Source organism: Leishmania martiniquensis, chromosome 34, assembly GCF_017916325.1.
Source record: "Leishmania martiniquensis isolate LSCM1 chromosome 34, whole genome shotgun sequence".
Taxonomy (NCBI): Eukaryota; Euglenozoa; class Kinetoplastea; order Trypanosomatida; family Trypanosomatidae; genus Leishmania; species Leishmania martiniquensis.
Genome location: NC_090169.1, coordinates 1,021,413 through 1,158,089, shown reverse-complemented (window position 1 = coordinate 1,158,089; position 136,677 = coordinate 1,021,413). Strand labels below are relative to the sequence as shown.

Below are 136,677 nucleotides of genomic sequence, written 5' to 3'. Positions count from 1 at the left end.
GCGGAGCAGCACGGGTTCACGCGCACAGCGGCGTCCTTCGGAGCGAAAGCACGACTGGCAGAGAAAAGGCAAACGCGCACGGGAAGGCGCCATGCAAAGCAATGGGTCAAAGCAAAAGTGCGCCGGCGCTGCAGGCGCAGGCGAAAGGCGGTGCTTGGCGTTGGGGTGCGTGTCCTCTCCTGTGCATCTCGCATCGGCTGGATTTCTGGGCCCTCACAGCCGCAGCAGCACGCCCGCTTGCCGTGCCACCCAGCGACAAGCTGCGCGGCAGGTGCACACACGCAGCAGCAACTCGCGTGCCTCCGCCGCACCACGGCTGCATCCCAGTCGCCCGCAGCGAGGCGTCTGTCGTGAGATCATTGCTAGGGAGGTGGCCAGGGTGCATGTCGCAGGTGCGCGACCGCACAGCCAGCCAGCCTCACGTCAGGGTCCACCCCTCCAGGCCCTGCGAGTCACCTGCACCCCGCCCTGTGTGGCCAGTACACTCCGCACAGGAGTCAGGAGGCAGCGACGACCTCAGGCGGCAACGAAACACGCGACCGCACAAAGCACAGGCGAAGCCAAAAGGCCATCAAAGACGCCATGCACGCACGCACAAAGCGAGAGGCAGAGGCAGACAGAGTCCAGTCGCACAGGCAAACAGCAAAAAAGGAGAGGAGAGCAAAGCGGCCCTCCCCTCTCCCTCTGTCTCCTCCGTCGGTGCCGCGGGCTGCGTGTGGGTGTATAAGTGTGTGCACAGGTCTCTGCGCGCCTCTCGTGATGCGCACGCGCTCCCCATCTCCTGCGCCGCCGCGTCCTGCCTCCCTTCCCTCCACACTGCAGCCTCCCTCCTCCCCATCAGCCTCGTCCGCCTCCAAACAGTCGCAAGTGGAGAGCATAGGGGTACGACAGCGACGCGCGCACGCGAGCCGCAGACGGCTTACGCCTGCCGAGGCGGGGAGGGAAGGGGAAAGACGAGCCTTGCAGACGAGAGTGACGGAAATGAGAGCGGCCAGCGGTGGGCGCCAGCGGACTCAGCGACAGCAGGGGGAGCGGAGAGCCACAGGCTGTGCCCGGCCCTCCCCTCGTCTCGGGGGCTCTCCTCGCACTGCCACCACCCCCTGGGCCAGCTCGCATCCCTCTCCCGCCGCACTCCACGCCTCCGTCCTCCCTCTGTGCCTACTCGATGAGCTCTGTGAAGCACATGTACAGGTGCGGCATCGAGGGGGGCCCAGACACAGGCGCAAGAGCAGGCCCCGTCGTCAGTGTAGGGGATGCGCCGCGACGGTGGGGGAGGGATAGGCGCGTGGCCCCTGCCCGGCGGCGCTGCGCCCTCCTCTCCCCTCTTCGGCCGCCCCGGTCTCCACGCGCGTCCCCTCACCACCGCCGAGCCACCAGCGCCGCCCCCTCACCCAGCCCCTCTCGCCTCATCACCCGTGAGTGGGGTATGCGTCAGGCGACTCGGACGGGCCTGCCGGCGCCGTGGGCGCCGTGCGCCTCGGCACAGCGCAGAGCGGCGCGCACACAAGAGCAGCAGCGGCGGCGAATAATCACAAGGCAGAACAAAATACGCAAATAGCGAAGAAAAAGACGTGTCAGCAATCGAAAGCACACACACACGCACACAGAAAAGAGATCGTTACAAATAGGGTGGGCGCCGCGTGCACACCCCAACGGCACCACACACGGACGCAACGCCGCCCGAGAGGAGACCAACACACGCAGAGAGGGGGGAGGGGTGCGCAGAAGCATTCAACACGCCGACGCACAGCAGCGCCGCCGCACAGGCACGCACGCTCCAGAGGCCAGCAACAGAGGCGCGCCAGGGACGTAGGCGGGGCCAGGTCCCGCAGCCCCCGCCCTTCCCCTCTCGCTCGCATCAGGTCCCCTCGCCTAGTACGGCAGCAGCAGGAACACGATGTTCACGATGTCCAGGCACCAGGCAATAACGAAGAGGACAAAGCCGGCACCGAATGTCCACCGACTCCGCAACGCCGGACATTGATCGTGCTCCTGTCTATAATATGTCACCACCATCGCCGCCCACACGACGCACACGGTGACGATGCCGGCGATGTTCAGCCCCAGGCACACCCAGCGCAGCCATGCACAGCAGAAGAGGATGATGACGCCCAGAACGAACGCCGCGCCGTACACGAAGATGGAGATGATGGCGAACCCCTCAGCGGCGCGGAAGCGGTCACGCCGTTCAGGGCATTCTCGCCAAAGTCTTCCCACATAAACGAAGTAAGAGAGGTCACCGCATGTAGGTTTTCCGCCCCATAAAGTGAAACAGGCATCGTCTGCATTAGGATTTACACGGCGAAACATCTCGATCGGCGTCGCCACCAGCACGAAGAGAAACGCGATGAACTGAAAGATCGCGTAGAGGACGAGGCCGATTTTGCACTCCATCTCCGCGAATGGCAGGCCGCACAGCAGGGAGGGGCGAGGTGCAGCTGCGTGGCGGACGAGGCGAGAGAGACGGCGGGCAAGAGCGGACGAGGGCGGGGGAGAGCGCACCACAGCGTGCAGATGGCAGGCAGAGGGGGGAAACGGAGAGGCAGAGGGAGGGGGAGAGGCCCGAGAAGAAGAGAGCGCGGGTGGCTGTGGGTCGGCGAAGGAGTGTCTTCGGTGCCGCCGCATGCGCGTGGGTGCGCGGCGTCGTTGCAGGGGCGTATGGGTGTACGTGTGGGGGTGCGCCGGTCGTTATGGCAGAGGAGGCAGCCGTGGGAGGCGCCGGCACGGGCGACGTCGTGGCAGAGCGAGGACATGCGAGGCACAGCGAGAGAGGGGTGGGGTGAGCTAGTGGTGAGGACACAAGGCAGCTGGCGCTGCGAGGCGCGCGCAGCGGGTGCAGGTGCGTCGCTCGGCGGCACACGTGCACAAGAGCCGAAGGAGGTGCGGCCGCCGAGAACCGTCGCATACGCCGCAGAGGCATGGGCGTCACCCCTGTCCAGGTCGCGCCCCCATCCCCCGAGCACCGCTGGTGCTGTAAGGGTGCGAGAGCAAGAGGCACCAGCCACGGCACGCACCTCGCCGCGCACGCACGCGCGTGTGGGCGCGCCCGACATGATCGGCTGCTCCACGAATAAGGCAGGGAAAAAAATGTCGTCACTGTAGAGGCTACACAAGCACGCGCATCATCGACAGAGAGGCGCACACGAGCCGTGCGTCGCCTCGGTTTTCCTTTTGGCATGTAGTCTGGCCGGTCCGCCAGCAGCAGTCAGCACACCACGCACTCAGTCGCTACACACACACACACACAGACACGAGCGCACGCAGGCGTCGGCAGAGAGAGGGGCACCTGCTCAGGTGGCCTACACCGCCCCTTCCACCGGAGTGGCGCTGGCCCGTCGCGCTCAGCGCGCGCGAGGCGGCCGTGTGCGGCACCTCGCACTCTCAGGCCTATACGCCCGGCACACGGTCGCACAGCACCACCCAGCACAAGGACGCGTGGCCGGCGCTGCCGTCGCCACCGCCCTCGCGCCGGCCCTCGCCCTACGGCGGCTGCGCCAGTCGCCGCGCGCACGTCTCCAGCACAGCCCCGTCGGCCCGCAGCGTCCGCTGCAGGCACATCCGTCGCCACAGCGACACAGCAGTGCTCCGTTCGCCCGCGCGCGCCAGCGACCGGCTCGGGCAGCGGTTCGCGTAGCGGTCCCGCAGTCGCGGCAGCGGCGGCGGCGCCACCGGCCGCGCACACGCACACACGCCAGCCACACCGCCCAGCACCGCGCACCGCCGTCAGACAAGCGCGGCGCCCTGTATGCGCGCATGCAAGCCTCGCGCCGTCCTGCGTGGCTGTCGGCCGGCCCATCCCGGGGGCCAGCCACGGTCACCACCGTGTCGCGCCCTCAGGCGCCCATCATACAAGCGCAGCAGACAAGAGAGGTGCACGTGGGGAGGCGTGGGTGCAAGAGGAGATCGCATGGAGAGAGGGACGCATACGTGTGAGCATTCACGGGCCTGCAGGGGCGCGCACGCGCACCCGCAGAGAGCACGGCCCTGCCCCGCTCGCCGCAGCAAGGGGCTCGGCGCCCTCCCCCCAGCCACGCCCGCTCTCGGAGGTCGAGGGCGGCGACAACGGCGGCAGCGGCGCCGTTGGGGGAGAGGGGGGCGGAGCAGCACGGGTTCACGCGCACAGCGGCGTCCTTCGGAGCGAAAGCACGACTGGCAGAGAAAAGGCAAACGCGCACGGGAAGGCGCCATGCAAAGCAATGGGTCAAAGCAAAAGTGCGCCGGCGCTGCAGGCGCAGGCGAAAGGCGGTGCTTGGCGTTGGGGTGCGTGTCCTCTCCTGTGCATCTCGCATCGGCTGGATTTCTGGGCCCTCACAGCCGCAGCAGCACGCCCGCTTGCCGTGCCACCCAGCGACAAGCTGCGCGGCAGGTGCACACACGCAGCAGCAACTCGCGTGCCTCCGCCGCACCACGGCTGCATCCCAGTCGCCCGCAGCGAGGCGTCTGTCGTGAGATCATTGCTAGGGAGGTGGCCAGGGTGCATGTCGCAGGTGCGCGACCGCACAGCCAGCCAGCCTCACGTCAGGGTCCACCCCTCCAGGCCCTGCGAGTCACCTGCACCCCGCCCTGTGTGGCCAGTACACTCCGCACAGGAGTCAGGAGGCAGCGACGACCTCAGGCGGCAACGAAACACGCGACCGCACAAAGCACAGGCGAAGCCAAAAGGCCATCAAAGACGCCATGCACGCACGCACAAAGCGAGAGGCAGAGGCAGACAGAGTCCAGTCGCACAGGCAAACAGCAAAAAAGGAGAGGAGAGCAAAGCGGCCCTCCCCCTCTCCCTCTGTCTCCTCCGTCGGTGCCGCGGGCTGCGTGTGGGTGTATAAGTGTGTGCACAGGTCTCTGCGCGCCTCTCGTGATGCGCACGCGCTCCCCCATCTCCTGCGCCGCCGCGTCCTGCCTCCCTTCCCCTCCACACTGCAGCCTCCCTCCTCCCCATCAGCCTCGTCCGCCTCCAAACAGTCGCAAGTGGAGAGCATAGGGGTACGACAGCGACGCGCGCACGCGAGCCGCAGACGGCTTACGCCTGCCGAGGCGGGGAGGGAAGGGGAAAGACGAGCCTTGCAGACGAGAGTGACGGAAATGAGAGCGGCCAGCGGTGGGCGCCAGCGGACTCAGCGACAGCAGGGGGAGCGGAGAGCCACAGGCTGTGCCCGGCCCTCCCCTCGTCTCGGGGGCTCTCCTCGCACTGCCACCACCCCCTGGGCCAGCTCGCATCCCTCTCCCGCCGCACTCCACGCCTCCGTCCTCCCTCTGTGCCTACTCGATGAGCTCTGTGAAGCACATGTACAGGTGCGGCATCGAGGGGGGCCCAGACACAGGCGCAAGAGCAGGCCCCGTCGTCAGTGTAGGGGATGCGCCGCGACGGTGGGGGAGGGATAGGCGCGTGGCCCCTGCCCGGCGGCGCTGCGCCCTCCTCTCCCCTCTTCGGCCGCCCCGGTCTCCACGCGCGTCCCCTCACCACCGCCGAGCCACCAGCGCCGCCCCCCTCACCCAGCCCCCTCTCGCCTCATCACCCGTGAGTGGGGTATGCGTCAGGCGACTCGGACGGGCCTGCCGGCGCCGTGGGCGCCGTGCGCCTCGGCACAGCGCAGAGCGGCGCGCACACAAGAGCAGCAGCGGCGGCGAATAATCACAAGGCAGAACAAAATACGCAAATAGCGAAGAAAAAGACGTGTCAGCAATCGAAAGCACACACACACGCACACAGAAAAGAGATCGTTACAAATAGGGTGGGCGCCGCGTGCACACCCCAACGGCACCACACACGGACGCAACGCCGCCCGAGAGGAGACCAACACACGCAGAGAGGGGGGAGGGGTGCGCAGAAGCATTCAACACGCCGACGCACAGCAGCGCCGCCGCACAGGCACGCACGCTCCAGAGGCCAGCAACAGAGGCGCGCCAGGGACGTAGGCGGGGCCAGGTCCCGCAGCGCCCGCCCTTCCCCTCTCGCTCGCATCAGGTCCCCTCGCCTAGTACGGCAGCAGCAGGAACACGATGTTCACGATGTCCAGGCACCAGGCAATAACGAAGAGGACAAAGCCGGCACCGAATGTCCACCGATTCCGCAAGGCCTCGCAGTCAGCACCTTCATCTCTATAATATGTCACCACCATCGCCGCCCACACGACGCACACGGTGACGATGCCGGCGATGTTCAGCCCCAGGCACACCCAGCGCAGCCATGCACAGCAGAAGAGGATGATGACGCCCAGAACGAACGCCGCGCCGTACACGAAGATGGAGATGATGGCGAACCCCTGAGCCGCACGGAAGCGGGCAAGGCGATCAGGACATGAAGCCCAGATGAGATCCGTAGGATTACTATAATCTAAGGTACAACCTAGCTTGACACCCCATAGTGTGATACAAGTATGAGGGGATCCAGCGCGTGGTACTTTGTCACGCCACATCTCGATCGGCGTCGCCACCAGCACGAAGAGAAACGCGATGAACTGAAAGATCGCGTAGAGGACGAGGCCGATTTTGCACTCCATCTCCGCGAATGGCAGGCCGCACAGCAGGGAGGGGCGAGGTGCAGCTGCGCGGCGGACGAGGCGAGAGAGACGGCGGGCAAGAGCGGACGAGGGCGGGGGAGAGCGCACCACAGCGTGCAGATGGCAGACAGAGGGGGGAAACGGAGAGGCAGAGGGAGGGGGAGAGGCCCGAGAAGAAGAGAGCGCGGGTGGCTGTGGGTCGGCGAAGGAGTGTCTTCGGTGCCGCCGCATGCGCGTGGGTGCGCGGCGTCGTTGCAGGGGCGTATGGGTGTACGTGTGGGGGTGCGCCGGTCGTTATGGCAGAGGAGGCAGCCGTGGGAGGCGCCGGCACGGGCGACGTCGTGGCAGAGCGAGGACATGCGAGGCACAGCGAGAGAGGGGTGGGGTGAGCTAGTGGTGAGGACACAAGGCAGCTGGCGCTGCGAGGCGCGCGCAGCGGGTGCAGGTGCGTCGCTCGGCGGCACACGTGCACAAGAGCCGAAGGAGGTGCGGCCGCCGAGAACCGTCGCATACGCCGCAGAGGCATGGGCGTCACCCCTGTCCAGGTCGCGCCCCCATCCCCCGAGCACCGCTGGTGCTGTAAGGGTGCGAGAGCAAGAGGCACCAGCCACGGCACGCACCTCGCCGCGCACGCACGCGCGTGTGGGCGCGCCCGACATGATCGGCTGCTCCACGAATAAGGCAGGGAAAAAAATGTCGTCACTGTAGAGGCTACACAAGCACGCGCATCATCGACAGAGAGGCGCACACGAGCCGTGCGTCGCCTCGGTTTTCCTTTTGGCATGTAGTCTGGCCGGTCCGCCAGCAGCAGTCAGCACACCACGCACTCAGTCGCTACACACACACACACACAGACACGAGCGCACGCAGGCGTCGGCAGAGAGAGGGGCACCTGCTCAGGTGGCCTACACCGCCCCTTCCACCGGAGTGGCGCTGGCCCGTCGCGCTCAGCGCGCGCGAGGCGGCCGTGTGCGGCACCTCGCACTCTCAGGCCTATACGCCCGGCACACGGTCGCACAGCACCACCCAGCACAAGGACGCGTGGCCGGCGCTGCCGTCGCCACCGCCCTCGCGCCGGCCCTCGCCCTACGGCGGCTGCGCCAGTCGCCGCGCGCACGTCTCCAGCACAGCCCCGTCGGCCCGCAGCGTCCGCTGCAGGCACATCCGTCGCCACAGCGACACAGCAGTGCTCCGTTCGCCCGCGCGCGCCAGCGACCGGCTCGGGCAGCGGTTCGCGTAGCGGTCCCGCAGTCGCGGCAGCGGCGGCGGCGCCACCGGCCGCGCACACGCACACACGCCAGCCACACCGCCCAGCACCGCGCACCGCCGTCAGACAAGCGCGGCGCCCTGTATGCGCGCATGCAAGCCTCGCGCCGTCCTGCGTGGCTGTCGGCCGGCCCATCCCGGGGGCCAGCCACGGTCACCACCGTGTCGCGCCCTCAGGCGCCCATCATACAAGCGCAGCAGACAAGAGAGGTGCACGTGGGGAGGCGTGGGTGCAAGAGGAGATCGCATGGAGAGAGGGACGCATACGTGTGAGCATTCACGGGCCTGCAGGGGCGCGCACGCGCACCCGCAGAGAGCACGGCCCTGCCCCGCTCGCCGCAGCAAGGGGCTCGGCGCCCTCCCCCAGCCACGCCCGCTCTCGGAGGTCGAGGGCGGCGACAACGGCGGCAGCGGCGCCGTTGGGGGAGAGGGGGGCGGAGCAGCACGGGTTCACGCGCACAGCGGCGTCCTTCGGAGCGAAAGCACGACTGGCAGAGAAAAGGCAAACGCGCACGGGAAGGCGCCATGCAAAGCAATGGGTCAAAGCAAAAGTGCGCCGGCGCTGCAGGCGCAGGCGAAAGGCGGCGCCGTCGGAGAGCGGAGCGAAAGGCGCGTCTGCCACGAGTGCTGCAGCGCTGACTTACGTGAGTGCTACTCGGCAACGAGTGTGCCCGCAGGCACATACGCACACAGCCACAGCTCACCGCCCTCAGCCGCATGCAGGCCAAGTCCTGGGCGACCACGCAAGCCGCCTCGCCGCCCACACGGGACACCATGCGTCTGGCAGGCCCCTCGCGCCCTTCCTTGTCGCTGCCTCCGACAGGGGCTGTGCGACCGGTGTCACGCAAGCCTGGGCAGTCCGCACAGCTCCCTCCACATGGGCAGCGCCGAGGACCTGGCTCCAGGATGGAGGCGGCGGCGTCTGCCCTGCGGGTAGCACGGGATGGCGCAGCCGCATGCCCGCTCTTTTCGAGGAGAGAGCGAACAAGCTTCACCCAAGGGCCCTCGCAGACCCCATGGCTTGCCTGCATGCCATGCCCAGCCCTCAGACACTGCACGCCAGCGCACCCCATCAAAAGCTGTGGCGACTCTCCACAAAGGGTGTCCGTCAAGGCCCACTCATGTAAGCAGGCGGTGAGCGAGACGGAACCGCGAAGCGCCCATGAGGGGAGACGAGATGGCACGCACACAGTGAGCGCAGACAGACTCGAGTCGAGAGATGCAATCAGAGCAAAATGCACATGCGCCTCTGCGCGCTCAGCGGCTTTCAGCGCTCCTCCCCATCCTCGTCGCCGGTGCCGCTGTCTGTGTCTGCGCGCGTGCGGGTGTGCGGGTGCGTACGGTGCGGGACGACCCCACTGCGGCTACTGCGGCCCCACACACATACGCGTGGCCACCTCTCCCGCCCTCCTCCGCATAGCTGTACGTTTCGCGCCTTCGCCCTCTCCGTCCTTCGCGATCGTTACACACACACGGAGGGGGAGAGAGCGACAGCGACGGCGAATAATCACAAGGCAGAAGAAAATTCGCAAAGAGCGAAGAAAAAGATGTGTCAGCAATCGAAAGCACACACACACACACGAAACATCGTGAGAGGGGGGCGCCGCGTGCACACCCCAACGGCACCACACACGGACGCAACGCCACCCGAGAGGAGACCAACACACGCAGAGAGCGCTGAGAGAAGAGCAGAAACATCCGAGACGCCAACGCACAGCAGCGCGGTAGCGGTCCCTCCCGGGCCCTGAGCGCTCCGCAGTGGGCCACAGCACACGCGCGGCCCCACAGCGCACATTGGCTCCCAGACACCAGAGGCCAGGTCCCGCAGCGCCCGCCCTTCCCCTCTCGCTCGCATCAGGTCCCCTCGCCTAGTACGGCAGCAGCAGGAACACGATGTTCACGATGTCCAGGCACCAGGCAATAACGAAGAGGACAAAGCCAGCGGCGTAATAAGAGAATCTTTTTAGTGAAATGCAGTCTTCAATATCTTTGTGAAACACCGTGACCATCGTCCCCCAGACGACGCACAGCGTGCCGATGCCGGCGATGTTCAGCCCCAGGCACACCCAGCGCAGCCACACATAGCAGTACAGCATAATGCAACCCAAAATGAACGCCGTGCCGTACACGACAATCGAGATGATGGCGAACGCCTCGGCAACTTGAAAAAGAGTTCCACGAGAAGGACAACGGCCGAAAACGTGGGGCACCTTCTCCTCAAGGGTAACACTATAGCAATGATTCTTTGAACCCCAGAGCGTCAGGCATGGAAAATCGCCCACAGCCGATGTCCCATGGAGCCGGAACATGTCGATCGGCGTCGCCACCAGCACGAAGAGAAACGCGATGAACTGAAAGATCGCGTAGAGGACGAGGCCGATTTTGCACTCCATCTCCGCGAATGGCAGGCCGCACAGCAGGGAGGGGCGAGGTGCAGCTGCGCGGCGGACGAGGCGAGAGAGACGGCGGGCAAGAGCGGACGAGGGCGGGGGAGAGCGCACCACAGCGTGCAGATGGCAGGCAGAGGGGGGAAACGGAGAGGCAGAGGGAGGGGGAGAGGCCCGAGAAGAAGAGAGCGCGGGTGGCTGTGGGTCGGCGAAGGAGTGTCTTCGGTGCCGCCGCATGCGCGTGGGTGCGCGGCGTCGTTGCAGGGGCGTATGGGTGTACGTGTGGGGGTGCGCCGGTCGTTATGGCAGAGGAGGCAGCCGTGGGAGGCGCCGGCACGGGCGACGTCGTGGCAGAGCGAGGACATGCGAGGCACAGCGAGAGAGGGGTGGGGTGAGCTAGTGGTGAGGACACAAGGCAGCTGGCGCTGCGAGGCGCGCGCAGCGGGTGCAGGTGCGTCGCTCGGCGGCACACGTGCACAAGAGCCGAAGGAGGTGAGGCTGCAGGTGTGCAGGAGACAAGCTGCAGACGCTGCGATAGGGGCCACAGAGGTAGAAGCGAAGAGAAAAAAGAGGGCAGCGCTCGCTACCACCCGCGCTGGCGCCCCCACCCCCAGCCAACACCCTTGCGGCTCCCCTTCCTCAGCAGCCGGTGCCTGCCGCGTACTCCCTGCCCCTCTTTGTACTCTCCTACGCCGCCTTGCGCCAGCACGGACGGAGTAGCGCGGTGCTCAGCTACCACCGGGGGGGTCACCGCACCCACAGAGTAAGGGACACAGTGGATAGAGACGGGGGCTGCGCCGCAACAGCTCTGCGTCGCAGATCAAAGGCGGCGCCTAACGCATGATAGAAGGGCAATGCGCAGGAGATATCTGCAGGAAGGACACCGTACGCGCGCGACAAGGCAAGGAGGGTGGGAGGAAGGAGGAGCAGGGGAGGGGGAGTGAGGTACACGTGCCGCCGCATGCGCAACAAATCTCCTCCCCCCCCACCATTGGCTACTCCCCAACGCCGCCGAGCCCCATACACATAGGCGGTCGCACAAGTCCCTCGTATGTCCACACATCCACCTCATCACCACAGCCTCACCTCCCCGCGCGTCTACACCCAGCAGCACCGCGACGCGGTGTGCAAAAGCTTGCTGCGGAACATCCACGCATCTTTCACGGGATCGTACAGCACAATGTCCGACAGCGCAGCACTACGCAGCGCCGGCGTGTCGGCGCCGCTATGCTGCCCCTCTCCGTACGGAAAGGCGCACAGCTGCTGCAGCGCGGCACGAGCCCGCGGGCGCTCAGCGCACGTCGCTTGAAGCTGCCGCATCGCCTTCAGCAGCTTCTGATTCGTGCACGCCGCCGCCGAGACGCGGCGCTGATGCAGAGCCGCAAGCAGCGCGTCCAAGTCGTCGCTGCTCGTTCCCACAACATCGATGAAGTGGTGCAGGCTGACAGCGTCGGCGGTGTGCTGCGTGTAGGCAACCGCCTGCTCCCGACTGAACGCGGGTATCGCACAGAAGTCGAGCCGCGGCAGACCCGTGTCGGCCGCTGTCAGACTCTCGATGGGCACCTCCACGACGACATGGCAAACACGACGGTCGCACGCGAGCGCCACCGCGTCCTTGTACACCCGCTGCAAACAGCTGCCACCGCGCAGCGCCAGCATCAGGAGCGGCGGCTCGCCGCTCGCAGCCTTGGCCATCCGGCACGCATCACTTACGAAGTCAAGCAGGTCGCCGCACACATCCACATTGCTCACGCCAAGCGCCTTTGCGACGCTACGCAGAGCGTCCTCGGCGCCGCGCACGTCGACACGAATCGCCGGCATCCGCTCCATCCGCACAGCTCTGTCACACACAAAGCTCTTGCCGCACCCACCAAAGCCAGTGAAGACGACGATTCGGGGATGCGCCGTGTCCAGCTGGCGCAGCACCTGCCGTACAGCATCCACCTCTCCGTCGCGCGCAACAATGTGCTGCGCCGCCAACCAGGTCCCTGGCGAGCAGCTGCGACTGCCCTTCAGCGTCTGCGTCAGCGTCCTGGTGGCGACCGCAAGCTGGTGTGCGCGCTGCTGCGCGAGGGAGTTCTTCAAGTTCCACCCGAACGCGATGGCAATGCCCAGCAGCGCCATCGACGCGCTCACCACCCCGCTGTATTTGGTAAGCGTGTAGCGGAAGTCCCGCTCCTTCACCCGCTCCCTCAGCAGCTGCCGCATCTGGCGGTGGTGGTCTCGCTGCCACTCCGACTTCTCCAGCACGCACATGCGCACCGCCTTCGGTACGTGCGTCGCGCACTGCACATCGGGGGCCGTCAGCAGGTGCAGTCTGTCCACACGCCAGCCGCGCTGAAAAAGCACGCACGCAATGCTCTCCCGGTGCGCCCGCCGCGCCACGCCGGCCGTGCGCACCCACTCCACCACAGCGCCGTACCCAGCGTCGTTTACGAGCTTCGCTCGCCCCTCTGACACCACCACCACCTCCGCTGGCACAGCCACGTCCAGGACGTCGTCGTCCAGCAGAACCCCATACGTCCCGTTGCCGTTCACGCGCACCACAACCCCACCCATCACAACCCCGACACACCCCTCGTCCCTGCCGCGCTCAACATAGACGCGAGAGCCCACTTCCAAGAGCGGCGACAGAGAAAGACACCGCAGATGCACGGCATAAACGGCTCCACCTATCGGTGCCTTTACCGCGCCACCAGCGATAGGGAAACCAGCGGCCCCCAAGCTCTTCTCGAGGAAGCCATTCACAGTCGTTCCGCGCACAACGAGCTTTCGAAGAGGAAGCACCGATAAAGACGGAGACAAGCTCCATGCGGTTAAAGCACACGCAGGCGAATGTGCGAGAGTCGCCGTCGACCCCAAAGCACCAGCGACACCCCCGTCCAGCGTGGCCAGCCTCGTCGCCCAGCGCGCCGCTTCATCGAGCGGGATGCAAGCAGAGGTGCGCGCGTCGCCATGGTGCGCGCACACCACGCAGCTGGCCGACGCCCCGGTGCAGCGGACGCTCAACCGTGGGGGCAGCAGCAGAGTCCGCATCGCAGCGCCGCCTCGTCCAGATCGCGCCCCCATCCCCCGAGCACCGCTGGTGCTGTAAGGGTGCGAGAGCAAGAGGCACCAGCCACGGCACGCACCTCACCGTGCACGCACGCGTGCGGACGCGCCTGAAAGGGAGAGCTGCTCCACGAATAAGGCAGGGAAAAAAATGTCGTCACTGTAGAGGCTACACAAGCACGCGCATCATCGACAGAGAAGGGCAAAAAGGAAGAGGGCAAAGCAGACATTAGAGAATAGAGCGCGGATGCAAAGGCTGTCAGCAGCACATCCCTGTCGGCAGAAGGCGCATGCACAAGCGAGCACTCACACACAGCAAGGGCAAAGACCTCAGTGCCCCATAGCACCAAAACGATGCCTCCGTGGTCCCCAACACCGTCTGTCCTCTTGCCCCTCTGCATGTACGCTCTCTTCCTTGCTCCCACGGCGCCTCAAGAGTTCGCGGCGACACCACCGCCGCTGAAAGCCTCGTTGGCAGCGCCGCAGCAAAGGAGGATTAGTCGCCTCCCTGCACAGAGAGGCGCACACGAGCCGTGCGTCGCCTCGGTTTTCCTTTTGGCATGTAGTCTGGCCGGTCCGCCAGCAGCAGTCAGCACACCACGCACTCAGTCGCTACACACACACACACACAGACACGAGCGCACGCAGGCGTCGGCAGAGAGAGGGGCACCTGCTCAGGTGGCCTACACCGCCCCTTCCACCGGAGTGGCGCTGGCCCGTCGCGCTCAGCGCGCGCGAGGCGGCCGTGTGCGGCACCTCGCACTCTCAGGCCTATACGCCCGGCACACGGTCGCACAGCACCACCCAGCACAAGGACGCGTGGCCGGCGCTGCCGTCGCCACCGCCCTCGCGCCGGCCCTCGCCCTACGGCGGCTGCGCCAGTCGCCGCGCGCACGTCTCCAGCACAGCCCCGTCGGCCCGCAGCGTCCGCTGCAGGCACATCCGTCGCCACAGCGACACAGCAGTGCTCCGTTCGCCCGCGCGCGCCAGCGACCGGCTCGGGCAGCGGTTCGCGTAGCGGTCCCGCAGTCGCGGCAGCGGCGGCGGCGCCACCGGCCGCGCACACGCACACACGCCAGCCACACCGCCCAGCACCGCGCACCGCCGTCAGACAAGCGCGGCGCCCTGTATGCGCGCATGCAAGCCTCGCGCCGTCCTGCGTGGCTGTCGGCCGGCCCATCCGGGGGCCAGCCACGGTCACCACCGTGTCGCGCCCTCAGGCGCCCATCATACAAGCGCAGCAGACAAGAGAGGTGCACGTGGGGAGGCGTGGGTGCAAGAGGAGATCGCATGGAGAGAGGGACGCATACGTGTGAGCATTCACGGGCCTGCAGGGGCGCGCACGCGCACCCGCAGAGAGCACGGCCCTGCCCCGCTCGCCGCAGCAAGGGGCTCGGCGCCCTCCCCCAGCCACGCCCGCTCTCGGAGGTCGAGGGCGGCGACAACGGCGGCAGCGGCGCCGTTGGGGGAGAGGGGGGCGGAGCAGCACGGGTTCACGCGCACAGCGGCGTCCTTCGGAGCGAAAGCACGACTGGCAGAGAAAAGGCAAACGCGCACGGGAAGGCGCCATGCAAAGCAATGGGTCAAAGCAAAGTGCGCCGGCGCTGCAGGCGCAGGCGAAAGGCGGTGCTTGGCGTTGGGGTGCGTGTCCTCTCCTGTGCATCTCGCATCGGCTGGATTTCTGGGCCCTCACAGCCGCAGCAGCACGCCCGCTTGCCGTGCCACCCAGCGACAAGCTGCGCGGCAGGTGCACACACGCAGCAGCAACTCGCGTGCCTCCGCCGCACCACGGCTGCATCCCAGTCGCCCGCAGCGAGGCGTCTGTCGTGAGATCATTGCTAGGGAGGTGGCCAGGGTGCATGTCGCAGGTGCGCGACCGCACAGCCAGCCAGCCTCACGTCAGGGTCCACCCCTCCAGGCCCTGCGAGTCACCTGCACCCCGCCCTGTGTGGCCAGTACACTCCGCACAGGAGTCAGGAGGCAGCGACGACCTCAGGCGGCAACGAAACACGCGACCGCACAAAGCACAGGCGAAGCCAAAAGGCCATCAAAGACGCCATGCACGCACGCACAAAGCGAGAGGCAGAGGCAGACAGAGTCCAGTCGCACAGGCAAACAGCAAAAAAGGAGAGGAGAGCAAAGCGGCCCTCCCCTCTCCCTCTGTCTCCTCCGTCGGTGCCGCGGGCTGCGTGTGGGTGTATAAGTGTGTGCACAGGTCTCTGCGCGCCTCTCGTGATGCGCACGCGCTCCCCATCTCCTGCGCCGCCGCGTCCTGCCTCCCTTCCCTCCACACTGCAGCCTCCCTCCTCCCCATCAGCCTCGTCCGCCTCCAAACAGTCGCAAGTGGAGAGCATAGGGGTACGACAGCGACGCGCGCACGCGAGCCGCAGACGGCTTACGCCTGCCGAGGCGGGGAGGGAAGGGGAAAGACGAGCCTTGCAGACGAGAGTGACGGAAATGAGAGCGGCCAGCGGTGGGCGCCAGCGGACTCAGCGACAGCAGGGGGAGCGGAGAGCCACAGGCTGTGCCCGGCCCTCCCCTCGTCTCGGGGGCTCTCCTCGCACTGCCACCACCCCCTGGGCCAGCTCGCATCCCTCTCCCGCCGCACTCCACGCCTCCGTCCTCCCTCTGTGCCTACTCGATGAGCTCTGTGAAGCACATGTACAGGTGCGGCATCGAGGGGGGCCCAGACACAGGCGCAAGAGCAGGCCCCGTCGTCAGTGTAGGGGATGCGCCGCGACGGTGGGGGAGGGATAGGCGCGTGGCCCCTGCCCGGCGGCGCTGCGCCCTCCTCTCCCTCTTCGGCCGCCCCGGTCTCCACGCGCGTCCCCTCACCACCGCCGAGCCACCAGCGCCGCCCCCTCACCCAGCCCCTCTCGCCTCATCACCCGTGAGTGGGGTATGCGTCAGGCGACTCGGACGGGCCTGCCGGCGCCGTGGGCGCCGTGCGCCTCGGCACAGCGCAGAGCGGCGCGCACACAAGAGCAGCAGCGGCGGCGAATAATCACAAGGCAGAACAAAATACGCAAATAGCGAAGAAAAAGACGTGTCAGCAATCGAAAGCACACACACACGCACACAGAAAAGAGATCGTTACAAATAGGGTGGGCGCCGCGTGCACACCCCAACGGCACCACACACGGACGCAACGCCGCCCGAGAGGAGACCAACACACGCAGAGAGGGGGGAGGGGTGCGCAGAAGCATTCAACACGCCGACGCACAGCAGCGCCGCCGCACAGGCACGCACGCTCCAGAGGCCAGCAACAGAGGCGCGCCAGGGACGTAGGCGGGGCCAGGTCCCGCAGCGCCCGCCCTTCCCCTCTCGCTCGCATCAGGTCCCCTCGCCTAGTACGGCAGCAGCAGGAACACGATGTTCACGATGTCCAGGCACCAGGCAATAACGAAGAGGACAAAGCCGGCACCGAATCTTGAGAAAGTACTCTCTTTAGCGCAGTTATCGCCTTCATCTCTATAATATGTCACCACCATGGACGCCCACACGACGCACACGGTGACGATGCCGGCGATGTTCAGCCCCAGGCACACCCAGCGCAGCCATGCACAGCAGAAGAGGATGATGACGCCCAGAACGAACGCCGTGCCGTACACGAAGATGGAGATGATGGCGAACCCCTCAGCGGCGCGGAAACGGGCAAGGCGGTCAGGACAATCTTCCCATAGAGTTCTCGATAGGATGACTGTAATCAAGAGCTTACAATCTAGCTTTGACACCCCATAGTGTGATACAAGCATGAAGGGTCCAGCGCGTGGAACTTCGACTACGCGAACATCTCGATCGGCGTCGCCACCAGCACGAAGAGAAACGCGATGAACTGAAAGATCGCGTAGAGGACGAGGCCGATTTTGCACTCCATCTCCGCGAATGGCAGGCCGCACAGCAGGGAGGGGCGAGGTGCAGCTGCGCGGCGGACGAGGCGAGAGAGACGGCGGGCAAGAGCGGACGAGGGCGGGGGAGAGCGCACCACAGCGTGCAGATGGCAGACAGAGGGGGAAACGGAGAGGCAGAGGGAGGGGAGAGGCCCGAGAAGAAGAGAGCGCGGGTGGCTGTGGGTCGGCGAAGGAGTGTCTTCGGTGCCGCCGCATGCGCGTGGGTGCGCGGCGTCGTTGCAGGGGCGTATGGGTGTACGTGTGGGGGTGCGCCGGTCGTTATGGCAGAGGAGGCAGCCGTGGGAGGCGCCGGCACGGGCGACGTCGTGGCAGAGCGAGGACATGCGAGGCACAGCGAGAGAGGGGTGGGGTGAGCTAGTGGTGAGGACACAAGGCAGCTGGCGCTGCGAGGCGCGCGCAGCGGGTGCAGGTGCGTCGCTCGGCGGCACACGTGCACAAGAGCCGAAGGAGGTGCGGCCGCCGAGAACCGTCGCATACGCCGCAGAGGCATGGGCGTCACCCCTGTCCAGGTCGCGCCCCCATCCCCCGAGCACCGCTGGTGCTGTAAGGGTGCGAGAGCAAGAGGCACCAGCCACGGCACGCACCTCGCCGCGCACGCACGCGCGTGTGGGCGCGCCCGACATGATCGGCTGCTCCACGAATAAGGCAGGGAAAAAAATGTCGTCACTGTAGAGGCTACACAAGCACGCGCATCATCGACAGAGAGGCGCACACGAGCCGTGCGTCGCCTCGGTTTTCCTTTTGGCATGTAGTCTGGCCGGTCCGCCAGCAGCAGTCAGCACACCACGCACTCAGTCGCTACACACACACACACACAGACACGAGCGCACGCAGGCGTCGGCAGAGAGAGGGGCACCTGCTCAGGTGGCCTACACCGCCCCTTCCACCGGAGTGGCGCTGGCCCGTCGCGCTCAGCGCGCGCGAGGCGGCCGTGTGCGGCACCTCGCACTCTCAGGCCTATACGCCCGGCACACGGTCGCACAGCACCACCCAGCACAAGGACGCGTGGCCGGCGCTGCCGTCGCCACCGCCCTCGCGCCGGCCCTCGCCCTACGGCGGCTGCGCCAGTCGCCGCGCGCACGTCTCCAGCACAGCCCCGTCGGCCCGCAGCGTCCGCTGCAGGCACATCCGTCGCCACAGCGACACAGCAGTGCTCCGTTCGCCCGCGCGCGCCAGCGACCGGCTCGGGCAGCGGTTCGCGTAGCGGTCCCGCAGTCGCGGCAGCGGCGGCGGCGCCACCGGCCGCGCACACGCACACACGCCAGCCACACCGCCCAGCACCGCGCACCGCCGTCAGACAAGCGCGGCGCCCTGTATGCGCGCATGCAAGCCTCGCGCCGTCCTGCGTGGCTGTCGGCCGGCCCATCCCGGGGCCAGCCACGGTCACCACCGTGTCGCGCCCTCAGGCGCCCATCATACAAGCGCAGCAGACAAGAGAGGTGCACGTGGGGAGGCGTGGGTGCAAGAGGAGATCGCATGGAGAGAGGGACGCATACGTGTGAGCATTCACGGGCCTGCAGGGGCGCGCACGCGCACCCGCAGAGAGCACGGCCCTGCCCCGCTCGCCGCAGCAAGGGGCTCGGCGCCCTCCCCCAGCCACGCCCGCTCTCGGAGGTCGAGGGCGGCGACAACGGCGGCAGCGGCGCCGTTGGGGGAGAGGGGGGCGGAGCAGCACGGGTTCACGCGCACAGCGGCGTCCTTCGGAGCGAAAGCACGACTGGCAGAGAAAAGGCAAACGCGCACGGGAAGGCGCCATGCAAAGCAATGGGTCAAAGCAAAAGTGCGCCGGCGCTGCAGGCGCAGGCGAAAGGCGGCGCCGTCGGAGAGCGGAGCGAAAGGCGCGTCTGCCACGAGTGCTGCAGCGCTGACTTACGTGAGTGCTACTCGGCAACGAGTGTGCCCGCAGGCACATACGCACACAGCCACAGCTCACCGCCCTCAGCCGCATGCAGGCCAAGTCCTGGGCGACCACGCAAGCCGCCTCGCCGCCCACACGGGACACCATGCGTCTGGCAGGCCCCTCGCGCCCTTCCTTGTCGCTGCCTCCGACAGGGGCTGTGCGACCGGTGTCACGCAAGCCTGGGCAGTCCGCACAGCTCCCTCCACATGGGCAGCGCCGAGGACCTGGCTCCAGGATGGAGGCGGCGGCGTCTGCCCTGCGGGTAGCACGGGATGGCGCAGCCGCATGCCCGCTCTTTTCGAGGAGAGAGCGAACAAGCTTCACCCAAGGGCCCTCGCAGACCCCATGGCTTGCCTGCATGCCATGCCCAGCCCTCAGACACTGCACGCCAGCGCACCCCATCAAAAGCTGTGGCGACTCTCCACAAAGGGTGTCCGTCAAGGCCCACTCATGTAAGCAGGCGGTGAGCGAGACGGAACCGCGAAGCGCCCATGAGGGGAGACGAGATGGCACGCACACAGTGAGCGCAGACAGACTCGAGTCGAGAGATGCAATCAGAGCAAAATGCACATGCGCCTCTGCGCGCTCAGCGGCTTTCAGCGCTCCTCCCCATCCTCGTCGCCGGTGCCGCTGTCTGTGTCTGCGCGCGTGCGGGTGTGCGGGTGCGTACGGTGCGGGACGACCCCACTGCGGCTACTGCGGCCCCACACACATACGCGTGGCCACCTCTCCCGCCCTCCTCCGCATAGCTGTACGTTTCGCGCCTTCGCCCTCTCCGTCCTTCGCGATCGTTACACACACACGGAGGGGGAGAGAGCGACAGCGACGGCGAATAATCACAAGGCAGAAGAAAATTCGCAAAGAGCGAAGAAAAAGATGTGTCAGCAATCGAAAGCACACACACACACACGAAACATCGTGAGAGGGGGGCGCCGCGTGCACACCCCAACGGCACCACACACGGACGCAACGCCACCCGAGAGGAGACCAACACACGCAGAGAGCGCTGAGAGAAGAGCAGAAACATCCGAGACGCCAACGCACAGCAGCGCGGTAGCGGTCCCTCCCGGGCCCTGAGCGCTCCGCAGTGGGCCACAGCACACGCGCGGCCCCACAGCGCACATTGGCTCCCAGACACCAGAGGCCAGGTCCCGCAGCCCCCGCCCTTCCCCTCTCGCTCGCATCAGGTCCCCTCGCCTAGTACGGCAGCAGCAGGAACACGATGTTCACGATGTCCAGGCACCAGGCAATAACGAAGAGGACAAAGCCGGCACCGAAGCGAAAGCCTTCGCCAATGTCGAGACACAAACGATTGGCATCTTTTTTCACCGTCACCACCATGGACGCCCACACGACGCACACGGTGACGATGCCGGCGATGTTCAGCCCCAGGCACACCCAGCGCAGCCACACATAGCAGTACAGCATAATGCAACCCAAAATGAACGCCGTGCCGTACACGACAATCGAGATGATGGCGAACGCCTGAGCGGTGCGGAAGCGGTCAAGGCGGGCACTGCAAAGACCCCATAAATTATCATAGGAGAAGTCGTACAGAAGAGCATTGCAATCGTCTTTGAACCCCCATAATGTTACGCATGAAGGGCCTTGCGGTGGAGCTGCCACCGTACGGCGAAACATATCGATCGGCGTCGCCACCAGCACGAAGAGAAACGCGATGAACTGAAAGATCGCGTAGAGGACGAGGCCGATTTTGCACTCCATCTCCGCGAATGGCAGGCCGCACAGCAGGGAGGGGCGAGGTGCAGCTGCGTGGCGGACGAGGCGAGAGAGACGGCGGGCAAGAGCGGACGAGGGCGGGGGAGAGCGCACCACAGCGTGCAGATGGCAGACAGAGGGGGGAAACGGAGAGGCAGAGGGAGGGGGAGAGGCCCGAGAAGAAGAGAGCGCGGGTGGCTGTGGGTCGGCGAAGGAGTGTCTTCGGTGCCGCCGCATGCGCGTGGGTGCGCGGCGTCGTTGCAGGGGCGTATGGGTGTACGTGTGGGGGTGCGCCGGTCGTTATGGCAGAGGAGGCAGCCGTGGGAGGCGCCGGCACGGGCGACGTCGTGGCAGAGCGAGGACATGCGAGGCACAGCGAGAGAGGGGTGGGGTGAGCTAGTGGTGAGGACACAAGGCAGCTGGCGCTGCGAGGCGCGCGCAGCGGGTGCAGGTGCGTCGCTCGGCGGCACACGTGCACAAGAGCCGAAGGAGGTGCGGCCGCCGAGAACCGTCGCATACGCCGCAGAGGCATGGGCGTCACCCCTGTCCAGGTCGCGCCCCCATCCCCCGAGCACCGCTGGTGCTGTAAGGGTGCGAGAGCAAGAGGCACCAGCCACGGCACGCACCTCGCCGCGCACGCACGCGCGTGTGGGCGCGCCCGACATGATCGGCTGCTCCACGAATAAGGCAGGGAAAAAAATGTCGTCACTGTAGAGGCTACACAAGCACGCGCATCATCGACAGAGAGGCGCACACGAGCCGTGCGTCGCCTCGGTTTTCCTTTTGGCATGTAGTCTGGCCGGTCCGCCAGCAGCAGTCAGCACACCACGCACTCAGTCGCTACACACACACACACACAGACACGAGCGCACGCAGGCGTCGGCAGAGAGAGGGGCACCTGCTCAGGTGGCCTACACCGCCCCTTCCACCGGAGTGGCGCTGGCCCGTCGCGCTCAGCGCGCGCGAGGCGGCCGTGTGCGGCACCTCGCACTCTCAGGCCTATACGCCCGGCACACGGTCGCACAGCACCACCCAGCACAAGGACGCGTGGCCGGCGCTGCCGTCGCCACCGCCCTCGCGCCGGCCCTCGCCCTACGGCGGCTGCGCCAGTCGCCGCGCGCACGTCTCCAGCACAGCCCCGTCGGCCCGCAGCGTCCGCTGCAGGCACATCCGTCGCCACAGCGACACAGCAGTGCTCCGTTCGCCCGCGCGCGCCAGCGACCGGCTCGGGCAGCGGTTCGCGTAGCGGTCCCGCAGTCGCGGCAGCGGCGGCGGCGCCACCGGCCGCGCACACGCACACACGCCAGCCACACCGCCCAGCACCGCGCACCGCCGTCAGACAAGCGCGGCGCCCTGTATGCGCGCATGCAAGCCTCGCGCCGTCCTGCGTGGCTGTCGGCCGGCCCATCCCGGGGCCAGCCACGGTCACCACCGTGTCGCGCCCTCAGGCGCCCATCATACAAGCGCAGCAGACAAGAGAGGTGCACGTGGGGAGGCGTGGGTGCAAGAGGAGATCGCATGGAGAGAGGGACGCATACGTGTGAGCATTCACGGGCCTGCAGGGCGCGCACGCGCACCCGCAGAGAGCACGGCCCTGCCCCGCTCGCCGCAGCAAGGGGCTCGGCGCCCTCCCCCAGCCACGCCCGCTCTCGGAGGTCGAGGGCGGCGACAACGGCGGCAGCGGCGCCGTTGGGGGAGAGGGGGGCGGAGCAGCACGGGTTCACGCGCACAGCGGCGTCCTTCGGAGCGAAAGCACGACTGGCAGAGAAAAGGCAAACGCGCACGGGAAGGCGCCATGCAAAGCAATGGGTCAAAGCAAAGTGCGCCGGCGCTGCAGGCGCAGGCGAAAGGCGGCGCCGTCGGAGAGCGGAGCGAAAGGCGCGTCTGCCACGAGTGCTGCAGCGCTGACTTACGTGAGTGCTACTCGGCAACGAGTGTGCCCGCAGGCACATACGCACACAGCCACAGCTCACCGCCCTCAGCCGCATGCAGGCCAAGTCCTGGGCGACCACGCAAGCCGCCTCGCCGCCCACACGGGACACCATGCGTCTGGCAGGCCCCTCGCGCCCTTCCTTGTCGCTGCCTCCGACAGGGGCTGTGCGACCGGTGTCACGCAAGCCTGGGCAGTCCGCACAGCTCCCTCCACATGGGCAGCGCCGAGGACCTGGCTCCAGGATGGAGGCGGCGGCGTCTGCCCTGCGGGTAGCACGGGATGGCGCAGCCGCATGCCCGCTCTTTTCGAGGAGAGAGCGAACAAGCTTCACCCAAGGGCCCTCGCAGACCCCATGGCTTGCCTGCATGCCATGCCCAGCCCTCAGACACTGCACGCCAGCGCACCCCATCAAAAGCTGTGGCGACTCTCCACAAAGGGTGTCCGTCAAGGCCCACTCATGTAAGCAGGCGGTGAGCGAGACGGAACCGCGAAGCGCCCATGAGGGGAGACGAGATGGCACGCACACAGTGAGCGCAGACAGACTCGAGTCGAGAGATGCAATCAGAGCAAAATGCACATGCGCCTCTGCGCGCTCAGCGGCTTTCAGCGCTCCTCCCCATCCTCGTCGCCGGTGCCGCTGTCTGTGTCTGCGCGCGTGCGGGTGTGCGGGTGCGTACGGTGCGGGACGACCCCACTGCGGCTACTGCGGCCCCACACACATACGCGTGGCCACCTCTCCCGCCCTCCTCCGCATAGCTGTACGTTTCGCGCCTTCGCCCTCTCCGTCCTTCGCGATCGTTACACACACACGGAGGGGGAGAGAGCGACAGCGACGGCGAATAATCACAAGGCAGAAGAAAATTCGCAAAGAGCGAAGAAAAAGATGTGTCAGCAATCGAAAGCACACACACACACACGAAACATCGTGAGAGGGGGGCGCCGCGTGCACACCCCAACGGCACCACACACGGACGCAACGCCACCCGAGAGGAGACCAACACACGCAGAGAGCGCTGAGAGAAGAGCAGAAACATCCGAGACGCCAACGCACAGCAGCGCGGTAGCGGTCCCTCCCGGGCCCTGAGCGCTCCGCAGTGGGCCACAGCACACGCGCGGCCCCACAGCGCACATTGGCTCCCAGACACCAGAGGCCAGGTCCCGCAGCCCCCGCCCTTCCCCTCTCGCTCGCATCAGGTCCCCTCGCCTAGTACGGCAGCAGCAGGAACACGATGTTCACGATGTCCAGGCACCAGGCAATAACGAAGAGGACAAAGCCGGCACCGAATGTCCACCGAATCCGCAACGCCGAACATTGATCGTCCTCCTGTCTATATGTCACCACCATGGACGCCCACACGACGCACAGCGTGCCGATGCCGGCGATGTTCAGCCCCAGGCACACCCAGCGCAGCCACACATAGCAGTACAGCATAATGCAACCCAAAATGAACGCCGTGCCGTACACGACAATCGAGATGATGGCGAACCCCTGAGCCGCACGGAAGCGGGCAAGGCGGTCAGGACATGTTCTCCACTGCTCGTCCGTGTTGAGAAAGTAAGCAAGACCATCGCAACTCATCTTTAAACCCCAAAGCGTCATGCACATAGGCTTACTTCCTGGAGGAGTAATTCGGCTGCGAAACATCTCGATCGGCGTCGCCACCAGCACGAAGAGAAACGCGATGAACTGAAAGATCGCGTAGAGGACGAGGCCGATTTTGCACTCCATCTCCGCGAATGGCAGGCCGCACAGCAGGGAGGGGCGAGGTGCAGCTGCGTGGCGGACGAGGCGAGAGAGACGGCGGGCAAGAGCGGACGAGGGCGGGGGAGAGCGCACCACAGCGTGCAGATGGCAGGCAGAGGGGGGAAACGGAGAGGCAGAGGGAGGGGGAGAGGCCCGAGAAGAAGAGAGCGCGGGTGGCTGTGGGTCGGCGAAGGAGTGTCTTCGGTGCCGCCGCATGCGCGTGGGTGCGCGGCGTCGTTGCAGGGGCGTATGGGTGTACGTGTGGGGGTGCGCCGGTCGTTATGGCAGAGGAGGCAGCCGTGGGAGGCGCCGGCACGGGCGACGTCGTGGCAGAGCGAGGACATGCGAGGCACAGCGAGAGAGGGGTGGGGTGAGCTAGTGGTGAGGACACAAGGCAGCTGGCGCTGCGAGGCGCGCGCAGCGGGTGCAGGTGCGTCGCTCGGCGGCACACGTGCACAAGAGCCGAAGGAGGTGCGGCCGCCGAGAACCGTCGCATACGCCGCAGAGGCATGGGCGTCACCCCTGTCCAGGTCGCGCCCCCATCCCCCGAGCACCGCTGGTGCTGTAAGGGTGCGAGAGCAAGAGGCACCAGCCACGGCACGCACCTCGCCGCGCACGCACGCGCGTGTGGGCGCGCCCGACATGATCGGCTGCTCCACGAATAAGGCAGGGAAAAAAATGTCGTCACTGTAGAGGCTACACAAGCACGCGCATCATCGACAGAGAGGCGCACACGAGCCGTGCGTCGCCTCGGTTTTCCTTTTGGCATGTAGTCTGGCCGGTCCGCCAGCAGCAGTCAGCACACCACGCACTCAGTCGCTACACACACACACACACAGACACGAGCGCACGCAGGCGTCGGCAGAGAGAGGGGCACCTGCTCAGGTGGCCTACACCGCCCCTTCCACCGGAGTGGCGCTGGCCCGTCGCGCTCAGCGCGCGCGAGGCGGCCGTGTGCGGCACCTCGCACTCTCAGGCCTATACGCCCGGCACACGGTCGCACAGCACCACCCAGCACAAGGACGCGTGGCCGGCGCTGCCGTCGCCACCGCCCTCGCGCCGGCCCTCGCCCTACGGCGGCTGCGCCAGTCGCCGCGCGCACGTCTCCAGCACAGCCCCGTCGGCCCGCAGCGTCCGCTGCAGGCACATCCGTCGCCACAGCGACACAGCAGTGCTCCGTTCGCCCGCGCGCGCCAGCGACCGGCTCGGGCAGCGGTTCGCGTAGCGGTCCCGCAGTCGCGGCAGCGGCGGCGGCGCCACCGGCCGCGCACACGCACACACGCCAGCCACACCGCCCAGCACCGCGCACCGCCGTCAGACAAGCGCGGCGCCCTGTATGCGCGCATGCAAGCCTCGCGCCGTCCTGCGTGGCTGTCGGCCGGCCCATCCCGGGGCCAGCCACGGTCACCACCGTGTCGCGCCCTCAGGCGCCCATCATACAAGCGCAGCAGACAAGAGAGGTGCACGTGGGGAGGCGTGGGTGCAAGAGGAGATCGCATGGAGAGAGGGACGCATACGTGTGAGCATTCACGGGCCTGCAGGGCGCGCACGCGCACCCGCAGAGAGCACGGCCCTGCCCCGCTCGCCGCAGCAAGGGGCTCGGCGCCCTCCCCCAGCCACGCCCGCTCTCGGAGGTCGAGGGCGGCGACAACGGCGGCAGCGGCGCCGTTGGGGGAGAGGGGGGCGGAGCAGCACGGGTTCACGCGCACAGCGGCGTCCTTCGGAGCGAAAGCACGACTGGCAGAGAAAAGGCAAACGCGCACGGGAAGGCGCCATGCAAAGCAATGGGTCAAAGCAAAGTGCGCCGGCGCTGCAGGCGCAGGCGAAAGGCGGCGCCGTCGGAGAGCGGAGCGAAAGGCGCGTCTGCCACGAGTGCTGCAGCGCTGACTTACGTGAGTGCTACTCGGCAACGAGTGTGCCCGCAGGCACATACGCACACAGCCACAGCTCACCGCCCTCAGCCGCATGCAGGCCAAGTCCTGGGCGACCACGCAAGCCGCCTCGCCGCCCACACGGGACACCATGCGTCTGGCAGGCCCCTCGCGCCCTTCCTTGTCGCTGCCTCCGACAGGGGCTGTGCGACCGGTGTCACGCAAGCCTGGGCAGTCCGCACAGCTCCCTCCACATGGGCAGCGCCGAGGACCTGGCTCCAGGATGGAGGCGGCGGCGTCTGCCCTGCGGGTAGCACGGGATGGCGCAGCCGCATGCCCGCTCTTTTCGAGGAGAGAGCGAACAAGCTTCACCCAAGGGCCCTCGCAGACCCCATGGCTTGCCTGCATGCCATGCCCAGCCCTCAGACACTGCACGCCAGCGCACCCCATCAAAAGCTGTGGCGACTCTCCACAAAGGGTGTCCGTCAAGGCCCACTCATGTAAGCAGGCGGTGAGCGAGACGGAACCGCGAAGCGCCCATGAGGGGAGACGAGATGGCACGCACACAGTGAGCGCAGACAGACTCGAGTCGAGAGATGCAATCAGAGCAAAATGCACATGCGCCTCTGCGCGCTCAGCGGCTTTCAGCGCTCCTCCCCATCCTCGTCGCCGGTGCCGCTGTCTGTGTCTGCGCGCGTGCGGGTGTGCGGGTGCGTACGGTGCGGGACGACCCCACTGCGGCTACTGCGGCCCCACACACATACGCGTGGCCACCTCTCCCGCCCTCCTCCGCATAGCTGTACGTTTCGCGCCTTCGCCCTCTCCGTCCTTCGCGATCGTTACACACACACGGAGGGGGAGAGAGCGACAGCGACGGCGAATAATCACAAGGCAGAAGAAAATTCGCAAAGAGCGAAGAAAAAGATGTGTCAGCAATCGAAAGCACACACACACACACGAAACATCGTGAGAGGGGGGCGCCGCGTGCACACCCCAACGGCACCACACACGGACGCAACGCCACCCGAGAGGAGACCAACACACGCAGAGAGCGCTGAGAGAAGAGCAGAAACATCCGAGACGCCAACGCACAGCAGCGCGGTAGCGGTCCCTCCCGGGCCCTGAGCGCTCCGCAGTGGGCCACAGCACACGCGCGGCCCCACAGCGCACATTGGCTCCCAGACACCAGAGGCCAGGTCCCGCAGCCCCCGCCCTTCCCCTCTCGCTCGCATCAGGTCCCCTCGCCTAGTACGGCAGCAGCAGGAACACGATGTTCACGATGTCCAGGCACCAGGCAATAACGAAGAGGACAAAGCCGGCACCGAATGTCCACCGAATCCGCAACGCCGAACATTGATCGTCCTCCTGTCTATATGTCACCACCATGGACGCCCACACGACGCACAGCGTGCCGATGCCGGCGATGTTCAGCCCCAGGCACACCCAGCGCAGCCACACATAGCAGTACAGCATAATGCAACCCAAAATGAACGCCGTGCCGTACACGACAATCGAGATGATGGCGAACCCCTGAGCCGCACGGAAGCGGGCAAGGCGGTCAGGACATGTTCTCCACTGCTCGTCCGTGTTGAGAAAGTAAGCAAGACCATCGCAACTCATCTTTAAACCCCAAAGCGTCATGCACATAGGCTTACTTCCTGGAGGAGTAATTCGGCTGCGAAACATCTCGATCGGCGTCGCCACCAGCACGAAGAGAAACGCGATGAACTGAAAGATCGCGTAGAGGACGAGGCCGATTTTGCACTCCATCTCCGCGAATGGCAGGCCGCACAGCAGGGAGGGGCGAGGTGCAGCTGCGTGGCGGACGAGGCGAGAGAGACGGCGGGCAAGAGCGGACGAGGGCGGGGGAGAGCGCACCACAGCGTGCAGATGGCAGGCAGAGGGGGGAAACGGAGAGGCAGAGGGAGGGGGAGAGGCCCGAGAAGAAGAGAGCGCGGGTGGCTGTGGGTCGGCGAAGGAGTGTCTTCGGTGCCGCCGCATGCGCGTGGGTGCGCGGCGTCGTTGCAGGGGCGTATGGGTGTACGTGTGGGGGTGCGCCGGTCGTTATGGCAGAGGAGGCAGCCGTGGGAGGCGCCGGCACGGGCGACGTCGTGGCAGAGCGAGGACATGCGAGGCACAGCGAGAGAGGGGTGGGGTGAGCTAGTGGTGAGGACACAAGGCAGCTGGCGCTGCGAGGCGCGCGCAGCGGGTGCAGGTGCGTCGCTCGGCGGCACACGTGCACAAGAGCCGAAGGAGGTGCGGCTGCAGGGGTGCATCAGAGGCGCCGTAGCGTCAGCGATATGGAGCTCAGAGACGCAAGAGAAAGGGGAGAATAGCGCAGCTATCCCGTCACTTGTCGATGCCACTTCTGCAGCCACAGATGCGCTGGCCTGCCAAAGTGCTGGGCTGGGGTAGCGCTTGGGGCGAGAACGGCAGAGTGCACAGATTTGGCGTCACAATTCACCTCTCCACTGCGCTTTGTGTGGCATGTGCGCCTTATGAGTCACTGGCCTGTTGGAGACGTTCACAGCGTGTGTAGCAGGCGCATGTGCTAAAGAGAAAAAGGGGAAAGATGGGGGGTGATTGAAGAACCATTGCAGCGAGGAGGGCTCCGAGTATGTAAAGGAGGACTGTAGCTTGCGCACTTAGTAGCGCCGCTGCCGCGGCCGCCTCCCGCCTATCACACATTGTCTTTGGAGCACCGATGCATACTTCTGTAGAGTTAATCACAAAATTGTGGTAGCCTCGCGAGAAAACGCAGCCACACACGCACACATACGTGCGAACTGATAGCCTTCTCTGTAGCACTAATGCGTACGAGCGCGTTTGCTGTGCAGTAAAATGAAAGACGCGGATAGGAACGGAACTCGTGGAAGAATGCACTTTGTTACGGAAGAAAAGAGAACAGTGGAGGACCTGAGCTGTAAAAGAGGCGTGGCGCTCGTCATGGCGTGACAAATAACTCGTCGCTGCGGCCCTCACCGTGTTCTCTGGTCCACTGTCTCGTTTTCACTTTTTGTCCATTCTTGCCTGCTGATCCTCTTCAATTACTTCCTCCAACTAAACATCCAACGCCTCTTCGTCGAGGGTGCCGCTGCTGCATCTGTGCTCATCGTTGTTCCCGTTGTCACTGGGGCGGCTGCACCCGCCCCACCGTTCCACTCACCTGGGTAATTGACAAAGGTTAGCGCGATGTCGACAAAGACAGGCTTGCAGGGCGCGGCGTGATAGTCGGGCGGAAAGCGCACAACTCCCTGCGCAACCTGAGTCTTTTCCTCGTTTGCGTCGATCAAGTAAGTCATTGACGATACCGGCCCCCGGGCAGAGAAGCTCGAACTCACGGACGATGTTGCGAGCACCACCTCAGCAGCTCCCTGAATCAAGCGCTTCTCAATGTGCTTCTGCAGCGCCGCCGCGGCCCCGCTCTTTGCCTCCCGTAGGAGTGCCAGAGCTTCGCGGTAGCATTTGAGAGCCTTTGGCCACGCTGTCGCCAGCCGCCAGCTTTCGCCAGTAAAGAAGAGTTGGCCAGCCGCGCAGACGGCGCGCAGCGCTTCGACGTCGTCGCGCCCCGCAACGCCGGGCAACAGCTCCATCTCCTCCACGCTCCCAGCGGCAGCCTGGTAGAGGCGCACAACTTCCAGCGGCGAAACGTACTGCGACGGCGCGATCGCCGCCTTCTTTCGCTGCTGGTGGTGGTGGTGCTGTTGCTGTTGCCTGTTGTCCCTCGGAGACAGAGGCCGCGGCAAATCCGAATTGGCGCCCGCTCTCCTCAGCACCTGCTCAGTTGCCTCGAAACGGCGGCGGTGAAGATCTATCAGGAAAAAGGTTCGCCGGAGGGTCTCCTGCGCCACGTGAAAGAGAACGCAGTGCACAATAAGCTGGCACTCCGTTTTTAAGGCGCCATCTGGCGCGGCGCGCAGGTCCTGGCGAGCGTGTGCGAGTGCATCGTTGTAGTAGTTGATGCGGCGGTCCATTAGATCGAGGACACGGTTCGACTGGCCCAGAGGCACAACCCCGCATGTCTCTCGCAGTTTCGCTTCGGTGGGCTCCACCTCCACCAACTGGGCCTCGCGTAGCGCGTCTTTGACCTTGATGCTGTAGACCTTCAGCGTGCGTTGGTTCCATGATAGCTGCGGCGCACCGCCCGCCGGCACCGCGCCATCTGTGGCCGCAACATCTGCACTGGTGGCTGAGAAGATGGGCGCGGGTCGGTAGGTCGTGGGGTTCTCGCTAAGGCGCTGCATACAGTACACAACACGGTCGTCGAGCTCACTCATCTTGCACGCGATCACGGCCCACTGAGTCTCAGTGCTTATCAAGCGCAAAGCCGCGAACGCTTCGCGGGCTTCCAAGAACGCTTCTTTTGCCTCCTTGAACCTGTTATGTGAGGCATGACAGCGGCCGACGATGTCCTTCAAGTACGCTGTGCACTCCTTCTTTACGCGGTCGGAGGCAACCACGTTGGCCACCTCAAGCAGCTTGGTAGCCCACTTTACCGACTTGTTCAGGCGCTTTCGATATTGACAATGAGGCGGCACACCACCTTTGGGCTTTTTGGTATCCCCGGCGCGCGGCATTTCCCTTGCCTGTAGGTGTACCTGCATTGCCTCCGCCTCTGCCCAGCAACGCTCAGCATACAAGGCAAGTAACATTAGATGGCGAGCATCCGTCGCGTTCTGCGGAGTCACCTCCTTGTGCAAAAACCTCTTCTTGTCATTCGACAAGCTCAGCTGTTGCCGCAAGGTGGCGAGGCGGTTTGTGGCGTAATAGTGATAACGCTCGTAGTCCTCGGCGCGGAGTCCGTGCTGCAGCTGCGTCTCCTTAATGAACAGCGTCAAATCAAAGTCCGCCGCCATGTTTGCAGACGATGGAAGCAAAAAGGCTGCGGCGTTGCGAAAGGTGGCGAAGGCGGCGACAAGATATAGGCAAAACAGGCAGAGCGAGAGCAACGACTGCTGTGCTGGACGAAAACGATACGATTCCCGCAACCTCCGCAAGCGAGCAAGCCACCACCTCCGCGCTTTATCTCGAAAAAGAAATCAAAGGGACACTCAACAAGGTGCACTCAAGTCGCAGAAAAATGTTTTCTTTTTTTACCGACACACGAAGGCACATGCACCGAGGCAAGAACGGCTTTGCTTAGACGAGATGAAACGCAAGCACACATGGATCGGTGCATGTCCATGCGCATACATGGATCGATTATGAATGCGTATACGTAGATCCTCAGATGGAAGAGCACAGTCGAGTGCGGAGCAAACGTTAGCGAGTGCATTCGGGCAAGAATGGAAGACAACAGGGTGAGAAAAATATACCGAAGTGGAGATGGAAGCGACAACCTTTCTGCATAGTAGTCCGTGCTCGCCGCATGGCAGCGACCCTTCATGCGCGGCCCACCTGCTTCCTAGCCAAGAGAGAAGGTAAGGCTACGAGCGGAGGCACCCAGAATAGGGCTACGGAATGGTGCGCAATGCCCGCTACCTCAGGACGTCTCATTACTCAGTCTGCTACGGGCCTCAAGCGCACAACAGGCACACCCACGGCCCTATAGAACGGAAAAAAATCGCACCCTCATCTGACTTGGCGCGAGCGCACACGGCGAATTGGGATGTGATGCAGCCACAGACGCGTCTGCTCTTCACTTTTGTTTTTCTTTTTTGATTCTTTGGAAGTTGCGGAAAATGAGACGCGAACGGAACGTCACCGAACGAGCACAAGAAAAAATACGAAAAGTAAAGAAAAAGGCGCGAATCCGTCCGCGCTGTTCACCCTTCCAGAGAGACCGACAAAACTGTCAAGCGTCCTCCGTTTGCGGCGGGAAGGAAAGGGAAGGGGGCAATGCGTCATAAGACGAGGAGAAAGCGTCAGAGAGAGAGGAAGGAGAGAGGGGGATCTCTCCTTCCTCTCGCCTCGCATCTCTTTGCCTTGTCGCCATACATGCAGATAGGCCAACACAGAACGGGATCGGCAGCGCTTTAGCACGCACATGCTTATTTGCTTGCACCAAACTTGCGGATTTGCACCTGAAAGGCGAGGGCATCGGCAAACTTGTGGCCCTTGCGCGTCAGGCGCTGGCCAGACTGTGCACCGGGCTCCACCAGGCCGAGCTTCGTCAGGGACTTGCAGGCCCAGTGAAGGGGACCGGTAGAGGAGCTGACGGTATGCTCGGGGCGGCTGCCGTAGTTCTTCTTGTTACCGAAGCGCTTGCTCAGGCCACCGTAGCCGACGCCAGGGCGCAGGTAAATGGCGCGAAGAACGGCGGCGCAGCGAATGTAATACCAGTCAGGGTTCTGCGGAGCGCGCTCGCGGCCGTGGGAGCTCTTCATAATCTCGGTGCAGTTCGGCACAAAGAGCTTGCCCTCCTGCTTGAAGTTGCGGGCCGCTGCCTTGATCCAGCGCCACGCATTGACGTCCTTCAAGGTCGCGCCCTTCCTTTTGCCGATGCGACGGATTTTATTCTGGGAAGCAGCCATGGTGCAAAATGGATTCTTCACCTTTTATAAAAAAAGAAAGGCCAATGCGAGCAAGTAGGTGTGCGATGCGCATGTTTTCATGGGTCACAAGTGGGTGTTGATGTGCGCCAAGTTGTCGGAGAGAGGGATACAAAGCAAAAAGAGGGGTGAGAGACGCGAACGGGAGTGGGAAAGGGTCGCAAAGAGTAAAAGCGGTCAGAGGGCAGCGCTCTAGTACAGGCAAAGAGAGAGAGCATCCCCAGAAGCACAGCTTTGTACAACCAGAGTAGCAAGGGTGATTCCTTGAGAGAACTCCTCTGCGCCCCTTGCGCACCCGACAACCACCTCATGCAGAAGTGAGCATCGTCTATGGGCACTCGTGTGCACGGAGCCAGCATGGCCGTGTGCAGCGCGAGGGAAAAGGGGGAAAGGGGAGGAGAGGGGTATACGGTGTAAAAAGGAGTGGACGATGTCCGCCCTTCGACTCCCAAGGCGCGAGGGAGGGCACCTGCCGTACCTCATTGAACGTGTTTTGCATACCGTTGCGTGAAGCAACGCTGCGAACGAAGAGAGAAGCACCTCAGCATATTCGAGAAGCACGCAGAGAGAGATTCAAAAGGATTCAGCAGTTCCGAAACGGAGGTAAAGGAGGAGGCGGAGCGTTACCAACGCATCAGAGGAGGAGGCCAAAAAGCGCCCAGCGCGTGTATTCACTCTTTTTTCCCCGTATGTGTGCGTCGATGCAACAAACCGAATGCGACAAAGAAAACAGCAAAAAAGGAGGAGGAGACACATTACCAGACTGCGCGAGCTGGATAAGCGAGTCCTCAGGCCGACGTAACTTTCCCCTCCCACGCGCACCCACGCACTCACTTCAAGACACGAAGACAAGCACGCCACGTCGAACTTAATAGCAACAGCAAACACGTCAGACCGCCCAGCCGAGCGGGTATGCCGAATGAGATTCACAAGACGTCCCTCGCCATCGTCTCACCGAAGCGAAGAGAGAGAGCACAGCAATGAAAACTACAGTTAAAAGAGTCCATAAGGGAGAGGAAAAACCTGTGCGACGGCGGATTACGTACGCGCCACAGACGGCCCTCTGCACTGCTCGTGCGCTCTAGGGAAGGGAAACAACTATACAAGCAGTAGCCAGGGTCGGAGAGGAGTGAAAGGGGAAGTGGAGCGGCCGCGCCTGCAAGAGACGTTTGCCTGAATGACGCACAGGACCCTAGAGGTCATTGTCTTGATGCATGCGAACAGAAGCACGAAGATATGCAATAGTACGTCGGTCTGCTCCGCGTCTCGCATCTGCACAAGGCGCATGCGGCCTCGAGTCGCCCGGCAGAGTTATACGCGTCACAAATGATGGGGAGCCTTCGGGCATGTAATACGCTGAGAAATCGACACGGAGATGTATATCTACGCACATGGGCATCCATCTTATCCACTCTAACGTGTCAGTTTTCTGGCTTTGACATGCTGCCAAAGTACGCCTCCAAAATGGGATTGTTCACGACGTTGCGGTCACGTAGAGGAAAAGTACGGCAGTTCGACGGTGCGACGCCAGCCGCCGTCTGGCTGCCTCCATTCTTCCTGGATTCGAGGCTAGCAAGAGTCGCCTGCGATCCAGCGGCTGGCGTGGGACACTTGAAGCTCTCGTACACTTTGAACTCGAGCTGAATTGGCGCGCCAGAAGCCTGTGCCGCACCGCGAAGCATCGCGATGGCGCCTTTATTGCCGTTCATGCCGCAGTAGTTTGGAGCGGAGAACAAGGTCACAATCAATCCCTCCTGGCTCCACTGGAAGCCAGATTTCACGCACTGGTGAGCGCGCATGATAAAGTGCATGCGCTGAGACTCGCAGCGTTGAGCGTTCCCCGGAGGCTCTGCTCCACGACACAGGCGCCCCTCTTCCTCGTCGCCTTGACTCACTTTCGCCCGCAGCGGAGGCGCTTGTGAAGCAGAATAGCCATAGTTGGAGTCTAGAAAGCGGCAGGTGACGTCTGCGCCGAAAGCGTAGCCGCACCCGCGCACGTTTATCCGGCATCCAGCCTCGTGATCAACGGGGTCGGACCACAAGAGGCCATCAATGATCTGGTTCGGCTCCCACTTCGAGGTAGGGCTGCCGTAGGCGTCCCGGGGCGACGACTCCGGACTGCTTGCCAAGCTGCAGCAGCTGCTCAGCGATGGCGTGATCGTCTCACAAAGCCCAGTGCCGTAGGTCTCACGTTTCAGGCGATGCAGCTGACTAATGCAGCGCAGGGTCGGGCTTAGGCCCCCGTGTGTACAGAAAAACGAGCCGGCACAGCAGCGCACAACGGCCGCCAGCGGGAGCCAGCAGAAGGTTGCGTTGAACGACATCCACGCGTCTGCATCGGTATCGACCAAGCAGCGCCCCTCCGCTGTGTTGCAGTCATTGCCTCGGCTACTGCCAGAAGTGAAAGCGAGGTGGTTGGCGCACGCCTCCTTAAGTTGCAAAAGGTGCTCGTGCGAATGGAGGCACTCCGCCCCCACCGCCTCCTTCGCCAAGTTCCTCGGCGAGCGCTGAATGAGGGATGCGGAACCGCCACCGAAACCTGACTCGGCGTTAGATGTGTGGCCACTGGTGGGATGCACCATAGAGATCTTCGCGCGGCACTCGCTAAAGAACCCGTAAAGGCGGTTGGTCAGAGCTTCTTCGTGATTGCCGCGCAGGAGAAAGATGTGCTGCGGATACTCGATCTTGAGCGCCATTAGGAGCACGATCACCTCCACCCCGCGCGGCCCACGGTCAACGTAATCACCGAGAAACAAAAACCGTATTGTCTTACTCGGGTCAAGCGCACATTCGTGGGCGTCGTGGCGGCGGCACGACGGAGTGGTGCTGGAGGGCACAGATTGCAAAGAGGATGACCCCATTGCGGCTGTACCCATGTGCGGTGGGGCCCTCTCGTCATCCGTGGACTGTATTCTCTGCCTACCTCCTTTGGTGCCCTTTAGAGCAACTGGCGCGGACTTGCCGAGCTGCACAGACAAGACGCTGTGCAGCAAGTCGTTGAACTGTCCATGTATGTCGCCAACTAACACAAGCTCATCCGTGTCACCCACCCATAGGTCAAGTACGGTAGCCTCCTTCGACAAAATGCTCTTGGCATCCTCGCAGAGCTCCACCGCCTCCGCCGCACCGCCACGCAGGATGTCCATAATGCCGATGTTATCGACGTAAGAAGAGTCATAAAACCCGGCTAGCAGCTCCGAAACGACCCGGGTGTACTTGTTACGCGCGGGAGGCACCAACTTTGGGTCATATAAGTAGTAGACGACGTCATCTCCGTCGGGTTCGGACATCTCCGCACTGCTGCAAAGGAGGAGGTTCCTTGAGCCGTCACTTGCCCTGTCCTCAATTGTGTATGAGTACGTTCGTGTATATATATATGTGTGTGCAAGCTGATACTGTGTGGCGAATATGTACAGAGAAAGAGAGATGGCAAGAGCCTTCTCTTACCGCACCTCTCCAACGTGCTCCTCGGCTCGTTGGTAAGCAAGCGAAACGGGCATGAAAACGATTTGTGCGCCGACCCACCACCACCAAGACCCCTTTTGCGTGTATGTCTGTGATGCTCCTTTTTTCTTCCGTAGCTCCTTATCGGTGTACGCACCCACACGCACAGGGAACAAAAAAAGAGCTACGAACGCCACCACCTCAGTGAAGCCGCATAAACGACGGCGATGCAAGAGATATCGAATCCAAAGAAGCAGATGAGCTGCCGAGGACCGCCGGTCACATGGACGAATACTCGAAAGAAGACCGCAGACGCTGCGAACGGCAAGAGAGCAGGAAGAGTGGCCATTGTCGGTACCAAAAAAGGACAATATCGTTGTCACAAGGGCATTTTCTGCTCAGGAGTGCACGTTTACGCTGCCGTACCGCGCGCGGGTCAGCGCCGCCCCACCGCCGCGGCCTCCCACAGTCTCGGGTGCCGGCCACACGCGCATGCCGCCTCCCGGGCCGCCCCACAGCAGCCCCCTTGCATGTGCCGGTCGCCACCGGAGTCCACCCCTCTCGGGGCAGCTCAGGCCCCCTCGGCAGCGGTGGGCAGAGTGAGGGCCGCGCGGCTTGCGCTTCAGTCGCGCCGATACCTCCTTCGCTCCATGATTCACGCGAGCCTCTTCACGGCCGCGCGCCGCTCCGACGCATCGCTTTGAGTTTCTTACGCTGTAGACTCCCCTCCTCCACCTCGTCGTCACCACAAGCGGCTCGGGATCAGTAGGGCATAGGGGCTCGCATGGCATCCCCCACAGAGCGTGGGCACCGCGCCCTCAGGCACCACGCGCCCGCTGCGGTGTCGCCGTGCCCTGTCACCCGGTCACCGCACCGGCTACCAAGGAAAAAAAGGAGCAAAGCAGTCCAAAACGACAGAAATACGCGACTTCGCCAGCAGACAGAAGGGAAGCATCGCTTGGGAGGCCAACGAGAAGAGGAAGAGCGCGCAGGTCAAGCAAGAGCAACGTCAGCCACCGATATAGGCCTATCCCTCAGAAAGCACTGCGACGTACACAGAGAACCCCGAGACGCAGGGGAGAGGAAGGGAGCAGAACGGGTGAAGAGCAGCGCACAGAAAAAAGGGGGAGGCGGTGCATCGCTACAGTGACAGGGATGCACGAGCACACGCAGAAGCAAGCGAAGGAAACAAAAAAACTCCTAAGCCTCCGCCAGCGTAGCTCTCTCGCTGATGCTTAATGCTGTCTTAGTACTTTCCGCGCCCTCGGTATGGTGCGAGAGGGGGACGCTGAAGCGTAACGGGTGTGTGCGCGGGTCCGGAAGCGCACACGTGTTCCCTCATTCGTTCTGGCTCTCTTTGCTGTATTGGAGGCACTTCAGGGCACTCGTGGAGAGAGGTAAGGTAAGCACCTAACAAAAAAAAGATGCGAGTGGGGAGAGGCCCCCCTCCCATACACACACAAATCGAGCACATATGTGATGACGCGCGCGGCAGAAATACTCGATGGTCTCGGAAAAATCGGACCAGAGAGTCGGCGGAGGGGCAGCATGACACGCATGCGGAGCTGCCGGAGAGAAAACATAAAGAGACGACGGAAGCGGCGTCTCACAGGCGTATGTGTAAGACAGCGACACTCACGTCCATTTTTTTAGAAGTCAAGCGTTCAGTCGCGCATCCGCTGTGAACGCGCGAAAAGACGACACAACAGCACCCGCTGAGCTCACCTGCTGCAGCGGGTTACCGCCCCTCTCTCCCACTCTTTTTCACCTTCTCAACAGACTTCATTCGCTCACTCTTCACGTTTCCCTATGCTGCTGATGAGGTCGCCTCTTCTCACGGTTTTCCCTCTTTGGTGGGAGGGTGTCGTGAACGTGCGTGGGCGTTTTCTCAAGCAGGCTGCCGTGACGGATGCGTGGTGCGTGCGAAGAGGCATGCGCCAACGAAAAGGGAAGACAAGGGCAGAGTAGCCCGAGAGAGCAGATATGTTTGAGGCGCCGGTACCCAGTCGAAAAAAGAAAAGAGGAAAGCATCGATTCGAGAGACTCTGTCGGCAAGTCAGCGGTGGCACTGGCACGCGCAGCAGCCAATCCACGCGCCCTTCCCCTTGGCACACAATGGAGATGAAGAAAGGGTGTCCGCGGTGGTGCAGAAGAGTGTGGGTACAGCTCGGCATTCAAGCGGGCTCACCACAAGAGCGGCGCTGTCTAAAGGAAGGATCATGATAAATGCAAGCAGGAGCCGGTACAGAAGAGAGGACGCAATTATATACGCCTCAACGGACAAGGACAGCACATGCCACAGCCCAGCGCAGGGGACGTACCACTAGCGTGCACGCGACTCGGCGGGAGAGCGCAGAAGCCACAGCAGCAACGAAAAGAGTACAAACAGAGGCCGCACCTGCAGCCAGACAACCCCCGTAGTAGCGTTCCCGCATCCTGAAAGAGAAAAACAAATGCCCGGCGACAACAATAAAAAGCAGACGAGCAGTATCGCGTGAGACAACGTCAAGAGGATGCCGAAACTCGACCGCCCAGCGACGCTGATCTGCACAAGTCGCGGGCAAAGCGGTGCCCGCCTCCATCCCTTTCTACCTCTCCGTGCCTTAGCCTCCCGAGTCATCACGTCTCTTCATCTAATCTTCGCTATCAACTGAAAAGCGCGGCGTGATGGCATATACAATCATAAAGCTCAGCAACAGTGTTTCTTTCGTAAACGATTAAGGTCCATTTCACTGTTTTCTAATTTTTTCCGGTTTCCGATTCTTCCGCGGCACCTCCAACATGTCCAAGTAAACAGCACACGTGCTCCTCTTCCTTCCCCCCGCCCCTCTCGCGCGCGGTACACCTGCGTCCAGGCCGTCTAGAGCGAACCGTTGGCTGTCAAAGCAGGTCGTGCGCCTAACGGGCTACGCCTCTACTTCCCCGTCCCCTTCAGCGGCTGCCTCCTGCGTCATCGGCGCCACGCCAACTCCGCTGCACGGCATGCCGTCACCCAAGAGACACGCGTCCACGGTCCGGCTCCACGACCTGCACCGTGGCCGCTCCCGGGCGTCACCCTGACTTCTATTGCTGCATCGTCACCAACGAGTCGGTCCCCTGCCCCTCCGCACTCACGAGTGGCGGTCGCCCTCTCCCTCACTGCCCGCACGCGCACCACACGCCGGGGGGAGAGGGGGGAGTGCCGATCGCCTCGATGCACCCGCACCAATTGCACCCGCTGGGGGACGGCAGGCTGCGTGTAGCCTCCCGCCGAGGAAGGGGCGCTGCACAACGCAGACACCGCGTGCAGGCGGGCCCGACCATTAGAAGAGGCGCTTGAAGCACAGGTGAACAGAAAAACATTTTTTGTGGGCGTCACCCCCCGGCAAGGGCCTGGAGGGAGAGAACAGACACATGCAGTTGTTGTCGTTGCTTTGGTGACAGCCGCAGTTTCTTCAGAGAGGGCAGCGGAGGCGCATTAGGCGGCCCTTTTCTTGAACTTGCTTTAGAGACCTTTTCTGAACTGAGGGAGGTGGAGCGGGTGCCAAGGCTGCTGGCACCGTCGTCCTCGCGTTCGTCTTCCTTAACTTCCCCAGCGCTGTCATCACTCGAGCTCGCTGATGCTACCTTCTCAGTTTGCCGTGCAACAGGCAGTGCCGCAGCCTTTTTGTGCAGGTTCCACAAGGGGTTTCGTTCGGATGGCCCTGTCAGCCAAAAGAGCTTTGAGGGCAGCACCAGAGGCTCAGAGCAAGGATTTGCCCGGGTCGCTTGCAAGTTTGACGAAAGTGGCGGAGTAGCCCCTGGTTTCAGCTTTTTCGCAGTCGTCGCGTCAATCCTGTCACCGTGCTCTGCTGTGCTGACGAGAGCGCGAGCCTCTAACTGCGCGCGCATCGTGGTGTACCAGAGCGCCTTTGAAGACCCAGGCTGAACACCGCAGAGGAGGAGGAGGTCTTCGCTCGTCAGCCCGTCTCCAGGCGTTGGCACCGCTTCACATGGGACGGAGTGCATGCGCGGCAGCCCACAAGTTACCGTGGCACTCATTGGTCGCCGACTCTGATGCAAAGGGTGAGCATTGTCGCTGCGCTCTCCAACACTATTGCCCCGTGCCCTCACAGACGGTAGGCGCGCGTAGCGCACGCGCGCGCGGCGAAGATTCGCTACCGCGCTAGAGCCCGAAGAGCCGCGTCTCAGCTGCCCTGCAGCGTTCCACCCTTTTGCGCGCTTGGGCGTGGTCGGTAAAGCAGGAACACGCTTGCAGCGAGACGCTTCGTCTGCTATCACCGCCGAGGAATCGCCTGCGGCAGCACCGATCACCGCAAATCCAGGGAAATGCTCTCCGCCTGGCGCAGAATCAATAGAATGCGATTCGGCGCGGGCTCGCGTTGGGGGAGTGCGCACAAGGACTTGAGAAAGATGTTGTCTTACCATCCGCGCCACATGTGAAGAGAGCGGAGGGCATGCACTGGTTCCGTTTTTTTCTCCCGCTTCACCCCAGCGTAGAGACAAGAGGACCTCTTCGCAGAGGTCCGCGCAGCTGCCGTGGACTGGTAGTCGTGCGTTGGATCGTCCAACCTTTGCCCCTCAAGCACCGGGAAAAAAGGCAGTGAGAGAGGAAACAGTAGCCCAAAAAAAAAACGGCGAATGGGAAAAAAAAGAGAAGCGGTAATGATCCAACGGGTGCGAATAAAGCACACACCCAAAAAGACCCTGTCGGAGAAGCACGTGTGTCTGTCTGAGTCTGTGTCGGGGGGGGGGCAGGCGTGCTTTGGGAGGAAACAGAAGAGGAGAAAGACAAGCACACAGCAAGAAAAGAGGGAAGACCACAGACGGCGTGGATAAAGGGCAGCTCGGTGAGCGCAGAGGTGACTCCGCCAGCGGCAGAAAAGAGAGAAAGAGAGATAGGAAGGAGGACAAACGGTTTCGCTAAGAGAAACGAGGCGAACGAAAGTAGCCGACAGCGAAAGAACAAACTGAAAAGAAACTTGAAAGAAGGGAACTGAAAGAAGAGAACGCCAAAGAAGGGGAGGTGTGAGGAGGGGGGACAGGAGATGAAGCAGGAGAGAGAAAAGAGATAACCTGAAAGGGGAAAAAACAGGGAAAACGGCGGAACAAATCCGCTAATTGGGCTTCTTTATGCCTTCACGTGTCTCTGCGTGTGTCTGTCTGTGTGGGTGAGTGGGTGTAACTGTCTAAGTCTGTGAGAATCATAGAGGCGAAAAAAGTTGAGGTCCCCCTTTCCCTCGTTGATTGTTGTGTCCAGGCGTATAATGGATGCGTGTCCCTGTGGGTCTGTTCGTGGAAATGGGCGCTGTAGCGTGGGACGGCGAGGAGGCGAGGAGGTAAAAGGTGGCAGTGATATAGGCGCAGTCCTATCCCGCCCCGGTAATGAAAAAGGTCGGCAAACAGCAGAGATGGTTAAAAAAAGGAGGAGAACCGTTTCCCGAACGGCTTCGATCATTTTTTTTGTTCTGTGGTCGGCCTCTCACCTTTTCTGCCGTACCGCGCGCGGGTCAGCGCCGCCCCACCGCCGCGGCCTCCCACAGTCTCGGGTGCCGGCCACACGCGCATGCCGCCTCCCGGGCCGCCCCACAGCAGCCCCCTTGCATGTGCCGGTCGCCACCGGAGTCCACCCCTCTCGGGGCAGCTCAGGCCCCCTCGGCAGCGGTGGGCAGAGTGAGGGCCGCGCGGCTTGCGCTTCAGTCGCGCCGATACCTCCTTCGCTCCATGATTCACGCGAGCCTCTTCACGGCCGCGCGCCGCTCCGACGCATCGCTTTGAGTTTCTTACGCTGTAGACTCCCCTCCTCCACCTCGTCGTCACCACAAGCGGCTCGGGATCAGTAGGGCATAGGGGCTCGCATGGCATCCCCCACAGAGCGTGGGCACCGCGCCCTCAGGCACCACGCGCCCGCTGCGGTGTCGCCGTGCCCTGTCACCCGGTCACCGCACCGGCTACCAAGGAAAAAAAGGAGCAAAGCAGTCCAAAACGACAGAAATACGCGAACCGAAGTTGAAAAGCGCAAGTGATGAACTGCAAAGCTGCCGCCACGAAGATCAAACGCATGCGCATCAGAAGCGATTTCAGCCCGTGGTGGAAAAGAAAAGAGAGAAGACAGCGTTCACTGTAGACGGCGCCCCCCCTTCACCCCTCCCCTTCCTCTGAAAAAGGCTCCCAACAGCAAAAACGTGGTGCAATGCCGCGTTTCTGACCATGACCAGTCGCGGATGCTCGTACTAAGCAACTGGTTCTTGTGCTCTAAGGTGTGCGGCATACGCGTGTCGAGAAGGCCCTGGAGAGTGTCCAAGCAAAACTGCGAAAAGGCCTGATCATGCAGGCTTACAGAATGTCGACACAGCCGGGAGGTCCTCACGTGTATGGCGGGGAGGGGTCCGAAACGTCAGGCGAAACAATCTCACGGTTCCCTTGGCGCTGAGGCTATGATCGGGTATGCCCATCGGCATCGTGGATGCTGTAAGCCTTGCCATCATCGTCGGCGCTCCTCACTTCGAGCTGCCGTCGCTGCAACTGTCGACGGCACACAGTGCGGAGGGGCTGCCGCACAGGAGGTTTCTTATTGCTGTTTTGCATTCGTCACACGGTACAGTTCGCCTTGCGTATCGCGCTTGGCATACCTCTTCTCTGGCCTTTGGGGAATGATGCGCCACACTGGGGGCCGTTTTTCTCTTTTTTGCTCTTCATCAGGGTTGCCCACACCACCACCTTCACGGCAGCAAAACATCCAGCACGTTGACGTGGGGGCCAAACACTTTGCGTGAATACAAACTAGTCTACATCTGCTGCCATTCGGCCTCTTCAACGCCGAGACGGCATGTTCTTCATGGGTAAACACACGAGCAAAGGAAAAAAAAGCAGACGCCTGCAAACGAGGCGAGCAGGTCGAGCTTCACAGGGAAAGGCGAGTAGGCCTCGATGCTCGCTGAGGAGAGAGGGGCAAGCTAGGCGGTCTCCTTAGTGTCTGCGGTCGCCGTACTACGTCGCCGCGACCCCACCCTCACCCTTGCCATCTGTGCACGTTCTGCGTCCTCTAGTCGTCTTCTTCGTCCTCGTCCGCAATCGCCTGCTTTTTGCGCTGAAGTCGGGCCTGTCGACGTGCCTCCGCCCGCGCAGCCCGCGCTTTCTCCCGCTCCTCTGTGTCGTACTCTCGCATCACCTCGTTGCGCACCACAACCGCGTTTTGCAACACTTGGGACCACTTGATCCAGTTTGCTCCGGTGGCCTGCAGAGTATCGGTCTCCGCGGTCACATTCGTCAGCGCCGCTGCGCCGCTGCAGCCTGATGGCATTGCTGTATAACGCAGCGACTGCCCAGCAAGGAAGAAGCGCATTGTTGGCGTGCTGTGCACCTCTAGCAAGTTCAGGAGCTCCGTGAGCTGCTGATGGGCCTTTTTGTGCAGCAGCGCCACCTCTTGCGTGGTGGGCTGCTTGTTGAGCAAACTGTACGCGGGGTCCTCCGCAATGAAGAAGTCGATACACGTTTCCTCCTCCATACATGCGCACACGTGAAAGAAGCGCACGTTCCGGCGCTGAGGCGCTGTGTCTCTATTGCGGACTAGGTGCTGCACAATGTCGCGGTAGAAATGGCCGGCGAGGGCACTGCTCCCCGCGCCACTGTCGGCCTGCGATCCATCTTCATCGCCGTACGTGTCTTCACCGTCCTCGTCCTCGCTTTCGCCGTCTTCGTTTTCGCTGCTCTTCGCGTTGAGGCCAGGTACTCTTGGGTACAAGATGCGGCGAATGCCGCAATGGCGGCACAGAGTGCTGGTCACGATCACACAGCAGAGGTTCACCGGGTCTTGAGCGACCTTTCTCTGAAAGTCCTGCACACTGAGCAGCATTGTCAGCTGCTCCTGTGGCAGAGGCTCTGCGATGCTGCCCTCATCGGGCCCGTCGTCGAGGTTCATTGAAAAGAGGAAATGGGGGCGAGTAGGAGGCAAACGCGAGTTGAGAGAAACCCACGGAAGCGTCACGAATAATTTACCGCCAGTGGGGCCTGTGTGTGTGTGTGTAGCTGGGTGTGGATATTCCCTGGTATGCTGGAGAGAGCGTTTGACGGCGGACGGGGTAGCTGTTAAGCGGCGCAAAACGAGACTCATCCGAGGCGGCCAAAGAGGGGCGTAGAGAAAGCAGAAAATAAATATATGGCGCAGCCACCGGTGCCGTTACGCCCGACTCGAGACGAAAGGGAAAAAAAACGCCTCGTGGGCGGAGAGGAGAGAGAAGGAGCTCGTCGGCGTAGCGGATGCACACGCCACGATGACGGCAGAAGAGCACGTCGTGTGCCACGACAGGCCTCCTCAGCCGCTGTGCCTGTTGTGCAAACCTCTACCATCAAAGTCGTACTGTTGCTTTTGTGTCTGTGTCGTGGCTGGAGAAGCCGCTTAAATTAAACGAGGTGACGTTTCAGTGTCGGTCATGACGGTTTTACAAACACACACATGCGAACCTGTGAAAGAGCAGAGACTCCGGGCAGCATGGCAGAGCCAAGCACATCCGTAAGTGCTTCACTGATGACACGAACAAGTAGCGAAGCACTAGTGAATGATGTCGACCAATGAGAAACAAAGTATTCTTAGAAGAGCCGCTCATTCAGCGGAAACACCCTCTCACGGCGATTCGTCGGGGCAGCTGACCCCTCACCCACCCACCCGCTGACCAGAGGAGCCCTTCATCATCGCCCCCCTCGTCTCAAAACCGCGGCTTACGCTGCCGCATCGTATACTTGGAGTCCGCGGTGGTCTGATAGCCTCGCCGGCGCCGCTCCTCTTTCTTGAGCAGCACCCACTCGCGCGTGCCGGTGACAGGACGGTTGTCCTTGCGACGGCGTTTCTGACCGTGCGCAGAAGACGCTCGAGCGCGTTTGCTGTGATGCTGCGCGTCCCGTCCTCCTACGCGGATGCGCTTGCGACTCTCCCCGCCGTGAAGTCCTTCGTCGCTCCTGTCGCTGTCCTCTCCGCCGCCGTAGGACTCCTCGCCGTCGTACGCGGAGTCCACCTCGCTGTCCTCGGCGTCGTCGTCGGCCATCTCACATGTCAAGGCAGGTGGCGGCACGAACCCTCCCTGCACCTGACCTGCCTGCAGCACAAGATAGTACTTCTTGGCGCGTGCCGAGTGGGGAAAATCGACGACAACGCCGCCGCTGAAGCCGCACTTCATCGCGGCCCGCGTAATCATGTGCACCTGCTCGGGGTCGCTCGGGTAAAACTGAAAGACGGCCTTCGCGCCGCGGCGGAGGGCGTTGTAGAGAGACTGGAACAGCGCCACCAGGCGCCGCTGTGGCACTTCGCCCTTCTTGGTGCTGTGGCACAGCCACTGCAACACCGAGATGGAGACGCAGCCATCAAACGCGCCAGGACGAAACGGGAGTCCGGAACCAATGTCGTCCAGCAGCACCTCCACCATGCGCGGCCCTGAGGGCACGCCACTACTTGCTGCGGCACCGCTGGGCTCCTCTCCACACGCGCCGTCATCATTTCTGCCGTCGCCTTGCCTCTCGCTCGATTCGTTCGCCTCTTCTTCTTCGTCATTTTCCGAAGTGATGAGGCCCCATTTCACGTGACTCGTGTCAAAGCGCGCCTTACTACTGCTCGTCAAGAACGTCTCCTCCACGTCCGCTGCCTTCGGAGCCGCACCAGTGTTGTAGTAATTTAGTTCATCCTCCTTGGCGATGCGCAGCATATCACGGCTGATATCCACCCCTATCCAGACGTGGCCCTGCTCCGTCAGCACGTCTCCACTCAAGCCGCTGCCACTGCCGATGTCAAGCAGTAAAGCCGAGCAATTCAAACCGGCGGCGGCTGCTGCCTCATCCTTTGGTAAGTTGAGCAGCTCCAGCGCGCGCAGGGTCATGTCACGTTGAACCTTTCGCACGCGTGTGCTCACAGTGTACTTGCGAGCCTCGGAGGCGTTGTAGAACACCTCTGGCGGGTTCTCCAGCTCTGGACGTGGAGCCGGCATCCTTGACTTCTCCCTCCTCTGTTGTGCTGACGAGGCGCACAGATTTTGGTGCTCTGGTAGTCTCGACCCTTTCTTTGCTTTGGGCAGCTGAGAAGGCGCCGCGAGGTCACGCTGTCCCGCTAGCCCCGAGGCACGACCGAGGAAAAGCTAAAAAGCCCCTCGTTGCGCAGCATCGGGCGCGAGAGCGGCAAGTCCCAGACAGAGAAGGAAAAGAGATAGGGAGAGGGAGGGAGAGGGGCGGGGGCTGAGAAAACATTCACATCCTCAGCATCGTCATCGGAAATGGTGGAAATGTCGAAGAGAAGGCCAGGGAAAGAGGAGGTGATACGGCCTGAAGATGCCGCAGCCGTCTACGTAGCCGCCCCAGACGCGTTTGCTTTTTTAGGGAAGTAGTCTAAGCGCTGACCCGCACCTGAGCGCACGTTTGGTGAGGGCTGTCGCTATCCCCGTCGGCGCCAACCATTCGACCTTCTTTTGACGTTCCTTGAAATGAAGAGAGAGTGCGCGCCAGAGAGCTAATATGAAGCACTCCGACACTTCTTGGCGGTCAAGTGGGAGAGCGAACATGAAACGAAAAACGAGACGAAAGCACAAAGGTGGACACACGCGAAGAAGCGCAGCAAAAGAGAGGTCAGTGGACGACTGGTAAAAGAAAATTGCAGAAACAAATATATATGTGCGTGTTGGTAGTCGTGGGAATAGAAAGGGAAGGGGAGGCCATCATGGATGAGATCTGCATCTCTACCCTCCACTCCATCACGGCCACACATATGCAGCTAACCAAAAGCAAAGCCGACGGAGTAAAAGAAAAGCAACTCCGCCAACACAGCCTGAGAAAGTGCTCGTTCCCGTTCAGGCGCGCGCGTTGACAAACACGAAGCCATTCCGCTCCCGACGCGCGCGCTCTCTCGTTTCCTATTGACCCCTTTACTTCATGTCTCTCATCAATGTTGACCGATGCCTTTCAAGTCCTCTTTTCCTTTCCTTTTTTTAACGTTTCTCCCCCTCCCCAGCCCCGCTCGGTCATCTGCTCCTGATAAGGCGGAAGAGGGTGTGGGGCACCTGAGGAGAGGGGAGGAGGAGGAGGAAAAGAGAAGGCAAAAGAGGGGTGCGCTGGTGTAGCGCGTGGAATCGATGATGCCCTCCTTCGTTGCACGAGGCCGCTATTGCCTGTGGATGAAGCCCCCTTCTTCGGCACTTCGACGAAAGTGCTCCTGCCATCAAGGCAGGGCGATAGAGGAACCGTTCCTACCATGGCGAATACGTTTCCCCCCCCTTCCTCCTATCGAAGGCACAAAAAAAGAAATTGTCTACACTCATACACAGCGAGAGCAACACGAGGTGACAAGTTCATGAGAACAAAAGAGGGGGGAGAGAGAGAGGCATCGGCGAAAACACCACGCAACAGAAACCGAAACGAAAACAGCGCTGAGAGCAACATGGCGAGAGAAGAGACAGGCGGTAACCCGGTAAAAGGGGGAAAGAAAATGAAGGAAAAAGAGATGAGAGGGGGGAGGGAGGGAGGGGAGCAAACGGTGCGAAAAGAAAAAAAGACAAGAGAGAAAAGAGGGGCAAACAAGTAAACGCAGAAGACGGGTCCTAAAAGACAGACACACCAAAAATACATAATAATAAAGAGCACATCAGATGCACACGCACACACACTACAGTGGGGACAGCGCGTGGATAACACAGTAAAATCGTTTCTGCTTTGCCTTTGCTCAGATACGAGAGGGACTCACAGGTGTTTCGCCTCTTTTTTTTCTCAATCGCGCGTCTCTGCTACCCCTACGCCCCCTCCCTCTCTCCTTTTTTAAAGGCTTGCCACGCTTGGCGATTTTCACAGTGCAGAAATGCAGAAAGTGAGCAGACGGGGGCGGACTGTGTGTGTGTGTGTGTATGGATGGGTGTCGAAGGTGGAAGGAGGGCTAGAGGGTCACTGACGGTGAGCGCCGCGCCGACTCCACGGCGGCGATGCATCACAGATAAACATTCGTCAGGAGGCGTAAACAAAAGGGTGCGAGTTCATCCAGCCGAAAACATTGATGGAAGACGAGAGGGACTCGCCCGCGTGTGCGTGCGAAAAGAAGAGGTTGTATATATATATATACCACGAACAAACAAAAAGAAGAGGTAAAAACAGCGCACGTGGGTCGCCGGCATCGACGATACCGAAAGAGGTTCAGCGTAGAGTCATACGATGTCGGAGGGTACGTTTGTCGCAGAGGGAAAGATGAACGAGTAGGGCCCCAGCTCTGCAACATGAACAGGAACACAAAAAAAAAAGAAAAAAGGATACGTGAAAGAAAAGGTATGCAGCAGCCGAACAAAGACATATACATCCGCACAAAGCACAGGTATCGGGTTCACGCGCACGTGCACACCCTGTCCTGCTTAACATCAGAGCGAAATATGTACGAGACGTAGGTCAAGAAGGCTCAAGAGGAGAAAAAAAAACGCAGAGAGGTGCATCAGGAAGGTGCGCAGGCGGTTTTTGATAACCTCAATACGGCACCGCAATGCTTGCTGCAGACGGCAAGTACCCATAAAGGGACAAGAAGCGAAGGCCCGGAATGGTCTGGGCGAGTGGTGCACGTTTACCCTATGAAGGAGAAAACAGTACGAAAAGAAAAAGAAACCTGCACAGCCCTCACACACAAAATAGAATAAAGAATGCACTCGATGACTTTACCAAAACACAATGGGCTCGGTCCGATCAGAGACGGCACCCACGATAGGAAGACACTCTTTTTTGTTCGCATCTTGACCCCCCTATCATACCGCGCGCGGGTCAGCGCCGCCCCACCGCCGCGGCCTCCCACAGTCTCGGGTGCCGGCCACACGCGCATGCCGCCTCCCGGGCCGCCCCACAGCAGCCCCCTTGCATGTGCCGGTCGCCACCGGAGTCCACCCCTCTCGGGGCAGCTCAGGCCCCCTCGGCAGCGGTGGGCAGAGTGAGGGCCGCGCGGCTTGCGCTTCAGTCGCGCCGATACCTCCTTCGCTCCATGATTCACGCGAGCCTCTTCACGGCCGCGCGCCGCTCCGACGCATCGCTTTGAGTTTCTTACGCTGTAGACTCCCCTCCTCCACCTCGTCGTCACCACAAGCGGCTCGGGATCAGTAGGGCATAGGGGCTCGCATGGCATCCCCCACAGAGCGTGGGCACCGCGCCCTCAGGCACCACGCGCCCGCTGCGGTGTCTACCACCCCCGCGAACAAGAGGCAAAGAGAGAAAAAAAGGTGCCGCCAAGCGCCAACCCCTGTTCCTATTCTCCTTCAGACTCTTTTTCCTAGCGGTCCCTCTCTCCCTCACTACCCGCGCGCGCAAGGCGCGCTTGGAGGGTGGGGGCGGTGGTCAACGTCCTCAATGCATCTGCACCATCTGCGACTACTCCGGAGAGGGAAGGGGAGAGGACGTTCCAGCACTTCCTCCATCCTTCCAGACCCGCGCTTGAAGGACCGTAGATGAGCATGCACGAGAGCATACGAGCATCGGGCAACGCGCATGGCTCCTCAAGAGCCGCTCCCCATGGCATGGCTTTTGTTTTGCGTCCAGAGCGGCCCATAAGCATTTCTGCCCGATGGGGCGCCGCAACAGGTCGTACTGGGCATCCGCCAAGCTATCAGTCCTACCGCGAAAGTCGCAGTGTCGCTGCCGAGGCGCCACGAGGTCCTGGCTGGTGGGACCACATGGGCGTTTCGCCCTCCCCACCAGGCACACCTCTGGCTGGGCATCGTGGCTGGGGCCGGCGCAGCACTCTGAAACTCGCGCGCTGTCGCCCCTGTTCTCTCTCTGCTTTGCACGCTCGTCATCGAGCGGTTCGCCAATCACAACGCGCTATCGTCGTCCGCTCTCTTCGTGGAGGCGGTGGAGTCGGGCGCCACTCACCACTTTCGGCACCGAGGCACTTTCCTCCTCCACGCGGATCGTTGAGCTGCATCGCGCAGGTGCTTTGACAGCAACGGTCTAAGCAGCGACAGAACAACGAAAGCAAACCGGCAAAGAGGGGAGAGAAGCAGGGCTTGCGGAGGGGACGGAGCGAAGAGAAACGAAGCTACGCGTGGTGAGGGTGAGAAATGGTCACAAAAAGGATTCAAGCGCTTGTCGACGACACGCGCAAACTCGGAAAACAAAAGAAGCAGATCGATGAACAAACAGTGTGGAAGAGCGAAAAAAAGGTATAGTGAGGCCACGCCACTGATGCCTCTCAAAAAGAAAGCGGGAACGCAGTAAATGAGCCGGGGAGAGGGAAGGGGGACAGTGCTGCATAGGGAAAAAAGGTGAAAGGTGTTAGGGAGGGGCTGAAAGAGAGAGGCAACGGAAGAGGTGGCTAAGAAAAAAATACAGAGGGGAGTTTATGGAGACATCGGGGCATGATGTCCACAAAGAAGACGTCTTCAAGCTCCTTTTTCTCACTTTTCAACAGTCTCCTCTATTTCTTCTCATCGCTGCTGTCGTTGTTGTTCGGAGTGCCTCGGTGTCTCACCTTCCCCCTCCGCTATAACCTTTCCTTCCCGCCGATAAGACTTCTTCCTCTTCAAGCTTTGCCTATTTCGGGCTGACACCGTTCCCACAATGTCTCGCGCACTCAGAGGCAGAGGCACAGGCGCCTAGAAAAGATGAGGGGAAAAAGTCCCGCCACCCCGGCCTACTCCTCCCTCTCTTCTATTGCCTTTCCGATCGTGTGGCACTTTCTCCTGCGATGCTGACCCGGGGGGGAATAAACGTATTCCTTTTTTTTTCTCTATCCAAACAGATACCGCCTGCAACAATGAAAAATGGAAAGAGGAAGAAGAAAAGAGGCGGGGGCAGAGGTGGTGGTGGTGGTAAGAAAGCGCAGACGCATACAACGGCAAGCGCGGATGCGGTCAATAACGTACATGTGGTTGTGTTTTTTTTGTTACAGTAATAGAACAGAGAGGCATCGCTGAGAGAAAGCAGAATGTGGTGGAAGGCGAGGAGATCGGTGTCTTTTTTTCTCTTGGCCATAGAACTCCATCAAACGAAGGAAGTGGGTGATGACAACAAGGAAAGGAAGGGCCAAAAGAAAAAACGGCGGAGGCAGCAGGAGTAGGAAGGAGATGCTCCGTTAGAGATGAAAGTGCGGGCGATGGCGTGCCTCACAAAGCGCGCGAAATCAAAACGAAGAACATTTCGATGGACAATACAAAGCTTATAAAAAAAAGAAGGGGGACGCTCAAGCTCCACCAAGAGCACGGAGCGATAAAAAGGTCCAGAAGAGGGTGCCCCTTCGTCAGTAGGGTGATATAGAAAAGGAGAAAGGAAAAGTGTGGCACGGGCCGCGTTCTCTTCAAGTTGCGCGCATGGCGCAAAAGATCAGGTAAGATGACTAGCGCGATACGGTTCATGCGCATGTCAAACACCTTGATGAATCCTACACCACATACAGATCGACTCAGATGGAAGATGGGAAAAGGGGCAAACTTGTTCGCATGCCTTTCCTCTCGCACACCAAAGGCCCGGGCACTTGAAAGAGTGCTCCACATTTCTTTTCCCCACTGTGCAGTGTGTATCTGCGTCCGTCTGTGATCAAGGAGTGCCGTTGTCGCTGCACTATCGACCATGCGTTCGCCGCTGCTATCAGGGCCACGACGGCGCAGAGTAGCAGCGGTGGCGTTGGTGTGTGTCGATGCAGGCAGCATAGGAGCCGGTGGGCAAGGGAAGGAGGAGTAAAGCAAAAAAAAGGAAACTGAACACGAAAAAAGAGTAAAACACGAGAGATTCTTTTTTCTCTTTAAGGGCCTTTTTTGACGAGGAGGAGAAATGAACACAAAAAGAAGAGGGGGAGGGACAGAAATGGAGTGGAGGATTGTGGAAGAGAGTGAGTATAGAAGGGAGAGAAAAAGGAAAAAAAGGGAAGGGAATGAGCGAGAAAAGAGAGGGAGACAAACTAAAAGAAAAAAAAACGATCACCAAACGAAACGAAATATAAAGAAAAACAGAAGATGAGCAATGCCCGATGGAGAGTGCGTGTGAGAGAAGAGAAAACCATTTTTCGCTATCGAAAGAGGATAAAAGAACCAGAAGAGAAGAAAGAGAAAAAAAGATGTGAGAAATGCACAACCACAAACGCGAAAAAAAAACACACACGCAGACGCAGAGAAGGAGAGCGAAAAAGATAACGAGAAGAAAAAACGAAAGCGAAAGCATAAATACGCGAAAGTTGCTTGCAGTGGTTGTGTATGTGGGGGGAGGAGGGGAAGGGGGAAGAAGTGAACAGAAGAGAAAGAGTAGACGCCAAACAGCTCAAGAACAGGAAAAAGTTGAGCTGAGGCTACGAAGAACGAGAGAAAAAAAAGAAAAGGGCTCAGTTCGAGGAAAGAGCGCAAAAGAAAAAGAAAAACATGACAAAAAAGAAGCAAAAAAAAGTGGTGCGAAAGAAGCACTTCCCCGCGTACATGAGCGCATGCCGAAATATGCTTCGTCTTTTTCCCTATAAATGTTGCTGCTGCTACTCTCTTTCCTCTCCCTTCGCAACCTCCTCTCTCTCTGTCTACATCATGGTCACACCGGGGACATGGGGAGTTCGCGAGTCGTGGGTGCATCGCCTTCACTGAACGAAACAGAGGGAAGGGGAAGGGAAAGAGTGGCATACAGAGAACGAAGACCTGAAAAAAAAAAAGAAACAAAGGCGTTACGATAATTTCACAAATCATCAAAGGGAACGACGAAGAAAAAAAGCACAAACAAAAAATAGAAAGGGGAGGGGGCGGGACGGGTGTGGTCAGAGGCGAAAAAGGACGGACAGCCGCACGACCGATTTGGCACCGAAGGACACCGAAGCACGCGTGCGCCAAGAGCACGCCGAAGACCGCCATGTGAGGAACAGAGAGGAGCAAACGGAAACAGCGCGACACGATGCAAAGGCGGAAAGGGAATCAATGCGAAAGAGCGAAAAAGGCCTTACTCACAACGGTGGCATGCGAAGATGCGCCAGACACACAAGCAGGTACACCCCTGTGCCGCATCCAGCAGCGTTACGTCTGTCATCCCACTCGTTGACGGAAAAAAGGAGAAAAAAAGAGGAGGGGGTTGAGATTCGATCAAACCGAGGAAAGGGGACTTGGCCTCTAAGGAGGTTATGCGCGTTTGATGCGGGCTGACACACCACCTCAGATGCTCATCGCGCCACGGCTCTCCCTGTACTTTCTGTGGCCATTTCCCTCGTCACAAAGGAGCCACAATCGCTATAGATGCTGCGGTGTACAGTTGCTTTCCAATACGACTACGGCAGGCACGACACCTTACGCGTGCGTTTCTTTACCTCTTATTATTATTTTCCCGCGTCGACTGTCGTCATCCTTTTGGGAAGGCGCGCAAGCATACGCCTTTACACCACACAGCACGAGCGAGCAATTATCGAAAACCCTCAGCGCAAAGAAAAAAGGGGAAAGAAAGCGTAAAGAAACATACGAGCACGCAATAAAACGCGTGCGCCGTGTGATCGTGATGAAGGACATCGCCTCTTCTCTACTTTTGTGTGTATGTATTTGTGTGTGAGTGTGTGTGTTAGGAGGAAGCAGACACCATGGGTTAGCGGACATAAAACGGTTCGTGCGGCATTTTAGCAGGCACTGGAGTTCATGAATCGGCCTTTTCTTCCCCGCTCGTACGTGCGCCAGCCTCTGTAGTGGAGAGAAAGAGCGAATACGCCGATTCAAAGAAGCAGAGATGGCCGAGTGAGAAGGATAGGAAGAAGAGGGAAAGCCGCGCTGCTCCTTGCGACCACCACAGCCCACTTTTCCATCCCAAGAGAAACGCGGAACTGTGGATAGTGACATGGAGGGCGTGACCGAATGAGGGGAAGCTTGCCAGGAGCGAGAGGGGAACCGCACACATGGCGCCCGCGCAGACGCACCTCGACACATACGTCAGTTCAGGCCCGTTTTTTCAACTCTCTATGGCTATCCGCCTGTGCCTAGCAACCGACAGAAAGGAGGCGCGCTGACGGGTGTGGGGGGAGGGGGGAGTGGGGAGTGGGGGCGCACAAAGAGCAGTTAGGCAGCCCACGCCCACAACTTGGGAGGAGCAAATCAGCGCACAAGAGATGTCGGGCAAGAGGCAGGAGATGCTGAAAAGACGTCTTGGGAAACCAGAGACTACCAGGCGAACATGTGAGCGAAGAAGGCGAAAACGAACCTAAAAAAAAAAGAAAAAGCACGAGTGAAACGCACTGAAGAGCGCGAAACAAAAGAACGAAGAAGAAACGCAAAATCACTACGCCTCATCACGCGAGTGTTGAATGGAGGGCGTAAAAACCGATGTCTCATATTGTGTATGCTTTGGTGCCCCTGCACGGTCGTGTTGCACGCCCCCCTTTTCTTACGGCGTCAAGTGCTGCCGATGCGAGCCGTGGTTGCTTTCGTTCTGTGTATAGCGTGTCGCGGCCACGCCTCACACACGAAAAACGGCACGGGCGGGAGAAAAAAATGCCGAAGGGGGGAGGCTGAGGGGGGTCCCGCCTAAGGGGGGAGGGAGGGCACCAAAGCCGCAAAGAGAACGAAGAGGAGGACCAAAAGCGGCCGAATGACGACAGCGACGAGAAATGCAGTAGGAGAGGCAAATACAGATGAAATACAGCCACACAAAGGCTAACGAGGCCATACGAAGCCGATCGAGAGAGAGAGAGAGAGAGAGATGACCAGAGAGGCTACCGCCAGGGAGAACAAGAAGCACAGCGAACAAGTGGCATCGTGTGGTTTGACCGTTTTTCTTTTTTTGTGTCCTGCCAAATACATTCCCACTCCCCCCCTTTCGTTCACCTGAACCCGCCCTTGAGTTCGCGCGCTTTGTCTTCCTCCCATGTACTAGTAGCCTCCGCTGCTCCTCATATGCAACAGCCTCCCATGCGGGCACACAAGACCACAGGCCGATGGCAAAATGGTTAGGAGAAGCCGAACAAACGAAAAGAAACAGTGAAACGGTGCAGCATTGCTCTCCTTGTTTTGCGCTCCGCTTGAGGAAGGGGCAGGAAGGGAGGGCGAATCGAGGGAACTCGAAAACGAAAAAAAAACACAGTGGAACACGGAGGCGATATACATATATATATATACTCACACAAGACGTTGCTGCTCAGCCCCACGACACGGTATGAGCCGCACACTGGTGATATGTCCTCTAAGAGATTGCTTCTCTCGCTTGAGTTGAAGAGGTGTTCAGCTGCCGGCGCATGCGAAGGTAAATCACGAGCACACAGCACTATTGCTTTACTGTCCGCTAAGGGTAGGAGAAAAAAGGAGAGGGAGAGAGCGGCAAGAGAAGCGAGCAAGCGGAGTCTAATCTTTTTACTTCGATAAGCTTCCTTCGCTGTCGCCCTACGTGGCCCAGATTCTTCTCATTACGCAGCCACCCACTTGCTTCGCTTCCGCGCTCGACCGCTTGCTACCATATGAGATGCGACACACACACACACAGAGAAAACAACAAAAAAACAACAGGAAGCAGCCAAGAGGATGAAAAAAAAAGAGCCCTTTTCGCCGTGCAGCTACATATACGCATGCGTAGAGGAAAGAAGGAAATGAAGCGCCTTTCATCTCTTGTCGAGATGGAAATACCAGTAAGCGGTGCTATAAGCGCCACCTTCAGATATTGCACTTGATTTTCGTTTTGTTCGCGCGCAATTCTCTTTCGCTCCTTGTTTTCCCTTCACGGCCGCTCCTTTTTTTTAGAATCTATCACGGACTCCTCTTTCCTTCGTTGGGCGCTCAGGGATGCACATCCATCTCTCCCTCTCGCTTTTCGTTTCCCTCGCAGAGGCCATCGTAGCGTTTTTTTTTCTTTCTTCAGTGCCCTGTCTCTCCCCTCTTTCTCGCCTTCATTTCACGACTCATCCTCGAGAGCAAGATATGTAGGGATACGCTCAAGCCGTCGCCGGCGTCAGAGATGGAGAGAGGGGAGCAGGAGGTGGCAGAAAGGGAGGGAGGTCACAGGGCGGCCTTTCGTGAGTGGGCATATTCATTTCAGTGGATCCGGCTTCAGGGGTGATGTGTGTGTGTATGTGTGTGCGACCATGTCGTTTACACCATGACCGCCCCGGCAGGAATAAAGTGTGTTTCATACAAAAGTATACGTACACGTATATGTTTGCCTTGGTGTGTAGACGAAAGCTTGGAGCGGCCTGTCCTGCCAACCTTCTGCACTGGGGCACAAAAAAAGAGGAAAACAATCGACCGCCTACACCGATCGGGTCGCAACGCTGTGCTTTGTGAGCTGGCAAGAAAATTGCAAACACAAACAAAAAAGGGTGCTTGCAATGACACTCTTGCACCGGCTTGCCGGCTCAGGATGGAGAAGAGAAGGCCACGCAGAAAAGAGCGCCAGAGTCAGCCTTCGGCACTCACTGCCTACGCCATGCCTTCACTGCCGTCCACACATGCGAAAGGGAAAAAGCTGATGGAAAAAGGAATGCGGGCGAAAAAAAACGGGCGGAAGACAGAGAACGACGAAGAGTCTCGCAGATCCGAGGAGCCACACTAGTGCGCACCGAAAGAGGAAAAGCACGTAAACTTAAACAGGGCATCGGTCAGACAAAAGGAGCGATAGGCACTCACGCAAACACTAAGCGAAGAAGAAGAGGGGAGAGTGGGGGAGGGGGGAGTGCGCGATAAAGAGAAAGTGAAAAAATGAACAAATCCTGTGTGAAAATGGAAAAACAAAGGGGGAAGACACGGTGACAGGATTCGTTTTCCTTTTTTGTGGGGTGTGTATGAGATGTGGCGCGTGTGTGGGAGGCTGTGGGATGAGAGGAGAAGTCCAAACGGGGAAAACAAAATGAAGAAGAAGCCTAAAAGGCCGTGTAAATAACGCAGCCGCGCTGAAGATGACGACAGGAAAGAGAGAAGGCTAAGAAGACGTAGCGTGCGCTGTCTCAAGCGGTTGCCGTCGGTAGGATGTCGTTCTCTAATGTGCGGCAGATCGCGTAGGTGTGTGGGGATGGGTGGGTGGATGGCTGAATGGGCTGTATTCGCACGGCAGTCAGTCCACAGGCACGCCTCCGTTACGCCTTTCTGCTCTTTCATAACGCAAAAAAAAAAAAACAGAAAAAAATAGCCTGGAATGCCGAGAATTTCCTCCTCTCATCTCGCGTCTCCCTCTCTATGTGCATGGAAAGCTCATGGAGAAACAGCACTCGAGCACAGACGCCTTTGAGAGAGAGAGCGTCATAGCTTCCGCGATGGAAGAGGTGGATGACGTCAGCGAGGACCACTATGGCTCCAAACTTTGTCACAACGGAAACCCTTGCCACTCCGCCTCTCTCATGAAACGATCAAGGAGCTCCACTGCATTCATGTCCTGTGTGCATGTGTGCACGCATCTCCGCTCTTCGGTACGTGCATCTCTCCATCGAGCTAAAGCCGTGTCAGATCCTCTTATGCAGCACCGTTTTTGTCCCCCTTTTTTGCCTTCCTTTCCCACGTCCGACCCGCCTCAAAAAGCGTACGGCAGTAGCGAAGCGCAGACGGAGCCACCCTCCACACCGAAAAAGACGAAACGCCAGCGGGGTGGGGGGAGGAGGAGGAGGGGGCAGACCATCACAGCAGAAGAGAGAGAGCGAGCGAGCGAGGGAGTGGGAGAGCATAAGAATAGGGAAAAGGACGCAAGCAAAACACACACAAACAAACCTTAACAGAGGAGGACACTCTGCAGTTGGCAGACGCGCACAGAAACAATACCCCGGGCAGGTGTGCACCGATGGATATGAACTGTCGTCGTTTGCTGTCGCTCCGCAATCTCCGATGCGTCGCCGTTGCGGAAATGTTGGAGGAGGGGGAAGAAAACGGCGAATCAGCTATGGAAAGAAAGAGACTCCAGCGCCACGTTTGCTTCGGAGAAACACAGAAAAATGAGAGGGTGAAAAGAGGGAAAGAGAACCAAAGACGGATGGCGGCGTGGCCGTACGGAGGCCGGCACGAGCACGCAGGGAAACGCGACCGAGAAGAGAGGCGGCGCTTGGCAAATGCGGTGGCGAGTACTGACGCTACACAGAGACAGAGAGAGGGAGGGGGGAGGGGGGCACACGACCAAACGTGCACCTACACGTATGCCGACAGGGAGAGCAACCAAAAGAGAAGCAAACGACGTCAGCACCACAGATATGCAGAGGAATATCCTTTCTCCTGCTCCTCCTCCTCCTCCCCTCCCTTCCCCCACAGCGTATAAAAGAGACATGCTACGGCATGGTAGGTGTGGGGGAAGGGGGAAGGGTGGGGAGGACTTCAGCCGCCTTTTCATAGAGGTGAGGGAGGTGGGGCTGCTCACACGCGCGAGTAGCATGAGAGGTAGTCAGAGAGAAAGAAAAATGACGCCACTAACGCAGATACACCGGGAAAAGTACATGGAGAAGAAACGTGGCAGCGCATCTTTCCTGAAGGGAAGGGGGACAGGAAAACAAAAACACTCTTAGCGCTACACTACCTGACAGAGAAAAAAAAAGAACAAATACGACAACGCAACGGAAGCCTTTGTCGCGTCACCACCGCCATTGTCACCGTCAACGGCTGAACTCCTCCGTCTCCCTTCGATGTTGACAAACACCAAATAGGGGGGAGGAGGAGGGTAAAACGAGACACAGAAACACTGCACGAGAGAGGCACAAAGGGGAGCGAAATGGAGGCGAAGCGGTGGGGGAGAGACCGAAGAGGATTGACAAAGGCAAAAAAAAACAGACGAAGAAACGCGAGAGAGGGAAAGAGAAAAGATCCGACAAACGGAAGTGAGAGAGCTCGTCGAACACAGGAAGAGGCAGGGAACAAAGGCAAAGCACATACACGCACACACACAAACATACAAAACAGGAATGGAAGACGAGGGAGAGGTGCGCCTGTGTGCTTGTGCTCAACAAGGCAACGTCAGAGATGGCGCGGCATGGGCGAGGAAAAAAGGAGGCAACCACGAGAGATACGTGTGCGCACGTGGTTGAGACCAAGTGGAGGGGGAAGCAAAAAAAATTCACACAGATAAGAAGTCAATGCGTGTTTTTGTGTGTGTGTGTGTTACGAGACAGAGAAATATACACCCGCACCATCGCTATCCGCCAAAAAGCATCCCGTCAAACACAGCGAAATAAGGAGTGTCAGCGGAGGAGGATACACACACACACGCATTTACTCGTGGAATAGGCAGAACAAGTCGACAAGCACTGAAGGTAAGCAAAGGTTGCCGAAGCGTATGCGGAAAGGAGCTGAAAAATTGCCCATGGAAAGAAAAGATGAACACACGCATAGACACATGCGCGCAATCTCATAGAAATCGTTCTAAACGCATCGACGGCACGTTTGCATACAAACGCGGACCGAATGCAGGGGAAGGAGTGGGAAGGAGGATAGAGCCAAAGCGAATTAAAGGAAAATCGGCGAGAGAGAGAGACTAAAAGGCATCGAAGAAAACGCAAGCTGTAACAGCAAAAGTCTTTGCATGTGAGAAGGGGGAGAGGATGACAACGTCAACGAAACCATCCTGCAGCGATAGTGATACGAACAAAAGGAAAAAAGGAAAAGGCACACTGTGTACGCTCTCATGTAGCCTTTTTTTCGGTGTGTGGGGGAGGGGGGTCTGCTTTGCTCATCTGTATGCCCCTCACCACCCTCGTCTTGTGCGCCGCAGCCACAGATGATTTCACAGCAACACGTATATGTCTGTGCGGATAGGCCGTCTCCCGCCATCCCCCCACTTCTTCGCCCGCCCGCCCGCCCTCCCTTCTTCCCCTCCTCTCTCCTCGCAGGATTCGTCTCTCTCTATATATTCATCACCATTCACGCTTGTCTCTCCTGCATGGTTGACACGGCGTGATTTGGCGCATACGAAGTCAAAGCTTAGTCGGCATCGCCTACTCCTTCGGCTTGGGCACGGGGCGGCCAGACGTTCGGTCCACACCACAGCTCACCACTTTTCGAATCACACGGGCCGAGGTGGTGGGCGGCTGGCGCGATGGCGGCGATGCGATACGCTCGGGCGTGGAGGCCAGGGACGGCGTTGTAGTTAGCCCTCCACCTGCCGCTAAAGACGCAGGGGATTGCTCCGCGCTGTCGGACTCCTTCATCGGAGTCGTCATTGGCGACAGGCAAAGTGAGGAGGAGGCGGCCGGTTTGGAGAGCAGCTGCAGTAGAGCCTGCGTCTGGGCTGGCAGAGCAGCCGCCTGGCTCACAGCGTGCGGGCGAATCGGCGTGTTCGTCAGGTTGACTGCCAGCACGGCAGGTGTCTCTTCCATCTCGCAGTAGCAGGCGTAGAAACTATCCTCGGGGGTGCAAGTGCTCTTCAGCAAGCACGGCGCGTAGGGGTCGTTGCGGTGCCACGTGGGCCCAGGCGTGAAGGGCTTCGCGAAGATGTGGAAGCTCATTAAGGGAGAGCTAAAGGCCGCACTTGTAGAGGAAAGCGGCACCACTGCGTCAGCGGTCACAACAGCCGTCACAGGAGTTGCGCTGGACGTGCGTGTTGCACCAGAAACACGCTCGTGACGCGCGGGCGGCGTGATCATCTCAGCAGCAGCAGCAGCAGCCGAGCGGTTCATGGCCTTCACATTGCGCAGGAGCGCGCGCTGACGAGGAGTACTCCGGACGGCAGTTGCGGTGGCGGCGGCAGCCTTCAGGCCTGAAAGGGCAGCATCCTTGCTGTTACGGATATTCTCGGCGTTGTCGACCGCAAGCGTGCAGTCCGACAGCGGACACGCGGCAGAGGTAATGCGGCTCATCGTTCTTTGGTTGGCTCTTGTGGCCCCTTAGCGATGAATCTTGCCCGTTCGGCAGGTCTCGTGCGTCTCAACCACGAGAGGAGGCGATTTCAGCTCTCTTGAAAAGCTGTGATCGCGCCTGCAGTCGCGTGATAGCGCTTAGATGTTAGCCGTTTGTTCGTGCGGAGGCGCGTGTGCGTGCGTTGTGCTGCCGAATCGGCCGCGGCAGAAAGAGGGGCTGCGACACGAGGCGAAGAAAACTGAAAAGATCAAGACGGACGCGATGGTGCCAACAACGGTGAGGGCGGAAGGAAAGGCAAGCAAAAAAAAAAAAGTGGGATCGACGAGAGGAGAACGAAAAAGTCGTTAATGCGAAAGCCAAACAAAAAGAGTGAAGCAAGAAGAAGAAGGGCGCGCTGAAGGTGTCTTTGGAGTAAATAAATAAAAAAGGGGCTGGAGAGGAGGGAGGCCGCACAGGCACGCGAGACGCACACAGAGTTGAGTATCCTTTTTTCTTTTTCCGTATTTAGTCCTCTCAGTGGGTTATAGAGAGGGGCAGGAATGGTGTGTGTGTGTGTATGCGTCTGTCGGTGGAGAGTGGCTGTGAGCGAGCGATCTGTGCCCTTTCAGCAAAGCTTATGCTTTTCTTCCGTGTGTGTGTGTGCGCGCGTGCGTTTTCTTTGTTAAATCCCACTTGTTGCGTGTTTACTCCTCAGAGGTCTCTGATGGTTCGCCTCGTGAGCTCTTCTCGTTGCTTATTTTCGTGCGGCAGCCGTTTCTCTCTCTTTCTCTCTTTCTCGTCTACAGTAGCCGTCTCACGGTGTATAAGTGGGCGAGAGAACAAGATGGGACGTAAGATAACAGTGAAGACGCAGAAAGATGGAATCGGTATGAAAAGATGGAGTTGTCGGTTGTTTGCCGTTCATGCGAAGCGCGTCGTGATGCTGAGTTGCGTTCGCCGTTGCTTTGCGGAGAGGCACCCGTTAGGTCGGCAGGCGCAGAGCAGGACGAAAAACAGAAACAAGAGCACAGCCGAAGAAAAAGGAAAGGAAAAGAAAAGAAGAAGAGGCAAGCCCAAGATGGGGAGCAAACCATAACAAAAGGGGAGGAGAGGGAGAACAGCGCGTAGACGGGAGAGGCACAACGGTGGCGGCCTTCAACAAGACAACTCGGAAAAAAAAGAAAAAGGTCAGAAGGAAACAAACCAACAGAGAATCGATGCGTGTGAGGGTATGGTGGCGGTGGTGGTGTTGTTGATGCGTGTGGCAGGAGAGGCTGACAGTATCGACGGCGCGTTTGAGAAAACCCTTTGTTTGTCGTAGAAGATGGCAGGATACAAGTGGAGAAAATCTTTGGGTGTTGAGGTGATGTGCAGTGGCAAGCAACGTTGCAAGCCATGGGGGAGGGGGGAGAGAGCGAGCGTGTTACCCGGAGCATGCCACGGGGTGCGGTATGGAGAACGGTGATTTTTTTTGAGGAGTTAGCGCGGGCAGAGACAAGGTTGCACAGGCACATACAGCGACGTCGGCGACGTTGCAAAGCGCGCATTTGTGATGTAAAGGAAATGGTGAAAAAAAAGATCAGAAGAGAGGGATGCCGGGAGGTGGTGAGTTGTGCGATGAGCAGCGCTGGATACAGCCGCCCATAAGCCACTTTCGCGTCTCACGCGTGCCGATGGGGCGCTACGCCAATTCCGCTGCTGTCAGGTTTACACTTTGAGCATGCGGCCCTCGGCTGGAAAGACACGCTTGGGCATAAAGGGCGACGACGTCAGAGCCTTTGAACATGAAGACGGTTGCTCACGAACATCCCATCGATCTTACAGGTATGTCCGTCTTGCTTTTTGTCAGGCTCGCTGTGGTGTTCGCACGGATTCCTCGGCGGCGTGCCGTGCTCAGTTGCTCGATTTTCTGTTGTGTCCGTTTCGTCTGGCGGCCTCTATGTCAAAGACCTCAGCACACACGAAGAAAACACCGTCAGGAGAGTGGCGTTGGAGGGGGGCGGGTGGAAAGGGGAGTGTGCGTTAGTGCAGGAATTGAATGCGGCACCGAAGCCAACCTCCCAAGGCGCACGCATACCATAAACAGATGCACATACATACACACGCGCGCGCAAAAACCTGAATGTACACTTCTCTGCCAGACACTCGTCATGCGTGACGCGTTGAACCGCTGCGCACACGCCTTGCGGGGCACTTCAGACCGTCTCCCTTGGTCTTTTTCAGGAGCACAAACTAACGCGCAGCAAGACGGGAGGAGAAGCCCTGTCGAATAGTTAGTCTGCCAGTGAAAAAGAATATATAAACTTAAAGCAAAAAAAAAATCGAGGCGCAAACTGTCCCCAAGCGCCCCCGCTCGCTGTCGCAAGAGGGGGCTTGTGGAGAGAGGAGTCACTTGACTGCGGCAGTGGCACCTTTTTGCGCGACAGGATTCGCTAGGTTCTCGCTGTTGCACGTGAAGCGCCTTGTCAGTCGCGTCAGAGTGCCTGCTGCCACCGCGAAGAAAAAAAGCCCAAGTGAGAGTACGTTCAAAACCATAGCGCTATCAGGGCTTGGGATCGTCGTGCCGCTCGCGACGGTGGATCGTACCCAGTAGACGCACGCGTCATCCTCTCTAAGAGTCGCCATCGAAGCAGACTGAGGTCCCCTCTTCCCGCCCTGCCGGGAGTAGGTGCTGTTGAGCAGCTGGAAGACGGTGGCGATGGAGTCCTCGTGATCCAGCTGGGGTATTGCACCAACCGAGGCAGCCTGGCGTCGCTGAACTTCACAGAAGTCTGACCTGGACGCTGCCCCCAAAGCGTCGACGTCCACCAAGGCTGCCGCGCGACGAATGGCCACGACGGGCTGGGGCACCAGTCGGTTGCTGTTCTCGTCTGGCGGCATCTCCCCTAACGCCGACCAGCCGAAAGCAAGCTGGAATCGGCCTAGCAAGATACCGTCTTTATTGCCACAGGCTCCTGCATCAGCAGCGCCACCCGAAGCCATCTGGTGGCACCGCTGCGCATGTGCGTAGGCGGCTTCGAAGGCAGCGAGATGCACTGGTGCTATGGTGGTCTCGAGGAGAACGGCTAGTGTGTTGGATGCAACGTCCGTGTGAGCGTGGACAATGCGCGCGGAGCCGAGTAGAGACTCCATGTTGTATAGAGAAGGTCGCACAAGGTGCAGAGGAAAGAGAAGAAGCGCGTGAACCACGTCGCCCTCCCTGAGGAGGAACGAGTGCGACACCCCCGCCTCACAATCGTCGCCGCCGCCCGCACGCTCGCGCGTTTCCGCTTCTCCGCCAGAGTACGCGTCAAGCAAAGCCAGCGCTGGCTGCAGCCTAACGGTCATGTAGCCGTGATTCTTACCGTGGGTGTGCACCTCATACTGCACCTCCGGGGAGCGGCCAATCCCACACGACGAGCTTGCAGAGGCAAATGGAGCAGCGGCAGGCGGTGCTTTCGCCTGATCCTCATCGGGGAGCGAGACTATCGCCGCGGCTGGCAGCGCGGCGCACAGCTTCTGAGAGAGCCCGCCAGGGCCGATGTGCACCTGAAGACGGCCTTCTTGCGCGTAGGCGGGCAGCTCGCGCGACCACACGTCTCCCAGCATCTCCAAGTCCGACCCCTCATCCACCACCATGCTCATGCGCACCTCAACCTTGAGTCGCACAATCGGCGACTGTGTTGCCGTTCCTTTCCCAGCAATACGCTCTTGCGTAGCCTTGACGGCAAAGTGCTGAAATGGGGCGCTAAAGTAGTTGACGAAGGACGGGAACGCGGCCCTAAAGATACCATGCGGCAGTCCCTCCTGCACACCTCGACCGGAGCGGCCACCGTTGAGCAGGGGACTTACATGTTGCGTGCACAGTGTGTCGTGGTAGACGAGATGGTACGAGCACCAGTAAGTGCCCTCACCGCCGCTGGCAGGCGACGAGGCGTTTTGAATGACGATCCCGTTCGGCCGCGAGTGCCGGGGTGTCGAAGCGGTCCAGCTCAGCGGCGACGAGGTCAGCGTCGACACGAACTGAGCCGCCCATTGAAACTGACTCGCCGCGCCACGTTCGTGACTGGCGCCGCAGAAGGAGACGGAAGAGAAGGTACACACGGCATGGTGGGCAAGGTAGTGTCGCAGACGGCCAAACAGGGCGCTGGTGCTCTCGTTCCTATTCGAGGGTGCCGCCCGGTCGCCGATGCGGCTGTCGAGGCTCCGGGGAGACTTCGGTACGGACCACTCCGGCCGCCATTTGCCGCCGCAGCCAGACCAGTCGAGGTGCTCGAAGCCGCGGCGGCGCAGCACATAATACCAAAGTGGGTCAAAGTCCTCGTCGAATGTCAAGTGCTCGGCTGCCGCGCCGTCGATTTCGCTCGCTTCGGCGTCGCCCTCCCACGCAGCGGCGGCGTCGTGCCTCGCCGGCAGCGTCAGAGACGTCTCCTCAGCCACCGACACCAGCGTGGGGCTGGTGCCTACCTCATCGAGACTTCGCGTCAGCTCCTCGACCATAATGGAGTAGCGGCGGGAAGTGTGAGCAGTATAGGGAGACGAGGGAGCTGTTGCTGCCGCCATCACTGCTGCCACCATCCACATGAGCATGAAACCCCGAAGGACGCGTGGCTCACGCTGTGCGCTCCGCCGCAGCAGCAGAAGAGGCGTGCCGCCGTACGCCATAGCGTGGCGCTGTGTGTCTCTGTGCTTGTTTGGACCGTAGCGCAGACGAAGTCCACGCAGAAACAACAAGATATCGGCTTTTGGAGCCCTTGTGAGCGAGTCCTAAGAGCGCCGCCTCACACACCGCCGAAGAAGTTTGTCGGGGTGCGCCGTGGTGGCGGCTGATGGGGTTACCTCTCCGCCCTTTTTCGCTCGCCTTGCCTTCATGCGATCGAATTGCGACACACTCGCGGACGCGCCTATGCGCGCTGGACGTGGTGCGCGGAGGAGCAGGAGCGACGATGAAGCTGAGAAAGTGAGTGAAGGTTTACCCTGTGTGAGTAAAGCGGCTGGAGACGAGAAAAGGACAGAAAAAGGAGGAAGAGACCGCCAAAAGCGGAAGAGACTTCGATGGCCGGCGCGGGCGGCATGGGAATGTCGAGGTGCGTCTCACCTGAGGCGTCGGTATGGGTGCCTGTCTCCGCGCTGCTTCACGCGTTGCGCGGTCACTGGCTTTCCTTTTTTCCTTGCAGCTGCGTTGGCTCTCCCTGGCATCCGGGCTACTCATCTGTGCAGCGCCGGTGAGTGAGTGCGAGTATGTGGGTTGAGGGAGGGGAGGGGCAGACATGGGGGTCTGGGGCTCACGAAGACACAAAGCAGCCTCGTCTCTATGCATGCACAGCCTCCGCGGGTCCCCACTCCTCCCTCTCCCGCAGTCTCCTTTTGCTGTTTGTATTGCTCTCCGCTGCGCTCTTCTTTTTCGCTATTGTTGCGGTGGTGGGCAATCGATAATATTTCAGTCCTCCCGTTTTTTCCCACAGAGTGAATTGGAGTGGCAGGTGCTGTGAAGCCGCCACCGCTGTGGGCGAGAGAGGACCTTCTGTGCGGGGGGAGAGGGGGGAAGGAGGGGATAAGGGAGGAAGGAAGGCATCAACACCAGCCCGAGAGGGCAAGGCTGAGAAAGACTACACAATTAAAACAAAAAGCATGAAATGGTGAGCCACCTTGCAGGCCTCTCCTCCCCAACTCACGCGAATCGCTGCTGCAGCACCCCTTTGCTATCAGGGTGGCTGCACCAACTACAGAACCGCTCAAGGAAAAACTAAAGCTAACCGATATGCTATCGTATGGCCCCTGACGCTGGAGCAGCAGAGGGTGACGTCTCCACGGTCTATGGCCGGTCTTCTACACCTTCTCGAGCCAAAACGCATGAGGCAATCTTGCGCACGTTTTCGGTTGTCAGCTCACCCACAACGACCTTCGTCGTCGCCCCCATCGTGTGCGTCTGTTGTGATGTGGAGAGACCCCCGCATTCCTCCCCACCCTTCCAGCCTTGTGGAGGAGGGCCGTCGTAAACAAGCATTGGCTGCGGCAAGCGCGCATCGTTTCGCACGGTGAAAGGAATCAGCGCCGACGTGGAGAAGAGATGAAAGAAGAACGTGAAGATGAAGGCTGCGCCGTACCCGTGCCTATCCGCCATGAAGCCACCCAGAATCGCCGACCCAGACCAGCCGGCGGACTGCACAGACTCTAGTGCGTTCCACCGGCTGCGGCGCTCCTCGGGCACCAAGTCCATAATGAGCGCGCGAGACAGGCCAGCCGAGCAGTTCATGAAGGCATTCCGAAATACATAAGCCACACACATCCAGAATTTCGCACCAGATCCTGTCTTCTGCTCCAGTGCCATGTACAACAGCAAGAAGGTTCCGATCATCTTGGGTGGGATAACAGCTCGAATGCGTCCGTAACGCTTGCCGATCGCGCCGTTGATGATAGCCACAAGCACAATAACGAATGAGTTGCAGAGGTTCAGGGCGCAGATCGTGGCGAGGGTTACATTGTAGTTCTTCATCATAAACAGGGGTAAGTATCGCGTAATCATGCCGCTGCCCACGACCAGCATTACATCGCAAGAGACAATGACCAGCGGGTAGATGCGCAACGGCAAGCAATCCATCACGCTGCGGCGACAAGAGGAGGCCTCCTCATATTCGTGGTCCACGTACTCGACGTGCGCGCCAGGCGGGATATTGTGGATGTCCAATGGTAAACTCGGGCCATCTTGCCGGCTCGAATCCATCGCCACGGCACTCCCATCGTTGTCCGCATCGCTGTCGAGACAGCCTGCGACGCTCGCCGTTCCCCCGCCTACTGAGGCGGCCCCCGGGTGTGGCTCCGACCCCGCAGCAGTCGCGTTCTGCTTGCTAAGCACCGAAAGGACATCCTCGTTTCGGGCGATGCACACAGAAAGCTCATAGCGACTCATCAGCGGAAGAGGGCAGTCACAGTTCGCCGCTTGCATAATAGACCTGCGCGCGCAATTCATAAGCTCCGCCCTACCGCGCTGCACGAGGTTCGACGGCGACAACACCTCCTCTACTTCCCCCTCATGGCCAGCCGCGTCCATAACGCGATTCTCCTCCACATCATATGTGCGGACAGAAGCGCTCGGCAGCCTGCAGTCCTCGCGGGTGGCGTCGTCGCTGAGGACAACATCCGTCGCCGCGACAGCCTCCGGCCTTCGGTCGAGGTGGGAGGGAAGTGTCACAAACAACTTTGAAAAGATGATCATGGATAGCATGTGCAGCAGCAGCCCGCATGTCATGACGATCTGCAGGACTTCAATGTTCCAGTCCGTGCCAACAATCAAGTAGAGAATAATCGACGAGATGAGCCCGACAATGGGACCAGCAGACTCAACGCTGAATTTGAAGCTGTACAGCCGGTCGCGCTCGCCCGTGCACAGGCACTGAGCAAACACGGATTCCACACACGTGAGGTTCAGCCCCATGTAGCAGCCCTCAAACATTTGCGCCACAATGAGGAGCCACTGCTGTTTCATCCAGATCGCTACAGTGACAACGCAGACCTTCACCATGCCCAATCGTACCGCAAAGATGAGCGTGCGAGACGGGCCCCACAACTTATCCGCGATATAGCCACTGAGAAGAGCGCAGGAGAGCTCGAAGAAGCCGTTGACCCCGGCGACAATGCCGACAGCAGTGTTGCTGTTGCTGAAGAGGAGGTACACGAACGGCGTCCATGCGTTCGACATCCAAATGGACGTGGCCATGCTGTTCATGAAGACGAAGAGAATGATAACGCCGGCCATGGACTCGGAGTATGGAGGGATAGAAAAGAAGGCACGGAAACTTGCCGTGTAGTCCCTCGACGCCTCGAGCGCCTTTCCAACAATCGTCTTCATCGTTCGTGGTTGTCTCCGTTCGTATTCCTAGGGCACTGATGCACTGAATGCGCGTCTATATTTCTGCTCGGCAATATGAAAGGGAGAACGTTCCCAAAAAAAAAAGAGTGATGCGCGCGCCAGAGAGAGAGAGAGAAAGGCACGCACTTGTGGAAGGCTGGTCGCTGCTGGGCAAAAGACGACCAAAGGATTCGTGTTATCACGAAAGGGGAGGAAGGAAAGATGAAATAAAGGAGGTGGGTGGGCAAAGGATCCGATTAACGAAAAGAAGAGAGGGAGAGAAAGGGGGGGCGAAGGAGCGTCACAGCCAGAAGAAATTATGAAAAGGAGGCCGGATTCGGCGAACAGTCGCCCGAGGTGCACCGCCGTTTCGCCGCGCCGTACCCTCCACAGATGAAACACCCTCGCTGGCCCGAAAGCAACAAAACCAAAGGAGTCAAGACGAAAGAGGAAAAAGAGACGGAAAGCAGAACAAAAGGCAACCGAAGCGAAGTGAGGGGAGAAAAGGCGGTGGAGGGCGGGAGGTGGGCCGAATCCTTTTTGGCGCCTTTGAGTTCGCGCGTGTATCTGTGAGTGTGTCTGTATGTGTAAGTATTCACTACAGCGTGGACGAAACCGTCCGCGGCACCGTTCAGGGTGAGCTCCTTCCGCGAGACGGGAAAGGGGGACAAAGGAGCACAATGTGTATCCGGCAAACGAAGCGTGGCGGAGGAGCGGGCGCCGGAAAGAGATCATCCGAGAGGGGAGAGGAGGAGAAAGAGGTCAAATGGAGGTGAAGTTGGAAAGAGCGGGCGAGAGTGTGCGTGCGCGCGCGCGTGCCTTTTTTGTGCTTTTTTTGTTAGCGTGTCGTCGTTTTTTTTCTTGCTCATTTGCGCAGTCGTCACAGCGCCTGCTGCAGGGCGGTAAAGAGGCGGCCAGCGTGGTGGCGGAAACGCGACACGACAATAGATGGCGTCGGGGGCGGCGGCATGGACACATTTACACGTCCCCTCCTTTCATAGGGCGCGCACCACCACCGAGCGTCACTTCTTTCTCACTCGTATCTATACTACACGTGCTCACGGTAGCCCAAGGGCGGCGCGCCACGCCGAAGTTTTTGTTCTCTTAGACCAAAATCCGAACCCCCTGCAACCGCGCTCGCCCAACTCCGTATCGTCAAACAACGGAGGGGTGGGGGGCTTAGGCGGCGAGTAGATGAGCGTGTGAGAAACGGCAGTTCGCGTGGATGAGGGATGCACTCCTCTTCATCGTCACCGTCATGCCAACATCTAAAGCGCAGGAAATTTGCTGTGGTTTCATCATGGCCAATCGTGTAGTGGTACAAAAGGGCCGGGAGCAAAGCGGCATACAGTTTATTCAGGAGCAGATGTGGGAGCGTACGCTCCCTCTAAAGAAACAGAAAGGGGAGGGGCGCATCACTCCGAAGCAGAGAGCCCTGATGAGAAGAGAGAGGCACGGTACGTGCACACACACACATACACACATACAGGCACGCCAACAAGCGCAGAGAAAGCAGCATCACACCTAAGGATAGCCCCCCTCCCTCATCCCCACAGTCACCGCGCGCTCCGCTTCCGCCCTAGTATATGCCGCTAATCTGGCTAATAAAGGAGCCCACAACGAGCCACGCGAGGTACTGGGCACGGTTTGCCGCCATGAGCGCCAGTGTCTCCTGGGCCTGCGAGAGACGTGAGCAGAAGCGAAACTGCAGAAGGAAGTCAGCGCGGACATAACGCGTCACAAATCTCGAGCGTGGACCACGCAAGATGCCGGGCTGCACCATGCGCCGACTAACGTATCGATGATCCGTTCCCTCCGCCTTAACTTCGACCAAGTCGTGAAGTGGCAAGAAGCGGATCATGTGCCGACTGGAGGCCCTGTGGTACCACGACAAGACCGCTTGCGGAACGCTCGAGCCCTCGTTAGGTGCCCATTCACCGTCGAGATGCGACGAGCCCGCCGCCACTGCGAGAAAGCGAATGACGAAGAAGCGCGAGTGCGGAGGCCCGCTGGGAATAAACTTGAGCATCAGAGACCCACGCGACACGTACTCGTCAAATGCGAGAATCACCTCGGGGGGGACGGACGGCGGCGGAGGAACACCGCGGAAGTGCGCGACGGCTGCAATGATACTCCGCAGGAAGCCGATCGGCTGCAGTGAAGGCACTTTGACTGACATCTGGGGTCGAGAAGGCACCGGCGGATTGGTCGCCACGGTGCCGTGCTCGTACACATCGACGCGCTGACGCAGCAAAGGGCCAGTCTGTGATCCGCTCCCACCGCCCTGCGCCTCTCTGCCTCGCCTCCTCCCATCGACCACCCACCGGATAGCACCAGGCAGGGGTGCGTCCAACGGAGGTAGTCCAGCGGGCGTGGCGCGTAGTTGGGATCGGGCACTTGCGCGCGATGACGACTTCGGCGCTTTCTCCCTACCGCGATTTGGCGAACGTAAGCCGCCGTGCACTCTATTAGGGCCCTCTGCTCCCCCTCCGCTTGAGGCGTCGTCGACGCTACAGTAGCTGCTCGAGTACGAGTAGGTAGAGGAAGATATGGGCCACGACGTTGTGTCGTGCCGCCCAGCGTGACCTCCGCTCCGTCCATGAACGTTCGGCCCACCCATCCCACTGCTGCGACTAGCCTCTTGTCGCTGCGCCTCTCGAGACGCCGATCCTGCCGTCATTTCTCTAACTCGAGCGGGCCTGGGCTCACCCAATGCCACTGGGCAGCCCCATCGAGGTACGTACATGTCGTACCACCGGTCCGACTCATTCAGCATCTTCTTGGAATCATTGCTGCGGAATTCGCCGACGTGGCCGCAGCTCAGTGGCCTTGGAGGCGCCCCTCGGGAAGAATCCACCAATTCGTGGCAGAGGCCGCTGTCGCCGCCCCTGCTCGTTGATCGCAACAGACGGTCACGCCTGGAAGACATGGCGTGGAACTCGAATGAAAGGTCGTCAGCGATGCCTTCGATGTTGTATCCCATTGCAGATGTCTAAGCAAACGAGCAGTGTAAAACCGAATGGAGGGGGAAGGGGGGAGAAAGAGGCCGGGGGAGAGGGGGCAAAGAAGCGAGCGCGCGTCACTCAGCGAGCAAATAATGGAAATGCGATGGCTCGAAGAAGGAAAGCTGCAGTGCGCCGTCGTCGTGCTCGAGCACCACTACACGTGTATCAGGTGCTCAGGATTAACGGCGAGCGACATAAACGCACACGTGTACGTACATGCGCACGCTGAACATGAAAAGGGCGGAGAGATGCGAGAAGAGTGCGAGAAGCCGCCCAGCGCTATCAGCCGCAACAGCAACAAAAAAGTCGAGGGCTGAGGTTGTGCCGTCACCACGCACCGATCACAGACGCTGCGACGAAAAGGCTACAGCATGTGCCTGGAAGCTGACGAGCGCGTTTGTCTGCGTGTGTTTCTGTGGTGCAGAAGATTAGCGCCCATAGATTCACGCACACGATGAGTGCCAAAAGAGTTGCCGCGAGCCCCCGTGCCTTATGTGTGCTCGGGTGCGCCTTTCTCTGTACTCCACTCTGGGGATGGCTCAGCTGCCGAAACCGTCGCCAATGTTTTCGTGTGCAAAGAGAAAAGTCACAGGAGAATGCGAAAAAGAAGTTGATGAAGGCCGAAGAGGGGGGATCGGTGACTCGCGCATACATAACGGCACGCTCTTCTCTCGCTGAAGGCTACCGCCCGAATGTACTCTGTGCGCGCATAGCCATAATCTACAAGCCCGCGTGGAGCAGCACGTGCTTTCCGCTGCTGGCGTCGCTTTTCGGCTTGGCGAAGAGGTTGGCGCCAGTAGGCAAGGTGGAAACGCTTTCCCATCCCGCTACTTTATTCAACCGAACACGCACACACGGAGATGCACTTGCACACCGCCACCATCCGTTTGGATCGTGGCCAGTGCGTGCGTGTGTGTGTGTGTGTTCGATACTCACTTCCAATCGGGTTTGCTCGCTTGTTTGATTTTTATTTTTGTTCGTTATCGCCTCTTTTCTCCCTCCCCTTTGGCTTAGTTAAACCTCATCTGTGCGATGGGGTGTGCGGGCGCGTCTGTGTGCGAGGGAGGGCCCCTTCGCTTCTTTGTTCTTAGGCAGAGACGCAGGTTACTCAGCACATACGCACACCCGAAAAAAGAAAGGCGCAACACAAAGCTGACACGGAGAGCGCGCGAGAAACCGCGCTGATGCTGGCAGACGACATGCGGGCGCACAGGCGCCCTCACCACACACACATACACATACACCGGTACGACAAGCAACGGACGAAAGAGGGGCGAGACCATGACAGCAACGAGCTCGAGAGACCGACAACGCGAGGCGTCACGCAGACGTGTCGGCGCAGACGCACACACGCCAAGGCACTGCTCTAACATCGGTTTCCGTTCGTTTTCTCTTCTTCTTTCGAAAGGCACCTCTTCCCGCCGCACCCACTGACGCGCCTGCTCGCCACAGCACAGAAGGCCATAGCGCCTGCCAGTCACCAAGGCACAGGAGCGACTGCACACTCCGTGGCACCCCAGAGGGGCCTGCCAAGTCCCCTGCAGCATAGCGGGCACTGTCACATGCCAACGAAGCCTTAGCCCGCATGCAGAAAGGCGCGCCACGTCAGGGAAGCACCAGCAGGGATGCGAGAAAATCGACTTGCACGAGCGAGAAGGGATGGGCCAAATATGTCCGGCAGCCTATGTGCGGGTCTCGGCACGCGAGACGTCCAGCACGACGTTTTTGAAGTGGAACTTCCCCTCCTTGATGGCGGCATCCGCCATCCAGGCCGCCTCGAAAATGACGAACGCAAAGCCACGCGTCTGATTGTTGTCGCCGCGAGGGATGCGCACGCTCTTCGTGATCCACCCGCGACCCTCGAAAATGCGAGACAAGTTCTCCTGCGTGATATCGTCGGACAAGTTGCGAATGCGGATGCCAGTGGCCGACTGCTCGCGGGTGTCCGTGGACTTGGATGCGATCGCGCCCCAGGTGGAGCCGCCGCCGCTGCGCACTATCCTCGGATCCTTCTTCGTCTTCTCCTCCATCTCGCGCACCACGCGCAGGTGCTCGTCCTTGACGACGACATCAATGCCGCTAGCCTCGTGAATCATGCGCTTCACCTCCGCACGACTCTCGCGCTCGAACTGGTCGACCGAGCCCATCTCAAGCGCCAGTGGTGGCTCCGCAGAAACGAGAGTAGACTGGTCCCCCTTGCCCTTGCCAAAGTGCGCGAGTTTCGCACGAATGTCTGCCATCGTCACCGGGCGATCCACATGGTATGAGCGCACCTTCCGCAGCACCTCGAAGCGGTTGCCGTCGGCGTCGACTTCGAAGATGGTCTCCGTCTTGGCTGTAACCCATGACGGCTTTGGCGCCTCGTACTCCGAGGAGTAGCTGCCATTGTCATCAGAGCCGTACGCCGCCTGGTACTGCTCCTCATCCTGCGCTGCGTCTGCCCAGTTCGACATGCTGGCGTGAATAGAGAAAAGAGAAGAGAAAGGAAGACTTGTGCGAAGTCGTCGATGCCGGGGACAGCGTCAAAGTGGAGCGAAGCGCGGGATAGCTGGGAGGGGACAGATGCTGTCCTGGGGGAGGGGGAGGGAGGGGAAGAGAGGTGAAGACGAAGAAGCTGCACCCGCGGATAAGCGCAGATGGTCAAGTGATCCACTTGAGGTTGTCAACTGCGTCGCTGATGTGATGGTATCAAACTGAGGAGGAGGAGGAAGAAAAGGGGTCGAGGAGGACGTCACGGAAAGGGAGAGGCATGCGTGGAGAGAGTGAATGAGAAGACGGAGCGGCTGCAGGGGTAGTTCAGAGAGCGCTGAGAGGAAGCAGCGGTGGAGGGAGGGGGCACCGAAGGCTAGCGCTGCCCTGCCGCCGTCGGCGTGAAATGCAGGGCACATGGCAATGGCAAAAGATCGTGAGGTTCTCTTCTTGTCGCCCTCCTCATCGCTCTCCTCCCCCTTCGGTGTCGTGCCCGGTAGGAAATCAGGAGGAGAACGTAGACAGCGCCCCGTCGCGCTCTGTTCCGCACCTGCTGACTCGCCTGTTCGGTATATTCGTAGTGTTTTTTTCTTCTCGAGCGTTGAGGTGTGGCTGTGCGATCGGAGAACAGTGAGGTGGGGAGTGCGCACCACCCCCCTCCCTCCCCCCGTCCTCCTCATCCAGTAGCTCGCCTTTCTTTCTCTCCGCAGGTGTCCATGAGCGTCCCCGTCACGTCACGTCCTTGCTCAGGAGCACCCAGCCGAGAGAACAACAATGAGAAGTAAAAAAAAATACCTACAGCCTTCGAGACGCGGTCAACGTCGTCAATGCGGTTGTTGGCGTGGGAATCGATGTAATTGGGAAGCACGACTTGTGCGGAGTCGTGGCATCGAGGATGCAGTAGCGTTTCGCTGACGCTCAGAGAGAGCCTGCCACGTGTCCGCTGGTGCCACAGAGCCTCGCTGAGACGTTCGGCTGTCGTGGCCACGGTCGCCATGCCACCTAGTACCCGGCGCACGAGGAGCAGCTGCGGCCAGAGGCCGCGCCAGCTGCGGTGCTTCTATACTTGCACTTGGAGCCGAAGCAGTGGCAGAATGCCTCATGCTGCAGTCTCCCGATGTGGGCGCCCGCGTCTCGTCACGCTTCCCCTCGGCAGCGCGATAGAAAAAAAGCGCGAACTTCTCCTCAAGGCGGCGCAGCTCCGCACGAAGTTGTGCCACTTCGTCACCTCCTTTCTCAGTGGTCTCATGCACAGGCTGTGCTGCTCTGGAAGCGTAGATTGGGGCGCGTGGACCTCGGGTAGACATGGGGCAAGGATGCCGAGTCGGCTGTGCCATCACCGGTGCGGAAGCCCCGACCGCACCACTGCCATCCTCTTCGGCCACGCTGCATCCACTGGCGCGGGCCGCTGCGCGAGAGCGTTGCTGCAAGTGAACTTCTCCGGTGTCATTTTGCGCTCCGGCCAGCACGTCAGGCCTTGCGCTGGCTGCATGAGAGGCCGTATGCCCACAATAAGCTCTGTGGCGACTCTGTCTTTTCTCAGGTCTCGAGCGCTGCTGCTGCTGCTGCTGCAACTGTGCGCCGTACAGCTGCTGGTAGTAAAGCATCCAGGAATAGTACACCTCATACCAACGCATCGCTGGATCAATGGCACCCGCCTCCCAGGGAGACATGCTGCGAGCGCCGTTGCAGCTGGCTGGCAAATCTCTCTCCACGGAGCCAAGGAGGGGCGGCGCGAATGAGCTGGAAAAGGCGTGTGCGGGGGCGGGCCAACCCCATGGAGAGGATGTGTGACACCCAAAGGCCGTCCCTGATTGGGTCGCCGTAGCGACGCGGTCGGGAACAAATGTGCGGCTTCGATTTGAAGGCCTGTGCAGGTGCCGCCGGTGCTGGTGGTGTTCGTGGTGGCTGTGTGGCCGCTGTTGTGATCGCGCATCCCCTTTGTGATGCGCGGCAGAGGCGGCAGACGAGGCAGGCGATGTCGTTCGAAGATGACCGGCAGGTGAGTGCCTCTTGGCTGTGGTGTGCTCGGCAGCCGTCGGGCTGCTGCAGTGCGCACCGTGGCGATGTGCACTGGTGCTCGCGGGAGCCTGCAGCACCCTCTCCGCTTCACGCAGGGTGGCTACGACCGCTGCCGGGTCGACATCGGACGCCTGCGAAAGATCCGCGAGGCGCTTTACCACCGCATAGCTTGGCGATGACGGTGTCGCCGATGACGAGCGAAAGAGCGGTTCTGCGCTGGATTCGGCAATGTGATGGGAGTCCGCGTCTGGGAAAGGCGGCGACACAACTTCACGAAGGCATTCGCTGAACTCAGTCCATTGCGGTGTGCAGTACGGCGAGGACCGCAGCGCTTCTGCTGCTGGTAAATGAAATGATGCCGGGTTCAACTCTGCAATCTCACTCCGCTGGTGGCGCGGGAGGTTGCCATGCACGTCTGGCGCGAACGTGCCCTTCAGCGCGTCGTGATGGTGCTGATGAAATGCAATAATGTCATCGGCAAAGGCATGAGGGTATGGCTCAGAGGCCATGCGTGAGAGTGTACACCTGTTGGCGGCTGCAAACTAATGTGCACCTGCGGAGGTGCGCGCAACGGCAGTCGCCGTTCAAGATGCACGGGCGGTTCGATGCGGTCTCGATGCACAAAGCAATCAAGAGCGAAGAGCCGTTTGTCGAACATCACCGGACCCTGCAGTGTACCCGTTGCGTCTAGCAGCAGCTATCGGCGTGGCGATGGCCGTCTGAGTGTAGGCGAGAAAGCAAAACGGAAGAGAAACGAAGGTGACCGGGGGGCGTTCCCGCATCAGAAGGCATCGGCGCTGCCGGATCTACGTCTAGGCAGTTGAAAGGCAGAAAACTACGCAGCGTGATCGTCTCCCGCTGCCAGAAAGAGTCGGAAACCCGAGACACTAGGTGGAGGGTGAAGAGGAGGCCACGCTGTACGCGCTGTGAGCGGGTAACACGTATGGCAGCGACACCCACACACAGAAATGCGAGGCCACGGAAATGTCAAGCGAGAGGCGAGAGAGAGAGCGAGAGTGCGATGGTGACGAAGTCAGAAGATGTGGCCGCTTCCGTGTATGTTGCGTGTCAGAAAGGACAGTGCGCGTGACAACCCCTACAGATGCCACGTCACGAGACCGGCGAGGACAAAAGCCGGCGGTCGACGATTAGTAGGCGATTGAGGAGGAATGTGCCGGCACGCACGCCTCGGTGGGTCCTCTGAGCAAGGCGCTTGACGGTCAACTTGGGAAGCCACAAGAGCGGTCGCGGGAGGAGACGAAGAAGCGTGCTAAAAGAGAGAGGAGAGGCAGATAGAAGGCGAAAGGGCGTAGCGCACAGCAGACCATTTTGATGAAGAGCACACACCCCTGCACCTGCCGCAGATGAGTGGCTGCGTTTTCTCTTCGCCGGCCCTGCTGCTGGGAGAGCAAAGTCGAGGAGGATCGGTGTCGCACGGGAAGGGTGGACGGGGCTGTCAAAGTAGAAAAGGCACCGCCAAGTGCTTTCCTCTGTGTGTATTCTCAACCTGAAGCAAACGCGCTACAAGCCGAAGCAAAGAAGGCGGCGGGTGGCGCACGGGGGCGCGCGGTGTGAGAGAGACCGTGCGGTACGAGTAGCATCCGCCCACCCACCGAGACGACGCGCTCCGCTAAGGTGCGAATCTCAGACACGCCGTTGGCAAGCACACATCTGGTGCGAATGCCCATCCGCAGCGGCGCGCCAGCGGGGAGGGGCGCAACACGGCCGACTTCTTACAGCGTGACTCTGCAGCCTACCGCAAGACTTCCTCTTCGCTCCACCCCCTCACCCACCCACACACACTCAGACACGGAGACTCAAGCACGCACATGACTGCCAACGCCTGTCACACGACTCATTTCAGGACTTGACCGGCATCCAAATGCGCACCGTCGAGTCGGCGCTCATTGTGGCAATGATCGGTTTAGGGGAGCGGCGGACCGTTGCACCCGTCACACGGTCTCGATGACCCTCCAACCGCTCCAGCACCACCGCGCCGCCATCATCGGTCACGTCACACACCTGTGCAGTGTTGTCGGGGCCGCCTGTGACGAGTAAGTCACACTCTGCCAACCGTCGGGGCGGCCGCACCACGCTGTCCATCTCACCATCGTCGAAGAAGACCGACATCTCTGTCTTACCACGCTCTCCCTTCCAGAAACCAGAGCGCATGACGTTGCCACGCGTCGGGACACCGGCGAGGACGTTTCGCAGAACATACAGGCTGCTACCCTCTTTCCGACCGCCGCCGGTGAACGCAGTAAAGTTGCGGCCATAGAGCCGCACCATATTGTCGCCGGAAACACAGAGGAGCCGGCAGGTGTCATCTTCACTGTGAAAGTGGGCGATGAAAGAGATGGGCGAGTGCGACGGCTCATTCTCTATTTCTGTGAGGCGGGTGCAGCGAAGCGGGCCGCTGACGATACTAATGTTACCACTTGTGATATGCGCGCCGTTTGACCCGGGTGCACTGCTGGCCCCGGTAGCGCTGTCCTCCGTCAGCGCCATCGGTGTGGCGTCCCCCTCTACAGTGCTGTTCGCGTCGTTCAATGACCCTCGTCGCGGCTGTGGTTGTGGCGGCGAAGGCGAAGCTAGTAGACCGCTACCGGTGCTGCTGCTGATCGCGGGCATGGCCTGCTCGAGCCGCCGCACGTCCCAAATGGACACGACCCCGTTGCTCTGACCCATAAGGATCTGCTTGGATGCCTCGTCGTAGCTCAGCGAGTTAATGCGGTAGTCGTGCTCCTGCACCACACCCTTGCCGCCCACGCGAATGTCAACGATGGCCGTTTTGTGCCGCGAGTCGGCGCAGGCGAATAGTGACGGCCCTAACGGAATGGCTGAGAGTACGAACCCGTGTGCGGTGTATTGATACAGCACATCCCTATTCGTTGTACCGCCGTTCACGTCCCACAGTCTCACCGTGTTGTCGTAGGATGCGGAGAGCAGGCAGTGGTGATTCATCCAAGCGACATCACTTACCGCCTCCTCGTGTGCGGTAGCATTCCACATCTTTGCCCCGTTCAAGTAGTTCTGTACGATCAAACGGCAGTCCATGCCGCCAGTGGCAATGAGGTCCTCGCTCTCGGAGAAGGCGCAGCACTGCACGGCGCTTGTGTGCTCACGCAACTGCTGGCGCATCTGAAATTTCTTACTGTGGTGCTGTGCAGGGGACTTTCCACTCTCAGGCGAGGCGCTAATGGCGTTGTACGTCTCCTGGGCCATCTCGGCATGAGCCCGCTGCAACGCCTCAGTCCGCAGTGCGCGTATGTCGATGGGCGTCTCAAGCGACACACCCATCGTCCCCAGTTTGCTCACGGCAATATCGAGCAGAGTGCTTACTTGGTACAGCTGCTGACGCAAGATTGCGTTCTCCATGCGCGCCTCGGTGAGCTGCTTCTGCAAGACGATGCGTTGGTGCTGAGAAGCACTCGAAGCCCCCTGTGACGCTGCCGAGGAAGCTGAATGGTCCGCCATCTCGTTGTTCAGCGGCTACGACGGCACAACCGCTCTTGTAAAGGACAACGAAGGAGGGGATGAGGAGGAGAGGAAGCGCCTAATGGAAATGGTGGCACCTGCGAAACAGTGGGTCAGGCAGAGCGAATCCGGAAACGCTTTGCTGTGGGGCGGAAGGGCGAAAGACAGAGACACGCAATCGCTCGTGAGCTCCGTCTTCCGTCTTCCCCGCGGTCATGCAGCTTTGCCGACAGTCTCACCGCTCTCAGAGAGGAACGGGAGAGACGAAAAGAAAGGTACCCGATGTCCGTCACAGTGAATGCAGGCCGTGTCCCTCCACCTGCGTGCGATGTATGCTTCGAAAGCGGCTGCACATGCTCCGGTGGGTCACCCACAAGCGGAGTGCGGCGCTGGATGATGCGTTCACCTGTGCGTTACCTCGCCACGGCATGCAAAAAGACTCGACGCGCGCGGAAGATAGGAGGGGGCGGGGCAAAAAGGCGGGCAGGCAAGCAAGTAATCCGTTTTCTTCACGTGCGGCATTGGCCAGTGGGGGGGGTCGAAAAAGAAAAAAGATGAAATTGGGAGGCAGAGGGAAGCCAACGCTAAAAGAAAAGCGGGAAAAACTGCATCGCACACGTGCTAATGCAGCATGGCACGTGGAGCTGAGAGGTGGGCTCGTTGGCAGAGGAGGAGGGGGTACGGGGCAGAAATGATGGCATGGTCGAAGTCTTTGCCGCAAATGAGATCCACGAGTGTGCCCCCTTCTTCCCCACCCCACCCCCAAACACACACGCGCACCTCCCCTTCCTCAAGCACACGGTCCTTCAGTCGGACTCGCTCTTGACCGCCCAGAGGCAGACACAGGCAGAGGGTAAAAGTACCCAAAGGGGCGCACTAATGTGCAAGCGCTCGACCACCACTTCTCACTCACGGCGCCCCCCCCTCACTTTCATGTTCAAGGCCGCTTGGCTCCTCTCGTGCTGACGCACGAGGGTGATCAGAGGAGGCACAGTCACAAATTCAAAAGCTCTCCCTCCGCGAAGACACCATCAAGTCCTGCCTGTCGGTGCCTAGGCCGACCACGAGTCAACCTGATAGCGGCCCGCGCGGGCAAGTCCCCTGAGGTACGCAGCCGCCCCTGCCTCATCCTGGACCTCCGTCACGGTCGCTTCAACAATCTGCTCGAGGGTATGTTGCACGTCCTTCGGCATCTGCTTCGCGTTTCCGCACACGTAGACCAAGCCGGGCTGAGCGCCGGAGCTGTCGGGCTGCACAAACGATGATACCAGTCTTGCGTGTTCGCCGAGTTTGTGCTGCACATAAACCTTCTTGGCGGTGTCTCGCGAGAAGGCTGGGATGACCTGCAGAGTGGGCAAAAGGCCCGTCGCCTTCAGGATTGCCCATTCGTCGCGGTAGAGGTAATCCTCCGCCTCATGGCGGCATCCAAAGACAAGCACGACAGGTACATCCTTCCAGCCCTCCACAGCAAGACCGGCAGCCTGACGCAGAATACTGCGTACGGGTGCTATGCCCGTCCCCGTCGCCACAAAGAGCAAAGGCGCCGGTGTAGCCGGAAGGGCAAGGGAGCCCTGCCAAACAAAACACGTCAGCCGAGTCCCTGGTGAGGCCCTCACGAGGTAGGAGCTGCATAGGCCGGTGCGGTGGCGCTTCAGTGGCGTGTGCCAGTCCAAAAGCCCGACGCAAAGGTCAAAACGGTCGGCGCCATCCATCGCTGGTGCCGAGGCCACAGAAAAGTAACGCGGCAGCATAGGCATGGCGAACGACAAGACCAACTCCAGAGAGGGATGAAGATCCTTGAAGTCATGCAGCACCTCGCACACGTTGCGCTTCTCACGGTGCGCATATTGAAGGTAGTCGTTCACATTGGACGGATTCGCTAGCTCATAGAGGCGCCCACGCACCTCGCACGCATCCTCGCCGGTCCCAACAACTTCATGCGCGAGCATCCACAAAAACTCCTGGGTGGCCACCGCTTCGAGATCAAAGTAGTGACGGAGCAACGAATGTAGCGAGAGGGGCCGCCCAAAGAAGGGGCGGGCGGGCTGACGGGCGAGGCCATGCGATGTGTCTGGAGTCACCACCACCGTCTCTGATCCGTCTCGCTGCAGCCGGTGCAGCAACTCCTCCACTAGCTCTTCACGGTTCGGGCAGTAGATGCCGAGCGCATCGCCAACATCGTACGCCGAGGCGGCCGCGCAGTCAGAGCCCGCACGCAGCTCAAGGTGATGAACCACCTGCTTGCACGAGACAGATGTGAGGCGCTTGTTCACGACCACCTCGCAGGAGAACACGGCCTCAGAAAAATGCGGCAGTGCGGCGGCGGCCTCAGAAGAGGATGGTGCGCCACCGATGACCTCATCCCCCTCCGCCGCAGGTGCAATGCGGAAGAGGGGAAAGAAAGGAACGTCCCCCTGCGGGTACGCTGGCGCACCTCCGGTGGAGCTGTGCTTGCATGGCTTCTCGAGGGCCGCCCACAGCTCCGAGAGCCAGGGCTGCAGGGTTTCCTCCACCCCCTTCGCATCGCTCTCATCGCCCAACCCTCGCATCACGATGGGTGTGCCACCTAACTGCCGAAGACGATTGTGCACCATTTTGGCCATGTGATTGAACTTGAGGTATAGAGAGTCGCCAAGCCCGAAGACAGCGTACTGCAGATTCTCCATGCTGTCAGCGGCCGCGGGTTGCAGCAGCGAAGCCCACGACCGGCGAAACGTGTTGGGCGCCTCTCCCTGGTTCGCGTTGGAGCAGACAAGGAGAAGTGGTCCACCTGTATGCGGCCACTCAGCGATAGGCACGTCATCGGCGGGCAGGCAACAAACACTTTCGAACCCCTGGCGAAGCGTCAGTCGAGCAATGCGCAGCGCGAGCCGCTCGGCGTTGCCAGTCTGCGTTCCGTAAAGGATTGTAAACTGCGTCATGAGACGCCCAAAAGAGAGTACGTTGCGGTACAGAGCGAGGGGCGAAGCAGCGCTGCAGGTGTGCGGCCGCCGTCCACTGCCCGCGAAGAAGTGTCACGCAAATCGTTCACCACTTAGCAAAGCACGCATGCGCCACAGCGATCGTGCATCAGCAGTGAAGCGAAAAAAGCAGCATCCTACGAAGACTCCACGGATGAACACGAGAGAGGCAGCGGAGTTCACAAAAGACAGAGCCGGAAAAGGACAGAGCAGGCTAAAGAGCGCGGTCCATGCAAGAGAGAGAGGCATCGGCAGCGCGTAGAGGTCCGCTTTTCAACATACGGAACATCCACATCCTAAGGCGACCCCCGTCCTACCGTTCACGCCCCCAAGTCACGTCAGGTCTTCGATGCGCCTGCCTTCCAGACAGACAAGGGCGCACATCCTTCACATCCAGTGGCACCGATACACACATTCATCACGCTAGTCCTCAACGAGCACCAGTGATAAGGTGGGGCATCGCAGGAGAGGCTCCCCCCGTACCTGCAGGATCTTATGCCAGTTTTGCTCTCACTTGTGCCTGCGCCGAGTTGACATCCGACAGACCCGATAAAAAAGTTTTCACAACTTTTTCTTTCGCCCTTGGTGACACCGGCAAGTCCTCTAATATCGCTTAGTCTGTTCAAACCTTTCCCCATCGTCATGGCCGATGTCCCATACGACTCTCTCTTCCCCTTGCCGTGTCTGCGCAAACCTTTGATCATATCCAGCATAAGGGAACAGCACACGTGCTCCTCTTCCTTCCCCCCGCCCCTCTCGCGCGCGGTACACCTGCGTCCAGGCCGTCTAGAGCGAACCGTTGGCTGTCAAAGCAGGTCGTGCGCCTAACGGGCTACGCCTCTACTTCCCCGTCCCCTTCAGCGGCTGCCTCCTGCGTCATCGGCGCCACGCCAACTCCGCTGCACGGCATGCCGTCACCCAAGAGACACGCGTCCACGGTCCGGCTCCACGACCTGCACCGTGGCCGCTCCCGGGCGTCACCCTGACTTCTATTGCTGCATCGTCACCAACGAGTCGGTCCCCTGCCCCTCCGCACTCACGAGTGGCGGTCGCCCTCTCCCTCACTGCCCGCACGCGCACCACACGCCGGGGGGAGAGGGGGGAGTGCCGATCGCCTCGATGCACCCGCACCAATTGCACCCGCTGGGGGACGGCAGGCTGCGTGTAGCCTCCCGCCGAGGAAGGGGCGCTGCAGGACGCAGGTGTCGCGGTGTGGGGCCCAGCATGCGAAGAGAACGAAGAGCGGAAGAAGGGGAGGGGGCAGAACTTGAGGCCGTGGAGAGGGGGACCCCCATTCTCCTCCGAGATGAAGAAAGCCGTGGCGGAGGCGCTTAGAGCACGAGAAAGTTGCGCAGGCACTGCTCAGCGCACTGAACGCGTAGTAAAGCCACACCTCGGCGTGCCTGAACGGAGCCCCTGAGGCAAGGCGCAGGATTCACTCTCGCTGCGTTATCTTTCTGCCTCGGACACTTTGCAACGACCCCAATCATTAGCCACTGCGATTGGGAGACGCAGCTTGCTCACCAAGCCGGCAAACAGCACGCATGTGAGCAGCAGCGCAGACGTAGAGGAGGTGAAGGCATCGATACACTCACGCACGCACAGAAACACCGAGGCCGAAGCCGCACGACAAAAAAAAACATATCGCGCGGGATCGAAAGTATCCCTCACATGAAGGCGTTAGTGATGGTGAGAGCAAACGCGCGAGCCGAAAGTCGGCCAGTGAGAGGATGAGAAAGGGGGAGGGGCAGCGCCTCAGAGACGGTGTAAAGGAGACACGCACACCCGCAGCAAACCCAAGGTAAAAACCGGAGCGGCGCGGCATCTGCAACGGAAGCCGCACGTTCGCTGCCACAGCCGCAGCCTCGCGGGTTTGTGAAAAAAATGGGAGCGGCGCCGACAGCAACATCACGCGACGCCGCTACGACACGATCATGACTGAACTAAGAGCTCGGTTCCAGTAGGCGGGATAGTTCGTGGCGCACAGTCGTGTTGTTAACGATCGTCGACTGCAGCTCGCGGTTGCTGCTGAAGAACTTCGCGGCAAGGAGGGCCAGTTTCCTATGTGCCTCCACCAGCATCGCAAAGAGAGCACTCAGCACAAGCGTAGAAAGCTCATCGCACTGCCGCTGCTGGACAGCGGCGGCCGCTGGCGTGCAACTGGCCGCTGCGCTGCCGGCGCTACGGCCGTCAAGAGTGCGACCCAGTGCCTGCTGCACTGCCTTTCTCACCAACTCGGCCATCCTCACCGCCTCTACCTGCCAATGCTCGTGGAACTGCGCGGCTGCCTTGAGCACGACGCTTTCGCTCACTTCTGCTGGCAGAGCGGAGTGGGGTAGAGGCAGGTCTGACTGTGTGGCTGCCGTCGTAGCGCTTCGGCAACGCGCAGCAGATGAAAGCTCGTTAGCGGAGTCAAAGAAATCCGCCCCCAGTGCCTTTGTCGCTTCGTCGACGCACACGAGAAGGTAGCTCCACAATGAATAGCGGCTTTCCCGCTCAGCGAGCACCCAGCCCTGAATAGCATCTTGCAGATGACTCTCCAGATAATGCGTGTGGTGCCACATGCTGCTAGAATCGGCGCAATTGCTAGCAGCCGGAGCCCCTGCAGGTGAGGTTGCTGACAGATCCGACTCGCCGGCGTCGAAGTGCAAGCGCCCACCAGGTATGTTGCGGTTGTTCGTTCTAGGAGAAGCTGGACCAGACGTCGCTGTTACCCCTTCGGCCCCGTCGCCGCTGAGCAACATGAGCTCTCGCCACGTCGCTAGCACCGTGTACACATTAGTGCACGCAAATACCTGCTGCGCCAGCGGGTTCGCGTGGCGGCGTTTCAGCTGACCCACGAAGGTCATCATGTGGGCGAGGCAGTTCTTCACGAAGGTGGAGACAAAGGGGTCGAAGGCACCTTTTCTGCCACGAGCGAAGGCGGAGGAATGCACCGCCGCGGTGTTGAGGTACTCCAGCTGACTCAGCACACCGCAGACGCGGTAGACGAGCGGGTGAGGCCCTAACGTGGCGCAGTAGAGTTTGCTGCCGAGAATATCTTCCCAGCTGCTCTCCCTCGCGGCAGCGCGGTAGAACGGAGACAGCTTCAGCGTCGGCAAGAAGGCCAGGACGAGCTCGTCATTATGGAAAGCTGCCCGCAGCGAGTTGCGTAACGCCGCCTTAGACATCTCCAGCACACCGCTCAGCAGCAGAAGCGGGATGGGATCCAGCGAGGTGCAGAGGTGCTGCTTAACCGTCTCCAGTACCCGCAGCGCCGCCAGTACCTCGGTCCGCTCCATCACGAGGGGCAAGTCCCCCATGACTGATGTCTCTACATCGCGCACTGCAGGCCCAAGCACCGCACGAGCAATCCGCTCCGCACTCGTGAAGTCCTCGCCACCTTCGATGTCGCCAGAGGCACAGAAGAAGTTGCCGATGAAGCGGCATTCAGACTCACATGTGTTCACCACCTCCTTAAAGAAGCGAGTGAAGTGCCACAACCAGCTGTTGCACTGATCCAGCTGTGCCGTCACGGCTGTGTCAACGTGCAGCTTGCCAAAACGCACCCCCAGCGCGCTCACCACCCTCACAGAGTCCTCAAAAGTCGCTGCACGCAGGAGGCGAAGCGACTCAGCCTTCGAGAGCGCCGAAGCTGCCGGCGTTAAGCTGGTGAAGCCACTCATGTGCTGCGACACGCTCCGTTCGCGTCGTGCCAGTGTGCGACCCGGAAAGTTTACTGGTGCTGGGTTCACCTGGTTGCCGGGCGGGGCACCTATGTCACGGTTGCTCGCCATCTCTCGCACTTCCTCCGCCGACAGAAGTGGCTCGAGCGGGTCAGCGTGCATTGCGGTCACCTCCGAGAACTGGGCAACCAAGAGGCGAGACTGCTTCACATACGACTGGGACATATAACGTATGTACAGCTTCGTAACCTCTATTGCGACCGGAGGGTTGTAGAGTTGAAGGAAGCGGAAGGCGAACTGCGCGCTTTCCTCCAGCGACTGCTGCTCCTCGACGGTACGCGCCGGGTCCTCGGCAAGGGCGAGGATCTTCTTGGTGAGAAAGCGCTGCAGCTTACCACCTGCTTTGTATGCGGCGGCTGTCAACTTGGGACGGATCTCGTTGTCCACAGCGGAGGAGTGGAGGGCTTTGTTGCCGGATAGAAACGCCAGCCGGCGGCTCAGCTCGCGCAAGTTTGTCAGATAGTCCGCGTCGACGCTGTTGTTGCAAATGACGTCGCAAAAGGAATCGCACTTCTGCAGGACGCTATAGACCTCGCTGATCCTGTCGCTCACCTGGCGCCTGTTGTTTACCCTCCGCGCCAAACCGTCCGCCAGCTGCTGCATGTAGACGATGTCATTGGCGCTGCCTTCCAGTTTGCGCTGGAAGGTCAGAATCTCTTCTTCAAAGTCAACGATGTGTTTCTCGCACGCGCTGAACTCGTGATAGAGTTGCCCAATCTGCTCTGCCTGGCTGACTTGGGCCTGAATGAAGCTGTCTCGAAAGTCACGCAGCTGCTCCTCATGCAGGCTCAACGCGCTCTCGAGATCCTGGCCACTTCGCAGATACTGCGCTAAGTTGGAAGCCTGCGAGTCATCCTCGTCGCCGTTGGCAGCAGCGAGAAGCTCGTCAATTTCCTCGAGCCGGCAGAGCGCAAACTCAGCACTTTCGGCCTCCTTGGCACTGCTGCTCATATGCGGTCGACTCACGCGTGACAGAGGTAGACGCCAACGAGAGAGAAAAAAAATTCGCCAGACAAGCGAGCCCTGACGTGTTCGCTGAGTGAAAGAAACGCGTGAGAGGCGCACTGCGGTGGCGTTTTCTTCTCCTCGGCAGAGGAGAGAGCACCGGTGTTTCACAAGGGAGCACACAAGGCATACGCCTGCGTTGTCACCTCCCTTGGTCCAAAATGGAGAAGAACAGTTCGACATGAGCGAGAGTATGATCACCATGAAGAGAATCATAGGAAGGCAACGCCACACTCTGCCGCCATGCACGCCGACATGCTTTCGTTGCCCTTTCACTCACGTGCCCATGCATTCGCAATGGCGACGCGGCGCCATTCACAATAGCAGTTGCCGACAACGGGCCACTTCTCCTTTTCTGTTGTTTTCTTTTCCGTTCGCTGCTCCTGCCACTACGGTGATTTTTCTGTGTGTGTGTGTGTGTCGGAGTGTCGGAGTGTCGCCAAGCATTCTGTGCATGGCTCAGAAGAGCCCACACATCTCATCCTCCCTGAAGGGTCTATCAAGCCGCTTTTCCGCGCTCAACCTTTCACTTCCAATCAAGCAGTCCCAGAAGACCCCACGATGGGCAACGCGCACCGCAGCGGGCGCGTGGTGCCTGAGGGCGCGGTGCCCACGCTCTGTGGGGGATGCCATGCGAGCCCCTATGCCCTACTGATCCCGAGCCGCTTGTGGTGACGACGAGGTGGAGGAGGGGAGTCTACAGCGTAAGAAACTCAAAGCGATGCGTCGGAGCGGCGCGCGGCCGTGAAGAGGCTCGCGTGAATCATGGAGCGAAGGAGGTATCGGCGCGACTGAAGCGCAAGCCGCGCGGCCCTCACTCTGCCCACCGCTGCCGAGGGGGCCTGAGCTGCCCCGAGAGGGGTGGACTCCGGTGGCAACCGGCACATGCAAGGGGGCTGCTGTGGGGCGGCCCGGGAGGCGGCATGCGCGTGTGGCCGGCACCCGAGACTGTGGGAGGCCGCGGCGTTGGGCGCCGCTGACCCGCGTGCGGTACGGCAGAAAAGGTGAGCCGTTGGTCATGGAGCAAGAATGGGAATATGGAGGCTGAGCTCTGTTGCTGCTTGCCTGACACACTCACAAGCAAAGCCCTCCCCCATTTCCAATAGACAAGCGCACACATGGCGGTGCGATTCGCTCCACAGACATCAACACCCACGGAGACACTGACACAGAATTAGGTTCCATCCCACGCGCTCCTTGATCCCACTCTCGTGCACAGGGGTGCGCCCAATACCCGCGACAGGCTCGAGCATAATGAAGGTTCGAGAGGAGAGGAGCGTAGGCGCAACAGATGCGAGACAGAGAGGGTAACTGAGTCATGCAGGTTTCTTTTCACACACACATAGTCTTCTGCTACTTCTTCGCGCTCTCTTCTCCCATGGCCAATACCGCGTGACCTCCGCTTCACCCCCGTTGCCCATGTCCAACCGCTAGCACTTGTGTGCAGCCCTCGCCTCCCCATTTCTCTCCCCGCTTGCACTCCCTCCTGATAGGAACGTTTCATGGCGCGTGCGATGCCGACCGAGGATAGGGCGGGGCCCTTCGCGGTGAAAGCAAGAGAAAAGTAAGCGAAGCCATAGTAGCTTTCGCTACTGCGAGGGCAGCACACACACACACACACAAAGAGAGAGAGAGACGAACAGAGGAACAGAGAGGCAGACGTGGTGCCTGCCGCGATTGCGCAAACGAGACCAGCAAGCACACACATCGACTTTCACATGTACAGAGGCCCCCAAAGCGCGGTAGCAAGGGGAAGAGGACAGCAAAAAGAACAAGGGAGAGGGGAAGAGGCATTGAGGTGATGTCCAGTCGAGTGCACAAAATGAGAAATGAGAAAAAGACGAGCGGCAAGCACGAACAGAAGAAAGGAACAAAAAAAAAGCGTTGGCGATGACGAGCGCTGTGGGGCGTGTGCGTCGACGTGTCAAAAAACGGAAAGGGCCCCGCACACGACAGCGCACCAACTCGGCTCCCCTTTCTTGCTCGCTTCCTTTCGCTCTCTCTTAGAGAGATTCGGCGGACGCCCTTCTGTCCATGTTCACACCCGACGAAGTGCCCCTCGACGTGTCACTAATGGGGTTATTACAGATGCGCAGCATCTCAACATAGGCCTCCCGCGTGATTTGCATGAGCGTCGAGTCCTGAATGACACGGCAACTAAATGTGGGTACAAACAGGTCAGACGACAGTGCATCGGTCGCTAGCAGCGACCAGCTGCCCATCTCGAGCGCGATCGACTCCTTTCCCGCAAACACTTCAACACGGCCCGACACGACGAGAGTGAACACAGACGACGGTACCCCCTCTCGATAAAGCCACACATTCTGCTTGTCGTCATCTGTCATGCCGCGTGCGTCCTTCGGTGCCCGAACGCGATATACGGTGGTGCACTCCGTCATGCCCTGCATCAGCGCCGACACATCCTCCATGCCTAGCTCAGGCAGTGACTCGCACAGGAAGAGGGCAGCGGCGCGCAGCTCATTGTGGTTGAGGTGGACGCGGCGAGAGCATTTGGAGGTGAGGCCGACCTGCCGCTTCGCCAGGGTCGAGGCATTGCCAAGCGTCGCGTGCTGAATCTGCTGTGGATCGATGTCGTACTCATCAAAGATCTCGCTGTGGATGAGCTCCTCAATGATGTCCTCCATGGTCACCAGGCCTTTCACTTCATAGTACGGGTCCCCATAGGGGCGCTGCTGCACCTCCTGCACAAGGGCAATGTGGGACTTACCGGTCTGGAAGTACTTGAGCATGGAGATGAGCTTTGTCTCCGAGGGCACGACGTGGCAGCGGCGGTTGTAGAACTTGACCAGTAGAAGCACCTTGGTGTTCTCCTGCGGATTGGCCATGAGCAGGTCCTTCGCGAACAACACGCCAATGACGTTGTTCTTCGTCGTTTGGTAAACGGGGATTCGGCTGTGTCCGCGGTCGGAGATAAGTTGGATCGTCTCCTCGTTCAGCCGCTCATTCGCCTCGAGCATGAGCATGTCGCTCACCGGCGTCATCACCTCCATCACCGTCTTCTCGTGCAGCTCCATGGCGCCAACCATCAGATCGACTTCGCCGGCGCCGATGCCGGACTCGGCGCTGCGGGCAGCATGCATGAACATGAGCTTCTTCAGCTCGTTGCGCTCGTAAATCTGACCAGGATCTTTGCCAATGAACTTGTCTAAAATTATGCTTAGCGGCTTGCAGACAGGCCAAAAGATGAACACGAAGAACTTCACAAGCGGCGCAGACTTGGAGCCGACCTGCAGCGCATGCGCCGACATGAGGGCTTGCGGAATAACCTCGCCGCCGAGCGTTGTCAACGCGGTAGAGACAGCCGTGGCTACCCATCCGTGGATGTGAGAGTCGGTGATCTGCGCGATGAGTGTGTTCACCATGACATTCCCCAGAATAAGCGTGCACAGGAGTTGGTTGCCAAGGTGGCGGATGGGCAAGATCTTCTGCGCGTACGTCTTGTCCGGTTCGGAGCCGCTGTCCGCGATGATCTCGAGCGACAGGGTGTCGAGGCCGAGCAGCGCCAGCGTGAGGCCGGCAAAAAGGGCGGCAAACACCAAGAGGATCGAGTCCGCCATGATCAGCGACACCCAGCCAGACACACCGAGGTTCTTGCCCGAACCGTTGACCGACAACCCATCGCCTGAATCACTCGTGATCATTCCGCGTACACCTCCATCCGCCAAGGCCGTCGCTGCAGCTGCCCCTGCCATCGTCGCATGACCGGCAGCGGCTGCTAACGCGAGCGCAAGAATGTACTGGAGCAGCGACGCGCCAGCCAGACGGGAGCCAGGGCTTGAGTCGCATTCTGCTTTGACCCTAAATGAAGAATAGCAGCGCCGCCGCATGCAGATGCGCGGAGAAAAGACGAGGGGATTGCCAGTGTACGTCCGATAGAGCGAACGAGGGGGCGGCTGTGAAGAGTGTCAAGGACAGACAAGCACGAAGAAGCTGGGAGGTATGCAGTATCGTTGGAATTCGTGATGGGAGCCCTGGGAGGTGGGCATGTGAGGGCGCACAGACGCAGAAGAGGAGGATCAGAGGGAAAGGAAGGAGAATGCGGAATCGGTAGACTGAACGTCTCACAAGAGGGCGCCCGTCAGCCAGCGATGACGGGCGCCGCCGGGCAGGAGGAACATGTCTCGCCTCCCAACCCAGGATGGGGGCATTCGCGGCGCACATGATCCACCCCTGCTGCGGGTGCAGCAACGCCTCCACCTCACGCCCCTCCCCTCTCCTTATTAACCGCATTCTCGACAGCCCGACAAGAAACAGAAGAGGTATCACGTTTATGTCTTGCGCGGCGTTCACCTGCCAAGGCGATGGCGAACACATGGGCAGGGGGGGGGGCGGGTGCATCCAAGAAAAGCAAGGGAGACAGAGCACAAGCGCAAATATATTACCCTTCATGGCTGTGCCGTTACACGCCTCGAGAAGCGAAACTGTGGGGGGAACACAAAACACAAAGCAGAGCAGCAGCGAAAAAGAGCAGCGTCAGCGCCAAAGAAAAAAAGGATCAGAGCCGACACAGAAATATGTATCACATACCTATTTGGTGCGACTCGATGTGAGCCGACAAGTCCTTCAACTTTCGCATCAGACAGAGGGCACGGTCGGGTGCGCGATCCGGGAAAGGGGACCCGCTGGTGAGCTCTTCAGTGACGCGACGATGGCTGCGGCCGCTTAGTGGTGCTGCGGAGGACATCGACGAGCAGTGATGCCAAACGAAGCCGTTCGGTGTCTGCGAGGTCGAGCGGGAAAAGCGTCTCCGCTGAAGATCCCTCGGGTGACGCGGTAGAGCGGGAAACTAATGGCAGCGGCTCACTAGGCGCTTTGTCATCTGTTAACATCGCGCTGGGAGCGGCGAGCGGCGATGTACACGGTGGCGGGCACGGAGCTGGCGAGTCGCACGCCAACTGAGACAACTGAGGCCGCTGGCTTGATACCGGAGAAGCAGGCAAGCCCTGTTCGCTTGGCGTGCTCGTCGCTGGCTCTCGCCACGGAGCGAAGCGGTCAAAGCGTTCCAGTGGTGAAGCCTTCGCGTCGCTGGACGGTAGAGGATGTGTTGCGGGAGCCGCCGAAGATGACTGCGGAGAGGACGGCGTCGACATTGCCGACTCCACGATGGAAGCCGGCCCGCTCGCCGGCGGCGGCAATCGTGGTCGCGGTGCTTCTTGACTCGAATGCGAGCAGGGAGTCAACGAGAAGCGTGGGGTGTGGCTTAGTTCCCCTGTGCCCTTCTTCCTGTTCGCCAGCGTCCGAGCAGCGGAAGATGCAGAGCTGGGGTGGAGGGACGAAGGGCCGTGATGAAAGCCCAGCGGCAGAGTCCAGGCGGTACTGGGCGGAACCGTCACGGTCAGTGGGTCATCCCTCTTGCGGCCTTCCGAGTCACATGTAGCGCACCGAGAGGCGGGGGAGGCGGGACGGAGGGCGATGGGGAGATCCGTCGGGCTGGAGGCCATCAAGCACGACCGCAGCGGCACCGCCGCGTTCGATACCGCGACAGTTTCCGCGGCCGTGGACACTTTCTGAAGTGGTGGCACCGACGACGTCAAGGGAGACAGCGGCGCAGCCTGATGACGCTTCTGCGCCGACGTCTCTGCCGTCGGGCTGGCGTCGGACTCGTCAAAAAGAGTTGATAGGTAACACTGCAGCGCGTCTTCATCGACTGGGCCGCTGGAACCTGTAGCCGTGCCAGCCCCTGAGCTGGACGGAAAAGGTGGCAGAGAGGAAGGAGAGCACGCAGCGTCTGCCAGCGCCTTGATAGTTGCTAGGGCGAGGTTGGTAGCATCATGGAGCGGCGTGCTCGTCACGGCATCCGAAGCGACGAGGGTGGTGGGTGGCGTATGCCTCGCCCCTGCCGTGCAACTCGCCGCGGCCTCTTGAGTCAGCGCGTCGTACAAGAGAGCATCCACATCCGCGCGCCCCTCCACTGCGGAAACCTCCACGGGAGACGGTGGAGAAGCGCCCTCATCGTCGGCTGCTCCCACAGCAGGAGCTGCCTCCACCTCCTTGTCCATCACCGTTGCCGCATCGGTGCCACAAGATGCGATTTTCACTTGGACGACGGGCTCTGCTCGCGGCCCACGAGTCCAGTAGGGGTTTGGCAACGGTTCCGGCCCAAAGCGGCAGACAAGGTCCCGAAGAGTCGCGTCGCAATCGATTGAGCATCCCTGCCTGGCAGCGGCGATTGTTGGAAGGTGCCGCGCGTCTGCGACTGAGGCGTTCTGATAGCGCACACGGAGGTCATCCACTTGGCCTCCTGTAGCGTCTGCCAGCCACCGCTGAAATCTCGCCAGTCGCAGGGTAAGCCCGTGTTGGCGTGCCAGAGCGGGTTCCAGCATCCAACGCCGCAAAGCGCATGGCAGGGTCGTTCCCCGAGTCGACTCAGCTGTGCCCTCCTCACTATCTTTGCTGCATGCCTCGCCGGGCATGCTCAGCAGGCACTCCTTTGTGTGATGCTGCAGTAACAGCGAGACGGCGAGCGAGACGTTCGCAACGTCATGGACGGCATAGGCTTGCGTGGCGACCTCCGGCAAAGAGCCCCCAAACTCATTATCGCAATCACCTTTTTTCTGCACGGTCGACATGACAATAGCGCTCCCGTAACGAGTGACGATGGTGGACGCCAACAGAACGTCGGCCCCACACGCCTGTATAGACAGCATGGGATCGCCTACTGGGTAACCGACATAATGAGCGATGTGCTGGAGGCTGCACACACCACTCAGCGCTTCAGTGTGAAGAGAGTCGACGAGCAACTGCAGGGCAGACGGGCCGCGATGCTGGAGACGTTGTGTGCACGAGAGGGCAACGCTACTGAACGCGGAGGACGGGAGTATCTTCACCAGCGTCGGTGACTGCAGCACTCTAGCGAGAACTGGCAGAGCTCTTTCCACGGTGGTCCTACGCTGCTCCGTGTCCGCTGCAGACGTCGTCGCGCAGCCAGCTTGCATTGCCCACAGCTGCGAACACAGAGCACGTGCCTCTACCGCAACGACTTCGACGCTATTGGAATCGTCGCCGGCAATGGCAAAAAGAAGCGTAGGACGCGTCGGCCTCTGTACGCCTTCCTCATCTCGCACCGCATCGGACAATTCCCGTCGAACGAGTGCTTCGCCACCAAGGGCGTCCACGGCGCTCACGGCAACAAAAAAGACGCGCTCGGCAACTGATGTACTTCCCACAGTTAGCGCTGCGGCTGACTTCCTTTCCAGCGACTGCAGCGCCGCCCTCAAAGACTCGGTCAGCACGCCATCCCTCGCATCGTGGAACCGAACACCGCACGCATGTAAGGTGTCAAAAGGAGTGTCGCGCCTCTGCTGAGGGTGTGAAGCTGCCCTTCGCATCACCGTGAGCTTCGCCTTCCCGAGCACCGACATCGCCACATCTGCAATGCCGCGCCGAGGATGTGAAAACGACGGATGAAGCCGCACCTGAAGCTCACGCGGTCTGCCGGCCGGCGTTGCTGTCGTCGCACCCACTTCTTCGCTTGGCGCCGGAAGGCGTGCACAGACTTGGTTACTTGTTTTGTCTATTATCTGCACCGTAAAGGAAAGCTGTGGATGATCGAGAAGCACCTCTACACACGGAAAGAAGAGCGCGCAGGCACGGTGAGTCGCCGCCGCTGGACCAACCACTGCACCTGCCTCTCCGGCTACGCCCCATGAACAGCTGTCTACTTTCTGGAGTGAGCGCTGCTGCTGCTGGTGATTTAAGAAAATCTCGCGCACGACAGAGAGTGGCTGGGGAGCTGTGGGGACTACTGCGCACACCATCGCAAGCGCCATGTGCACCAGCCCCGGCCCGTGGTCGTCATCACAACGTAGAAGTGTATACCGCTCGTGAAGCGCCGCAGGTGCGTGCTGCGGGTTGTAGATAAGACGGGCAGGACAGCCCGCCTGCAGGCACTGCTCTGGAGACGGGGCTCGAACAGCTGCGCCACACGGTGAGACCTCCAGATAAGGGCCACGGTGACCGCCGTCTTCGCCACTCGAACATGGAGGAATCTCAGAATCAGCATGGGTATCCGCGTCAAGAGCAGTGGTGTCGCGTACGCAGGGTCGCAACGTCCACCTCATGAACAACCGCACCGCCCTCTCCGGCGAGTAGGCGCGCCCCAGACTCGCCGTCACGAGCGCAGTAGCTACGAAGAATGGCGGTACATGCTCCAGAAGAGGTTGCCATGCTCTCTCAGCCGCTGCGATATTCTGGGGCGTGCATGCGTATGGGCGACTACCTTTGCCTGGCAACCGACACACTGCCGCTAAAGGAGACTCTGTTAGGTAGCCCGCTGAGGATGGCGAAGCTCCCTCCTGCAGACGGTGGCCATCACCTCCACCACCGTCAGCGGTAGTTGCAGCAGCGAGTCGTGCAATCTGGGAAGAGCATAGCCACGGTTGCCATGAAACGCGCACCTCTCGAATCAATCGTCGCATGAAGGGGTGGAAAGTCGGGTGTGGTACAGCTGTCGTCGCGGAGCAGTATTCGACAAGCGTCCCAGCTCTGTGACGACAGGAATCGTTACCGTCGCTGCTGGTGGAGCGCATGTGCAGAAACAGCGGTGCAAAGGCTGCGAGAGAGACGAAAAACGACTCCAGGGAAGGAGCCGGGGACGAGAAGCAGCGCTGTGCATCCTCCACTGTGTCGTAAAGCGCGCCGACCGAGTCGCACGCCGGTGCCTGAGAGGCCCCACCAGGGGAAATCGCCATGTCGAGTGCGTCATCCGGCAAGGACGCTTGTTGGTCCTTCATGTTTGTGCCGCGACCGTTGCTGCTGGTAGGAGCAGAGGGAATGCGTAAGAGGAGCGATGCAAACAGAGTCGGAGGGCAGTGCGCATAAGTGCCACGGGCCCCGCCAGTGGCAGCTCGCCGTGGCACACACGCGTCGATCACTGCGTCGGGTAGCAGGGAAGCTTCAGTTGCGCCACCTCGCGCACATTTCACACAGCCCAACTTCTGAAAAGCGAGTGACCACCAAGCGGTCCGCCGGTGCGACGCTGCGGAGAAAGTGGCCCTCGTCGCGAGCATTTGGCACCACAGATGCAGGATAAGGCACGAAAAAAAAGAAAAGAAAAAGAAATGGCTGAAAAGTGCCTCTTTGTGGCCACCTCGGGGTGGCCGTATGCGCCCAACGGTCGCGCCGCCGCTCTCTCTTCGTCCCTGTCTGTGGGACGCGCGCGTCTGCGCAGAGAGGGTATGCGAGGACAAGAGCGGAGAGCGAAGATCGAACGCGAAGAAGCAGGCGAGGTCAGAGGGAGGGTGAGGCAGGGGCAAAGCAAGGATCGATGCATAGGAGCGCGTCGCGCGTTAGGCGTACACGCACGCACATACACACACCTACGCGTCGAAAGCGCTGAGCCCAGAACATCCACCCTCTCCCCCTCTCACATCGTCAAGACGCCACCGTCCCATTCCACGCGCGTGCACGTGCCCAGCTGCAGAGAAGAGAAAGCAGGGGGGAGGGGGCCTGCATACGAACGTGCAGAGGAGCAGGTGACTTACCGCCCTGCCAGGTAGTCCTCGCGGCCTGCAAGAGTACGCGATGGCGCCGCCACCGTCGCGGCCAGGGCAGACGCGCATGCTTCCCTCTTCTCGCTTTCTTTGGCCAGAGGAGAGAGAACACTTCCACACAGGCATGAAGAGCAAACAATCGGAGGCAGAGATCCCGCGAGACCACAAACAGAGAGGCCCACCCTCTGCCTCCCAGCCACCATCAACCAGAGCGGGGGACAGAGCCTGGGCTCGCAGAAAACCACATCGGTATCCATGGCTCGACGTTGGTCGCGGCGCGTCTTCACTACGCATCCGTCTTCGTCTTCGAGTGTACCTCTTTCTCCCTCTCCGCGGCCCACGGATCTGCTCAGTGGGCATGGGGGGAGGTGGGTGCAGCGAATGTGCCCCTCACGGCAGAACTCATCTATGTCTCTGCCTCTTCATCCTCCGTGACCCTGAACGTCTGCCGCGGAGGTGAGGAGTAGCGCAGCGCGTGATAAAGCGAGACGGACTTCCAAAATTGCGAGGGATTGTCCTCTTGAAAGAAGGTGCGGAGGACGCGCATCTGCTTGTTGCGCTGCCACCCGCGCGCCTGCCGCAGATGCACGAGCAGCAACCGCTCCAACTGCAGGGGATCAGGGAACCAGAGCACCTTTGGTATGGCATATAAGGCGAGCGACACGCACACAACAGTGAGGAGGCCGAGGTACGTCAAGTAGAAGGACGGGCTCGCTAGCAGGACCAAAAAGGTCGCGTTCGGCGAGGTCTGGACGCGCGCGAAAAGCCAGAAGCTGAGAAAGCAGGTCCAAACGGAGAATAAAAAGCAGAACCAGTGTGCGAACGTGATGGCGTGCGACTCGGTCCACACCGTGTAACTGTGCACCGTCACGACGGCAATATAAGGCGCATAAAAGTCGCCGCCACGGTCGAGAACCCATCCATTCGCTACGAGCCCCCCCGCACCCTGCTGAAGCGCGATGGATAAGTAGTAGATCACGGTTCCGTGCAGAAACGCTCGAGCGACGTAGCCATAGAACGTGACGGCGTTCATGTACCGTCCACGTTGGGACATGGCGTACAACTGCGTTGTCGTGCACAAGAGCCAGTGCGATAGGGGTATGTCCATGACGCACAGAAACGTCACAGGAACCGTGGGGATGGCGTTGTACAAGGTGAGGCTGAGAGAATCCCAGTAGGACACGCCGGAGAAATCGGTGGACATGTTGAAGAGCACCTGCACCCACGCAATGAGTACCGTCTTCCAGAAGCTCTGCTGTACAATCATCGCGGTGCGCTGATAGGCGGTGTGCCCGTGCACGAGGATCAGCTTCGACAAGAAGCGGAACTGGCCAATCGCGAAGTCCGCCGCAAGCTTTGCCTGGCTGCCTTCCCGCCCCTTCACACCCACACCGACGTGCGCCGCCTGCAGCATGGGGACGTCATTGCCGCCATCCCCGATGGCGAGCGTGATGTGCCCGGACCGCCGCACAATTTCCACCACGTACGACTTGAGTGAGGGAGAGGTGCGGCTACACACAACCGCGCGCGCCTGCAATAAGCACTGCTGAAAGAGGCGTACCACCGCACTATGTCCATGCGACCTGGCGTCCTCCTTCTCCAGGAGTTGGAGCGTCTTGCCAGAGAGCGTAATGCAGTAACCGTGCGTTCGCCCGCAAGTGTGGAGTGCAGAAGAGGTGGTGAAGCCAGGGCCCAAGTCCCAGACGGCTTGCCCGCGCACCACACCGCACACCTTTGGCGCCGCGTCCATGACCTCTTGGCTTACGGGGCCATAGCGAGCCTGAATGACACTCGGCGGCTGCGTGACGAGTGGGTGATCGATAGGGCGGATGTGCTCGTACGTCGCCGGCTGTGTGAACTCGTGTACGAAATCCTCGAGGCCGGAGCGCTCCCAGAAGAAGCGGCGGCACCACCCGCGCACTTTGTGCAAGCACGTCACCGACGCCGTCTCCGTCGAAGGGCTTCCTGGCGACGAGGGCCCCGCTATTTGGGAGAGCTGCGCCGAAACGTAGGCCAAGTGCTCCGTCGGTGTTAGCAGATCCTCGCGAGGTGGCGTCAGCGTGATGAGACGATCGGAGGACGTCAGCAGCCCACACGCGACCGCCGTCTGCCTCGCCGTCTCTGTCTTGTCGCCTGTCAGCATCCACACCCGTATGTTGGCGTGGCGAAGTTGGGTGAGTGTCTGTGTAACACCCTCCTGCAGCTCGTCCTTCACCGCCGTGATGCCGCAGTACGTGAAGTCACGCTCAAGCAGAGCGTAGATGCGCTGCAACTCCGCCTCTCGGATCGAAATGGGGGCGAATTTCGCCTCTACTGTGGTAAAGTGGCAGAGGGCCTCGGCGGCCTCCTCCTCCGTCAGAATACGGTATCCGTACACGAGCGTGCGCAGCCCTTCACGCGAGAAGCCGGCGAGGCGATTCGTGATGTCCTGGAGGTGAGCGCTGCTGTAGGCGTCGGTGCAGCGCGGCAGCACATTCTCATCGGCGCCCTTTATCAGCAGCACATAGTTCATGCGCCGATCCGCGCGATCTCCGCCAGTGGTGTTCGTGAGGTTATTGGCCTCCGCTGCGGCGTTCTGAACGGAAATGGTGGGGCAGCGCAGCAGCACGCTCATCATGCCGCGCTCAGAACTGAAAGGTAGCGTGTACACGAACTCTACCTCCAGCGACGCGCCTGCCTCGCCCCAGAGCCCAACCGTCCCATAGGCGCGACTGCGCTGACGCAGCGGGAAGCCGCACTGATGGGCACCCTCGACAAGAGCCACCTCGTCTGGCGATGAAGACATCCAGCGGCTTGAGAAGGACGTGTTTGCGTTAGTGCTCGCCCCACTGGTGCAGGTGCTGCGAGCGCTGTAAAGCACGCTGCCATTCATACTCGGTGGTAGCGTTTCCTCAACCGTGTTGCAGAAGGCCATGGCGAGCATGAGGTAGAAGTCCTCCTGCTGGCCACAAGCCGCCCTTGCCTTGACGACGTTGCCCATCTCAGCTAGGGGGCGGTGCAGGCTCGACCCCATGGTCTCCTCCGTGCTCGCAGAGAAGACGGCGTCGCCGACGGTGGCCAAGGCACAAAAGGTCATGATGTTTGCGGTGAGGGTGCCCGTCTTGTCAGACAAGACGTATTCGACCTGCCCTAGCTCTTCGGCCAGGGCTGAGTTGTTCACCGACACGGCTTGATCCTCGGTGCGCATGTCGTCATCCCAGCGAATGACGTAGCTGACGTACGCCTTAGAGATCTCCACCATGACCTTGAAGGAAAGCGGCACCATTGGCGACAGCATCATCAGATACCGAAGAGGGAGAATGGGGAAGTACTCGCTGAGTTTGACCGGATCTGCCGACCCACCAAGGTACCAGAGGGGGGAGTGGGCCTTTAGGCGCAAGCAAGACAAGAGGGCACACGTCAAGACTAAGATGAGCTGCACCAAGAAGATAAACATTGTCAGGTAATTGAAACGGTGGTCGATCGTCGCCCACTTCGTTGGTGGCACATTGCGCGTCATGCTCATCTTTGTCTCGCGGCCAGTGAATATGACAAGCGCGATAACGAAGTGCGTGTTGCCCATTCGGCTCGATGAGTACACGGCGTTGTTGATGGTAACGGAGAGGGTCTGCTCTGGGCCGTCAAAGTAGTCATGCGCGTCTGACCGGTGCTCCGATGAGGGCTGGCGTAGCGGGGCACCCGACTGCAACCGGCCACTTGACTCGAGGAGACAGCTGCGCTCGTCCACGAGAGGAGGAAAGGATGCTTCAAGCAGTGAGTCTGGCGCATGGGTCACACGCTGGTGGAGTGAGAGCGGTGCCATCAGCGGCATGCGAGAAGAGTGTGAGGATCTTTTGACCCCCGCTGCCTCACCCGCCTCTGGCGAGCCTGCTGATGCCGGCAACGCCACTGGGACGGAAGAGGGGCTGCAGCACCCGCCTCGCAGTGACTCTAGAACGACGCCTCGTGTTTTGGTCGCCTCATCGGCACCGTCACCAGAGCTGTCTGTCAGCGGCCGGCTCTGCCCCCAACTCTGCAAGGAGCTGCGGGGCGCGCACACCGTAGCGACCCCTTGGTACGAGTGAAGGTGTGCATTGGGCCCCTCCGAGCTCAGCACCAAGCGAGAGCTGAAGGCGAACCGGAGGCAGTGCAGCTGGTGATCCTCGACCGTCTCGCAACAGCAACACACGGGCTGTGCCGGCACGTCGTGAGCCTTCCTCGTTGCTGTCGTTACCGAAGCGCGCACGCCGGCTGCTGCGTCGCTGCCGGGAGCTGCTGTCGCCCCTGTGGTCACGCCATAGGAGCGAGAAGCCGGTGGTATGGGCGAGTCGGCGGCCTGGGCGTACTTAAACAAGTGATGTAGGATCGCAAAGCGCTGCTTCGATCCAGTCTCACCGTCAAGCGACTCTGTCGTGATGTACGCGCTGCCACTGTCGTGCGAGGTCATTAGAATCACCACATCGCTCGGTACCACCTCAAAGGCATGCAGAATCAGCACGTCGCCGACGCGGATATCGGCGCTTGCCACTTCCTCCAGCTCCAGTGTGCCAAGTCGCACGCGCTTGTACACGCGCTCGTTTACCTCTGCATCCTGCCGATGGCGGCGCAGGTCGTCGACGCCTTCCTTCACGGCGTTGGTGAGAAATGCGACGGTGATGGGGAAGATGGTCGTGAGGGGGCTGACTGGCGCCAAGGACGGAATGAACTGCAGCGCTGCCACAAGGAGGAAGTAAATGTTAATTGGACGGTGAAGCTGCTCCCATAAGTTCAGCGGCAGGAAAGTGAAGATGTTGTAGCGAGAACTGAAGATGCGGTTGTCGCAGAAGTCGGTGCGGCCATGCGGGTCATGCAGCTGGATCGTGCGCTGGGTACAACAGCTGTCCTTCGCCGGCTTGGCAAGCCGCTGTCGCGCCCATTGCCACATACTTTGCACGCGCTCAACGACTGAATCGAGAGAACCTCCAAATGGAAGGAGGATGACAACGGGGTGACGGAAGAGAGAGGCGTGTGTGAGCCGGTGGAGGGTGCGAAGCCGCGCAAGGGCGGAGGAGTCCAGGCACGACAGGCTCGAGGGGGAGCGGAAGCAAATGAGGGGGGAGGGAGGAGGGAGAGGAACCGCAGAAACAGACACAGACGGGGGGTATTGGGGTGAGCGGCAGGCAGAGGTGCACACGATAGCAGCTGTTTGTACTAAGAGAAAGTGAACTGCACAGCACCGCAGCAAGACACGAAATCGAAAGCGAAAGAGACGCACGGGAAGTTCAGCGAGAGGTCGGTGGAGGTATGGACGAGACTGGAGGCTTTCGCACACCACGTCGCAGCTGCAAACCGCGCGACTGGCGAGACAGACGCACAACGTGCACACCCAATCCACACGGCGCGATGTGTCGCTGGCAAGAGAAGAGGCGGCACACCGCGCCGACGCAAGCAACAAAACGAAGAAGAGATGCGCTCTCAAGACGGCTCCCCGGAAGTGTCACCGTCGGCCGGCTGAAAGAGTGGATGTACAGACCCACACACACACCATAGCAGATGTCATATATATATTTATTATACGGCCGAGGAGTCATGAGGCCAATGGTGAAGAGGGAAGGGGGGAAACAGGTGAGGGGCGTGAAAGAGGGGCGCAAGCAGTGTATATGGTTGTGTCGGCGTGCACGAGGCGCCGAATGTGGCCGTGCCAGCAGTAGATGGGTGGCACAGCGTCCGTGATTTCTTGCAAAAGTGCATGACGCAGTGGAAACAGTTATGTAGAAGAGTTGCCCCAGCAAGACGAAGGCGCGCGCCGGCCAGCAGCGCTGCACCAAGCCCGACGTCTGCTTGGTGAAATGTAGAGGGCCGACAACAGACTTTTCCAGCCGGCCGTATGGGTCAGCGGTCATGTAAATTTACCCATTCGCTTTCGGTTTCTTTGCCGTTCTTCGCGGCGGATTACGGCCGAGTCATCGCTGTTTCGTTTTCATGCGAGACAGTCTTTGAGCGCGTATGTGCTTAGAGCCGACGAGCCGCAAAGCGCTGATGGCTGCATACATGTGATTGAGGCAAATCACGCAGTCCAACAGAAGCAGAAGGGGAGGGGAAAGAAGCGTGGGAATCACCTTCCGCTATCGTCCACATCTGGATCGTAAAGCGGACGGCGCGGGCATCGACGCCTCACCCCCCCCACGCAGACACACCTGCGGTCTGCCCCTTTTTCTTTTTTTTAAAGACGAAGCGGTGACGGAGGGGAGGCGGACTCGCATGCCGTAAATACCGACCTCACGCACATCTGGTCAGTCGTGCCAAGGCAGCGGTGATGGAAGCCTTCAGCTCAAGCCCTCTCTCACGCTCAACGAACGTCTTGCCAAAACGCCAGGACAGCCAGCAGTACATCTCTGCTTGTCGAAAGCAACGCTCCAGTTCGGTAGTCAGGTCTCTCGAGGAGAGCCGCTGTTGCCTCGCATGCTGAGGTGCCTCTTCCTCACTAGATGCTTTTCCCTGCTCCACCTGCTTCATTAGCTCTGCGCACCACACGTCGAAGCGCAAGAGCACTGGCTTTCCCGCGGCATGATCAGTGGCGTAGTCCAAAATCAGCTGCAGAGACGCCGCGCTGGTGTCGCTAAGCGGTAGATAACAAAACAAAATGCGATCCGCTAAGGAAAGGTCGCGCACCGGCTCGAGGAGCTCCGCTAGTCGAAGCAGTGAGCGATGGATGTCACAAGGGAAAAAGTGCTGGGACGCCGCGCACGAGGCAGCAAACTTCGACATGAGCTCGAAAAAAGACCGCTCCTTGGGATCCCACGTTGCCTCACTCTTCTTGCGCGCCTTGGCAGCCTCCAGCTCGGCAAACAGCTGGAGAATATCACCAGTGGGCAACAGCCCCGCCCTTTCAAGCGGCGCCGGCTGTGCAGACATAGCGGCGGTGAAGGCTGCCATGTCGCGCTCGTGCAGTACGGTGCAGCGGCCCACACCATGCTGTCGAGAGAGCCCGAAGCGACCAGAGCGTCCAGCAATTTGCTGAACAGTCGCGGCAGGCAGCTCGACGGTGTCATTGCCGTCGAACTTGCGCAGTGTTGTGAAAATAACGCGCTCGATGTTCATGTTAAGGCCGTAGGCAACAGCATCAGTAGAGACGAGCACGTGCTTCGTGGGCGCCACCGATTCCGGCGACGACGCCCTGAGGCTCGCTGCTGTGCTTTCTGTGCTCGCTCCGGAGGGGCCAGAGGCCTGAATGTTCTCGGAGGCACCGTTATTGAAGCGCGCGGCCTCCGCCTCTCGCACCTGAAACGGCATGGCGCCGTAAATTGCGGAGCATGCCACACCAGGGAGGCGGTTCAGCTTGTCGCGCAGTTCCAGCACACGCCTCTTGGAAAAGCAGACAAAGCAGTCGCCATTCTCAACGGTTTCCGGCTGCAGCCGTGAGCGCAGACTCGGAGACACCGCCAGCGGTACGAGCCGCTTGTGCGCCACTAGCGACAAATTCCTCCGCTCGTTGGTGGCGTTGAGCAGATTCTGAATGAGCGGTAAGGCGCGAGCCTCTCCACAGAGGTGAATCTCACGCGCGGGCAGGCCAAGAAGCGCGCGTGTCCAGGCCCACCCACGGTCGCGATCCGCTATCATCTGAACCTCATCCACAACACCGACGTCCACGGGCACGTCCACCGGTGTCATCTCTACCGTGCATGAAACGTGCTCCGCGGCGCCGCCGAACACACGCTCGTCGCCGATGAGCAGGTCGCACGGCACGCGCTCTTGCACGCGGTGCCATACCTGCGCCGCCAGCGCCTTGAGAGGGGCGCAGTAAACGCCGCTGCGCGCCCGCATCAGCGCCTCCAACGCAGCATGAGTCTTGCCACTGTTAGTGGGACCGTGGTGAAAGATAAAATGACGGCGCATAAGCCGCGCCTGTGGGTACCAGTCCCACGGGGTGTGCATGGCAACCTTGGTTGGCGCCTTGCGCACAGTGTGCCATTGCGTGAACCGGTCAAGCAACAGGCGAATCTGAGTTGACAGCTGCGAGGCGGCATTTTGGAAGGCAGCGGCCCACACCTCGTCGCGCCATACGCCGGGATCTTTTTCGAACTCTTCGAGCAAGCGGAGCGCACTATCGTGCGATGGCTCGTGTATCGCCTGACGAAGAGCCTCACGTGCCGTGCCACTGCGGTAGATGGCATCGCAGACTTGGTGCAGTTGATGCTGCCGCGCAGACGTCGACAGCGGTGAGGAGGCCGCCGTGGCAAAGCAAAGACCCGCAGACAACGCGAGGGGCCGTGAAACGCCAACAGCGTCACCTAATCGCCGCCAGACCATCGCGCAGCGGACACCATGGCAGGCCAGTGGGAGCAAGAGTGTGATGATGTCGTGCGCCTCACAGAACACTGTACAGCTTTGAGACAGGTGCCTGCGTGGCCGTTTACCTGGCACTGCCTGTCCTCGGAGGCCGAAAAAGCCCAAACCGAAAAGAAATCATGCGCAGTGTCGTGAAAATGCAGAGAGGCACGAAGGAAAAGGGTGGAGGAGAGCCTCGTTGGGTATAGATACATTTAGGCACGAGAGGAAGGCGGCCTCTACATGGAAAGGCACCACAATCCACGGATAGAGATAATACCGGGGGTGCAAGCGATAAGTTGCCATAGCACCCCCACGCGTGACTGCTCGCCTCCACGGTCGGGGAATATGCCAAGGGTCAGGGGCCAGAAAAAGAGGGAAAACGCGAGTCCAGCACAAAGCAATGATGAGCACGTCGCCCCACCCCACCGCCAGCCCCTCTCTCACGACACAGTCCGCCTCCCACGGCCCGTCTCTCACTCCTCGTCCTCCTCCGTGTTCATCGAAGGAAGAAAGCACTTCTCTCACATGGCGCGCTTCCTCGCACACACGCGAGCACGCACAAACATGCCAGAATACCGCGGCGGCGTTGACTCTCTCTCTTTTATCGTCAATCTCCCACATGGGGCCGCGCATTCTGTTAAGTGGCGTCGTTACAGACCAATTCAAGTCGAAATATATATATATATATATTTGTATAGCGTTACAATGGAGAGTGTGGGAGGAGGAGAGGGGTTCATATACGAGAGAGAGGGTCGGGAGGGAGGGAAGGGGAGGGGGGCAGAAAGAGCGAGCAGATGCCATGCTGCTCAATGGGGGGGACGCTTCCGGGTGAGGGGCGAGCAAGCAGCGCCAGGGAATGAACAACCGGGGCATCAGTGCCCTCTTGATGGAGCCCCCCAAAAAAACTCTTCCTCAGCCCTTCTTGGGTTACCAGCCTGTGCCTCCTGGGAAACCGCGCGCCCAGACGTAAACGCGCGCGCCGCCTACCGCACCGTCTCCTCCTCGTTGCCCTTCTCCTCTCCACCGTCTCCGACGCGCGGGCGAGTTGAGTTCTCGACGTGTGCGTCCTCCTCGCCGAAAAGGAAGTCCCTCTCGTGCTCTTGCAGCAGCTCCACACTGCGGCGGAGATCGATGAAGAGAAGGTACACCTTCTTGATGTCGTTGACTGAGACCGTCGACGACTTGCGCTTCTGCGCCACCATATTCGCCGTTGTAATCAGCTGCAGCACGTACCGCAGAGAAGTCTTCTGGCCCAGCGTCGTCAGAAGGGCGAACGCGTCCTCTGTCAGCTCCACATCCTCCTCCTCGCAGCGAATGTTAATAATCTTCCCGAGTTCCTCCTGCGAGTACGGGTTTGTCGTGATGATCATCATGCGATCCAGCAAGTCGATCGGAATGCCATGCGGGGACCTGTACTGTGTGCCGCGGATTCGCGAAATGCCGCGATTCGACGCGACAACCACCACAGGCGCCAGCGGGCTTTCCAGGGCACGGTTGAGCCATGAGAAACACTCGATATCGAGCATGTGCACCTCGTCAATAAAAAGTACCCCCGGGACGATCTCGCCTTTACCCTCCTCCCGCCACTCCGCGACCCGCTGATCAATCTGCTCACGCACCTCAGGCTTGATTTCGCCGGTGTCACCAGCAAAGAGAGCAAGGAAGCCTTGCTGGCGAGAGTTGATCACGTCCACCTCGTGCAACGTCACAGTGTGAACCACCTCCTTCCGCTTCGACAACTCGCCCTCCGGCGTCTGCACGAAGCGCGTGTTGGCGGACATGGCATCAAAATCCTTGCTATGCACAAAACTGCGGCCGAGTTTGTTGATGCGGCCCGTGGCCTTGTCGATTGTGATGACGTCACCGACCTGAACCCTCTCCTTCTGCAAGCTTTCGATCATTTTCTGACCCAAGTCAAAGGTCGACTCCATGTCGGACGTCTTGAGCACCAGTTGGCCAGTGCGCTGATGAGCCTCGGCAGGATTCGTAGACGGGCGATCAATCGTCACCTCCACCACTTCCCCCTCTATCATCTCCGTCTCCTCTTTGATGTGCACACCGATGCTTCGACGGAACGCCTGCGTCAGCGCCTCCGTCTTTGACATCTCGAGAGAAAAGATCTCGCTGCCGGCAATCATGGTAAAAGGTGTCTCAGGGCCAAGAGACTGCGCCATAGCCATAGCGATAGCCGTCTTGCCAGAGCCCGGCCCGCCAGCCAGCATCACGCATCGGCCGGCGATCTTGCCCCTCTTCACCATCTGCACCACCACACCGGCCGCGCGCCGGGCCTCCATCTGGCCCACCATGCCCTGACTCGAAAGACGCGCCTCAAGGGTGTCATCGAGACCAAGGCCACGAATGTGAGAGTGGGCACCGACGCGTTCCACCCGCGTGAGGTCGCGAGCCTCCACAGTGCGAATGGGACCCTCCGCCATTGAGCAGCGCCTGAAAGTGACAAGGCCGTCCCACTAAAGAGAGAGGTGAGCACTGGGATGCGTCACGTGCACGCGCCACCTAGCGAGTCTACGCGACCGCGCTACAAAACCTTCGACCGCAACGCGTTCCGCCAAGCCTCGCACCACGGTGAGAAAGCGTTGTGAGAAGCCGCTCTGCGTCTGCGTGCGTGCAATAGGAAAAGAGTGCGCGCTGCGTCTTCGATGAAAACAGGGAGGGCGCAAGAGGGGAGAGGTGGGAGACCGGAGCGGCAATGCTAAAAAGAATTGTTTCGATGCCTCGACGCAACTGCACGTGAGAAATGTCAACGATCGACGGGAAAGAGACAACGAAAACGCATACAAAGAAGCGAATCTCGTTAGTGGTCGCGAGAGGGGGGAGGAGGTGTAAGTTAGGAAAAAAAAACAGAAACGAAATCAAACCGGAAGTAGGTCTCTATTCTCTGCGTCTCGGCGGAGTCCGTAGTCGTCTGCAAAGGTGTGTGTTTATGTGTGTGTGTGTGTTTGCATGTTCAGATTTGAAAACGATGGCAGAGGCGCTCTACAAGCTCGCTGTTTCTCTGCCGCCGTTGCTTTCCTCTGTCTCGCTTGAAACAGCACTTCCGGTGCCCAACGTCGTGTGCGTTGATTGCGCAACTGTAACGAGGAAGGATTCTTGGCGGTAAAGGTTTAGAGCGTGAGCGGGTCAATGAAGGGGTCGGAAGTGGAGACACAGGCTTCTGATAACAAAGGCGGGCAGGCGGAGTAGACAATGATGTCCAGCATGCATACACCTCAGCAATTGTGCAAAGGGGCCATCAAGTGAAAGACAGGAGACGGCCCAGGGACGCGTTTGCCTTTCGGCGCTCGTGAGAGGAAATGCAGCACCCGCCAAAAAGGGAGAGGGATATGGAGCTCCAGACCCCCTTGGCCCGCGTTCTTCTCGATGGAGCCGAGCGAGGGAGGACCTCAGGTTCATCTGCGCGCATTCTCTTTTCCCATCCCTCTCCTCCATGGGCACCTCCAACATGTCCAAGTAAACAGCACACGTGCTCCTCTTCCTTCCCCCCGCCCCTCTCGCGCGCGGTACACCTGCGTCCAGGCCGTCTAGAGCGAACCGTTGGCTGTCAAAGCAGGTCGTGCGCCTAACGGGCTACGCCTCTACTTCCCCGTCCCCTTCAGCGGCTGCCTCCTGCGTCATCGGCGCCACGCCAACTCCGCTGCACGGCATGCCGTCACCCAAGAGACACGCGTCCACGGTCCGGCTCCACGACCTGCACCGTGGCCGCTCCCGGGCGTCACCCTGACTTCTATTGCTGCATCGTCACCAACGAGTCGGTCCCCTGCCCCTCCGCACTCACGAGTGGCGGTCGCCCTCTCCCTCACTGCCCGCACGCGCACCACACGCCGGGGGGAGAGGGGGGAGTGCCGATCGCCTCGATGCACCCGCACCAATTGCACCCGCTGGGGGACGGCAGGCTGCGTGTAGCCTCCCGCCGAGGAAGGGGCGCTGCACAACGCAGACACCGCGTGCAGGCGGGCCCGACCATTAGAAGAGGCGCTTGATGAAGCACGCGCGCACAGCAAAAAAAAAAGAAAACTAAGGGAGCGGAAAGGCTATCTCCGCCGCCTTTTCTCCATCGCCTTCCTGTGCGCATGCGAGTCGATGAAGGTCCTGAGGGGGTCCCTTAACGTCTCCATGCGTTGTTTTAGCGTTCGGCGTGGCTTTTAGCCGTATGACGCGATAGCTGGTAACGCCTGAGAGGCACAGAGAAGCAGTTCACGTGTGCATAATATACGGATGCCAAGCGGGGGCACCACCCCCAGAAAAATGATCGATAGGGTCCGAGGGAAAGGCGCTGCTTACGTCAACCCCTCAATTATTGATGTCTTTGCTACGTCGCACTTAATATTGGTTGTCCATGGCTGACTAGAATACACACGCTTTGTTTCAGAACGGAAGGGAGCGGATGTGTTTCGTCTTTTTGCCGCATCATCTTCATGTGCTACAGTCGCGTTGCGGCTTTATTATTTAAGGAATGGCGAAGAGGGGGGTATTCTGCGAGATGAGAGCAGCGCTCGCACCGGCGTACACGGAGCCGCACTACAAACGCAATTTACACCATCCAGGGAACGAAAGCTACTGAGAAATCGTAACGGTGGGGCGTTGGTCACGGTTGCCAAAGGCACTCAGTGCGCCTCTACGCTGCGGACTCTGCTGCCACGCCGGAGCGAGCCTTTCGGAGGTCGAGGGGGTACCAGGTGCGCAAGGGCGGTCGTGTGCCGTACGTTTGTGGGTCGGAGAAAGTATGCCTGTCGCGGCGCCTGTTTAGCAGGCGCAGACATTTATCCATTGAGGATGACAAAGGAGACTGACGAGCGCGGTAGCGCATCACCTGCCATTGGCTAAAAGGATGCAGTCCATCAAGGCACGGAGCACGGCCCCTCAACTCTGGGGCAACCCTGCGTGTAGCCATACGCGCTCGCAATTCATGCGAGCGCGGGTGGCGAAGAGAGTGCGAAAGAGCGCGCTCCGACTCCGTTAAACGGGAAAAAAATTCCTTAGCAGCGACTGAGGTTTACCCTCGAGCTGCCTGGGAAAGGGGGGAAGGGGCTATGTGAAGGGGCTCGCACGCACGAACGTCACCGTCACTCTTCTTCACAAGCACAGCATTCCGCGCCCCAAGTAAGCGCCCTGAGCTGTCACTCGCTTCTGCAGCCGCCGTCCCCTTTCCGCGTCGATAGAGCTGCTCCGTCGTCCGTGGACTGGAGCAGTTACCCTGCAAATGTGTGCAGGGGACAAAGAAAAGCAAAGAAATCGACGACACAGCACCTCCGCATCAGACGCACACGGACGAGCGCTTCTCCCTCCCCCCTCTCTACGGACGCTATCACAGCTTCGACGAATTCTTGGTCATGATAGCTTTTGCTTTCTCGACAAAAAGCCCTCGGGCCTTTTCCGTCCCGAGGTGTTCGTATTTTTTCCACGCAGCCCACTTACCGTAGTCCACCAGGTTCCTGCGGGACGGCTGCGCGCGCGTGCACTTGTCCCGAGTCGCCACGCACCACAGGCCGTACATCTCTATCTTCTGCTGCATGGACAATTTCGACCGCAGAGGTGAGAGCAGCTTTGAGTACCGCTCAAACTCTTCGGCAGACATCTTCTTTTGGTGGGTGGGGGGGTCTGTGTGTCTTTGTTGGAAGTGGCGGCAGTGCGGAAGTGTGCCCCACGATAGCACCGAGATGTAGTGATAGAGAGGCACAGGAAATGGACGAAGATGGTGCGAAAAAATGCGGCTAGTTCAGGTTGCGAGTGGACAAGGATCGAAAGAAATTTCGCTGGTGACGGCAGAGAGCTTGAGGGTTGTGTTGCCGCACGTGTATGCGTACTTATTGGGGTCAAAATATCAGCGCAATTTCGCTGGTATAGCAGTCGTGCCACCACCACCACCGCAAGACGACAAATTGGAAGGCGAAGAAGCTTTGGAGAGGAGCGGAAGAAGTGGCAGGCAGTGGCGAGAGTGATGCCGTCTTCGATGAATGAAGAGTGAGACTGTGAAAAGACATTGAGCGGTAGGCAAAGCCGGTAAACTCTCACCGAGGCGTGCAAGGCCCGCAATTTCGACGGTTCAGCCGCAGCACGGCGCGCAAACTGTATCGGGTCAGCTTTTTGCGTCGCGAGCGTACTTTGGTCACTGCACATATTGAGCGTAGCGCGAACGAGTAGAGGGCCCTCGCGGCCATCTTTAGCAGGGCCTACTGTACAAGCTGTGTGTGACTATTGGCGGTTCACTAACGCCTTCTCGTGGTGCTCAGCACCTCAACAACACTGGAAAACAAACCCAAACGAAAGAGGGGGAGGGAGGACGAGCGAGGGAGATTCGAACCCCGCCACGTCCCTCATACGCGTGTTCATGCTCGCTGGTGCTTCGGTCGTCGCTGTGGCTACCTTTTGGGCTGCCACGAGCGCACGTGTCGCAGGCGTGAAAAGGAGAGGCACAAACTTACGAGGAATGCATGAACGCATAAGCTCATGAAGCAGGCGGGCTAGCGCTACCTGGGGCAGGGGAAGACGAGGAAGAAGCGCCCAATAATTCATGATGCACACACCTGCACGCACACGCTTGGAGGCATGCAGTAGACTGTGTGTGTGTGTGTGTGTGGCTCATACGCCTCGGATAAAGTACTTGCCAGACTGCGTTATGTACTTGAGCCCCTTGTACGGCTTGCCAATCTCATTCAGTACCTGCACCGAGTCTACGCGAAGACTACTAATGATTTGGTTTGGCAGCTGGAAGGACACGACGGCCATCGTAGCGTCTCCGACTCCAGCCCCGTGGGTTGCTGCCTTCGCGGGCCTCGGCGACGACGCGGCGTCACGCCCGCGCTCCATACGGTTGCCTCCGTTTTCTGTCTCCAGCAGGAATTCTCCACCTAGAGACGGCGTTGCCGACGGCGTCAGGTTACCCACGCTCCACGTGAGCGTCCCTTTGGAGCGGTCGAAGGCAGCCGTGCCGCTCGAGCAGTTTGTCACAGTCAGCGATGACGTGTTCGGCGGCAATAGGAGACGAACCGACAGTCGCTGCACCTCCTTGCCCTTCTCCGCTACGGAGGAGAAGCCGATGCCGCCACCGCGGATGCCCGCCATGCAGTGGAAGCGGCCGCCCGTAGCGTTGAAAGTTACCTGTGGCGTCACGTAAAACGGTGGCAGAGGCATAGGCATAGAGGGCTTGCAGGTGTACTTCATCAGCGTGAACTTGCCGTCGGGAGGGATGAAGCAGAGCGTGCGATCGTGCTCGTAGCGGTCCAGGCGGACGCACCGATGAAAGGCCACGTCGTCTACCACGGCGTCGAGGTCGCGAAGGCGCAGCGACATGTCAGGCATGCCACTAAGCCGGCAATTCACCTCAATGCTCCCCTGCACGGCAGCCCTCACGCAGCGGCCCTCGGTATCCAGCACGTAGTCCAGGGACTCCACCACGTCAAAGAGCACCTCATTTGTGCTGTGGCGCGTCTCCGGGTCTCGCCACGGCACACCAACATAGAAGTTTGACGCCTGCCGGCTGCCGACCCCGACGGCAGTGCGACTACCAACCGGCATCACCTTGTTCACGAAAGGCGTGTCCAGTATCGTGCGCACGCGGTTCTCCAGCGTCGGCCGTGGCACCAGCTCCTCCAACGCGTAGAGTTCCGTGGTGAGTGGGTAGCCGTAGTCGAACATCTCTTGAAGCAGTTGATAGACAGTGGAAAAGTTTTCCCGAACGGTATTCTCCGTCACCTCACTCAGGTATGTCGTGAGGACGCGGGCCACGAGACAGAGCTGCTCGATAACCACCAGCGCGGTATCGTCCAAAGGGTGCGTACCGACGATAAATACGTTGTTGCGGTGGATGTGCGAGAACACAGTGCCGCCGTAGGCGACAATGGCCGCTGGCGCCTCACTGGCTCCCTTCCACGGTGCCATGAAGGTGGACCAGAACCCCTCCAAAGTTGAGCGCGGTATTCTCTCACTAAACTGCAGCTCCACCATCACCTCGCCGTGCTCGTTGAGCAGAAAAATACACGACAACATTACGCCCAGTGGGGTGTGGCACTTCGCCGAGCTAGAGCACAGAGAGCGAGGAAGGAAATATATATATATAAACGAGAGATGCGGCGACTTCACGCTCCACTCATCAGGGTGAGGTAAGAGGGAAACCAAACAATGGAGATAAGGAAGGAATGAAATGTGGCTTCAGTGCGAAAGTGTGGGGGGGGGGCGCAGGGAAGAGACACACGGGCAGCCCCCCATCCCAGCAACGAAAACGTGACGCGTGCGAGGGGAGCCTCTGAATGACGGTAATATATGAGGGCCGAGAGATGAGCGCGTGTATGTGAGAAGGGAGGTAAGAGAGGGTGAAGACTCGGCCAGGTAACGAGAACGGCAGCTCCTATGGTCGTCGCACAGTCTGTGTTTTTTGTGAGCGTATGCGCGGGTGCATGTCAGCGGGTACACGGAGAGGCAGCAGCCGGTGAGTAAGTGCTCTGTGGCAACCCTCCTTCGCACAAGTTCTCAACGTATATCTGCACCGCGCTTTCTGCCGAGGCGCGCGGCAAGACGAGGCAATGTACGTAGAAGAATGAAGAAAGAGAAGGCAAGCAGGAACGGCCGTGATGGAAAAAAAAAACGGTCAGCATAAGCGGAGATAGAGGGGCGAGGAGAGCGACAAGTAAAGGATGTAAGAGCATTGTGTAGGTGGCCCCATCTCTGCCACCCTCATCTGGTGGCGGCGGTGAAAAGAAAGTGCATGTCCGGCTGACGACGCTTCCTTGCTACTGCCACAGCATCCTATTCGGCGTGCCCTTGAAGTGCGGAAGTGCTTTTCTGCCGCAGAGCAGATGCACTTGGGGGGAGGGGGGTCTCTATCGCCCAGAAGCTGAGCCACCATGCGCGCTGAATAAGAGGCACCGAGAAAATAAAGAGGGTCATTAGCTTCAGCGACGCATCTCTCGCCCGTCGCCTCCCCCTTGATAACACACCACAGCCACCATGTCCGTTTGGCGGCGAACTGCATACTTTTAAATGCTCTCTTCCCCCCTTCCCTACAGCGACAACAAAAAAAACGCGCGACCGAGCACGCAGAGTGTCGTTTCCTTTTTTGTTTCTTTTTAGCGATTTAGCAAAAATAAACGAGACAAGAAAAAGGGGGAGGAAAGAAAGAGAACACAAGTGCAAACAAGGAGCCATACCGTTGATGACATGAGGAGGTGAGAGGTGAGAGGGTGTTGCGCGGGGCAGGGGACGGAGTCAGTAGGAGTGAGAGAGAGGAGAGGACAGAAAAGGGAAACAAAAAAACAAAGAAAAACGCATGCGCGCACACAAAAGCAGCGCTCACAGAGACGACAGCACCGCTGCATCACATGACATCACACAAAAAAAGAAAAAATAAAGAAAACGAAAAGAAAAAAGTGGAAAGAAGAAGGAAAAAATATATATATATTTATATAGGCAAAGCACCTGTAGCAGCAGCAGCAGCCAAAACAAAGAGCAACAAAGCACGAGAAAGAGAAGAGAAAAAAAATAATAAGACACAAAGTAGGGCGCGAAAAGAAAGGGAAAAAAAAGAAAAGCAGAAGGCCACCACCATCCACCACCCACCTTTCGCTTTCGCTTCACTCGCACGGAACCTCTCTCTGTATATATATATATGTTGTTGATGTTTTTTCTTTCTCTTTCAAGTTCTGCCGTAGCTCTTTGGTGCTTACACTGACTCCCTTACTACATTGAGCCTCTTCTTCCTTTACTGTCATTGTCAGTGCTTACGCCGCTTACGGCCAGAGCGCTGCACTTGATAGAAAACGTCGAAGGTGAGCATCTGCTTTGCGCATATGTTTATATGCGTGAGCGTTTCTTTTCCTCTAATGAAAGGAAAAAAGGAAGAGAGGACGAACATGACTTCTCCTGTCCCGCACTAAATTCTTCTTCCCTCTCCGCTTTCCTGTCACTGTTCTTTTCTTTCTTTCTTTGTTGTTCCGATGCTCCGATTTAATGTTTCTTTTTTTTTCCTTTTCGCGGTGTTGTCTCGTTCTCGCTCGCTCTTTCCCTTTTGTAAGTTTTCCAACGTTTTTCGTCCGTGTACGGTTTCCTCTTTGATTTTGCGCTCCCTAATGCAAACACTTTTTTCTCTTTCTTTTTTTTCAATCTCTCCCTCTTCTCCTTCTCCTCTCGTGCGCTCATCTTTCTCTTTTCGTATCGCCATCCTTGACCAATCGAGCTTCGCGGAGAGCTTCAGCAAACAGTTAGAAAAAGAGGAGAGCGAAAAAAAGAAAAGAAGGGGATCTTTTTCGGTCTTGTCGCTACAGCACCCGTGAAGATGGAGCCCTCATTGTTGCTGGTGTTTTCTCATACCGTGGCAATGTCCTCTGTTTTCTTTCTTTGCCGTTTCGCTCTCGTCGGGCCTTGCCTCACGCTTGAACTTCCTCCCGACAGCGCTGTCACTGTCTTTCCTCGATCTCTCCTTTGCATCATGAGCACGAAGTGCAATCGCGGCGACGGGCTGACCAAGAGGAAGGCGTGAAGGAGTGAGGAACAGAGAAGATTTGAAAAAAAAAAGAGAAGCAACACCAACAATAGGGACGTTAGGCAGAGGAAAAAGAGTGACAGGGGGGAGGGGGGAGGGGGCACCCAAAGCCCACAGGCACCAACGATGAGAAACTGAGCCTGAGCGCAAGCCGAGGATGGGCGAGAGGAGCGCTGCAGCTCAAGCTCCAGTGCGGAAGTAACGAGAAACGTTTTTGTGACAAAGAGAAAAGATGGGCGCCTCCTCGCCCCTCTGAGCATCATCAGCCAGTGAGTGTATTCTCGCCACCGTGTATGTGTGTGGTATCATTCATCCTACGCCGCCGCTGTGCGATACGACAAGGAAGAAAGGAACGAATGAAAAGAGGGTGAGAAAGGGGTAAAAGGAAACTGGGATGCGTTCATCAATAGAGGAACGAGAGTCAGAGGGAGATAGGCGCGCACAGATCTTCTCCTTTCCACTTTCCGCTTGCTTTTTTATTACTTCTTCATGCGCACTCCCTTTCTTCCACGCGTACGCTCGGTTTTTTCTCCTCATGCTTCATTGTCTTCCTCTTAGCGAACAGTGAACAACAACAGCGCGCGCGTGATTGCACCTGTGCGTTCATTTTTTCCTTACTGTTCCTTTTCTTTTTTCTTCCTCTTTTTTCTTCCTCAAATGTTTTTTTTTCGTGTGTGTGGCGGTGGTCCCCTGCTCATCCCCTTCTTAGACTCTCGTCCTTTTTTTGTTCCTTCCGCCTTCTCGCGGCATTGGGGAGGGCGCACGACGGCCCGAAGTCCATTGAGCACTTCCCTCATCGCTTTACATGAGGCGCAGCACACACAAACAGCAAGTGTGTGTTTGTGTGTGTGTGTGTTTACTCATGGGGCAAGAAGGAGGCTCATGGCACACATCACGCACGAAAACGATAATAGAGAAGAAAAAAGGGCGAGAGATGGGAAGATCGAAAGAGACCCAAAAAGGGGGGAGAAGAGAGACACGCACAGGCCCAATTAAAGAGCGGTAATAGTGAGTGGTGACGGTGGTGAGAGTAATCGTTCAGAGAGGGAAAGAAACGTGAAGGAAAAAAAAGAGAAAGAAAAAAGGCTGAAAGAGGGGAAAAAGGCTCTGAACCGGAAAGTAAAAGAGAGCCAGCACAGTGCCGTCTGTAAGAATGGCTTCATGGGAGAAAAAAATGCGGGGCTGAGAAGTTCGTCGCTCTTCGTTTGCTCCATTCGTGAGTTGCTGGAGGAATCAGGGAGGGGGGTGGAATAGAGCGTGTGTGGATTTGCCTCTCTACCCCTTCACGGGTGAAGAGAGGGCAATTGCTCTTCGCTGTGGTGGTTGCTGTTTTCCCCCCTTTTCTTTGTGTAAGTGTGTGTTAATGGTTTCTTTTTCTCGAAGGCTTTTCCATGCGGCAACCACTTGCCTCCTCTGCCCTTCCTCCACTCTCGCCCTCTTCTCTGCTGTTGCTGCCTTTCGTGTCCATCCTCTATGGAGATCTCCCCTCGAGAAAGGAGGAGGGCGAGCCTTCTCTCTCCCTGCGCCATCCGCGCTCATCACCACTGTCTTCATCCTCTCTTCCCTCTCTCCCTGTTGCCCATCTGAGGGACTCTTTTTTCTCACGCCTTGGTCCTTCGTGGCAACTTGAGTGAGAGAAAGGGGGAAAGACTCGGAGCAGCAACAGAAAAAAAAACACGGCAGAAGCTCGATTCGAAGGTGGTACAAAAACAGGGGGCGACAAGAGCGTACGGAAAGGAAAAAAGAACAAGAGAGGAAAAGAAAAAAAGGGTGGCGGTTCTTCTGGTCTCTTTACGCCTCCTCTTTGCTTTTCTTTTTTCGGGCGTTTGCTTCGTTATTATCGTCATGCGGCACAGCTTTTTTTCCTTTTCGAGGGCTTAAGCCGAAAAAAAGACACGCGAAGGTTGGGTGCCTTTTCTTTCCTTCCTTTCAGTGCTGTCTTACGGAAGTGAAGAGGACGTTAAGGGGCAGAGAAAAAAGAGCACGAGACACGGGAAGAAAACAAAAAGGGCAAAACAAAAGAGAGAGGGGGGCAGAGGGACAGAGGGAGGGATATCGGGGAAACGACGTCACGCCGCTCATGGTTTGTGCAGGTGTGTGTGTGTATGCGATTCTGAAAATGTGAATGAGACGTTCGCCTGCCTCTCACTGCGCATTTGTGCAGAATGCCAAGAAAAAAACAAGAGAGTGAAAGCGAACTGTACAGCGATTAGGAAAACACAGGCTAAACACTACACGGAGAGGTCCGTGTCACCCACCCACCCCCTTTACCCTCCAAGGGAGACAGAAATATTAAAAAGACAGAAGCCAACAACAACAAAACACACACGCAAGAAAAAGAAAAAGAAAACTGTCAATACACCTCAGAACACAAAGGAGAAAAAGTAAACAAACAAACCAAACAAAAAAGAAAACAAAAACAGAACCGAACCGCAACAAAAAACACATCAAAAGGAAAATAAATAACGAGAGAGACGCGCAGGAGAAGGGAGAAAAAAAGGACACAAAGATGGCGAAGTCGGAGCGGTAGAGAAGGTGAGAGGGGGGAAAAGAAGCAGCGCATGGCCCCGTGTTCCCCCGAGTCCCCTTACTCTGCCCCTCCTCTCTTCTCTTTTGTCATTTGCTCGCAACGCGTACACTCCTCTCGGCGTCAGCGCACTTTCTTTTCCTTCCCGTTATCTCGCATTCCAAACCTCCTTCGTTTCGTTGCGGGCCACCTGCCTACACGCACCAAGACACACGTCGACGAGCCGGCAAGGTAAATGAAGGGAGACCGAGCTCGGCGCCCCAGCGGCCATTCGAGCAGAAGCCGAAGCGCTCCAGCGTAATGCCATCCACGCCGGAGTGTCGAAAACAAAGCAATGCCAAATGGGTCCTGCACGAGAGGGGGCAAATGGTAAAACGACGGTGTGCAGGGAGGGCGCGGGCAGAGAAAAGGAAAAAGAAATCGCACAAAACAAGCGCGATAATTCACCTCATCATCCGTCTCTCTCTCTCTCAAACCTCGCGTGTATTTGAGCTTGCGTCGGTATGGCTTTTTTGTTTGTTTGTTTGCTTCTCCCAGTTGCCGCCTTACACTACCAAACATCTGAGACCCCACGCAATGAACACACACACACACACGAACCGATGGCGTGGCTGCAAAGCTAAGGATGAGACAAAGGCAGGCATGGACAGCCCTGAAGCCGGCAAGGACACCCGCGCCACACCCAGGCGCCCGTCGGCGAATCGCCAGCTCTCCCCTTTGGTTCCGCCCATTTTCTTTCCTAGCGTTTCTAGTTCTCGCGGTCGTCGCGGCGATCGATGCCGAGACCACCACGGCCACCACGGCTGCCGCCACGGCCACCGCGGCCGCCACCACGACCACCACGGCTGCCGCCACGGCCACCGCGGCCGCCGCCACGACCGCCGCGACGGCCCATAATGTGGTCGCGCTTCTCCTGCTCTGTAACCTCGCTCTCCGGGATCGGCTCCTGGTAGCCAGGGTTGGTCCTGTCCAACTGGTTGCGGGACAGCGTGATGAGAATCGTGGACACCTTCCGCTCCACCACAACGTTTTCAGGGTTCTGGTTGCGGTCGAGCGGCTCGTACTCGTCGTGCACCAGCTCAGAGCCCAGCTCAGTGATCTGGTGGAGGCCAGCAATGCGGCGCTTTATGATCTCGGCGATGTTGACGGCGTTGTAGATGGCGCCGCCCATTCCACTGATCTTCACCGTGTCATGGTGCGCCTTACCGTCCTCGCCGTTCAGCACGGCGATGGCGTACGAGATGTAACTGTGCTGACCGTGCGTGGCAGTCACGCGTACCTCGTTCTCAGCACCCTCGGGGCGCTCGCGAGTCTCGCGGCCCTCGCGGACGCGGCGGTACTCATCACGGGGCGGACGCGCCGGCATTTTCACTTAGATGTTTTTTCTTCTGGGGGCAACCAAAGGAGTAAACAGAGGAGCTTACGGAAGCTGTGCGCGATGCGAGAGACAAGGCCAATTTGAAACGCAGATGAGAAGGAAAGCTGATTCTTTCGTTTGGAAATCTTCGCAGAGGAGTCAGCGCCAGGGGTGGGAAATGTTCGGTTGCAAAAGAGGCAGAGAGACGCGGCGGGGATGAGGCAGAGGGAAGACGGCGTATGTTTGAGGAAGCATGGAGCCACCAAGAGTGCAGGTGTGTGCGCCGTGTTAAAAGAGCCCAGCGAAGCAGCGTGAACCGAGGCAACGAAAGAGAGTTGAAGAATATCGGAGCAGCACACGCGACAGTCCTCAGAAGCGTGCTAAGGGCGCGGTGCAGAACGCTTGGAAAGCAAGGTTCAAGTATGATGAAACACGCCTGACGCACAGAAGGCCCAGCGATAAGGAGGAGGAAAAGATGTTGGGGGGAGCGAGGGCAGCGCGATGGCTGCGCTTGCAAGCATCTCTGAAGGAGAGCCAATCATTTCCCCCTCGCCCACCACCAGTGACCTTCCCCTCTCCCCTTGACCCACCCAAGTCTCCCTCTCACGCTGGGATGAAGCACGTCGCTCGGCAGGTGTACCTCTCATGTGGCGTCCCCCCGGTGCACGAAAGTGTGTTCGCCTCCTCTTTGCATTGGCGCTTAGATAGCAATCCTCTTCTTTTTTCGTTTTCAGGGCAGTGAAGAGGTGCCGCGTACACTGCAGGAGCACTCGCTTCTGCAAGTTACAGAAAGAGACAATGCCGCCCACAATCAGTTCAAGAGATGCTGAAGAGAAATTACCATCACACGCGTACGCACGCAGACACATAAAAAGGAAGCCAATGGTCAGTGCCTCCTCCTCGCCCTCAGCTGACACTCGTCCTCGCGTGCTTTAGGCACCAAACGACAAAAAAAGCACAACGGTGCAACTGCGCCCTCAGCTCCCCTTTTTCAGTCCTGACTTCATGTGATGACTGAATTTGCTCTCTCTTTTCGCTTACTCGAGTGTTGTGCGTGCCTTCCTGCGTGATCATGTGCCTGGTCACTATTGTCGCCTAGCCACCTCGAGGGAGAGAGAAAAGGGAAGCAGAAGAAAAAAAGAGGAGACAGATTTGAAAGACAGAATGCACAAAGAAAGATACAAAAAGGGCTCTGTGCGTATTTTTTTCGTTATATATATATATATGTACGTTTGTATGCGTGTCGGGTGTGTGTCGCGCCATCAACAGCAAGAAAGAAGGAGGGAAGAAGGGCAAACGCAAAGCGCTCGCCGTGCAGTGAGAGGCGGAAAGCCTCGTACAAACGAAACGAGCAACACGCGGCACGGCACGAAAGGTTTCCGACACCGATGCACGCACTTGCAATACGCGTGGCCGGGGATAACGCGGACGCACCAAGCGAAATCAACAGACAATGCCCAACTTCGGGCAGGGCCATCAGCATGGGAAATGAAAAATGAGAAAAGAAAAAGACAACCGAGAAGAAAAAGGGACGACAGGCTGAAAGAGAAACAGCCAACAGTGAGTACGACGGTGCATACCAACGCCAAGCCAGAGAGGAAAGGAGTGCAAACATCCGCTCCGCCAGTGCGCCGCCGCTCAATGTGGTCGAGAGACTGGTGATCAGCTCAAGCATCGCTCGCTTCGATCAGAATCCAACCCAAGATGTGGCAGGCAATCAGTAAAAGCGCAGGAAAGGCCCGCTCATTCGCATTGGAAGGGGACGCCAACACATCCGGCAATGCACAAGCACACGCACACCGGTCATTCACGGTAGGTGCCTGTAATGAATGGCGACTCAGCTCCCTTCCACTCCTGACCCCTCCTGCTTTACTTCTAAGTGCTCCTCTTCTTTTTCACCCCCGGCGTAGGCAAGCGAGCAGGGTAAAGGGTAGGTTGTTCCTCCCACCGCCTCTGAGTTATTTGTGGGGAAGCGGAGGAGAGGAAGCTCGCTAAGAGGTAAGATATTTTACGACGCGAGCATAGAAGAGAAAGGAAAAGGCAGAGGAATCGGCCACTTCCGATCGGAGGGAGAAATGCGCTCCTCTTTTCTTTTCGTCTTCGCAGTATGAAGGCAACTTGTGTGTATGTGTATGTGTGTGGGGGGGATGGGATGGGATACAGCAGAAGCAAAAGAAATAACGAAAAAAAAACGATGTGTGTCTGCTGGGTCTGTGTCTCGCGAAAGAAGAAGATGCTGCAGCCTACTCTCACCCTTCCTTTCTCTCTCCTCCGATCCCAGCGCTGCCCACCCCACCCCCGGTCCTCTTGTGTCTAAGACCGACGCTCACGTTTGCCGTGATCATATCGGTTGAGCCTCCCTTCGCACACTCTTCATTCGCTTTGGGCGTTGACATTTTCTGTGGCGCAGCCTCCGTCCATCTCCTCTCTCGTCCTCCTTGAGCCTTTTCTTTGATATGAAGACATTCGTTTCTTGCCCACGTGCATGCGCTCAAGAAGAAGGCCCATGCGTGTCGCGCATGTCTGTATACCTGCCGGTGTGTTCGGCAATCATCAACAAGGAACGAGAGATATGGGAGCCTGCGGCTGCATACTAGTGCGAAAAAAGCGGCGTGCCCATGAGCGCGCCCGCGCCCAGGCCTTTCCCCGACTCCTTCTCCACCGTCACTCTGTCATGCGATTCACCAAACGCGCACAGCGGTCAGAGAAGCAGCAGGAGAGACGCACAGGTGTTGATGGTGCCAAGCACACAAGCACCTAAACACGGACAGTCCCGCCTCCCCATATGGAGGGGACACTTGAAGCGACCTTTGTCGCCACACTATGGTAAAGACCAAAAACGCTGCAAATTAGAGACACACAGAAGGCGAAAAGGGACGGTAAGGCAAAGGCAACGATGTATGTGCGTGTGTGCGTGTGTGTATCTGTGTGTATCGAAGGAAAGGATATCAGGGGAGAGGGGGTGGGGTAAGAGGGCTCGGCGAAAGGCTTCACGAGGAGAAGGCGCTTGCATGAGTCCCCACGGGCGCAAAGCAACAAAACCAAGAAAAAAGACGACGCATCAGAAAAGGGGGCAACGGCACATGCAGATACACACAAGCACACACACATACACACGCACAGCGATAGATATAAGCCATTCTCTTCGCTGGCGCACGTGTGTGGAGGTGGGAAGTGCACTCAATAAGAGAGAAGAATGTAAGCGGGAGGTGGGAAGCAGAAGACTCATGCCTTGGACACCTTTTCGTCCATCAGGGCGCGCTGACGGTCAAAGGCTCGCCGGTTCAGATCGCGCAGCGAGTGCAAGAGCTCACGCATGATTTTCTGATGCTGCTCCATCCATTTTTTGTGATCGCCAAAAGTGCGCGCCTTCGAATCGAGCATAGCGATCGCCACGCGCACCGCCGCACTCGATTTCTCGGCGTTGGAGGCGGCGGCGTCGAGGTTCTGAATGATTTGCTGTGCCTCTGGCTCACGAGAGCCCCAGTATATCTTCTGCAGTGCAATCGAGCTCGAGCGGAATGCCTGACGGATCTCCTTGCTATCCTCCTCATGCTCAGCGAGAATCTGGCGCTCATGCGAAACGTCCGTCTGCGCCTCTGTCAGGTAGTAGCTGTACTCCTCGCTGATGGCCCGCAGGCGATCCTGAAGAGAGGCAATAAGATTCTCAAGACTGGTGGTGTACTCACGCACAATCGTCGCGTTCTCCCTCACCGCCTCGCTCACCGAGACGCGGCCGCGCTCACGATCTTCTTTAGCACGGCGCTCGTGGTCTTCAGCAATCTTCGTGTCCCGGTAAGAGTGGATCTGCTGAGTCAGAGCAACCACGTTGTTGTCGTACGATACCGACTCTGCCTGGCGCGCTTCCTCCGACTGCTTAAGCAAATCAGATAGGCGCTGGATCTGCGCGCGAGCCTCGTTCTCCGACTCCTGGGTGCGCTGCAGAATAGCTGCCATGTCCTCCATGCGCTCCATCAGCTTGTTGAACTCCTCAGACTGATCAACGTCGATGATGCTGTGGCGCGGCGACGCGCTGCCGTTCGTGCGGGCGCGCAGCTGGGATTTTAGGTTTTCGATCATGTAGTCCTTCACCTCCATCTGCTCCTTGTGCTCGCGCTCCTTCGCCTCTTTTTCTTTTTTGTTCTCCTGGATGATGGCAGCGATGAGGTCATTGTGACGCTGCGCGGTCTTCTCGGCATGCAGCTTCTCCTGCTTCAGGGCCTCGAGCAGCTTCTTCTTTTCGTCGTCGGCGGCCCTCAGCTGGGATTCAGCCTTCTTGCGAGCACTCTGCTCCTTACCCAGCTGATGCAGCAGGCTCTGCTCGCGCTCAGCTACGGGGCCGGCAATCTCGTTTTGGAGGGCCTGCAGCTGCCGCTTAAGCTCGTTCAGCTTCTGCTCGTTGTCACCGCGCTCCTTCTCCAACTCGTGGTTCTTCTCCTTTAGCTTCATCTCGAGATCCTTGAGCCGCTGCAAGGCAGCATCCAAGCCGTCCGGCGCGCCATCGCGCTGGTTGTACAGGCGCCACATCTCACGGAACGGGTATTCATCGATTCGGCGGTTCATTTCCTCTTCGCTGATGTCTTCATCGTGGGTAACGTGGAAGGTCACGTAGAGACTGCCAAGGCGGAACTGGACGTTCGTAATAGCCTCCTGAGGCACTTCCAGCGCGATGCTCGCCTCGCTGACGAACGTCTGGCGAAGCAGCAAAGGGATGAGCGCAACGATGTCCTTCCAGCCATCCCCATCGAATTTTTTTGTTAGTCGAGACGAGAATGTGGCGACTGAGAGCACCGGCGCCGCAGTCACTGAAACTCTAGTGAAAAACTTCTTCGGTGCCTCCTCATAGGCCACTGAATGACCACCGAGGACGCTAACCCACGAGGGACACTCCACTGTGAGCATCGTCTCGTTGCAGAAAAGTAAAGAAGTGCACGGGGGCGAGTGGGCGAGTTGGGGAAGGCAGGGGCTCTTCTCGGCTTCCTCTGGATGGTGCACGAGGAATGTCGCTAAAAAAGCGCACTGCTTTGCTGACGCGGCTGTCGTGCTCAGTGAAGGCTGGGGTGAGGATTGATCGATCGATTGACTGGAGCGCGTCGTACAGTCGCGAAGGTGAAAGGAGGTGAGAAGCACCCAAAGGTCGGTGGGGCAAAAAGGGCAAAGATGCGGGTGCAAAGAAGTGGGTGAGGGATGAGAGCAACAACAAAGAGAAAAAGAGACGCAGGGATGTAGGCGAGTCGTCTGTGCTACCGCCCAAGCACGCAGCGACTGGGACAAGCCTCTGCGACCTGTCTTTCACTTGAAGGGGCCTCGCAAGCTTGTATGATTGGCATGAAGGTACGCACTCTTGCACCTCTTCTGCCCAGCGCGTGGGCCTTCACGGTAGCTGTGTTTGTTGGGCCTCTTTTCTCCGCAGTTATCACAATGTATATCCGGAAAGAGGACGGCATGTGCGCAAAGGATTGTTTTGGCCGGCACTTCGCGAGGCTATCTGGCGCGCAGAAAAACATCGGGGCCGAAGGCGGAGGCGTCAGCCGATGCTTTGCATGATTTTCTTCGCCAGCCTCTCCACCACCGCCGCTCACTAGTGGTTGCTTGTGAAGGGGACCGCCCGCTCCCAGCGCTCTGCTGCGGAGGGGGTATATCCTGGTGGATTTCTGCAATTCCACACGGTGAGGAAGAGACGAAGAGCACGACGGCTATGTGAAACATAGCCCACACCGCGGCGCGTGAGCAACGAAAGCACCTCCTCTTCTGCCGACGCCTGAGAAGAATATAAACATGAATAAATGTCGCGTAAGGGCACAGAGCACGCCCTAAATCAGCGGGCAAACACAATACGCAGAACGTGCCTGCGTGTCCATGAACAACCGCGAGAAAGTGAGAAGAGGGTCCCGGCGAAACGGAGGCAGGTGAGGGCGCACATGAGCGCACCTAAAGTGAAACAAAATCCAAGATAAGCCCTTTACCTACGGCAACCGCTTCCGGCACCACGCGCATCACACCCGAGCCTCTAATGCACCCCCCCCGCCTTTAGACGCCACAGACTCGAAGGAAAAACATTCCGTGCCGACACGAGCGTCGATCAGAAGCGCCTGCGGCAATCCCGCCACGGTAAGAATTGGCGCCCTCCCAAGAGGACAACCAATGTCACCACAGTCTTTCGAGGATAATGAAAGGCAGCCTGCGGCCGAACACCGCGCCGCTAACGCTACTTCTGAGAGAGACCAATCAACATCTCAAGTGGAATCCTCCACATACAATCGAAATGGGCTCAGAAAACTGTGATGAGGGGGAGATCACGCAGAGGCGTGACTGCATGCCTGCGATGCCTGCAGATCAGAGCGGAACTTCTCGCGCAGCATTCGGTTAAGCTGCCGCATTGTCTTTAATTTCTCCCGCACACGAATCAGCTCCAGCGACAACTCAGAGATCATTTCCTCCAAGGGGTTCTCCTCTTCTTCAAAACAAGCTGCAGCGTCAGCATCCAGATAACGCTCTTTCGCCGCTCTCAGCTCCCTCTCCGCAGCCTCCATACATTGCTTTAGATTACTGCCCCTCGGGTCTAGAGCGGCATCGAGCGCATCATGGCCTTCAAGTCCATCCGCCAGATTCCGCCTAGCCTCCTCCACTGACCTCCTCGCAGACACCAGCGGCATATTGCTGCAAACCAACTTTTTTGCTCGCTTATCGAGTTCCTTACGCAACACAACCACAATCTGCGTGAACAAGGACACACTACATACGCTTCCTTCATCCTCCAAAGGCACCTCTGATAGCTGCGGAGCCTCCAGAGCGTCGCGCGCAGCAGCCATCTCGCTCTCCGACGCCGCGCTCTTCGCCTCCAGGGCGGCCACGGCGTCGGAGACTGTGGTAGCAAGTACGGATACAGTGGTATGATCGGCGCTTGGTGTTTTTTTGTGGGTTCGCGGGTCAGACGGTGTCTTATTGTGACTGCTGTTATGCCCCTGGAGTGTGTTGTAGGCGTATTCAAGCGCGTCGTATCTGCTTGTTGCCAGCGCACGCTCGTCCATGTGGCGCTGCTCGCTCTCTGTGAGGAGGCCTCGCAAAGAGTTACATGAGTTTTCTGTGCTGAGAAGAGCTGCAGAGACACTTTCGAGTTCGCAGCATAGGTAGGCGTAGTCCAGGCGCATGGTGTCGAGTTGGCTTTGCAAGTCGGCCACGTGTTGTGCGTTGGAGAGCCGCTCCTCCTCCAGCTGGGAGGTGACGTGCAGAATTTGCTTTTCTTTTTGGATTTGAATGGAGCGCATGTCGTCGAGAGTGGACTCGAATTCCGCGATCAGCTGCCGGCGATCTTCGCTGCCACTGCGGTGATTATTTGCAGTTGCTGCCCAGACCCGCAGAGCAGGAGGATTATCACCAGCGAGACGGCTTGACGCCAATGACATGCCGTCCTCATCATTGAGCAAGCGCAACCCTAATGTTTTGACGAAGTGCTGGTAAAGTTCTGTCAGTCGGCGGAACGCACACGCCGTGAGCTGACGACGCAGGGTGACTTCGCGCTGGGTGTCTCCCCACGTAGCGAGCTGGAAGCGTATTTGTAGTCCTGTTGCCTCGGTGGCGATCAACGTCAAATTCAGAAGCTCGGCTGTGGTGATGCCGCACTCGGAGGTGATATCCTTTGTGGCTAGCCGGTGCACTGCTTCTGTGTGCGCAGCAACGACGGCACACCAATGGGTACCCTCCTGTGTATGCTCGAAAGAGAAAACGGTTGGGGGCACGTCATCCATAGCGACATCTGAATCTGCCGCAGCAGAGAAGACGCTGAGCCTCTCCGACTCGCATCTGTTGTCCCTCGATGGACGAAGGACGGTGGAGAGCGCTATTTCAGTCAGAGAACGGTCGATACTGTTTGCCGCACTGCCGCGCGTGCCGCAAGAAGCATTGGCACATGTTTGCCGGGCGCCATCAGCGTGCACTGAGATTGACACGACGGCTTCATCTGTAGGCAGGCGCGACCCCATCAGCTGCGGCGGATGCGGTGATCGCGCCGATTTCTGGTTACTCGCCATGTAAGCAGGAGTGCCGAGAGCATTTTCTTGGCCCGCAGCAGGATGCGGGGTGCACTGCACCCTCACCAACGGGGCCTTCATCATCGATGCCGACGTTGAGTCTGCGCGGACAAATTCCTCGGAAACGGTCGCGGAAATGGACTCGACAGGCTCCAGTGCCTCCGTTTCCTCCGCTGCTTGCCCTCGGGTGCAGAAGTCCCTGTGAATGGATGCCTTCTTGTGGTCAGCGTTGGCGATCGATGGCTCGCGAACTCGCAGCGAGGGCTCTCTCATGGGTGAGCGGGACGGAGAGGTGAGCGTCATTTGAAACTCGCGTGGCTCTCGCAGCGCGAAATGTGTCGAGCTGCGTGTCTGCACGTGATTGGGAGCCGACAGGTGGGGGTAGGGGAGGGGCGAAAGTCAAGTTCAACGAAGGAAACAGAAGGAGCGCACCTTACACAAAGGTTGTAGGACGGCAGAAAGGGAGACAGACACAGATACACTAGCGAGGTATACGAAAAATAAAGTCAGGGTGTGCTCGTAGTTTCTTTCGCTCCTTTCCCTTATTTCCTTCAAGAGAAAGCGGACCCACACATAAGCTTACACACACATACACACAGCTTTCTGCGACGGGAGACGTGCACACCGAAAAAAAAAGAGCACTCACCCTACAAGGGTGGAAACGAGAGGGTCCGAGCAAGAAATGCAACGCTCCCCTCAAAAAAAAAAAGAAGAAAATTCTAACGAGCGTTTACACAAAGGCGCTTACACATAGAAAGAGAGAGACCGCGCAGGCGCGCACTGCTCCGCCGTACAAATCGACACGAAGTCGCGTCTCGCTGAAAATGTAACGGCGATGTTATTCGCCCCGTTTTTCACCGCCTCGCCTCCTTGCTCTTTCCATGGAGTCAGTGAAACTCGCGGGCGTTGTCCTTAGGGGAGAGAAGAGCAGCCGGCTTGCTATACGGAAAGGCAAAACAAAAGAGGAAGACGGTGTTCCTTGGCCTGTTTGAGAGAAGGCGTGTGTGTGTCCAGAGCCGGACAGAGGAGGGGGGATGAGGGTGGAAATAGAAGAGGTGATCGCGAACGACAGACTCGAGAACGAAACAGAAAGAAGCAAGAAATATATAAGAAAATGAACAAAAAGTGAAGTGAAATCTAAAGGCTGTGATCTTTGTGAAGGGGAAGGAGGAAGGGGGAAAGGAGGTGCGGGTAAACGGAGATGAGTCGAAGAATAAAAATGGATGGTGTGGAGTGAAGTGGGCTCAAGGTACAGGTTAACTCTAATAGGCCGAAAGGAAAAGATGGGGAGGGGTAGAGGGCCAATACAACGAAAAAAAAGGAGGGGCCACGAAAGCAGTTAGAAAAGAAAGGAACTGTCGGTGTGGGGGTCCACTGTTCAATTATTCTGAACAGAAGACGAACGCAAAGATGTCAATAAGAGAGAAGGCAAAACGAAAGAAGGACGGCTCAATGGCAGAGAGCACCGCTAAGCCTCGAATAAAAAGTGCGTGGAAGGAGTCGGGATGCACAGGCGACACTTGCGAACTTCTGTCGTCAGAGAATATAGTTGACGTAATGAAAGAATCGTCAGACAGAACGCAGCGGGGAAGGCAGGAGAAAGGATGAAGGCCACGTTAAGGAAAAGGGGGGACGTCAAAGTGCCACAACGAAAGAAGCGGTGCTTGGGAAGGGGAGGAGGGAAAGAGACCAGTTGAGTGAGGTCGTGACAATACAAAGAGTGCAGTGTACAAGGCGTAGGAAAGAAAAAGAAAGAGCGAGTTCCGTGAGCTGGAAAACGACAAGAGTTGGGCAACGAGCTAAGGTGAAGGCGCTTCGTCCCTCGCTTCTTGTTCGGTAGAGGCTATTTGTGTAATTCACTTTTGTTTTTTTTTCGCTGTGTGACGATGTGCGCGTGTGTATGTTCACTATTTTTTCTTTTTGCTATGTGGATGTAGGATAAGGGGAAAGACTGGGACGCTGGATGGTCCACGCAGTACCTAGAAAAAGAGAGAGAGAAGGGGAAAGGGACAACGGAGCGAAATGAGAATCTCGATATTGCCTTCCTTGTCGCCGGAAAGGAGATGACAGGAAAAAAAAGGAACGCTCGTGTCTGGCGTGGCCTCAACTGGAGTTTGTTTTTTGATGGAGGAGGTGCATTCCGTGGGAGGGAGAGAGAGAGCGGCATCGCACACGCGAGATGAGGGAGGAGGGGGAAGACACCCATCAAGAGTGGGGCGTTGCAGGAATACGGTGAGCAGAGGAAAGGAGAGAGCATTGAAGAGCAGCGAAAATGACTGAGCGCGAAGAGAGCAGCTCTGTTGAGCGAGGACATGTACGGGAAGAGAAAAGAAGAGGGCGGACCACGCGGTCACGATGTTGCTTGGAGTGGAGAGCCGCGTGCGCGGAACATCAACACAAGGCAAGATAGGCGTAACTCTTCTTTCATTTCCCTTCCATGTCCGTTTCTCGGGAGAGACTACCCGACGTTACACACGAGAGCACCAATGGGAAGTACCGGGCCGTGCGGTTGATAGTTCAGGTTACGTATAGAAGTCATCCCTCGCCCTTGCGGGTGTCCTCATGTAGGCATTTTTTTGCTGTCGTTTGTGCATGTGTGCCTCCGTGCACGCGCGCATGAGAGGAAGGTAATGCGCAGGTATGGGTGTAAACGCACAAGCACAGCGTGCCGCATCCGATCGCGGATCCTTTGTCGGGGGGAAGGTGATAGCCTTCCCTTTCAGTTTTTCCTGCCCGGAAAAAAGGGTCTCGATATCGGTACGTCCTTCGCCCTTCCTGCCATTGAGGCGACTCGAGCTGATTTCACACCATGGTGGGCTGCGAGAATGAGCCCTGCGGACGCTTTGAAGGGCGCTTCGCATGTCATTGGGCGACGACTGCCACGTCATTCAGCAGCCCACATCCAACCTCTATCCTCACGAGTATGAAGGCTGTCGTGTCACGTTACCACGCAGCACTCACTCAAAACACTTCGGCATAGCGATCAAAGCGAGATGACAGGAAGCAGAAAAGAACCTCACAGTGTGTGCGTCGTTCAACTCTCCGCTTCTCTTGTTCTCATGGCTTTGAGCACTGCTCTGTCACATGCGACATGAAAGACAACCTCCCACCAAAACGAGAACAAAAAAAAAACTGAAGCGGGTAGTCGCCGGTGGGGCAGAGAAGCCAGGTTTGTGGTGTCATGGCCCTCTTTCGCAGCCCTGTCTTCTTGGATACCAGCCCTGTGGCTTGTGAGACAAGGAGACCGGGTGCATAAGTTCGGGGAAGGAGAAGTGTAGAATGGTGGAGTGGGGGCACCAAAGGGGGAACGCACATTCCATGGAAGAAGGGCGCCTCAGTGCGTGCTGACGGCAGAGCAAGAGAAAGCACATCGACGCGTACCTGTTAGGAAACGAACCAGAATCCAAAGATACGCAGAAAGCACACACAAAAAAAAAAGAAAAAAGAGGGAGAACGTGGAATGGCAGTGAAACGTAAAGATGAGATCCCGTGCGTGCGAGAGCGCCGATGAGGAGAGAAAAAAGGGGGAGACCTGAGAATGAAAGGAAGGAGCGAAAGCGGACGGGAAAAAAAGAACATCAGAGCAGTGAGACGGTACCGACGTTCTTCGTCCCCCTTTTTTTTCGGCACGTCGATCTGCACGTGTAGTGTGAGCTTGCGGGTGTATTGTTGGCGACCTCCCACCCCCGCTGTACTCAGCCTTCACCCGCACACCCACACGCGCCCAGAAGACAGAGCGAGAGCTGGCTAGGCCTTATACCGACAGAGAGGAGAGGAGAGAAAAAGCACCGAGACAAGAGCAAACCACATGAACTACAAGAGCGGAGAGGCCAAGTAAAGGCAGAACGAAAACAGCCCGAAACAAAAAGCTATGAAACGATGAAACGCCCTTAGGACGTCGTATTTCCCCGCGTGATTCGAAGCAAAAAGAAAATCGCTAATGACTGCGGGGGCACGTGAAGGAGAGCATCCATGGCTTTTGGAACTAACGATGCGACCCTCAACGGCCTCTTTCCCATCCCCGCAACTCATTCCCTTCCGAGCCATCCCTACAGGGCAAGCCTACATACTGACGGACGATGCCTACATTTCGCCGCGGAAAGAATGCCGCACACTCACTGGCCTAGCAGGTCACGCAAACGTTCTCCACTACGTATCCCTTTCCTGCTTCAATGCGCCTTCCCCATAGGCGCCATCCTACATGCACCAGCACAAGATCGTGTGGGAGAAGTGGGAAAGGCGGTACAAGCGCGCGTTCGTCATGATTCGCTCGAATTTTCCTCCCCAATTGCCCGCTTCTTCCCTCTAGTTTGGTTCAAACGTGGCGCATGTGACAGGACGCCTGAAAGCCCGTCTACGACGAGGCGAGCAGAGAAACGAATGCCGCTAATCACGTTAAACGCGCTCCGCACTTGAATGCTACACTACAGTCCCTCAATGCGAGCACTCACATAACGGGAGCCGCAGTCGCCCCCCGCACAAAATCGAGCGCATCGTCAAGTAGGTACTCCGCGCGCCTTTCAAATGTACCCGCGTCGAATGCGGTGGAAGCAGCCACACGCAGCTGGAGCCCATCGCTCGAATTATGGGACCCGCTACAACGGCCCCCGTTTGACGCCCCGTGCTGCTGAGCCTGCTTCAGTTGGGCTACGAAGCGGTCTGCCAAGTGTTGTTGCTGTGTTGCCTGCGACAGGGCCTCACGCAGCTGCATAATTTCGTCGTCACGCTTCGCCAAGATCAGCAGAAGCTGTTTACTCTGCTCTACCGTATTCGAGTACTTCTCCTCCAACTTCGCGTATTCCTCCAAACATGCCAGTAGGCTCTCTTGCGCATTCTTGAAGTGATTCTTGACATCCTCGAGTGCAGTCACGGTACCATTCGACACTGCCGGTGTGCTGGGTTCTTTGGAGAGAAAAGACAGACCTTTTAGACAGTTCGCCGGAGTAGCCGAGGAAGAAGAAGAAGCGACGCAATCAGTCGCTGCAGTGGTGGTAGAGGCACGTGCAGCCACAGCTTTTCCACCTGACGACGCCGCACGGCTGTTCCCGAGAGATGGCCATTTTGACTTCATCGAAGCACGGTCTTTACCCTTGTGCTCACCAGATGGGTCCGTCGGGGACGGCGCCGCGGCACAGCGGCTCTCAACGCCGTTCATCCCACTACCTTCGCCTGCGGAAGCGCGCGGTCGTCGCGCATGACGCTCCTTCAGCCACGTCCTCGTCCGCGTTGACTCAGCCTCCGCCGCAGGGTCGCTCACAGCAGTGGTGATGCCGTCGGCGCGGCTAGTTCCTGCGACGGAACCCTCGGCTCGGGCAAAGGGAAACGTAGGCACTTTACGTTGCCCCACGACGCGGCTGCCGCGTGCACTTCGCGGGCTAGGAAACGACTCCGCCAGTACATCCTCCAGTGATTCGAGAGGGATACGATCCTTCAGTCGGTACTGCCGGGTAGCAATCTTCTCAGTCGTCATGAGATAGAGTACGTGCTCTATAGGGACACCGCGCACCGTGTGGGTACGCCTGTAGCAATTTCCTTTGCTGATGAGATCTGCCTGCTTTGCCAGCGAGCCGCGGCGCTCGCGGGCCAATTGCAGTTCTCGCCCGCAGCCATTGATCTGGTGCTGCAGCCCCGCGGGCCCATCCTCGATGTAACGAGTACGTTGGTAATCCATGAAAGCTGTGATCCATTTGTGCAGGATCCCAAGTGCTGGGGACTTCTCCCACACCGATGAACACGCCAAGGTCGAGTCAGACAGGTACGTCTCTCCGATGGAATCATAGAGGCACATATCCATTCGCTGCTCTCCAACCTCACGCAGCTGCCGCACCATTTCCTTGCCGCTGCGCAGCAGCGTTTGCGCATCGCTCCATGTAGGTGACACAAGACTCTTTCCCGCTGCGATGCGAGCCACAGTGCACCCAACAGCGCAAACCAGGGCAGGAGGGTCGCGTTGCTGCGACAGCAGCATCCACTCTTTCTCCTCGATCCCCTCTAAGCGATGGATGGCCCACTGTAGCATTATCTTTTGCAAGCGGTAGCTCTTGTGTTTTGCCACGCTGTCATCCTCTAACTGCTTGGATGGCAACGACTGAAAGCGGCTCTCGAGCGAGTCCACGAAGACATCCTGGTCGGAGAGCTTACGCAGCACGGACTTCTGCGGTGGCTCGCAGTCACCGTCCTCCTGCAACAGAATGACGCGCAGCGTGTTCCCTTCCCTTCGAAGGTACAAGCCGTAGGCCTCTTTCTCCGCTCCCTCCTGCGGAAGACGATATGCTATCACCTTATCTGTGATAGAGCTCATGCGAGTGCCACGTTCTACCGTTTTCCTTAACTCTTTCTTCAGCCGTTAGGCTTTGGAGGCACGGTCCTCCGCACAATAACAAGCACAGACGCAAGCGCAGTCAGTGCAAGCGGAAAAAAGACAGCTAAAGTCAGCGACACAGTCCTGTGCGCGGGTAATCAGGCACGGCCCTTCAATGGTGGGCAAACTCTCAGGCTTGCACGAGCGGATTTAGTCCAGTCATGCGTGTAATCGGCATGCAGTCGCGTGCCTCTCACCATACCTCATGCTGTGTAGGGGAGCAATAAGCGTATGCTGAGAACGTGCAGTCGTCCGTATTTTCTTCGCGCATCTGATTTCGCCGCCAAAATGATGGAAGATGGAGATAGTAAGCGCGCTGAGCAAGTCAGTACAAAACAAAAAAAAAATGCTAGCCGCCTTCTACGAGAGTCACCGGTTACTGTCGTTGGTCCCCCCACCCTCCACCAAGTTCGTTCACAGCGACGTCGCTTTGGTACCTTAGTCCTTGTGCAGTAGAACAAAGGAGGCACATATGGCGGCATCATGCATTACGTTGGGGCATTTTCAGAGGCGGACACACATTCATGTACAATGTGTCATGGAAACGTAAAAGTTCATACAATCCAGAGAAGAGGGAGGTGGTGGAAAAGAGCGAGCGAGAGTGCCAGGTGCCTGGCGGGAGCGTCGCCAAGGGGTAAGGTCAGCGTGAATTCGCATCCATAGGGGCCAGACGATGGCAGGAATAACAAAAGCAGCTTCGATAAGCAATCTTGATGAAAGGTCCCGCATTCGCTACCCGCCCTAAGAGGCCAGGGGAGGGCTCCTGAGCGGGTAGGTTTTGCGGAGGGGAATTTGCTGCAGCTCGCCGGTACGCGTGCCCGGTGTATGTCGCCCTCACGGAAGCACACCCACACTGACCCCATGGATAAAAGCGCCAGAAAGCTTGACTGCGAGGCGGGAACTACGAAATGATGCCCCTCCGCACGCAAGCTCCAAGAAGCATCCGTAGTAGAAAACGCTTCCTCCGGTGCGTGTAACCTTTCGAAACTTTATCGCGGCACCTGAAGCTGCGCTGGCCTCCCCTCCTCCCCCTTCCCACCGGGCAGGACACTCTGACTGTCTCGTTCATCCTTTGAAATCTATGAGCTGATACTGTTCTTTCTTTATCCACATGTCGGGGCTTTCCAAAATAGCTTGCGCGATCGCATCTCCAACAGCACACAGACACACACACACACACTCAGACGTGCACACATTCATATCTTTTCGATGTCCCTCAGCTTACTCGTAGGCAGCAAGAGCCTGGAAACAATGATGGGAGTAAAACGAAAGAAAAAGAGGCGGAAGGCGCGAAAGCGAGACACACGTGCCCCAGCTCGCCCACACGATACAGAAAGAAACATACATGCTACCAACAATGGGCGCACCATGAGGGGAAGCACAAGACAAGGCGGCACCCCACCCCACCCCTTCAACACTCGTCTAGCCCGGTGCTCTTGTGCAGTGGAGAGAAGAGACGAGGTCGTAGCAAAGAACGTATGCCCTCGCTTTTTTTCCTTCACTAGTTTTGCAGTGGATAGCACTCCTTGACAATGAAACGAACGAAAGCATTTGTTGCTGCCGGGAATGTGTGTGTGTGTGTGTGTGTTTGGGGGGGCTGCTGCTCTACTTTTCTTCACTCGCTCTCCGTTCCGTCGCCTCTTTCAAGGTCATTTCTACCCGAGAGATGGGTAAACAAATGCCTTCAGAAGGTGAGGGGAATGGAAGAAAGCCGAGCTGAAGTGAAAACTAAAGAAGAACGCTAAAGCGCTCCCCTCTCTCTTCGTTTCTAGTATGACTCGTCAACAACACCAAAGACATGTGGAAGCAAGCAGAAGGGCCCACAGCACTCATGACGTCTCAATAACCCTAGAGCCAGAGTCCAGCTAGCACGCCACTGTTTCGCTGCTCCTCGCTGGTGGATGCGGCAAGTCACACGTGGGGGTCGAGTGTTGTCCAGCAAAGCACATCAAGCTAAAACGAAGAGCTGCGAAAATGAATGAAGAAGATTGAGACACGAAAAAGAAACGCGGTGTGAGCATAGGCTCAAGAATACAGGCATCGTCTTATTATCATCTTTTTGGTAGATGCTGTAGCACCTCTAGTTCACCCCACAAGACGTTGCGTTGCACATCTACCTCCTCGACACGAGGACCACGATACAGACTCGCGGGCTGGCCAATAGAAAAAAGAACCCTTTGTCAATAGTCAGGCCCCCCCTCTCCGACGAAAAAAAAAGCGGAGACAAAGCCAATGTACATACCCTGCGTATGCGGCTCTCGAGTTGGCGTAGGGGATGGCAAAAAAGAACGATGATGGTACACATAGGAGAAAAGGGTAAGAATTTCACACGCGTGGCCAACACGGAGAGAAACAGGCAGCGAGGCCAAATCAAAGAGAGGGAAGCTTAGCGGACAAAGAACTGCACATCACTCACAAACGCAAGCACGATGAGTAACACAGGAGGGGGGGCGACGGCATGGGAAGCGGGGAGACATATGCGGAAGATGGCGGCAGCATAACCTCAGGGTGCCAAAAACCAAAATCACCCCACGCTGTTTCGGCCTCAACGACACGAACAACGAGCAATACATACCAAAAAAGTGCCTTGCAATTCAAAAGCCTCGCTCAACTGAAAGAAAAATGGAAGCAAGCGATCAAGCGAAGCCTAAAGCAAACAAAAGAAAAGAGCACATAAGGAGAAGTATGGCCTTGTGAGCGAAGTGTGATAATAAAGGAAAGAGCCGTTCTTTTTCTGCTGTTGCGGGCTTCGTCATGCTTGCA

General features: G+C 59.1%; 25 protein-coding genes across 25 annotated transcripts; all 25 read right to left on the bottom strand.

Moving 5' to 3' along the window:
• Nucleotides 1-11,248: 11,248 nt before the first annotated feature.
• Nucleotides 11,249-13,186, bottom strand: LSCM1_02303 (uncharacterized protein; the record flags this gene model as incomplete). The annotated part of the gene is made up of 1 exon (XM_067319886.1): nucleotides 11,249-13,186. One exon carries the CDS (start codon nucleotides 13,184-13,186, stop codon nucleotides 11,249-11,251), a length of 1,938 nt encoding a protein of 645 aa, XP_067175261.1.
• A 16,140-nt stretch (nucleotides 13,187-29,326) lies between these two features.
• Nucleotides 29,327-31,135, bottom strand: LSCM1_02302 (uncharacterized protein; the record flags this gene model as incomplete). Its single annotated transcript, XM_067319885.1, has 1 exon — nucleotides 29,327-31,135. One exon carries the CDS (start codon nucleotides 31,133-31,135, stop codon nucleotides 29,327-29,329), a length of 1,809 nt encoding a protein of 602 aa, XP_067175260.1.
• Nucleotides 31,136-32,269: 1,134 nt separating this feature from the next.
• Nucleotides 32,270-32,752, bottom strand: LSCM1_02301 (uncharacterized protein; the record flags this gene model as incomplete). Its single annotated transcript, XM_067319884.1, has 1 exon — nucleotides 32,270-32,752. One exon carries the CDS (start codon nucleotides 32,750-32,752, stop codon nucleotides 32,270-32,272), a length of 483 nt encoding a protein of 160 aa, XP_067175259.1.
• A 1,439-nt stretch (nucleotides 32,753-34,191) lies between these two features.
• On the bottom strand, nucleotides 34,192-36,060 carry LSCM1_02300 (uncharacterized protein; the record flags this gene model as incomplete). Its single annotated transcript, XM_067319883.1, has 1 exon — nucleotides 34,192-36,060. One exon carries the CDS (start codon nucleotides 36,058-36,060, stop codon nucleotides 34,192-34,194), a length of 1,869 nt encoding a protein of 622 aa, XP_067175258.1.
• Nucleotides 36,061-39,568: 3,508 nt separating this feature from the next.
• Nucleotides 39,569-40,621, bottom strand: LSCM1_02299 (uncharacterized protein; the record flags this gene model as incomplete). The annotated part of the gene is made up of 1 exon (XM_067319882.1): nucleotides 39,569-40,621. One exon carries the CDS (start codon nucleotides 40,619-40,621, stop codon nucleotides 39,569-39,571), a length of 1,053 nt encoding a protein of 350 aa, XP_067175257.1.
• Nucleotides 40,622-43,238: 2,617 nt separating this feature from the next.
• LSCM1_02298 (uncharacterized protein) lies at nucleotides 43,239-44,306 on the bottom strand (the record flags this gene model as incomplete). The annotated part of the gene is made up of 1 exon (XM_067319881.1): nucleotides 43,239-44,306. One exon carries the CDS (start codon nucleotides 44,304-44,306, stop codon nucleotides 43,239-43,241), a length of 1,068 nt encoding a protein of 355 aa, XP_067175256.1.
• A 592-nt stretch (nucleotides 44,307-44,898) lies between these two features.
• LSCM1_02297 (uncharacterized protein) lies at nucleotides 44,899-46,167 on the bottom strand (the record flags this gene model as incomplete). The annotated part of the gene is made up of 1 exon (XM_067319880.1): nucleotides 44,899-46,167. One exon carries the CDS (start codon nucleotides 46,165-46,167, stop codon nucleotides 44,899-44,901), a length of 1,269 nt encoding a protein of 422 aa, XP_067175255.1.
• Nucleotides 46,168-60,014: 13,847 nt separating this feature from the next.
• Nucleotides 60,015-60,875, bottom strand: LSCM1_02296 (uncharacterized protein; the record flags this gene model as incomplete). The annotated part of the gene is made up of 1 exon (XM_067319879.1): nucleotides 60,015-60,875. One exon carries the CDS (start codon nucleotides 60,873-60,875, stop codon nucleotides 60,015-60,017), a length of 861 nt encoding a protein of 286 aa, XP_067175254.1.
• Nucleotides 60,876-63,243: 2,368 nt separating this feature from the next.
• Nucleotides 63,244-65,499, bottom strand: LSCM1_02295 (uncharacterized protein; the record flags this gene model as incomplete). The annotated part of the gene is made up of 1 exon (XM_067319878.1): nucleotides 63,244-65,499. The coding sequence occupies one exon, from the start codon at nucleotides 65,497-65,499 to the stop codon at nucleotides 63,244-63,246; it is 2,256 nt and encodes a 751-aa protein (XP_067175253.1).
• Nucleotides 65,500-66,649: 1,150 nt separating this feature from the next.
• LSCM1_02294 (uncharacterized protein) lies at nucleotides 66,650-68,683 on the bottom strand (the record flags this gene model as incomplete). The annotated part of the gene is made up of 1 exon (XM_067319877.1): nucleotides 66,650-68,683. One exon carries the CDS (start codon nucleotides 68,681-68,683, stop codon nucleotides 66,650-66,652), a length of 2,034 nt encoding a protein of 677 aa, XP_067175252.1.
• Nucleotides 68,684-70,262: 1,579 nt separating this feature from the next.
• LSCM1_02293 (uncharacterized protein) lies at nucleotides 70,263-71,666 on the bottom strand (the record flags this gene model as incomplete). Its single annotated transcript, XM_067319876.1, has 1 exon — nucleotides 70,263-71,666. One exon carries the CDS (start codon nucleotides 71,664-71,666, stop codon nucleotides 70,263-70,265), a length of 1,404 nt encoding a protein of 467 aa, XP_067175251.1.
• Nucleotides 71,667-73,370: 1,704 nt separating this feature from the next.
• On the bottom strand, nucleotides 73,371-74,141 carry LSCM1_02292 (uncharacterized protein; the record flags this gene model as incomplete). The annotated part of the gene is made up of 1 exon (XM_067319875.1): nucleotides 73,371-74,141. The coding sequence occupies one exon, from the start codon at nucleotides 74,139-74,141 to the stop codon at nucleotides 73,371-73,373; it is 771 nt and encodes a 256-aa protein (XP_067175250.1).
• Nucleotides 74,142-74,981: 840 nt separating this feature from the next.
• Nucleotides 74,982-76,688, bottom strand: LSCM1_02291 (uncharacterized protein; the record flags this gene model as incomplete). The annotated part of the gene is made up of 1 exon (XM_067319874.1): nucleotides 74,982-76,688. The coding sequence occupies one exon, from the start codon at nucleotides 76,686-76,688 to the stop codon at nucleotides 74,982-74,984; it is 1,707 nt and encodes a 568-aa protein (XP_067175249.1).
• Nucleotides 76,689-78,039: 1,351 nt separating this feature from the next.
• LSCM1_02290 (uncharacterized protein) lies at nucleotides 78,040-79,656 on the bottom strand (the record flags this gene model as incomplete). Its single annotated transcript, XM_067319873.1, has 1 exon — nucleotides 78,040-79,656. One exon carries the CDS (start codon nucleotides 79,654-79,656, stop codon nucleotides 78,040-78,042), a length of 1,617 nt encoding a protein of 538 aa, XP_067175248.1.
• Nucleotides 79,657-80,708: 1,052 nt separating this feature from the next.
• LSCM1_02289 (uncharacterized protein) lies at nucleotides 80,709-82,577 on the bottom strand (the record flags this gene model as incomplete). The annotated part of the gene is made up of 1 exon (XM_067319872.1): nucleotides 80,709-82,577. One exon carries the CDS (start codon nucleotides 82,575-82,577, stop codon nucleotides 80,709-80,711), a length of 1,869 nt encoding a protein of 622 aa, XP_067175247.1.
• A 1,982-nt stretch (nucleotides 82,578-84,559) lies between these two features.
• LSCM1_02288 (uncharacterized protein) lies at nucleotides 84,560-87,292 on the bottom strand (the record flags this gene model as incomplete). The annotated part of the gene is made up of 1 exon (XM_067319871.1): nucleotides 84,560-87,292. One exon carries the CDS (start codon nucleotides 87,290-87,292, stop codon nucleotides 84,560-84,562), a length of 2,733 nt encoding a protein of 910 aa, XP_067175246.1.
• A 2,057-nt stretch (nucleotides 87,293-89,349) lies between these two features.
• LSCM1_02287 (uncharacterized protein) lies at nucleotides 89,350-91,194 on the bottom strand (the record flags this gene model as incomplete). The annotated part of the gene is made up of 1 exon (XM_067319870.1): nucleotides 89,350-91,194. One exon carries the CDS (start codon nucleotides 91,192-91,194, stop codon nucleotides 89,350-89,352), a length of 1,845 nt encoding a protein of 614 aa, XP_067175245.1.
• A 6,070-nt stretch (nucleotides 91,195-97,264) lies between these two features.
• Nucleotides 97,265-101,761, bottom strand: LSCM1_02285 (uncharacterized protein; the record flags this gene model as incomplete). The annotated part of the gene is made up of 1 exon (XM_067319869.1): nucleotides 97,265-101,761. The coding sequence occupies one exon, from the start codon at nucleotides 101,759-101,761 to the stop codon at nucleotides 97,265-97,267; it is 4,497 nt and encodes a 1,498-aa protein (XP_067175244.1).
• Nucleotides 101,762-103,095: 1,334 nt separating this feature from the next.
• On the bottom strand, nucleotides 103,096-105,126 carry LSCM1_02284 (uncharacterized protein; the record flags this gene model as incomplete). Its single annotated transcript, XM_067319868.1, has 1 exon — nucleotides 103,096-105,126. One exon carries the CDS (start codon nucleotides 105,124-105,126, stop codon nucleotides 103,096-103,098), a length of 2,031 nt encoding a protein of 676 aa, XP_067175243.1.
• Nucleotides 105,127-110,470: 5,344 nt separating this feature from the next.
• On the bottom strand, nucleotides 110,471-110,740 carry LSCM1_02283 (uncharacterized protein; the record flags this gene model as incomplete). The annotated part of the gene is made up of 1 exon (XM_067319867.1): nucleotides 110,471-110,740. One exon carries the CDS (start codon nucleotides 110,738-110,740, stop codon nucleotides 110,471-110,473), a length of 270 nt encoding a protein of 89 aa, XP_067175242.1.
• Nucleotides 110,741-111,744: 1,004 nt separating this feature from the next.
• Nucleotides 111,745-113,151, bottom strand: LSCM1_02282 (uncharacterized protein; the record flags this gene model as incomplete). Its single annotated transcript, XM_067319866.1, has 1 exon — nucleotides 111,745-113,151. One exon carries the CDS (start codon nucleotides 113,149-113,151, stop codon nucleotides 111,745-111,747), a length of 1,407 nt encoding a protein of 468 aa, XP_067175241.1.
• Nucleotides 113,152-118,914: 5,763 nt separating this feature from the next.
• LSCM1_02281 (uncharacterized protein) lies at nucleotides 118,915-119,532 on the bottom strand (the record flags this gene model as incomplete). Its single annotated transcript, XM_067319865.1, has 1 exon — nucleotides 118,915-119,532. The coding sequence occupies one exon, from the start codon at nucleotides 119,530-119,532 to the stop codon at nucleotides 118,915-118,917; it is 618 nt and encodes a 205-aa protein (XP_067175240.1).
• Nucleotides 119,533-122,748: 3,216 nt separating this feature from the next.
• LSCM1_02280 (uncharacterized protein) lies at nucleotides 122,749-124,425 on the bottom strand (the record flags this gene model as incomplete). The annotated part of the gene is made up of 1 exon (XM_067319864.1): nucleotides 122,749-124,425. The coding sequence occupies one exon, from the start codon at nucleotides 124,423-124,425 to the stop codon at nucleotides 122,749-122,751; it is 1,677 nt and encodes a 558-aa protein (XP_067175239.1).
• A 1,394-nt stretch (nucleotides 124,426-125,819) lies between these two features.
• On the bottom strand, nucleotides 125,820-127,856 carry LSCM1_02279 (uncharacterized protein; the record flags this gene model as incomplete). The annotated part of the gene is made up of 1 exon (XM_067319863.1): nucleotides 125,820-127,856. The coding sequence occupies one exon, from the start codon at nucleotides 127,854-127,856 to the stop codon at nucleotides 125,820-125,822; it is 2,037 nt and encodes a 678-aa protein (XP_067175238.1).
• Nucleotides 127,857-132,000: 4,144 nt separating this feature from the next.
• On the bottom strand, nucleotides 132,001-133,854 carry LSCM1_02278 (uncharacterized protein; the record flags this gene model as incomplete). Its single annotated transcript, XM_067319862.1, has 1 exon — nucleotides 132,001-133,854. The coding sequence occupies one exon, from the start codon at nucleotides 133,852-133,854 to the stop codon at nucleotides 132,001-132,003; it is 1,854 nt and encodes a 617-aa protein (XP_067175237.1).
• Between the last annotated feature and the right edge of the window lie 2,823 nt (nucleotides 133,855-136,677).